This window comes from Pelecanus crispus, chromosome 5, assembly GCF_030463565.1.
Source record: "Pelecanus crispus isolate bPelCri1 chromosome 5, bPelCri1.pri, whole genome shotgun sequence".
NCBI classification, from domain to species: domain Eukaryota; kingdom Metazoa; phylum Chordata; class Aves; order Pelecaniformes; family Pelecanidae; genus Pelecanus; species Pelecanus crispus.
The window spans coordinates 53,129,685-53,269,601 of record NC_134647.1 but is presented as its reverse complement, the minus strand read 5'-3'; the positions used below and the strand labels follow the sequence as shown (position 1 = coordinate 53,269,601).

General features: G+C 48.9%; 7 protein-coding genes across 8 annotated transcripts; 3 read left to right on the top strand and 4 right to left on the bottom strand.

Moving 5' to 3' along the window:
* Nucleotides 1–1,006: 1,006 nt before the first annotated feature.
* Nucleotides 1,007–8,328, top strand: LOC104027722 (torsin-1A-interacting protein 2). 2 transcript variants are annotated; one of them, XM_075710677.1, is made up of 5 exons: nt 1,007–1,115; nt 2,835–3,137; nt 4,419–4,739; nt 5,148–5,246; nt 6,152–8,328. In XM_075710677.1, exons 1-5 carry the CDS (start codon nt 1,082–1,084, stop codon nt 6,916–6,918), a joined length of 1,524 nt encoding a protein of 507 aa, XP_075566792.1. In that variant the 5' UTR covers nt 1,007–1,081; the 3' UTR covers nt 6,919–8,328. The 2 variants fall into 2 exon arrangements, with proteins under 2 accessions (XP_075566792.1, XP_009476818.1); XM_009478543.2 differs by having other exon boundaries at nt 5,148–5,312.
* Nucleotides 8,329–15,634: 7,306 nt separating this feature from the next.
* Nucleotides 15,635–37,460, top strand: LOC104028440 (ADAMTS-like protein 2). Its single transcript, XM_075711111.1, has 18 exons — nt 15,635–15,801; nt 22,593–22,730; nt 24,957–25,032; nt 25,533–25,635; nt 26,608–26,753; nt 27,499–27,622; nt 28,886–28,966; nt 29,410–29,585; nt 29,867–30,293; nt 30,908–31,328; nt 32,166–32,272; nt 32,459–32,588; nt 32,951–33,164; nt 33,786–33,941; nt 34,334–34,504; nt 36,229–36,405; nt 37,074–37,218; nt 37,342–37,460. Exons 1-18 carry the CDS (start codon nt 15,635–15,637, stop codon nt 37,458–37,460), a joined length of 3,078 nt encoding a protein of 1,025 aa, XP_075567226.1.
* Nucleotides 37,461–40,731: 3,271 nt separating this feature from the next.
* LOC104028441 (protein FAM163A) lies at nt 40,732–41,933 on the bottom strand. Its single transcript, XM_075711486.1, has 2 exons — nt 41,841–41,933; nt 40,732–41,139 (listed from the first exon to the last, which is right to left on the bottom strand). Exons 1-2 carry the CDS (start codon nt 41,931–41,933, stop codon nt 40,732–40,734), a joined length of 501 nt encoding a protein of 166 aa, XP_075567601.1.
* Nucleotides 41,934–67,009: 25,076 nt separating this feature from the next.
* TDRD5 (tudor domain containing 5) lies at nt 67,010–85,117 on the bottom strand. Its single transcript, XM_075711352.1, has 12 exons — nt 85,110–85,117; nt 84,355–84,593; nt 82,903–83,334; nt 81,916–82,043; nt 78,848–79,068; nt 77,691–77,897; nt 76,019–76,085; nt 74,847–75,047; nt 72,868–73,029; nt 70,705–70,854; nt 68,019–68,235; nt 67,010–67,209 (listed from the first exon to the last, which is right to left on the bottom strand). The coding sequence occupies exons 1-12, from the start codon at nt 85,115–85,117 to the stop codon at nt 67,010–67,012; spliced, it is 2,232 nt and encodes a 743-aa protein (XP_075567467.1).
* A 2,380-nt stretch (nt 85,118–87,497) lies between these two features.
* NPHS2 (NPHS2 stomatin family member, podocin) lies at nt 87,498–95,222 on the top strand. Its single transcript, XM_075711103.1, has 8 exons — nt 87,498–87,774; nt 89,404–89,507; nt 91,008–91,080; nt 91,384–91,466; nt 92,344–92,547; nt 93,273–93,328; nt 94,149–94,227; nt 94,944–95,222. The coding sequence occupies exons 1-8, from the start codon at nt 87,498–87,500 to the stop codon at nt 95,220–95,222; spliced, it is 1,155 nt and encodes a 384-aa protein (XP_075567218.1).
* A 1,780-nt stretch (nt 95,223–97,002) lies between these two features.
* Nucleotides 97,003–117,370, bottom strand: AXDND1 (axonemal dynein light chain domain containing 1). The gene is made up of 25 exons (XM_075711201.1): nt 117,274–117,370; nt 116,573–116,754; nt 116,119–116,219; nt 115,367–115,493; nt 114,931–115,016; nt 113,578–113,634; nt 113,352–113,457; nt 112,525–112,646; nt 111,869–112,009; nt 111,323–111,427; nt 110,580–110,700; nt 109,879–109,980; nt 109,137–109,303; nt 108,218–108,278; nt 107,534–107,825; nt 104,628–104,841; nt 103,930–104,023; nt 103,198–103,406; nt 102,498–102,594; nt 101,412–101,522; nt 100,413–100,550; nt 100,151–100,282; nt 98,869–98,960; nt 97,847–97,998; nt 97,003–97,088 (listed from the first exon to the last, which is right to left on the bottom strand). The coding sequence occupies exons 1-25, from the start codon at nt 117,368–117,370 to the stop codon at nt 97,003–97,005; spliced, it is 3,192 nt and encodes a 1,063-aa protein (XP_075567316.1).
* A 5,163-nt stretch (nt 117,371–122,533) lies between these two features.
* SOAT1 (sterol O-acyltransferase 1) lies at nt 122,534–139,335 on the bottom strand. Its single transcript, XM_009477974.2, has 14 exons — nt 139,278–139,335; nt 133,509–133,657; nt 133,358–133,417; nt 132,828–132,935; nt 130,771–131,053; nt 129,583–129,661; nt 128,258–128,339; nt 127,503–127,548; nt 126,223–126,352; nt 125,714–125,811; nt 125,132–125,230; nt 124,443–124,578; nt 123,459–123,604; nt 122,534–122,590 (listed from the first exon to the last, which is right to left on the bottom strand). The coding sequence occupies exons 1-14, from the start codon at nt 139,299–139,301 to the stop codon at nt 122,534–122,536; spliced, it is 1,497 nt and encodes a 498-aa protein (XP_009476249.2). The 5' UTR covers nt 139,302–139,335.
* Nucleotides 139,336–139,917: the final 582 nt, after the last annotated feature.

The following is a 139,917-nucleotide window of genomic DNA, read 5'->3' as shown; positions in this document are numbered from 1 at the left end:
CTTCTGCCAGAGCGTCACCAGCGGGAACAGAACCGGGAGGGGAGGGACGAGAGCCGGGCGGCAGAGAGCAGCGAATACACCCCCCCCCCCTCCAAATCTTAGATTTAGCAAGAAAACTCAGCTGTAGAGACAGTGCGGGTGGGGGAAGGTGTCCCCCTGCGCTAGAAGAACTGCTGTGAAGGCTGAGCTTGAGGGTTTTGTACGGAAATCCGCACCAGCTGCTCTCCAGCAGGGAGTTTTCCATGCCGCCTAGTTTTCCCCGGGCTTGCGTTGCGCTCAACTTTCCATCAACTTTCTCAGGCTACACCAGCGAACCCAGCTGTGGCCCTCCCGTCCCAAAGTGCTTTAGCAGAGGGGGAAGTGTCGCTGGGGGTTGTAGGGGAGTCAGGCTGTGACTTCAGGTTCACAACACCCGGCCAGGGCACTGCTCAGCCCCCTCCGATGGGCGCGAAGTCGGGTGGGGGTAACGCTGCTGCACAGGGGCTGGCTGGTGGTTCTGCCAGCAGCTTCACCTTCCAGCACCACCATCTCCGGATGGTGCCGGAGGTGGGAAGGTAAGGCAGAGCAGGCTCATTGCTCTGTGTCGACCTGGCTGTGAGATACCAGGCGCCCGAAAGCACGAGGGGCAGCCTGCCAAGCCCCAGCCTCCAGGCCTGCCATCTCAGAGCACAGCCGAGTCCATCCAAGTCCATCTGGATGAGGGACTGATGCCTCACCCCACCGGCTTGTCCCGAGGCAACTGCGGTTTGCGTTAGCGCTTGGACTGCTTGTAGCCTGCTGGGAAGCAAAACAGCTAATAGCCCTTGGGCTGGTGGTTCACGGTTATCGGTGGCATCCCTCCATTTTCACACCACCTGGGTAAGCATGGAGGGAGGAGCCTCTCTCCACCATGAATCACTGCTCCTGTGTTTGTGCTTATCAGGTTTACAGGCATTTAGTTGCAATTCCTGAGGCCAAGACAGGATGTCTGTGAGAGGGGCTTGGTCAGCCACCTGAACAATGAGGAAATACGTCTCCTTATGACCAAAAGAGAAAGTGAAACAAAACGGTGCAGAAGGCAGAGCTCCAGGGGAGAAAGAAAATGGAAGAGAATCCAAGCGTGGATCTGTCTGGAGGTAAGTGAATCCTATGCTTACTCCATCTACTAGGAAAATGCCTTTGCAAGAAGATTTTAACAGTGACATGGGAAACCTAAGCAAAATAAAAATAAAAAATAAAAGAATCCCCTCTTTTCCAGGCCAAGAAAAGCAAGTTGCTATCTTTTTTTGTAAGGTGAAAGAATGACAAGTTACTTTCAGTTCTGGATTCCCATCTGCAACAGGCTTAGACTCTGTCCAGGGTGGCAGCACAAGGAGGGCTAAAGATGGAGCTCCAGACTGGGAGAGCATTCTTCCCTGCATCCCAGTGCTTCCTGTCTACAGATGCTTAAATAATAAGCCAATTTTCCACTACCTGTGGATGGGAAACCTCTGGAGGAGGCAGGGCAAGGAGTACTGTTTGTGCCCAGCTTGAATAGCAGGATACCTCCAGGTTCCTCATATTTCAGTTTCTAATGTGTACTTACATTCTCCAGGCGCCTTGTTATGACTACTACATGTGAGTGTTTCAGTGATACCGTGATGCCATAAGGAGCTCAGATCTGTCCTAGGCAGTCGATAGTGCTCCTGTAATACTTGGCAACAAGGAGTATAAAAATCATCCTCCAGAGGACAGCATGTTCTGACACATGACAAGTGCAACTTTTCTCTGCTTTCAAATTAGTAGGGAGTTCCTTGCCATTTTTATCAAAGTCTTCATTCTAATTTTAGCACAATCAGTTCTGTGTCGTTGTAGTGCTTGATCATTCATAAGCAATTTTTCATAAATAGCACCTGAAGTTTGAGCTGCACTGTTTGGTTTTGTAAGATTCAGAATATGTTGCAAATGCTTGTGTTCAGCCTCAGAATTTCTCTATTGAATTATGCCCTACTGTTTGCTTTTAATTATATGTTGCCATAGCATTTTGGGAGAGCACCTCCAGAACAGGATCAGAGAAGGAGCACAAGCAGAGCTAACATTTACATTCAGACAGATGCCTGAAGTGCATTGGCATAACTGTTCTGGCCAGTACTCAACAACAGCCTTAGAAATTCTTCAAATCCATCACCTTAATTTACCAACCTAGGAAAACCCACTATCTGTGGAAGATGTGGTAACACATCCCACCACTTAATGAAAGAATTGCCTGCCCACCCCACATAGGACAGTGTGGAACACAGACTGGGATTGAGTTAACTTTCCTTATAGGAGCCTGTACAGTGCTGTGTTTTGGATATGTGGTTAAAAAAAAAAAAATGTTGATAACACAGCAGTGTTTTGGCTATTGCTGAACAGTGCTGGCACAGCATCAAGGCTTTCTCTTTTCTCCCCCTCTCCTCCCGCCAAGCAAATAATCTGGGGCAGGCAGAAGATCGGGTGGGACCCAAGGTGGGCAAAGGGATATTGCATACAGTATAACATCATGCCTAGCAACAAAAGCTGGGGTACAGGAGGAAAGGGAGAGGGGGTTGGCTTCCAAGGTGGCCCTTACTCAGAGACTAGCCTGGCATCAGCCCGCTTGTAGGAGGTGGTGAGTGATTGCCTTTGCATTGCGTGTGATTCCCCCCACTTTCCTTCACCTATTCAGCTGTCTTGATCTCGACCCATGAATTCTCACTTTTGGTCACCCTATTCTCTCCCCCCATCTCACTGCGGGTAGATGTTTCTGAAATGCAAGAACTGGGAGTTTTACAGGGTGGTGGTAAAGCACTGACTCCTGTATGGCTAGCTGAGCTTGTGAACTCTGATCCCAACAGCTGGGCCACCCCAGGATGAGGTGGAAAGCACAGCAGAGCATCCTGTGCACCAAGAGCCCACCCAAGAAACACTTGAGCACCAAGTGACAAGCAGGTGGCCTGAGACCTCCTGCAAACCAGAGGAAGACTCTTTGGTCTGTAAATCACCAACTGCTGATGGAGGAGAGATGACACTGTTGGATTCAGCTGGCCCCACAGTAGAGGAGAATGTCCCCCAGGAAACTGAAGTATCACTGGAAGAATCTGGGAAGACAAGAGATGGTGTCTCAGAAAGATCCCAGGAAGACGATGACTTGGATGAAGGTGAGTCTTTCCCTTTCTGTGTGTACAGCATTTCCAAAATGCTGATAACCTGGTGTGGTGGGTTGACCCTGGCTGAACACCAGGTGCCCATCAAAGCTGCTCTATCACTCCCCTTCTCAACTGGACAGGAGAGAGAAAATATAATGAAAAAGCTCATGAGTCGAGATAAGGACTCAGCAATTACCATTACAGGCAAAACAGACTCCACTTGGGGAAATCAGTTTAATTTATTGCCAATCAAAACTGAGTAGGGTAATGAGAAATAAAACCAAATCTTAAGAACACCCTCCCCCCCAACCCTCTCTTCTTCCCAGGCTCAATTTTCTCTACCTCCTCCCCCCGAGCAGCGCAGGGGGACAGGGAATGGGGGTTGTGGTCAGTTCATCACACGTTGTCTCTGCTGCTCCTTCCTCCTCAGGGGAGGACTCCTCACACTCTTCCCCTGCTCCAGTGTGGGGTCCCTCCCACAGGAGACAGTCCTCCACAAACTTCTCCAGCATGGGCCCTTCCCATGGGCTGCAGCTCTTCACGAACTGCTCCAGCATGGATCCCTTCCATGGGGTGCAGTCCTTCAGGAGCAGACCGCTCCAGCGTGGGTCCCCCACGGGGTCACAAGTCCTGCCAGCAAACCTGCTCCAGCGTGGGCTCCTCTCTCCATGGGTCCACAGGTCCTGCCAGGAGCCTGCTCTAGCATGGGCTTCCCACAGGATCACAGCCTCCTTTGGGCACATCCACCTGCTCCAGCATGGGGTCCTCCACAGGCTGCAGGTGGATATCTGCTCCACCGTGGACCTCCATGGGCTGCAGGGGAACAGCCTGCCTCACCATGGTCTTCATGGGTTGCAGGGGAATCTCTGTTCTGGTGCCTGGAGCACCTCCTCCCCCTCCTTCTTCACCGACCTTGGTGTCTGCAGAGTTGTTCCTCTCATATTCTCACTCCTCACTCCAGCTGCAGTTTGTGTTCTGTTGGGTTTTTTTCCCCTTCTTAAATATGTTATCACAGAGGTGCTACCACTGTTGCTGATGGGCTTGGCCTTGGCCAGCAGTGGGTCCATCTTGGAGCCGGCTGGCATTGGCTCTATCAGAGATAGGGGAAGCAGCTTCTCACAGAAGCTCCTCACAGAAGCCACCCCTGTAGCTGCCCCCCCGGCTACCGAAACCTTGCCACGCAAACCCAATACACCTGGGCCTTTGCTTAGAGGAGGCAGAGCAGGAGAAAGGGTTGTTGGTTCTTGTGCTGAAAGAGACTAAGCATAGGTCTGCGAATTTTATTCCCTACAGCCAGGCTCACCCACAATAAAATGGACAGCAAAGGAGACAGCCCTGTCCACCAGGAAACACAGGAGGACAAGGAGACAAGCAAGCAGTGTGAAAACTCCTACACAGCAGAGGAAGATGCTACGTCAAGCAGCAAGTCACTGAGTTCTGACAGTAAAATGACACATTCGGATGCGACTGCCACAGAAGATATCACTGAGGGCCTCTTGTCAGAGAAGAGCACCAGTGCCCCTCTCCTAGAGCAGGAGCCAGAAGAGCACATAGAGCAAGAAACACAGGAGAGCGGATCCCAAGGCACATTAAGGAACAGACATGGGACCAAAGGTGAGGTGGTAGCTGCACGCTGCTGCTCTTCCACTGTGCACATGCCTACACTTTCCACAGGCATTAGAAAAACAGTATGGTGAGCTCTCTAGAGCCTGTTGTCAGTTTTCTGGAATCAAGCAGGAAAGAAGGTATAAGAAATTAACTGGCTTCTCTCTTTCTCTCTCCTTTGGCTACTGTCCTGCTTTGAAAGGCATGAACCATGCTGCACTCTGCATCATCTTTCTCCTTCCCCTACCCTAAAAGCAGGGGGAGCCAAGACTCAAAGCAGTATTAACCCAAAGCAGTATTCACTTCTAAGTCTCTCCCTCAGCTGGGAGCTCCTGGCAGCTCTGTTGCTTTTCTTATTAGAGCCCAACTTACCTGTTCCCTCAACACTGAGTGGCACATTTCTTTCTCTTACTGTAGGGCACACAGCCCCAAAGCTAGAGGCTCAGTCCTGCTTGCAGAACGTCACCACCCAAAACACAGACCAGGAGAAGGCCAAAGAGTACCTCTGGCTGAAAGGTGAGGAAAAGAAGCTTCCCTTGTGCATTACTCGTCGACCAGAAGGCAGCCATCCTGCAGGAACAAGTAATGAAGCACAGTTAATTCTTCTTCTCTCTCAGGACCTTTCACAGCCTTTTCTGAGGGTTTGAGAGAAAAACCATTGTCTTAAAAATAGGCTCACTTTGAGCCTATAGTAGCAGCTTTCCCTCCAGCTCTCCAGCCTCAAAAGCAGGCACATTGTGTTCAGCATGCCAGGAGTACCCTGGCACATCCTGGGAGGTCTGAGGCTCCTATGCTGATGGTCCCCCTTCCCAGTCCCCCTCTGTGTTGTGGGGCCCCAAGCAGGAACTGTGATGCTGATCTGCACCACACATTTCTCCTGGTGGAAAGAGACCCTGCTTTGCCATGGAGAGGGACACAAGTGGTTGTGTCTGGACCTTGCTGTCCTCTGTTCCTGAGCAGAAGCATGGTAGCCTTTTTTCACCCAGCATAGCTAGGAGGAAGGTAGTGAGCAAGGCACCTTAGCTGGGTCAGACACCTCCATATGTGGAGGTAGGTGCTCCGAACGGCCATAAACCTTAAAAAAAACAGAGTGGAGGGAAGAGAAGAAAGTTTGTGGCCAGCTGCAGTTTCCTCAGGAAATTTTGCACTGTGACAACAAAGCTGTAGCCTTGCCTCCATCTCTGGAGCTGTAGTCCTCCCTGGCTGGTGTGTAGGAGCATGGGTTTCACAACACAGGGCAAGGAGCCTCTTCACCATTCCTGGGACCTCAGAAAGCGTGCCAACCCGAACCACTTTCCTGGGGTAGTGGGGAAGGTCTGGGAGGGGAAAAAGACCTCTTGTAGCTACTTTCCAGCATACCACTGCAGATCACTTGGGACTGACTTCTGTTCCCCGTCTTGGGTCTCTCCCCTGTTGAACAGGGCTTGTCATCATGAGCCTCATATTGCTCGGCTTCTGCATATTCTGCTTCGGCAGCTCGACCTCCAAGTCCCAGCAAGCCCTCAAGAACCCCACGGTGGAGGCCTTTCTGTCCCAGTTCAACCAGCTGCAGGACAGGTTTCCAGGGCAGAGTCCCCATCTGTGGCTTCGCGGGTGCAAGCTCCTGCAGAAGCACCTCAGTGCGTCCCACCACACGCAGCCAGCCATCATCATCTTCACGGCTGCCCGCAAGGGTGAGCGGACCTTGCAATGCCTTAGCACCCATGTGGCTGACACCTACTCGGCTGCCCTGCATGCCAGCATGGTCCAGATCAATGGCACAGATAAATCCAGGCTCCAGAGTGACCAGGCCAAGCTGGAGGTGGACTCAGAGCTGAGCTTAGCTTTCCAGGCTGGGGGCCGTGCTGCTGTGATACACCGCTTCGAGTTGCTGCCAGCGGGGGCCACCCTCATCTTCTACAAATACTGCGACCACGAAAGTGCTGCTTTCAAGGATGTGGCGCTGCTGCTGACTGTGCTGCTGGAGGAGGAGATGCTGGACACCCACATCAGCCTCCAGCAGGTGGAAGAGAGAGTCCGTGACTTCCTCTGGGCCAAGTTCACCAACACCAGCACCCCCAGCTCCTACGACCACATGGACTCTGACAAGCTGAGTGGGCTGTGGAGCCGCATCTCCCACCTGGTCCTGCCAATCCACCCGGTGCAGACCATTGAGAAGGGGGGCTGCCATGTCCACACCAAACCCTAGGGGCAAAGGCTGCCAGAGCCTGGGAAGGGTTGGAAAGATGGTCCTGGCTGACTCCGGTGCAGGTGGAGGCACAACCAATGATGTTTCTCTTCAACTTGTTTCCTGTACCTTCCTGGGAAGAGTTGGACAGGTACGAGTTGATCCAGGCCATTTGGCCAGCTGAGTCCTAGAGGTGACAGATCATACACTTCCTTCTGGCAGATGGGAAGAGCAGATATTTTAGACTGCTAATTGCACAGGAGAACATCACGGCATGGGGAGGCAGGAGGGAAAATACAACTTTGCAGATAGCATTTCTATCAGGAAATACACAAATAGCGTACACAACTATTATGCCAGAAAGATAATTCTATTCAGTAGCTCTTTCATTTCTCCCTACCCCTCAGTTTGCTAGTGTTGTGTACATCAGTCTCACAATGTACTTAATCTAAAAGGTTTCTCCCTCTTTGCAGAGAGCTGCTGGAACACAGGAAGGTCAAGTTCCCCAAAGCCCAACATTTTGAAGGCATGTTTCAAAAAGAAAACTATTTTACTAGTCAAGGGTTTAACCAGTCAGTCCAGATAGAGTCCCACTTGCACAGGCTGAGTGACTGTGCAAAGCACAGTGACCCAGCAAAGACTAGATCCTAAATATAGGATGTTCAAACAAACCTGCAATTCAGAAATCCCCTAAACATCAATTAGAAGAAATTTCAGGTTGTCAGCACTTAAACACTGCACTAAATGGGGGGAGCCCATGAGGGAATCCCATATGCCAGAGAATAAGCTCTGAAGATGGAGAGCAATGAAACAGAAACCACCTTACTGTCACTCTGATAGTGTGAAGCCTCAAGAGATTGCACAGATGAAAGAATGAGTAATACAGTTTACCTTAATGCTACCTCTTTTAAATTAAAAAAGCCCCCTATTGATCCCTTTGCCACCACAAGGCTATGACTATCTCTTTGGGCTGATGCATCAGCTTTGGTCCTACATGATAGATCGCTCTTCACCCAGATCTCTGATCTGTGTGTAGGGCAGGAAGCCATCTGCCTGCCTCTCCCCAGCTAACTTTTATTGATGAATGTAGATGTTAAGACTGATGATAATTTATTTCAAACCACATAGGGTAGTACACCAGGTCCTTACCCTCCAAAGGTACATTTGCCTCCCTGCCAGGCAACTGGTGCTCTGGCATATGCTAAAACAACTAGGAGCAGTGCCGGGATAGCTGGTAAAGACAAAATCTCTGGTGTTAACACTAAAAATCCTCAATGAAGCAGGTTGGTTTCTTACCGTGCCTCCTCTTCTGCATCCCAGGAAGAGCAATCCAAGTCCTGGAAACACTGTGGTGCCCCTGCATGCTGCATTTCTGCAGATGCTCTGGGGCAGAGCAGCCAACTCAGGGAACCCCTGGGGGGGTTAGGTGCAGGTTACAACATTTATAATAACCCAATAATCAGCCCCAGGTGTCAGTCCCTTGTGCCTACAGTGCTGCCTGCCAGAGAAGGAGCAGCTGTAGCAGAGCATGGCTTATTTCCGTATAAGCAGCATAGACTGGGGCCTTGCAGACCCAGGCTCTGTATCCAAACAAGACACAAATTGAGAACACTACTGTGTTTTTACAAGCAGAGCATCTGAGTGTCCCTTACAGCAACTGGACCCTGGCATTGGCCGGGTCTCCTGCCAATGGTGCCGTGCTGATCTGTCCCACCAATGGCTCAGCTGAGGCACAGCCCTGCACCCTAAGACCACAGCCTGTCTCTTCTTTCCTCCTGCCGTGTGCCTTGACCTGTCTCAGGAGATTTGTGGCCATTAACTTGGAGGAGGGGACAAAATGAAGGAAGAGGAGGGCGTTATTTGTTCATGTTCTAACGAAAGAACACACGAAGACAAGACCACAAGGGTTTTAACCATGACAAACACTGGGCTAGATGTGAGAATTACCTGCTGGAGCCCAGCATCAGCGGGGCAGCCCAGGGCATGGTTTTGTATGAGGTATGGGTTGCTTCCTCCCCTCCCTCCTTTTCATTGCTATACACTACTTTGGTAACAGAAAACACTCTTTCTGCTCTGCACGGTTCAGTATGGGTGTTGATATAAGAACCGGCAGACTATTAATCATGTTATGTCAATATCGTGAGGGAAATCTGTATTTTAACATTATCTCGCTCTGTTTTATGTACTGTGTTTGCAATGCATAGCCAAGGTAAGCAACACACTGCTTGGGCACATCCATGTAAGCATCATCCACCTGAGCTGTTCTAATGCAGAGATATTTTTATGACGTTTTAAAGACAAAATATCTGCTTGCTTCTGAAACAAGACTTCTATTTAAAAATAAATAATGAGATGATGAAAGAAACCAGCAAAGTCTTCAAAGTGATACTGGAGTCTTACCATATTACGGTGTCCCGCCGCCCCCCCCCCCCCCCCCCCAAGCTATTTTCAGTTCATTAAGCAAAAGAGATCATCATATTGGACAAAGTTTTATTTAGGTCAAGGTTGCAGTTGTGCAAACAAAGTGAGTATTTGCTTTTTCTGGAAAAACTCCAAACAACATTTTTATCAGTTGTTTGGGGCAAACATTTGCAGCTTTTTCAACTATGGCAAAACTAAAAACAAACCCCTAAACAGCTGCTGAATTCAACCCAGGCTGAAACATACTGAGGTTTGCATAATACTTAATGCTAATAATTAAACTGAGATCCACTGGCAACTGAAATATTTTAGAAATATGGAAAGCAAATATTTCTCATTTCAACACCCTTGATCAGATCAGTTCCACCCAATGTCACACCACCTCAGCACACACAAATTTTTATGTTTGTGGTGAATTATTTTGCCCAGCTCTGGCCTAAACAGAGAGAGGGATGGAAAAAAGAAAGAGGATTTACCCTTTTATTCTGGAAGTTCTTCAGTCTCTGTCCAGGGCCTGGCAACCTAAATACTCATAAATAACATTGGCATTTATTTTCAAATGGATGTTCTTGTGATCGATTGCCAGAAGTAAACATCACTCATCTCCTGTCATCTGATGCAAAAGGACAAGATTTGGTCCTAGCCCAAAGATTCATATGAAAATCCAGTGTCACCAGGTGCAGTGATTGCTGGATGTCAAAACTAGGCTGCTTTAGACTTGCACGTGAATTCAGAAGTGAGTCCAAAGGGAGCAGCTGAACGAGCTCTGAGAGCTTCTCTAGGCAGAAGGGTGCACTGGTGGTTTTCCCCTAGATGATGTGCTCACCATGATCTGTATCGGAAATAGCATCATCATCCTTGTACCTGCTCCAAAAAACCAGGCTGAACCCAGAGTGGGCGTGGTGCCTGCTGTTGAAGAGAGGCAGGGTCACCAGGGCAGGCAAGTCCAGGGGCTGCTCAGCAGTGACTGCGCCTCTCCGTAAACTTTGGGGCTAAATCTGCAGCCCGTTCAGAGAAAGGATCTTTAATACGTACCAAGCAAGAGCCTCCTGCAAGTCCCTGAAATGGCCGAGCAGCGCTTCCCTGAAAAGGAGAGATGCCGACGCAGAGGTGTGAGGCCGACCTTCCCACCCTCTGTGCCGAGCTGCAGCATTTCCACACCATCCCCTTCCTCCCGCACCCCAGGGGGGCTTGCCCTGGTGTCATTTCGGGGGGCGGGAGAGGGAGGGTGGCAGGACCCCCAGCAAGGTCCTCCAGCTTGTTTCTCCCAGCCAGGGATTTGGGTTCCCTTCTTCTTCCCAGACTGAATTAATTCAGAAACACTGCACTCTGGTGCATGCTTCCCCAGGGCAGGGTGCTGGCATGGGTGCAGCATGTGCAGAGGGAGACCGCCGGGAGACGCAAAGGACATGGGGCACAGCTGAGAGCGGGTGCACCCACGGCAGCTCCGGAGGAACTAAATCTCCTCCTTCCCACCAGCTCTCTGATGGCTGCGACAGGTCAGCACAAGACCGGGACAGAACAGGACATGGTCCAGCTCTGCGCCATCTGAGCTAAATGAATTTCTTCCTCCTGGGCATCACATCCACCTGTGCCAAGGGCAGCTCTTCCCTTCAACTGTACCCCGTGCACCTAGTTCATAATCTCTCCAGGAGCATCTCTTCCTGCACATACACTCATTGCCCAAGCATGGCAAGGCCATGGGTTTGGCTGGAGCTTATCAGTTGCCTGCCATTATGTCAATGCTAAAACTGAATTATTTTTCAATTCCTTATCTACAAAAAAATTCTTATTCTACTTGGCCTATTAAACAATGCATCCCCCTCCCCAACTATCTTTCCCTTTTTTTTTTTCAGTCCCGTTCTCTGCAGGAGTAGTTCTGCAGGGAAGGATGTGCTGCCACAGGGTGCTCAAGGACCCTAAAAACTACCTTGAAAATTACATAGCAGCTCAGCTGAGGGGCAAAACCAGTTCTGGAAGGCCAGTCTGGACAGCTCTGCCACAAAACTAGCGCTGATTATATGTGTGAGCGTGCCACTGCCTCGCGAGCTAACATAAACTCGTCATCCCCAGTGTTTAAAGGTGAGTGGCCCAGCTGGCACTGCACAGGCTTGGTGTGCCACCCTGCTCTGCTTGCAGCACCCCTGTCCCTGCGACAGGTACATTGTGCCACATCTCTTTTTACCCCTTTGCACCAGCATGGACTAAAACTGGAAGAAGGCAGGATGCAAAGAGACTGGCAGTGAACCCAGCTGAGCCACGTTTCTCCTGTTGAGCTTTAACCTCTGGGAGCTCGTCCACAGTTTAACCCTCCTGCAGCTCCACTCATGGACAGGCTCCACTGCCGCAGGGTGGTCCCTCGGAGGTTGCTTTTAGGCCTAAAAAAACTCCATTGTAAGAGAGATTTGCAGATATTGGGAGCTTATGACTTTTTTTTATTTTCCCCCTTCGCCTCTCCAGGGGAAGCAGCTGTACAATGAGTTGCACAAGGGAGCTTGGCCTCAGCCAGCGGGATGCAGATCCAAGAGCCTGCAATGAAAAGGCTTGAAGAATACAGCTTGCAAGTGTGTTCCCAGCACAGGGAGGGGTCAAAGCCATAAGCAGACCTCCCACTAGCCTCTCCCCGCTTTGGCCGGACTGCACAATTATGCTCAGTCCAAGGAGAGGGCTCTGCAGATCCCTCGTGAGGGCACTCGAGAGCTGAGGATCCTCTCAGAGCCAGAGCAGAGGCAGCAGCATGCTTCGACACAAGGGATGGAAACAGACTCCCCACACCATACCGCCTTTGAGGTCTGCTCCATCCTCTGCCCCAGCAACCCAGGGACCACTTAGACATCTCTGGGAAGCAGTTTCAGGTCATGGTGATCTCCATGGGGGAGCAGACACGGCCTCTTCCCACAATTACAGCTTGAGTTGAATGAAGCCACTGTTTTCTCGATGTTAATGGAGCTGAACTCTTGGAGCTGCTCAGAAGGACCGGCCATTTCCCTGGTTGGAGCTTGTATCTGCAGAGTGGAGCCTTGGACCCCACAGGTTCCTCCTCACAGGGAGAGCAAAGTCCAGTTGTTGTTTCTGCTCCCGGGGGGCATCTATGCTGGGGCAAGCACCAGGTAAAGCCAGCTGGGTTACTGGGACTGTTCAGCCAGAGGGAAGGACTAAAAACCCAGTGCAATGTCCTGCAAGACTGCTATCAAAGATGGGCTCCCTCCAGCAGCTTGGTCAACGGGAGGAAAACACACACACAGAGAAATAAAGAGGTATCCAAAGACCTTTACACTCCAGGCCGGTCTCTCACATGCATTTTTCTAAACTCTCAGCCTCTATAATTATGATCCCAGGACTTGCCCCACAGGAAGACAGCTGACATTTGTGACATGTGCAAGTGAGTTGAGAGCAGAATAAATCCCTTCAGGCCATGTTAGAGGATGGTCTACTCCAGTCCTGCAGGACCTGCTGCAACAGCAGCAGCAAACACCGTTCCTCCTCACCAGAGGCAATGCCCTTTGATTGCCCTCCTGACTGTGTTTGGAAGCTTTTTGGAGAAACAGTTGGCTGATGAAACCCAGTTGAATGAGACAAGACGTTGAAATCCCAGGCAACTTCCAGAGGGCTGGAGATGAGTGCGAATCATTCCCGCTAAGCAGCCCATGCATCTGAATGTGGCTGGCACCTACAACAAAACATGTTGGCTGGCCCCAGCTCAATTCTGGTTATGGAGAGACTGTTAGGATTAAACCACGTGGTCCTGATCTTGGGTGCTAATAAAGAAGAGATCCTTAACATTTGTGAATCTTTTAAACATTCCCTGGTGGCAATGCAGACCTACTTTCTGTCAACAGGGCACGTGAAACTGGGAAGCAACTGGGGAAAAGCGCCTTGTAATGGCAGGGCTGAATGCAAAATCACAAAGGGCTGCTGCATGTACAGAGCTCAGCCAGCTCATGCACGTAATACAGCCCACAGCAGAACCAGTTGGCCCAGTTAGAAAGTGCCAACTTTATGGTCTAAATAAAGACAGTAGGAAAAAAAAATACAAATTGGGAGAAGTGGATTACAAACGATTACAAGACTGGAGGCTGTTTGTGGTGGGGTGGCTGGTCATGGTTTCATTAGCAAGCTTTTAAATGTATTAATCAGTTCAATGGCACTATCAAACCCTTCCATACACTGGTTACCTGGGGAGTCTCAAGACTATGGGGGAACCTTTAAATCCTATACCCTTGCTCCTACATTGACTGAGAGTATTCAAAATCTCCTCTGAACGTCAAGAAAGCAACCACACTGCTTAAACTCAGGATGTAAAATGGCAAGCAGCATTTTAACATTGTCTCACTGCCTTCCACACCGCACTTGCATCACCCCTGTGATCAGAAGAGGCTCGGGAGTTGTGCTTGTGGGATGAGAGCAGGACTAGCCAGAAAGGTCAGGAGAGAGGGGCCACAGAGGGGCCCTGGAGGGGAAAGCATTGCAGGCCACCTGGAATTGTCCCGTCACGCTCTCTTAGTGCCTCACACGCAGATCCCCCTCCCCAAATCTTCTCTGCACTGAGCGGTACTCGACAGCTTGCTTCTGCCTCCCAGGGCTCCTGCTCAGACATTGCTTTTGAGGGGGGCTGAAGAAGATCAGGCACACTGAAACTCGTGTGAGACCCGTGCTGCTACCCACTCCCTCGCTCAGCTGGAGCCAGCCCCCCTTTTCTTCTTACGCACAGCCTCTCCCCACCTCTGCGCCTCTCTGCAGCTTTGCTTATCTGCAGGGCAGGAGCTGGCTCCAGAGGAACATTACACAGGGCTGCAGCAGAGCAGGAAAGCCAAGAATTGACTCTGAAGCTTTCCCCCCCTGCCTTTGTAGAAGGCAGCTCATGGCACAACCATGTTATTTGTCAGTGCTCCTCACCCTCATTTTCTCTGGGTGGGTCAGAAGCAGATCGCCCCCTCCTCCCCTTGCCCCCTGCCTGCTAGCAAACAGCTTTGATCCGGAGTCCCCAGTCGCTCCCCCCTGCTGACACCCCCCCATCATTCCTCTCCCCTCCCTCCACCTTGAGGCTGAAACGCTTGGTGGGGGAGAGGCAGAGGACTCAGATCACCTTCCCACACTCATGACAGGACATCTGGCAGGCAGAAACCGCTGCTCCCCAGACGCCTGCCCCAGGCTGGGGACACCTGATGCCATTTTTTGCACAGCCTCTGCCCATGGCTCACAGCAGCCGGCTCCCGGGAGGGCCGAGGTGTGCCGGCACAGAGACGTGCAGCATCTTGCCAAGAGCTGCCTTCTGATCACAGGCACAGCGGGGGGGATCCGGAAAGGAGGGGGGAAGGTACCAGCAAGCAAATTCATTCCTCTGAAGTTGCACAGTTGACTACCTCAGCGTGCCAGCCTGAAAGCAGCACCTGAAGATGAGGATGGACAGATTTCTTTAGCCTGGAAGGCCTCAGAGAGCTTATGGGGGCTTCTGAGGTGCCATTGCATCTTCTGAGAAGGCCTCAGGCAGAGAGCAGACCGCTGCGAGTACCTTCAAGCGGTCTGATTTTGCAGCGTGCTTTTTGCAGTTACCGCATAAAGACAAGGACGCGCGAACTGAGGTGGCGGAGAACAACTTTCACGTGAGACTTAAGCCGGGTTTTGGTACGTCACTTAACAAACTGTGGCGGAGAGCTGGGGCCTCCGGGCAGCTGTGTCCTCTCAGTAAGGCCCAGGTCATCAGGCTGGCTCACCGTGCGGGCGTGATTCAGCTGCCACACCAGCAAGAGCAGCTCTCGGTGCCGTGGGTGCCATTTTCCTCCCACCCTTCCCAGCACGGAGCATTCGCTGCCCTCCGGCCCGAGCAGGGCCCAAAGGGGTGCACTAAGAGCTGGCCCAGCAAGGGCAGGAAAGATGAATCGGGCAGCAGATGGTTTTTTTTTGTGCAGGCGGAAACGAACGGAGGGTTTCGCTGGGGAGCGGGGGTTTTGCAGCCCGGGTGTCCCAGACCGCGGACGGCTCAGCCGGGACCGCTCGCTGCATCACGCCGCTGCCCCGGGACGCTGCGGGGGCTGCCAAGGAGCTCCAAAAAGCGGCGAGACACTGGCGAGGGGCCGGGCGCTGGGACCGGCCGCAGGCAGGGCGGTACGAGGGGCAGGCTCAGGCTGCCCGCCCCCCTGCCTCCCCCTGCCCCACAGCTCGCAGGCGGGACGCGGGGCCGAGCCCCGGGGCGGCGGAGCCTGAGGAGCGCCCGGCCCCCCCCCCCCCGGCCCAGCCCCATCCCCCTGCCGAGCGGCCGCGCCGCGGGTCGCCGCCCGCCACCCGGCAGGTTGTAAAGTCATTAACTCCCTCAGCCATGCCGGGCCGCGCTCCGGCGGCGGCTGCTCCTGCTACCGCCGCTGGTGGGCCGCCTCGCCGCCTCCTCCGCGGCGGCCGCAGCAGCAGCAGCAGCGCGGCATGGCCGCCGCTTGCCTCCGCCTCCTCCTCCTCCTCAGCGCCGCCGCCGCCCCCCTCGGCGCTAAGGTAAGCGGCGGCGGGTGGGCCCGCGGCGGCGGAGCCTCCCCGCCCTGCCTCCCCCCTCCCTTCCTTCCTTCCCTCCCTTCCTCCCTCCCTCCCTCCCCTCGGGGAGCCGCGGCGGGGCCGGGGCCAGGGCCAGGAGGGGCGCTCCGAGCTGGCGGGGCCGATCCCGGCCGCCCCGGGCCTGCGCGGGGCAGGGGCAGGGAGAGGGCGGCCCGGCCCGGCCCAGCCTGCGCTGCGGAGCGGGCGGCCGCCTCAGGGGAGCGGCGGTCGCCTCAGGGGAGCGGGCGGTCGCGTCGCCTCGCCCTTCCCCGCAGGTTTCTGGCTCCTGCAGGGGACAGCCTGGACTTGGGGGTCTCCCCGCTGCCCTCCCTCGGTCTTGAGGTGCTGGAGGAGGGGGTTTTGTCGTGTCTCCCCCCAAATTCACCCCGAGGACCAGACGCTTTGCCCGCTCCCCAGCGGCCTGGCACTACTAACAAAAGGCCGGCGGGGAGTGGAGGAGGCTTCCCAGCATCAGCCGAAGGACCGTGGGGGAGCGGGGCCTTTCCCTGGTTGGGGCTTCGCCCGAGGCAGCCCCCCACGTTCATCCCGAGCAGAGGGTTGACCCCAGTTTAGGGCTGAAAACAAATTTTCCTCTGCCCTCTCCTTCCCACCACCCCAGGCGTGGGTTTAGGCAGCTGCTTTCTCTGCTAACTGTGGGGTGCACGGCTGGGCATCGAAGCCCCACGCTCCCCTCATCTCTGCTCTCCTCCACAAAGGATCTCCTCAGCCTGGCCTTCCTCATGGCACTTGTTTCACAGCAGCGCTGAAACCCCTCTGCCAGTCCCCTTCTACTTCCCAAGGCCCGGCCTGGAAGAATCGGCCCCGTTATTGTGGCCGGGGAGGCAGAAATCCCAGCTTCGCAGGGCGCCGGCTGTGCCCCTGCCTTCATGGGTCGCTGCGTGCATTGTGGCTCAGCGTTCCCATTTCCCCGAGGGGAACCCGGCCAGATTTCTTTGCTGCTAAAGGGATTCTGCTCTGCTAAAGGAAGAGGGTTTTGGGTTGTGTTTCCCACCCCCAGACTCCATGGCTTGCATGAAGCAATCTCACATGAGCTATCTTAAAGGCAGAGAAGACCAGACACCACAGCTTTACTGCAGATAACCCACGTTTGACGAGCAGCATCATCTCCTGTTCTGGGGTTGTCTTAATGTTAAAGCCCAAGTGTCTCATTTTCACTTTGTTTTTACCTTCACCACATCCACTGCCTGTTCTGTTTACCCCTTAATGGTAGGGCTAAGTCAGAGAGAAGCTTCAGGCAGAGCAGGCTGGGTCAAGCTAAACAGATGTGAAGTCCTTCATTTAGGACTGACCTGGATGGACTCCTCCATCAACACGTGTACACAAGCCTTGGCTGCTCGTGGTTCTCCCTGCCTCCAGCAGCTGTGTTTGTACAGCACCTAAGACGAGGGCATCCGGGGCTGGGAGGAGGGCTGCTCAGCCCTCCCCGGGACAGATGCACACCAGTGCTGTTGCCAGGTCTGCCCCAAGGACTCCCTTACTCCAGGAGATCCCTGCAGAGCACTCTGATCAAGGACTGCATGGTGCGGGTTGGCCTGGCAGACGTGGTTGCTAGTATTGATTGGTATCTCTGGTGCAAGGCAGCGCACAAAATGGTCATTAGGGGAATTAACCTGCAGTTCTTCCTACTGTCCTGTTTTCTATACACAACATGATTATACAAAGAGTGTTATAGAAAGCCTCAATCCATAGATATGGTAAGCAAATTCCTTCCTACGTGGGGCTAACTGCATTCAGTGCCCTGAAAAACCTGATGATAGAGATACTTCTCATGCACACTGCCTGTTAACTCCCTTCTTCCCCTTCACAGATTGCCATCCTTTTTGCCGGCTTGCCCCAGAATAAGTGCGTTATCCCACTTGAAGGGAATGACCTAACTGACTTGGATCAAGTGTTTTATGACGTGCAGCACTTGCCTGTGAACTTTGTGTCATGTCAGGATTACAAACAGTACTTGATAGTTCTCCACTGGCTACTCTTCGCTGGTTTTCTAATTTGCTTCTCATTGTGCCTCATTATATGTCTAGACTTCTGTTACTTATCTGCTGTGATATCACACCATTTTTCCCCAGATTATTGTTCTTCCTGATCCCATAAAAATTATTCTGCACTGCTCATTTTACCTTGGGATACCTTCCCCTCGTGGAAGACTCCTTCTCAAATATCTTGTTTCAACTTTTCTAAGAAAATTTGGGTTTGTGTCTGTGTCCAATATTGAATCTCTCGTACAAACTATCTAGTCTACCCAAATAGGATAAAACGTTGACAGGATGAGAAATAGCTTTATATAAACACCAATTCTTTTGTAAAACATCAGGGCATAATTGCAAATGCTATTGGGTTTTTTCAGGGCTTTAGTCAAGAGAATGATACAGGGAACCCAAACCAGCAGAGTTGAACATGCTCATTCATTTCCAGATACTAATCTGATGTCCATTCCAGGCATTAAGACATCTGAAGCTACTTAGTACTTCAGTAAGTAGTGTGTTTTACTGTAGAGAGAAGCCCTTAAGTAAAGGGATCATGGAAATTTTTGGTAGAGGAGATGCATTTAATGGCCTCAGAAAAGGCCTGTGAAAGATTTATTTCATTTTCAGCTGCTGTTCCTAGTAGTCTTATAAGCTCAGACAGGGTTGAGCAGAACAGTTTACAACAGCTACTCTGCCCTTCAGTGGTGGGCCAGCCTTTAAGGCATGCCAGGCTGCAATGGAGGGCGTTCCCCCCGAAGCTTCTCTATTAAGGGAATTAGACAGGCATGTTTGTGGTCTCTCTTCCCAGACAGCTTTTTTTACAGGACGCAGGCTCTAATGAATCTCAGGGTTAGGCACAACAATAAGCAACACAGGAGACTGGGCCACCGACACGGTAATTGCCGTTATTCCCAGGTTTCTGGGAAACCCAGCATGGCTCAGAGCTGATCCAGAGCATGACAGAGAGTCAGCGGAGAATTTATTTTATCCCTTTCAGCTCTTCAGAAAGACCACCTGGAAATCCGACAGGACGTCAGTCCAGGCCCGCCCTTCTTTGCAGGGCTGCAGCATTTTGTTTGTGGCAGCCTTTGTTTGGCGGGGGGGAGAGGGGATGCAGCTGCTGGGTCTCCAGTTAGACAGAAAAAACTTTCAGTGGTGCTGGCTTAGAGACTGGTGTTTCTGTCACGGATATTGGCAAATCTGGAGACAGGTATTTTATCCTGGAAAAGTTCCCTGCAGGTTGGTGTTCAAAGCTCTGGTCCCCGCAACAAGGGGACAGGAGGGCAACCCTCACATACTCAGTTACATGGCCTCCAGCGTAGGTGCAGAGGCACAGAAATAACTTGGTTAGCCTCAGAGAGGAAGAACTGCAGCTGTATAATCACCGGGTGCCAAGCCACAAACGCCTCGAGGGAAATTCTCGCGGAGAGTACCTGGCTGAACTGGAATACGGTCTATCTTTTCTGCGGATGTAAATTCTAGGCCTTATATTCATCATCGCTTAAGGAATCATACCTGACCCTCTTACCTCCTTTAGGCAGAGCCCTCACCCAAGCCCAGGCAGAGCCAGCCTTATAAAGACTGGACCTATGCGTATCTCCTGCTCTGGTGTTTCTAGCCTGCTCTGTTTCTGTGATTCTGCAGCAGAGTGCAAGTTACAGCAGCTCCAGCATCTCTTGTAACCAGCAGAGTGCAAAAGAATTGTTGTAAAGACCCTTTGATTTATCGTTCTGCAAGGAGGAGGTGAGGGGGGGATTTACTCGGCCAAAAGGCAACTCTTGGGATTTGCTGAGGGGCTTGGGAAACTAAAGCTAGGAGCTAATCTAATCTGGAGTCTGTCCCACAGTCATTAATGTACTATCTGGAAATTTGGAAAATGCAAGTATCTCTAATTAAAAACAAGAACCATTTGTGTGTCATGGTTAATGCAGATTTATTTCTGACAATATAATAAATTCAGCACAGATTGGAACCAGCTGCCCCAGCTCTAAGTACCTGAAGTTCCCCCTCCGCGTCATCAGGGCTAGGACTCGGATGCAGTCATGCTGTAAGTCTCACTGGCCAAGGGGACAGCTCAGCATTGTCTTTGCTTACATAAAGAAATAAATGCTTCTAGGCAAGGACTGGCAAGCGAGCTTAGTTGTGGAAAACCTGAGCACCAAATCAATCTACTTAAAAAGTGATTGATTCCTCCAGTGCAGAGAGGAAGCAGGAACAGGGCTTACAGATATAGAGGAACACATTTTATTAAAAAATAGTCTCTTTGACTAGCATCCTTCAATAAATCTTCATTTGGGCTCCTGTCATTCCTGAAAGTCATAGTGCAGAGAGGAATGTATCGTATTCTAACTGGAAGAAAGAGGCATGCAGGGGTAGAGACACTGATCTTCCCCAAACCTCAGCTCTGCCACCACATCCCAGGTCTCCTTGGATCCAGGCAAAACACCCAAAAGCAGTAACCTGAAAAGGAACCTGCAGCTTTCGACCACTCCAAATACACAAAGCCTTTTTCATATCCAGGGGTGGGTCAGTAGAACAGGCTATTTCACTTCCCTTCACCCGTTTCCCTTCTGCCCCCTCACCTATTTGGATTGTAAGATCTCTGGAGCCGGACTATCTTGCAGGTTACAGCTACACAGATTTTTTTTTTTATTGCCACCTGGGGAAAAGCTATGTAAATAACACAGCTTTTGGTCCACGTGCCTTCCCTCCAGGCAGTCCATGCGCCTTGTGTAACTACTCAGTGAAGTGGTAAGACACCAGCTTTGATTATTACCCCAGCTATGGGAGAAGCTGTATTGCGCTGAGCTCTTGGCGCAGGCACCAGATAAATCATTGGCATTCTCCTTCCCCACAGCTGTGAAGAGCTCTTCCTCCACAGGCCCTGAGATGCTTATCACAGAGAAAGCTAGAAGGGGTCAGGGAAAGATTTTAGCTGAAAATACCTTACAGTAAGAGAGATTTGGCTTCTTTTCTTTGTAAATGTGGAAGCTACATAGTCAGCATTTCCATTTACAGTCTGATAATATACAGTCAGACAAAAATTCTTGTAGGAAATAGGTCGAGATGATCATTTGGAAGAAGAGAAAAAGGTATTTTTGAAAACGTGTCTGTTTCTTTTAAATCCTGTTTTTCTCCTGAGCAACTCAGCTGCTGGACACAGCGTTTGGTCCCTGTCAGGCAAGTCAGCTCCAGCCAGAACACCTAAGTACAGGAAAGAGTTTTGCTTTATTGGTTTCAAAATCGACTCTTGTAATCACTAGAGAGTAGAGCATCAGGTAACATGGTGCTTTTTTGTAGCAGAGTAGATTACTTTCAACATGCTCTGGCTATCACCAAGAAGAGGCACTATGCGCATTTCAACCATGCTAAGTTACAACTTAAAAACATTTGCATAAAACCAGCTGCATCTCCTCTGCCCAGAGGATGTTCTGTTGGCAGATGCTGTAGAAATGATGAGTTCTCAGGCAGGAATTACACTACAAGATGAAGAACACTGGCTTTCTTACACCATGAAAGAGCATAAAGCCAAGAGACAGCCAACCAAAATAGTGAACAGAGCACATTTAGTGATGAGCAAACCCTGCTTAGTTTTCTTTCACATCCATCAATTATGCTTTGCAGACCAGTTCTTTGCAACAGGACTATCAGTCACTGCCACAAACCAGCATGTTTTGCTAATAGTAGCACGGATCCAACTTCCCTGAGCCCTTGCTTTAACGTACTTCACACAAGCACTAATTATTCATTTTCTTCTACTAATACTGAAACACTGTCAGCATTTTCAGCTGGATAAATCCCTTCTAGCCACTGTCCTGTGTTAAACTCATTGCTGCATTTAACATTACTCACAGCTATATTTCAGTAAACAGCAAATTAGTTCCTGCACAGGCAAGTTTGCCGAAGTCCCTGGGAGCTTTTAGGCCATCAGACACTAAACAGGAAAATACTGCAAGGAAAAAAAAAAAAAAAAAGAAAAAAACCCACAGAATCCCTTACCTGCTGGGAATTGTGGAGGCACAGCCATCAGCAGCCTGTTGCAATGATGACGTTGGGGCCATAAGAGCTCAGGTTTGCCAAATTTAAAGGTTCAGCCCCAGCAAGGCATGCGGGGAGAGGGAGAAGTCCTCCTCTGAGCATAGTGGGGTGAATGGGGAGAGGGGACAACAGAAACTGCAGGAGGCTGTGGTTCTGAAGCACTCTTGAAAATTATTTTTGTGGAGGCTGGAGGGTGAGAAACTTGGATCTGGGCTGATTTAGTCACACAGAGAAGTTTATTCATCGAAATGCAGCTCCAGCAAGTGACAGACGCATACCCCCAGCTTCCCTGCCAGGCCTCTGCACAACCAAGCACCACAGCAATTCCTCTTTTCTCCTGACTGCATGTCAGATCCAGGTGGGCAGCGTGAGCTGTGATCTGCTGTTCTGTCTGACCCGGGCTGGGAGCGATGCTGTGGGGTCAGGCTGCAGCTGGCGTTACTGTCGCACATGTCCAGCCTGACAGCCCTTCTCTACATCATGTCATGAGATCTTGGAGGCATCCTCCTTCCCATGCATAGCTCAGTCTTGGAGGGAAATTTGAATTTTGAGATGTGTGAGCCTGGTGTGATCCCATAAGGGCCTGCCATGGTTGTCCCAGTGCTGCCTGTTCAGAAGGCATCCAGGTGATGTGCTCCCTGGGGAGCTGCCTTTGGAAGGCCCTTCTCTGCCTGGGGTGGTGAGGAGCCCGGTTCTCCAGCTAACCATGCTCTGTTTCTGTCAGGACAGTAGTGAGGCAGCAGATGGAGCTGGCCCCTGGGATGAAGAAGTCACCAAGTGGTGGGGAGAGTGGAGCTCCTGGTCCACCTGCTCCCGGTCCTGCGGGGGAGGCGTGATGTCCCGGGAGAGGCACTGCTTGCAACAGAGGTGAGTCGTGTCCCAGCCTGCGCCCTTGGCCAGGCCTCAAGCACCAGAGCGGAAACAGGGTGCCCTCGACCTGCATTTTTGGGCCAAACATCCTGGGTTTGCACGGTCATCCCTTCTCTCTTCTGCAGCCTCTTGGAAAAGAAGGCTGCTGTTGCTCGTGGAGTAGGCGGTGAGCAGGCAGTGGTGGGGAGGGCTGATGAGGGAGAAGCATGCTGCAGGTGGGGCATGCAACAGGCCCCCGAAACATGTCACTCAGCCTGGCTCATCTGATGGGGAGCAAAGGGTTGGTCCCCTCTTGGAGTCTGCGAGAGACTTGAAGATGATGGGGTTGTGGGCTGGAGAAGACTAGCTATATTCCTCTTCCTTTTTTTTTCCCAAACCCTCACTTACCGTGGCTGCTGTGACCAACCTAACCCTGATTTGTAGCCAGTTCCTGTGCTAAGGATGTGGGTACATAGTCCCAGACACCTTCTGGGGACTTGATTTACTCCTGGCAGCAGCCAGCTCAGCCACATCTCAGCAATTTCCCATCTTTATTCCCTGCAGAGCTTGCAGGTCTTTTTCCCTGTGTCATTTATCTGGCTCTCACCTGACAGCATCTCTGTTTGTCCTCTACAGCCACGTTTGTTCCCTACAGCTGCTATAGTCCTGTTATTGGTTGGACAGGTTTTGTGGGAGTGGGGAGAGCTGGGGAACTTCAGCTGCCTGAACTCCCACTGTCCCCTCTGGGTCACCTTGCCACCAAGCCCTCCTCATCCTCGGGCACGTCACTAACCTACTCCAGGCACCTGAGATGTTAATGAGAGCCGGCATCCTGCAGCACAGCAAGCCCACGGGGGCTGCCCGCTCCACACTCGGCCCCTTTCCCTTCTGCGTGAATGCACTCCTGAGCGGAGGAGGCTCAGACTAGGGCCACCACCGGCTCTCCTTCGTGCAACAGAAAACTTCTTTTATGTGGGCTGGTTGGCAGCAGAGCGAGGGCCCAGATGTGCTGCAGTACCTTCCATCTGGACATGGCCTCCCTGCTAACCAGGCCTGCCAGTGTCTCTACCGCTGCTCCTCCTCCCAGCACACCCTGGCCATCATGGGAGAGCAGTGGGAAGCAGAGGGCAGGAGGGAGCCTGGGGCTGTCCCACACCCCTGCACAGCTGGAGCAGCCCTTCTGCCCTTTGCCTGCTGCCAGAAGAGAGATTCTTCTCTCCATTTGGCATCTGCTCTGTCCTTGACTCCACAACTGGGGAGGGGAGAGCTTTGCTGTGGTGTTTTACTCCAGGATTCAAGTCTGAATTTAAGAAAAGCCCAACATAAAACCCAGCCAAAAGGTTTCTGCAGCTTTAAGGAGAATGGCCTGAGTATGAGCCAAGTATGCCCACAAAACAATTTCTGCCTGAGTCTGCAGGCAGCCTCCGCTTCAGCTGAAAGGAATGGCAGTTTTCAAGCCTTTTGGTGCAAATTTAGGCTTTGCCTACATTGTGTAAAGCATTGCTCTGCAGTACCTCTAGCCAGTCCAGCTTGAATATGCCTATGGGGTTCTTCATTACACAGTGCATCCTAAGTTTCCAATATCGTTAACTCATTGTCTGCTGCTGTTCTTTACACAGACCACACTGCCTTAATCTGTGGTCTCAGCCATTATCCCCACATTTTCCCAGCTTTCAAGAATTTTTTTGCCTTTGCATCAGTCAAGGACTCCAGTATTCCCTGAATAACTCCTGTTGGCCAGAGCTAAAGCATCATGTTGAGAAATTCCCATGGTTTTGGTCCATCATCTGCAGCAAGCCTTTCCTGCTAATCTTTGAAGGTGGCCAGTCCCTCTGAGAGGTGCCATCTCTCTGCCTACTGCACAGTGAATCCTGAAATCAACTCCCCTGGTCACTGCAAATCTTGGGTGCTTCCATGGGAGTGATGGATCATCAGAGTCTATAGTTCTTTTGTCACATCAACCCTTTTGGAGCTCAGAAGTGAAGGGACACAGCGGCGGTGATACTGTGGTTGCTCCCCATCTGCTCAACCTGCCCCAGAACAAGAGTAGTCTAAAATCACAGTGCACCTAAAAGCACTGAAAATGTATTTCACAGGAGATGTTGGCTAGTCTAGATCCAGAAAGCTTTGCTCCGATAAAATGCCTGCCTTGCTTCTCCCCATTAAGTCAGGCCTGACTTCTCTGTCATCCTCAATACCTTAGTACTTCACAGACCTCCAGCTCACTTTCCTTCTGCTTTGCAGGCTCCAGATGCCCCAGGGAACAAACAGCACCATGTGTGTTGGCCAAGCCAAGCATTACCAACTGTGCCAGCAGCAGGTGAGAACCACTTCCAGTACTCACTGGTCCTCACTGGGGGATGCGGGCCTCAGCGGGTCACATTTGGAGCTGCAAGAGCACTAGCACTGAGGGTGTGACTGGTCCGTCAGAGGAGTGCAGACAAGGGGGACAATCCACTCCTGGAATGGTTGATGATGTGCCTTTAAAGACGTGGGAGATGGCTCTACTCTCGGGGACTGAGAGGTGCAGGAAAAGGGTATAAAACATATTTTTTGTGGGGTGGGACTAAGTTTTTCCAGTATGCTTTTCCCTTCGCTGGAAGTAGTTTTTGCAGGACCGTTAAATACAGCTGTCTGAGGAGCCCTTGGCAATGGAGGCCTGGCCTTTCTGCCTGTATTATGGCACCTCAGAGTCCATCACTGATATCTTCCAGGGTGGACAGGGCATTTTCATCCTCCAAGGATGCAGCAGGGACAAGCAGCTATCACAACCATGGCTGTGACATAAGGAGCTTTTGATCACATTTATTCCCTCCATAGCCCTGCCCAGCCAACACAGCAAGCTTCAAACAGCAGCAGTGCTCCAGTTTCAATGCCAAAGCCTTTGGGAAGCGCTACTACCACTGGATGCCCCTCTATCCAGGTGGGTTTTCACAGCTTCACACAAAAGATCAGGGTGAGAAAACACCCACAGGATCTTCTCAGACACAGGAGAAGGGGAAGGTCCCAGGGGACAAGGGATGGATGCTCCTGGCTGGTCTGGAAGTGCTTCCCTATGCTCCCTGCTTTGGAGAAATCGTTCCCTGTCTCTTCACAGAACCGCTCCACCCAGCCAGGCCTCCTCTCTCACCACATTGCTCCTGGTTTGGATCCTACATCAGCAAGCACTGGTGGGCAGACAGGACACAGGCTTCTCTGAGTTGTCTTGGCTAACCAGCAGTCATCTTGGCAGAGTGGGTGTTCACACTCTTTGTGCCTTCTACCATTTTGGCTGCCTCTGTCACCCAGCATGCTTCCCGCTGGGTTGGTGGTGGGTTGTTCTGAGCAGGATGCCCATCAATTTCCTGCACAGGCAAGACAAATTGCTTCACATGGGTTGCTAGGTGGCCGTTGAGGCCCAGATTCAGCTCACCTGAGATATTACTCTCTTTCTGGACCCACTTGTTTTTCTCTTTCCATTAGCTGCCAAGGGGACATAGAACATCTGCATCTCTAGCTTCAGTTGCTCAGCTGGATGGAGTGTAGCTGGCCACAGCCCCACACAGTCAGTACCCCTCTTACAGGTCTTGCTTGCTTTTGTGTATTTATGTGTGGCCTGGGATCTGCTGATACAGATTGCCGTGTCTGGCACAGGGAATGGCATTGCAAAGGGGAGAGGGTATGGCAAGGAAGAGGGTTTGCCAGCAAGAAGCATTTCTGCTAGGCATGGTCCCCAGCTACAGCCTCATACTGTGACCCCTTTACTACTACAAAATCTTGGGGTCTCATCTCAAGCAGCAAGAACATCCAAGGTGATATCAAACCATCAGTATGGATAAGAGGAAAGTGCCCTTCCTCACTGCCCATCTCTGAGCACCTTGATCTGCCTGGTGACTTTCTGCCCCTGTCCCTTCAGACGACTACACCAGTATCTCCAACAAGCCATGTGACCTCCAATGCACCACCCAGAGTGGAGAGAGGCAGCTGATGGCCAGAGCACAGGATGGTACTTCCTGCAAGGACAGGACCTATCAAGGGGTCTGCATCAATGGGAAGTGTGAGGTGAGGCTCTGGGAGTAAGTACTACAGAAACTGGGATTGTGAGTGCATGGCTGGACCTCCTGGTCATGGCAAGGCCAGGGGTCCTAGCAGGGAATTGAAGCTGAGGCCTGGCGTGGAGTAATTACATTCACTCTTGAATGCCTGTGGGCTAGAGGAGAGCACGGTATAAAGGGTATTATATACATCCACATGTTCCCACTGAGTAACAGCACTTTCTTTCCATCACACAGAAGACTAGAATTGCAGGTTTGTTTACATAGTAATCCAATTAAAAAAAAAAAAATTCTTCCATTTGAGTTTTCACCTCATACGGTAAGGATGAAGGGTGGTTGTATATAGTGTTACAGAGAGGTGCCTTACAACCTCAGAAAGGCCTGCCATTGATGCAGCATCTCCTGGAGGGTGTTGATGTATGTCACTATTTCTGTGAGAAGGATTGGTCTAAGTACAGAGACAGAAAGAACCAAAACAGCTTACCCAAGTCTTACTCCATTCACATACACACACAAGTCCATGCCCCAGGTTCAGGGGCACAGTGTAGATGTTTACAAGTTACACAGGTAAATTTCTGCTGCTGTTGGATTAATTTGTTACTCCACTCCAAGCTAACCTACACCTGCCCACCCCCCCACCCCCCCCCCCTGAGAACCTCACCAAAAGAGCATGGTAACATTTCCTTGAAAAGACCCTGACCTGTGGAGATAAGCTGGACCCAGGAAACCCTCTCTTCTTTTATTCTTTGCAGCCAGTTGGATGCGATGGGAGCCTGTACTCACCCCGGACGATGGACAGATGCAGGGTGTGTGGAGGGGACGGCAGCACTTGCCACCGTGTCTCGGGCAGCTTCCGAAAGGCAGTCTCACAGATAGGTACTCCCTGCTACCACAGTCCAGAGACTTCACCTACTACTTCTTACCACCAGCTGGCATGAAGGGTGACTGGCTTGAATGCAAGTAGGAGTTTCCCAGCTGCTTGGTGGAAAGAGCTGAGGAGTGCCACCCCAGCTTAAATGCCTGTATTTTGTCCTTTTCACTTAATTATCAGAGGAAATTGGTTTGATGTGCTGTATATTAGGCTGGTAAGGTTTCCCTTCACCTCTTTACAGTAGGAAGCAGCTGGGGATCTATTTGTTCCTATTGATTTTGGTGTCTTGCCCACCTCAGATAATGTGAAGAGATCAATGAATCTTCTTTTACTTGTGCTACGTGTTCATTTGAAACTTAAGCTCCTATGATGAGGGTCCAGCATTTGTTTCAGCCTGCACTTAGTCTCCTGCTTTCCCCAGTCCTATGGCTGGCACAGCTGAGGGACAGTCCCTCTGAAACTGGGCTGAGATTCATCCCTTGCAACCTCACAGCCCATTCCTCCACCCACAGAAGGAATAGACTGTGGTATGCTCATTAGTAATTAATTAACTGTGGTTTGAGGATGCTTTGGAACATCATTCCACATTGTTGTTTCACTGTTGTTGCCTCGCTCTCTACAGACACCAGACTAGAAAAGCACTCGGGCCCCTTTCCAGAGCAGGGGTAATGGTGCTGATGCCTCAGCAATAGAGATACAGTTTTGGCCTCCCATTCCAGTCCTTATAAAATCTTACAGAATGAACAAGACTTGCATTTGTAGCAGGAAAGACAAGCTGCCAAACCACGTAATTTAAGAGCCTTCTTATTTCCTCTCCCTCTAAAGGTCAATTTTTATGCTACTCCTGAGACAAATTCTGTTGAGTCAGGAGCTGAGGGGACCTATGGTCTTTTCCATCGTCTGTTCAGCATCAGTCCTGATCACTAGTAAGCTTTTTCTGTGCTCTTGCCAGAAAGAGCGTGAGAGCACATTCATTCACACACCTAAAGCCAGACTGTTATACTTGTGCAGTTCCTTCCCAACTCCAAACCCAGCAGTGCTCAGACTGAGCCTCAGAGACCTGTAATGGTGACCTGTAATGGGACTTCAGAGGAGGCCTGGGATTAGAGCTCACAGACTGGCGCAACATGCATTTATGTCCTCAGCGTCCTGCCCCTGAAAGGCAGTGCTGCCCTTCTACATGCACACTTATCCCACGAGCTGCTTTTCCTACCTAGACCTTTTTATTCTGTCCTCGGGGTTTCCTCACCCTCTGTTCTGTTCCTCAGGTTACGTGTTCATCACTAACATCCCTGCCGGTGCCATGGACATCCTCATCATTGAGCGCAGGAAAACGGAAAACATCCTAGGTAAGCAGAGGAACCGGATGGACATGGAGGTCCTGGTTCAGCTGCCTGTGAGCTGGGAGGAGGGCTCTGTGCACTCCCATCTGTGCTGTGAGAGAGCTCTCTGAGCATTTCTTCCAGGGTAGCACAGGGGCACTTCATCTCTCCATAAACCATGGCTACCACATCTCCAGCAGCAGGCAGCAGGAGGGACATTTGGAAGCCAAGCTCACTATGGGCAGTCCCTGTTGTGAAGACATTTGTGTTCTTGTTGGAGAGGCAAATGAAAGCAGCAGGCATTGAACACCGCTGATCTGACCTGACGTGGAAGATGAACGCTGGAGGGCCTGCGGTTCTTTTTTTATCAGGCTTTTCTCAGTCATGAGCTGTTTGCTGTCCTTGGTGCCAGTGCAGCCCCAGTGTTCTGCACGGAGTATCACATTTGTCCCTTCTCTCTCTCTTTGAAGCACTCGCAGATGAATCCGGGCATTTCTTCTTCAACGGCAACTCCGCCATTGACAATCCCCAGAACTTCAGGGTAGCTGGCACGATCTTCAAGTACCGGCGGCCCTCGAGCCTGAACTCAGATGGGCTGGAGTATATCATAGCTCATGGGCCCACTAACCAGTCTCTGAATGCCATGGTACGTGAAGAGCTAGCTTTAGGCTTTCCTGTCTTGCCTGTACCAAAATTGTGAGCCTCCCTCAGACAAAGGGAATATTAACCTGGTTCCCAAGCCAAACCTGAGTGTGTAGGTGGCTGAGGAAGCCAGATATTGCCTTGGGGGTAGTTTTCTCTTGGATTTATGAGGATGCTATTTTCTCTTAACATCCATCACAAAATAGATGTGGCTAGAAGAGGTCTCTGGGAAATATGTGTCCTTAAAATAAGAATGGTTTTGTTTTCTTTCCCTGTTTCCTCCAGTACTATAACTTTAATGGGAAAATGCCACACGTAACTTATGACTACACTGTACCGCGGACACCACCTCTCCAAACTGCAGCCCCTGCTTTAGACAGACCACGCTATCATCACCTACCAGAGACTAGCCAGAACCGTCCCATTCCAGCCAACTCCAGAGCTGCCCAGGACTTCAATGCCACGTGGCTCTCCCTGTTGCCAGATGACACCAGTGAACAGCTTCGTCTAAGAGAAGGGCATGAAGATTTAGGCTTCGGTCACTCACACTTCTTCCAGACCAACTCCACCAGTCAGACTGGGGACTGGGGCTGGGAACAGGGTGAAGAGAAGGAGAAGTATGCCTTCCAGATAAGACAGGTCTACCATGCAAACACAGCAGAAGAGGAAGAGGAGGAGGAAGCAGCAGCAGTTGGTGGAGAAACAGAGTTGGGTTGGTTGCTTTATTTTTCCTTCTGTCCCATTTTATTAATTGAAAGTGGACATCCCACATTGGTCTTCTTGAAATCTAAGGTGGCTTTACCACCACCTGGGTGGACAGGAGGGAAGGATGGTTAATAGCGGGTGGAGACTGTCAGGGAGCAGCAAGGGCCAGTAGCTCTGTAAGGGAAGGGGAGCTGGGAGAGGGTGGCCACGATACAGATCAAACAGGCAGGCAGGGCAGTCCCATGGCATCTGAGCTTGGCAAACAGGGCAGTGACAGCAACAGGTCCTACCAACTGTCCAGTGATCATCAGGTGAAAGCAAGGTGACAAGTCAAATCTGAGGTCAATCTGGGAAAGCCAAACAATAATTCAGGGATAAAGTACGCCTGGGAGCATTACTCAGGCCAGGTCTGAAGGCCCAGGCCTGAGCTTAAATGGAGCTCCTGAGCAACTAGCAGAGTGTATGTGAGGTTGGTCAGGGCAATTAAGGCCTATTGGTGCACCCTGGTGGCAATTTATGATTTTGAGGCCAAATACTTAATGGTTTTTTCCTTGTTAGATACTACATGCTGAAGTATAAGCCATCCAAGATAATTAAAGAATCCCTGTATTTTTCCTCCAGCTCTCAGGTTCAATCAGATTTCCATCAGCACAGCTGTACCCTACAGCATGAGGAGATCCGAGCTCTCAGAGAACAGCCGCATAGCATCCTCCAGACTTCGCCTCTTCAGGCGACTGTGTCACCGAGACCCGCACAACACTGCCTTCTGTAGGGAGCTGCAGCACCTCGCAGCCAGGCTGGCCTCGAGGAACTCCACAGCAGGACTATGGACTGAGACAGCTGCCCGGAGGCCACAGGGCCTCCACAAAGCGCCGGCCCGTAAGAACTCACTGGAGGACTTGAAGTTGGAGGCATTTCCTGGGAGTCAGGGGGAAGCAGCCAACTACAGCATGGTGGCGTCTGTGGAGACACCTCTGCTAGGTGCCAGCCCAACTGTGGACATCAGCCAGGCAGAGCCTCTGCAAGCCCCTGGCACTGAAAGGTGGCACTTGATTTCCTGGGCAAAACAGGAGCATGGTTAGCTGGGGAGGGAGGGTCAAACCAATCCTCTGGTAGTCTCACTGCTGTCCTTGATGTCCCCATTCTCCAGTGCCTATCCATGCAGCTGCTGTAGATGCTTGACCAATGGTGTGTCCTCCAAAGGCTTATTGGCACAACTGGTCTGACACAGAGCTTCAAGAATGTGTTTCGCCCCTGCCCCCACCTCTAAGGGATGCATTTAAATGGGTTCTGAAGGGCCTGGGGTGCCAGCACCAATGTGATTGTAAAGAAGGCCAGCAGTCTACAGCACGTCACATACACACATTTGCCAGCACATCATGCCCCTTTTGTCCCATTCTTCTGGCCATACATGCCTCTGTAACTTCAATAAACATTTGGCAGGAAAAACGAGGGCCAACTTTTAAACATTTCTGGCAAGCCACGTGAACTCTCCTACCCCTTTATGTGGTAAGAGGGACCTTGCTTGAGCTGCCCCTTCCAACCTAACATCATACCTCTCGAGATGATAGCATGAACTGAGGCTGAGGGCACCCGCATGTTTGAAAGACCGTAATATAGACAAGTCTTACTATGAACGATGCCTCCTCTCAGAGCCTGTTGAACCATGGCTTTTCACAGCCTTGCTAGTTGAATTCAGGAGGTGGATCAAGGCTTTACACTCTGTTCATCAGTGGTCCATCTTGCCCAAGGTGGGGGAGGTGGAGAGCAGAAACACTGGGTTTCTTCCCATCATCAAGAACAATGAGGAGGAAATTCACTATATTTTATGTTTGCAGCAACTTTTATTTTTAGCTCACACCACCTCCTTTTTCCACAGCAATGAGTTTGATGTGAGCCCTGTGGGCCATGACGACATTAGCTTGGCTGACATGTATCGGTGGAAAGTCTCAGCATATGCCCCCTGCAGCTCCACATGCACTTCAGGTAGGTTTGGCTTCAGGTGACTGACCATGTGAGGTCTTTTCTGGCTGTTGATGGAGAGAATAGTGGTATTTTTTAAAATGGCAGGTAGAGTTTCAGTTGCAGTGAGCACTCCAGTAATTTAATCTTGGTGGGAGGAGGCTTTTGGATCTGATGGAGCTTGACCAAGAGAGGGTCTTGATTGCCCAGCAGGTATCAGCACCTCCTATGCAATGTGTGTCCGGTACGATGGAGTGGAAGTGGATGAAACGTACTGCGATGCCCTAACCCGACCAGAACCTACTCATGAATTTTGCACAGGGAGAGAGTGCCAGCCTAGGTGAGTGGAAATGACATCAGCTGTCCGTGGGGACAGCATATCTTTGTAAGGATCATTTTCTGCTCAAATATACAGCCATTTCTGGGCTGGAAGATACGCTTCAACAGCTAAGCCCTTGTATTTCCTTGTAAGCAAAAAGAGGGAAGGAATTTGCTGCCTAAATTGCCTGCTAAGGACAAAGTTGGCTTTCAAGACCAGCATTGCCTTAACAGAGGCATATATACATGATGAGCAGATTCATAGTGGCAGCTACTGGGTGAGGGAGTCCCGGGCGTGCAGGCACTCCCCAGCCACCCTGTGTCCCTTGTCCCCCTTACCTGGGTTTTCCTTTGTGCTTTCTCTCCTGGGGACTGCTCGTGGAGGTGGGAGACCAGCCGGTGGAGCGAATGCTCCAGAACCTGTGGTGAGGGCTATCAGTACCGCACTGTGCGCTGCTGGAAGATGCTGGCTCCAGGCTTTGACAGCTCCGTTTATGATGACCTCTGTGAGTCGGCTGGGTTGGCCAGGCCCATGGAGAGGAAAGCCTGCAAGAACAAGGCCTGTGGGCCCCAGTGGGAGCTCTCCGAGTGGTCTGAGGTAGGCAGCAGGGGAGCTTTGCTCCCAAAGGTAAGCAGCCGGGACTGGGCGGGGGCCTGGAGGAAGGTGGCTGTCAGATACTGGGTGCTGAGGAAGCCCCTGGCCAGCTGCATCCTGGGGAAACAAGGACTGCATTTACCTACCGCTCCCCTGTTCTGGCACTGCGCAGTGAACAAAGGCCCTTGCAAACCATTTTTTTCTAAGGTCACTTCTCAAGCAGGATGTTAACCAAATGAAAGTTTGCTTCCCTCTTCCCAAGGATTTAACTAAGGGCAGATGGGGAAACAGCATGGAGACATAGAGGAACTGAAACCCAGTCAAAATCCCTTTGATTGACTTCCTACAGCCTGTTTGGGACTGGGACAGTGGAGTTGCCCAGTGACTTGTGAATAGCAGTCCAGGTCTCAGCATCTTGGAGCGTTGGAGCTCTAGGTCCCAAAGTAATTAAGCAGCAGAGATAGAGACGGACCCTCCTTTTTCTGTCCCTGCTGGGGCCCTTAACTTCTCCCCTAGTGCAGCAGGAGGAAGACGGGAGAAGGCAGAGCTGCCTGCCTCACCTTTGCTTGTCCCCCTTGTTCCCTGTTTCTGAGTCCTGGGCCTGACTCTGTGTGGCTATTGCAGTGCTCAGCCCGGTGTGGCACGCAGGGGACGATGAAGCGGGAGGTGCGCTGCTCGGTGGAAGCACCCCTCTGCGACGAGTCCCGGAAGCCCAGCAGCGAGAAGGCATGTGCAGGCCCACCCTGCGACCGCCACTGGACCGCTTCGGATTGGGGCCCGGTGAGTCCAGAGGGTCTGCTTCTCCTTGAACCCAATGCTGGGGGTGCAGGGCTGGCAGGAGGGAGCAGGTGGGCAGTCATGCTACTGCTCTCTTTTGGCTTTCTTCTGGCAGAGGCTAAGGTAAAAGAAACCAGAATAATCTGTATTTTTGCATCTCCATGCTGTAAATTTTTGTTAGCTGTAAGGTGAGCTCCATTCAATAATCTGGGAAGCTTACAGCACCTGGAGAATGGAAGCTCCTGACCAGATGTACCTCTAAAGACCTTTGGGATCCGGTGCCACAGTCCCAGTGGTGGGGATAGGCTCTGGACTCACGTCTCCTGGCACCGCTGACCCTGACCCCTCCACCTTCCTGCTTTCTGATGTGTCTAAATGCCCTTTATTCCTCCAAGTGCTCAGGTTCGTGTGGTGAGGGACGCATGAGTCGCTTCATCGCGTGTCGCAACCTGGAGGGCAAAGTGATCGCCGACTCGCAGTGTGACCCAGCCACCAAGCCCCTGGCTGTCCATCCGTGTGGAGACAAGAACTGCCCTGCGCACTGGGTGGAGCAGGAGTGGGAGCAGGTAAAGCCAAGCCCAGCCCTGTGTCCTCAGCCTTCCTTCCCACCCTATGTCCCACAGGAGATATCCCACAGGTGAGAACCTGGCTCCCTTGGTGGAGCAAGGTTGTGCAGTGCGACCTCCAACCAAGGAGCTGTACCCTCATTCTAGCTCCTTCCAGAGAGAGGGAAGGAGCACTAAATACCCCAGCTTGTCCCCCACCATACCCTAAAGACCACCCCAAAGTTTGTGGCATTTGCTGCCTTCCCAGGGATCTCCATTGGAGGGCAGCAATGTCCTAAGGAAACCATCCTCTCCCACCTCTGGCTCCCAGCTGGCAGTTGCAGACACCTCAACAGAACTCTTTGACCAGAACCTGCACTCAGCCCCCCAAAATTTTGGTCCCACCACTAAACAGAAGGCCCCAACAAAACCAGCTTCATCTCTGATAAATAATAGTCAGAGGTAAACCTGAATCACAGCCCAGATCCCTGCCCTGGAAGTCACATCCACGCCATGACTGTGTACTTGCCTCAGGACTTGTAGTCCAGTGAATGTGGTCCAGGTGCCCGGTTCTACCAAGTAATTGGTCTCTGCCAGTCTACTTACTCCCCCACTGTTGCTCTGGGCTTCCTGTTACAAGCTGGTCCAAATCCCAGAGCACCCAGAAGGAACACATTGAGTCACTTGTGGGCTTTGGGCTTTGTCTTTAAAGTCTTGAGCAAAATCGGGGTTCACAAAGCACTAAGGAAGAAGATTTCTAGGAAACCAGAGAAGCAGCCAAGCCATCTCCCCTCCAACAATAGCTAAACCTCTGTTCTCATTTTGCTACCCTTTATAGCTGTTGACTACATTCAGCCGAGTCTCCACTGGCACTGGTAATGAGCACAAACTGGTTAAACCTGGGGATCTATGGCAGTCCCATAACCCTGTCCTGCTCTGGCCTATGGTGTGGGTCACAAACAAAGCTGCAGTGCAGTTTTTGAGCTGTGTCCAGGCTATTAAACTACTGAGCTCTGAAAGACCAGCTGAGCTCCCCACTTTTGCATGTGCCAGCTTCTTTGCCTTTGCTGCATTCTCTCAGCTGATCACCTCTGCATTCACAGGATGGCTAAGGGCGGATGCAGGCCAGCTGTGCTGGCCGTGCCATGGTGAAGAAGGGCACAAAGCAGTGAAATCTCAAACTGGCAACTGCGTCCATGGGCATCAGGGAGCAGAGCTGAGCTAGAATCAGATCCTGCCTCCTGCTGCTTCTCTTGGTGGCACCCTGAGAGAGTTAGAGCTCCCAGCTAAGCCTGCATAGCTTTGGGTTCAGCAGTACTTGTCCATGCAAAGCACCTGCAGTGCACCAGTTTGGGCCCACGCAAAGCTTGTCAGTACTCCAAGATGTAGGTTGCTACACGAATAGGCTACATGGTTTTTGAGAACATAGATACACATAAAATAAGACAGAAACAGCGTCTTGTAGTCTTACCTTGGCTGCTCCAGGTCCCTTGTGGTAGCTGATCTCCAGGCCAGCCAAGGTGAATTTGGCATCCCCAGTGCTGACTAAATACTAATTATGAGCTCCTGTCCTCGCTCCCTAAGAAATTCACCTCCTTTGCAGACACCCATTGCTCCTGTGACCTGGGCAGTACTACCTCTGTTAGACTGGTGTTAGCATGCGCATTAAGCACCTTATATCTTACTTGAAGCTCTACAGCTGACAAGCGTCATTTGTTACCTGGCTGTTACGTTCTCTTTCCCAGTGTGATGCCAGCTGCGGGCGAGGGATGAAGACCCGGGTTGTCTTGTGTGCGGGCCTGGAGAATGGTGTGTACAGGGAGTACCCTGAGAAGCGCTGTGAGGCCTCTCAGAAACCTGAGGAGCAAGCTGCCTGTTTCAAGACGCCATGTTCAACATGGTTCACTACCTCCTGGTCTCAGGTAGGGCTCAGGGTGGTGGGGAAGAGGGTGAGGAGACCTTATAACCCTGGTTGGTGGAGCATGACTTGCAGAGGATTTCTAGCAGCCTGTTCTGCTGAGGGCTCCGTTAGGTCTCGATGGGACCATAAGCGCTGCTCTTCTGCAGACCAGGCAGCAGGTGGAGGGACTGGCGCACAGGAGCTGGGGAAAACCTTAGAGCATGTGGATTATTGCCTCAAGCAAGAGCATGCACTGCACTGCAGGCAATACAGCCATCTCCTCCTCTGCCGGGAGTCAATGTTCTGACTTCCCCTGCTTTCCCTTGATTTTAACTGGTGAGCATTTAGGGAATGGGAGGACAGGGGAAGCTGGGCCTGGCTCGCAGCAACCATTTTCTCCATCTTCTATCACAGCATCAACACTCAAAGCAAAAACAATTCCGAGTTGCATTAAAGAGATTAAAGCAAACTCCTCCCTTGCTCTGCCCCAACCCTGGCTCAGGGAGGCTCTCCTCCAGCAACAAAATGGGAGCATAAGTTTGAGGTCAGTGTGGGATTTGACCCAAACCTCCTCAAGAACAGTCTCCAAAGCAAGGACCAGGAAGCCTCACTGGAAGAATGAACTTGGGAACTGTAGAAAAATAAAAAAATGCCTCTCACGATCCCTTTCCTCTCTCTCAATCCTGACAGTGCAGCAAGACGTGTGGTGCTGGTGTGCGACTGCGTGAGGTGAAGTGTTACCAGGGGGATGCGCTGGCTCAGGGCTGTGACCCTGCTTCCAAACCAGAAGCTCGGCAGATGTGCCAACTCCAGCTGTGCCCCACAGAGGCACCAGGTAAGTCTGGCAGGGCAGGGAGGGAGAGGAGCCCTTGGGAGGCCTTCCCTCTGTCCAGCTCTCTGCTGGGAAAGCATATCTGTCTCCTTTTTAACCCCTTCTGTGCATGCTTCTGCTCCCCAGAAGAAGACTGTGAAGACAAAGCAACGGCCAACTGCGTGCTGGTGCTGAAGGTGAAACTGTGCTCTCACTGGTACTACAGGAAAGCTTGCTGCCGGTCATGTCGGCTCAAGTCACCCTGACTGCTGCCAGGCTGAAATTCCCTTCCAAGTTCAGGGGCAAGAGCCCCCTTGAGCCAGACTTTACCACTTGAAACCACCCCACTGGGCTTGGCTGTGGAGCCAGTCCCTGTACACCAGCCTGCTCAGCGAGGAATGATTCTTAGGACTTAGTCATCACCATTCCCTCTCCACCAAGAGGATTTTACGCAAGACAAACCATCAGTTCCTAGAAAGCTACTGAGAAGTGAGTTGGGAAAGCCTGTCCCTTCTGTCATCATCTCTGAAGAGCTCTAGTTGGAGGTGGTGGGGTGCAGAGGCCAGCCCGCAGCAGGGCACGGACGACAGCAGCCACCTCTCTGGTCTGCCCTGCAGATTCTTCTACTACAAGGGCAATTTCCAAAACACACTGAAAAATTCTGTGTCGCAATAAAGAGCTAAACTATAAAACTGTGCTTCCAGGATGCATGTACCTAGGCCAGACGCAAGGGAGGAAGAGGGACACAAGAGGAAGGAAAGCAGGAGCAAGAAGGGTGGGGAGGAAAAATTCTTGTGCCAATACAGCATCCAGGCAGCACCAGATAAACCCCATTTTGTGTTGCCTGCCAAAGACAGAAACCACTCCTGTTTTGTATTTCAAAGTCCTTGTTTATTCCTCACATTGTATTTGGACCCATAGCTGAGCAACAAAGGCAGAGAATAATAACAGGAGGAATCTGAAGTGGAAAAAATCTGGGATTCCTGCCCCTACCCTGACCTGTTCCTCCATCATCCCCAAAACCTTAAAACCCGCACTTGCATCTCTCACGTTTCCAGCCCTTTCAGACTCACCCGTTTCTGTGTAGCCATGCCAGGCCCAGGGTGTTGTGCTGGCCATGAGGCTAACCCTCATCTTGGCCAGCCAGCTACTCTGGAACTGCCTCGCCGGCCTTGGCACCTCATTAGCAGGCAACAGGTCACGCTTAATTTGCCTGTAATGAAGATGACCATGCGGTTGGCTTCCTTTCACCAGAAGGGTGATCCACAGAAGCAAAAGCCCCGTGTTATTCCCACCCTCCGGAGGTCATGGCCCAGCACGTGCTGCCGTTGCAGTGGGAAGCCTTGCTGCATGCCAAGAGGTAGAGTTGGATGCTGGGAGCCGGCATGCCCACGAGCTGGCTCTGCGCCCTTCGAGGGGACGGCATCGCAGGGCTGTCTGGCAGAGCCGTGCGGGCGGCAGCCACAGGTCCCACTGGGACATACTAACTTCTGGTGCCTCCCAGCAGGATGGAGACCTAGCTGAGCACATGCTCTAGTGGGAAAGGATGGAATTTACTGAGTTAGCCAAGATTTTTTTTCCAGTTACAGACTACTCTCAGGGAGGAATACTGGCTGGATGGGAAGCAGTAGGAGCTACGGATATTGGCCAGTGGAATCCAGAGCACTTTGCTACTGCTAACTTTCATTTTCCCTCCTGCCTGCCCTTAATGTGAGAGGACATTTAAAGACCTGCTATCGCTATTTGGAGAACGGAAAGAGACTCTCTAAAATAGATGCAGCTAGACTGTGTCTCAGGATAATGGAAATGCAACATCTTTCTGGGCCAGAGGTGGGGAAGATGGTGCACAACGTTTGCTCAAAAGGCTGTGTAAAATACGGGCTAGGGCAAGGTGTTTGGTTACAAGGACCGTCACTATATTTGGTGTTCATCTGGCTCCTTTTCTTTGGGTAGTTTGAGCAGAAGTGCCAAGGCACGAGCAGGTCCGAAGTGTAAATTAGCCTTTTGCCTGATAGCGTAGACATCTGAGGCTCACGTAGTGTCCACCTCCATGCCGAGACCTACTACTTCTGTGCCTGAATGGGGAGATTAAGTCCAAGTCCCGTGAGCAGCAGGATTATTTCTGAATTGCAGTGGTGGGGAAAAAAAAAAACCAAACCGCTCTCACATTTCTGAGCAGTTGTACCCTATATTGCAAAGGCATGGCAAGCGCTTCCTGCCACTGCCGCTAACAGTATCCACACGGCCGTGGGGATTGCTGCTGTCCAGGTCCCTCCTCCCTGCCATGAATGGGAAGCGCTCAGCCGAGCGGTCCTGCACCGGTTGCTATGGAAGTGCCAGTGAATGATGGAGATGTCCTTTTAGTAATTTTTCACCTAATTTGATTTATGGAGGAAGAAGGAACTTTCCCACATTCATTTTTGCAGAAAGGCAGAGTCACTGGCTGTCATTACCAGCCGCAGAGCTGGTGAACCCAGGTTCAGATCTTGCATCCTCTTCTTCCAAGAGTAAAAGCGGTGGGACCCACGATCACCTGAACATCACTCTGCCGTGGGAGGCTGTGGGCCCTGCAAAGGAGGAGACGTGACCTGGCGGTCTCTGCTGTTGCTGTCAAAAGCAAGCGCCATCCTAAAGCCAGCCTTCGTCTGGCTGCCCACAGCTGTCAGGGTGGGCTGGGTAGGGCTTTGAAAGCTGAAGGTGACCAAAACTGCAGTTATTTAGGGATGCAATTCTTCCCATAAGTAAAATCTTGCCATTTTTATGGGTCCAAGTTAAAATCGCTCCTAAGAAAGCTTGTGAAGAGTAGAAGAGGTGGGAGCTTTGGCCGCAGAAGGATCAGCCTGTGCCTGTTTGCGTGGGTGAGTGGTTTTGCGAGCAACTTTGCCTCCCCCGGCAGTGATCTAAATTCGTGTCTTGAACTTCTTCAGCAGGTGCAAAGATGGAAGCGGGTGAGGGCTAGTGTCCTATCTTACACTCGAACACAAAAGCTAACTGCTAGCGGCAACTAACGCAGTACAAGGGGAGCAGGATGATCCGGAACTTCCCTTCTTTGCTTTCCCGCCGCTGAGGAGCGCTGCCATTCCCAGCTCAGCAGTGGGATTTGCCGGAGGCGGCAGCTTGCAGGCGGTCGCGCTTGGCTCCGTGTCCCGGAGGCGACGGGCATCGCCTCGGGTGGCTGCGTGGGGACACCGGAGTCCTCGCTCTGGGCTCGGGGAGTCGGGGGAGCCTGGGGTAATTAATTAGGTTGAACTGTACATAGCCCTCGTTAGACAAGTCCCTTCAGGAGATAGAGTAGAATAATAATGACACTTATGATGGGTTCGGAGGTGGCCGGTTTAACATCGCCCTTCGAGGTCTCTCTCATCTTCTTGCCCGAAAAGCTTAGCCGTGCCGGGCGGTTCAGCAGGAGGACTGTGCTGGTCTCAGGCTGGGCTTATGGGGTCCTCTCTGCGCGACCCCCCCCCCAAAGACAAGTGAAAAGCCCCTTCCCTCGAGCGGGCGCCGGCTGGGGACACCCTGTGCTAGTGGCAATGGTGACTACACCTCCGTGCTGATAGCCCGCGGGTTCGGGAAGCTCTCGCGGAGGAGGCCGTGGCGGCTCACCGGGTAGCTTTGCAGGGTGGCCATGTTGATGGGCGGCCCCATCTCCTTGTAGCACGCGGGGGCGTAGGTGACCCTCTCGCCCCCGTTGCGCACCATGTCGGCAGTCCGGATGTAAAAGGGGGAGCCGTAGGGGGAGCAGGTCGGGCAGTAGTTGTGAGCCCCGTGCTGGTTGAGCTCGCTGGGGGGGGGCGCGGGGCTGCCTTGGCCATCCACCATGCGGGAGTTGCAGGCGTTGCACGTGCCGAGGTGCGAGTGCATGGGAAGGTCGGGCTCTTCCTCCTCCTCCTCCTCCTCCTCCTCCTCCTCTTCCTCATCGGAGTCATCTTTCTTGCAGCAATAGTACTGCGCGAAAGGGAAGGGGTTGCATTAGGGGAAGCGAGCAGCCAGCGGGCAGATTTGGCTTCACAGCCAGCCCTGCCGCATCCCCGTTCCCCTCATCCCCCCATCAGAGAAACCCTCCGCCGGCCTCTCGCTGCTCCACCCCATCGGTACCTGGGTCCTGCAAGGCAGCAGGAGCGGGACAAAACCTGGCCAGGAGCTGAGTGTGCAGCAGGAGGCACCTGCCAAGGAGCTCGTCCTCTCCCCTCCCAGCGAGGTTTGCGAGGGGAAGGTATTTCACCGTGCCAGTTGGAAATTCCTCCAAGTAACCGCTATGCTTTTCATCACATGGGTGCTGCTGCATGGCACAGACTTCACATTAACTTTTAAAGAGCAGGAGGTTGTAGTTAGCTATTGTTGAAAGCCTCCTCGTTTAATTTACAGGAGGAAAAAAAAAATCTCCATCTGGTATGGCAAACCCAGCCAAGCCTACCCCTAAATTAGCAAGCGCTGCAGATCCTCAAAAGCCTTAGGGAAGTCCCCTTGCGCCGCGAGGAGGAAAGGACATAACTCTGCAGCACCTGGGGGAAAAGGGGGTTTCAACTCCCTGCCCATCATGGGCGAGAAAACCCCCACTGAGACCCCTCCTGCAGCAGCAGTTTGGCCGGAGGAGCAGCGACGCTGCTGGGGTTCGTGGCAAGATGGGGGACGGCCCCGGCGCTCACCTGTAGCCTACAGTAGCAGAGCACGGCAATGATGCACAGTAGGATCACCGTCGCTAGGATTCCCCCGGTGATAACAACAGTTCCCGCTGTCATCCGACCGATTCTCCATCAAACTCTGAAAAGCAGGGCCACAGGGACATGCATCACCCCAGGACATGGAAGTCACCTACCATGGCTTCATCATCACATAACAGACGTGACACCCCTTGAGGCATCCCAAAATATCACATCCCTGCTCCTCCCTCCCCAACTGGAAAACTATCACCCAATATCATTCTTCTCCTCTTAGTGAGGGGACACCTGAGATGCAGCATCATGTCCCCTCGCTGCCATCGCTGCCTCTGGCTTGGGGTCTTTGGGAAACACCCCACCATCCACCCCCAGAGCCTCCCCCCTTGCTGAGCCAAAAGGGCTCATCTCCACCTTGCCGACAGAAAATGCAGCTTCTGCTTCAAAATGCAGAAGCAAACCCGGGTTTTCACCAGGAAAAGCCAAAGGGGAGCCTCTGAACTCCGCAAGTCTGGCAGTCTGAGCCCAAAAACCATCACCCTGGCTGCCTGCCGGGCACCAATGGGTCTAACATTGACCACGCATGAGCCACGCATGAGCCACGCAGCCCCCACAGCCGTCCCTGCGCCACGGGACCCGGGGGCTACTTACGTTCAGTGGCGGAGGCGTCGGACCTGGAAGGAGCAGAGGGAGAGGTTAGCCGTGGCCCGCCAGCACCCCTCCCGCGCGTGTCCCCGCTTCCCGAGAATTTGCCTTGATTTGGGACCTGTAGGAAGCCCTGCTTCACTTCCCGCATCCCACAGGGACAGAGTTCAGCACATGCTTGCACCCCTGGGAGCCTCCATGGTGCAAAAAGCATTTTGGGTCCCGCAGATAATGATGATGATGATTATTAATTATTATAATAATTATTATTTTCCTTAATTTGGAGCAGGGAAAGGAGGCATTTCCCAAGCTTGGAGAAATACTCTGCAGGACAAGGCTGTGCTATCAGCAGCTCGTGAATCACACAGCTTCGCAGGGCGAAGGCCTGGCTTAGTCAGCACTTGGCCTTTTCCTCTTTAAAATTAATTATGGAGGAGGCAGATGCATCATCTCGCAAGTCGACAATGTTTTAAGTGCCACTGGGAAAGGGGCTCTTCCCTCCATCCCCTCTGGGGCAGGTGAGCCCCAGCATCCCCCCGCCACCCTGAGGGCACCTACCCAGAAAAGGACAGGCAGGGTGTCCTGGTCACGCCGGCCCCGGGGCAGCTGGCTGGGACAGGCAGCGCTGCATGGCTGCAGGGAGATGCTGGCGGCCCTGCGAAGGAGAAGAAAAACCCACCACCGTCAGCTCATCCCCACTGCCCAAGGGGGCTGCCCAGTGCCCCCATCCCCGCTGATGCCACCTCTGTGCCTGCAGTGGGGCTGAATACATTGCTTTTTTAGGGAGAGTGGTAGGAAAGGTGGGTGCCTCAAAGGTGGGTAAACCCAAACCACCAGAAAAGGGATGATCCCGTGTCTGAAACCTGCAATTTCAGCAAAATCAAGAGACTTGCACCCAATATAAGTGGGTGCACCCATCGCACCCATCACCCCCACCCTCCGGCGGTGCCTGGCGCAACCACATTTCATTACAGGCCCCCATGTCCCCCTGTGCCTCGTCCAGAGCAAGGCTAATCGATACATCCCAAGTGCCAGCCGGTTGTAGCCAAGGAGATCTAATTACCCTCTTGCTGCGCTGCCCTAATTGATGGAGGGAGGTGGCAGCTTCCAGATGTGCCCAACTCTGACCCGGCCCCTTGCTGCCGCATGTGCCAGCGGACACCGCAGGGAAGCCCACCCCCAAAATCACCCACCCTCCTCACTCCACTGCAGTGATTTGCAGGATCCTGCCTGCCGCAAATTGATTTTCAGCTCTTGGAAAGTTTCTGTAAGAAGCCAAAAGGCGGGCATGCATTGGATTTCCTCCTTGAGCCGCTCTCGCACACGAAACAAAGGAAAAAAAAAAAAAACCCTGAGAAATCAATAGGTCCATAACCCAGCTAATATCTCCATCTATCAGGGGACCCGATGCAGGGCTAATAATAGACCCCGACATGCTCAGCTTCTGTGCCCTGTTACCAAACTGCACCCTGAAACACTGCCAAGAGTGAGGGGCACCGGGGACAGCGGGGGACACGCATGGGGGAGCCTTCGATGGAATTATCACCTCCCCAGGTGCCATCCTTAACAGGGAAAAGCTGACGGTGGGTGGCTGGGAAAGGCAAACGTTGACCTTCGATGAGCCCCGAGAGGGACGTGCCACGAGCCGGGCGGTGATGGATGATGCAGGCAGCCGTTCGCATCCAGAAAACTTCATTTCATGGGAGCTGTGATTTGATTTAGAGCTCGGAGAGCAGCATCCAATTAGCCCGAGGTTTAGAGCGAGCAGGCGGCCTCGGAGCATGACCCTGGGCAGGGAGGGACCAGCTCTGGGGACCCTTTGGTCACCTCCAAGTCCGACCGGTGCTGCCTGGAGGACGGCTGGGCTTCCACGTGCCCCATCTCCAGCATTCCCGTTTCTGGGGCTGCCAGGATCAGTGTTTCACCAGCTCTGCTCAGGAGTCAGGCTCCCGCTTATTAAAATAGAGAATGTTAAAAAAAAAAAAAAAAAAAGGCCAAAAATTAAAATGAACCAGAAGAAAAGCGCTGCCTTTCCTCATCTCTTCAGAGCTGATGCTTTCAGAGAGGAGGAAGTTTCCTACCCGCCTCCTCTCCCAAATCCTCCGCACCAGCAGCCTAGCAGTTCATTTGCTACCCAGTTTGCGCCCATAAAATAGTTTCTACCTATAAACCAGCCTTTTCTAACCCACAGCTCTCTTCTGCAGGGATGCAGAAGGGGATGTAACACCTCTCAGGGAAGGAGCAAGAGCCCCAGTCTCAGGAGTAATTGAGGTCTTGGGAATTATAGGGTAAATATGCCCAGAAAGGGGCAGGACAACTACAACAGCCTTTTCCAGCCCTTGCAGAGGTCTTACAACAGCCCCAGCAGCCGCATCCCTGCTGCTGGGGATCAGCCCGTCTCCATTTTCCGTCCACTCCCTGCAAGCCCATCCCAACCTGCTGGGAAAGGGGCGTTTTGGGGTCAGCCTCCCCCAGGCTCAGGCACCGCACAGCCCCACCACCTCATTCTGACAAAGCGCCATACGCTTTTAGGGGTCCCCCTCAGGCTGCACTTCGAGCCGAGCTGAGCCCCACGGCGGGACCGGATGCAGAGGCATCGCAGGGGGATGCACAAGCCAAACTCCCCCAGGCGCAGTCCCATTTCTCCTGGCTTAAAAAGGGAGTTGAGAGTTGTTTAAATATTTAAATATCCCCCACTGAGCAGATGCCTTGGCGCTCGCTGCTCACCTACTCCCGGGCGGCTCAGGAGAGGGGGCTATGACCCAAGGGCGGGCGCGGGGACCCTCCGGCGCACAAACCATTGCTGAAAAAAATGGGGATTTATATGAGCAGGGCAGAGTTACCCTCCCTGCCCCTTGCTGGCTTTCAGGAAGCGATTCAAAATGCTAGGCAGTGGTGTCACGCTGTCCCTGATGGGGACAGGAGCGGGAGGAGGGAGGGTCCCCGGCCGTATCGAACTCCTCCGGGCAGGCGTGCAAAACCGCTTGCTGCAGAGATACATTTTCTTTAATTGATGTCGCCTCGCAGCGCAAAGTTACGGCCTGCAAAGTGACTCTGGGAACGAGCGGCATCGCAGGCTTCTGTATTTATTCTCCTTCAATGACGTCCATAGCAGATTTGCACGGTTTGCAAAGTCAATGGTGAGGTTTTTGCCAGCCGCCAGCACTCTCAGCCCAGCTGAGAAACTCCCCACCTTCCTCTCCCGGCACGTCTCACCAGCCCCGAGCTCACCCCACCGTCCAACAAGGGTCGAACGCTAACACGGGACATGGGAGCAGGTTTTAGGCTCGGGCAGAGCACGGCTATTTGCCGTGAGCATCATGCTGAACCTCGCCAGCGAGTCCTGCCCCAGCCCAGGCTCTGCTCTCCCGGTTTTCCTCTGCAGCTCACGGGCTAATTCAATGAAATGTCTGCCTGGTAAATTAGCCTGGCCGCTGCCTTACCAGAATCATCTCCCAGGGCCTAATTGGAAAAAAACAGCATCAGGGGCTGCCTTTTCAAAACAGATTATGGCAGCAAACAACAGGACAGCTCCTGGCCGGCTGTGGCCTGCCCCGCTCGGGCTCAGCCCAGTGGGATTTGGGTGGATTAACCCACAGTTGCAAACCTCGGCGAGGGCAAGGGCATGAGCAGCGTGGGCCCCCCCAGCCATGGGGCAGGATGGGTGCACGGGGAGAGCTAAGGCCCTGCAAACTCGTTGCATGTCAGATGCTCTGTGCTGCAAGGCATAAGGGGACAAAGCCGAGTCATGGGGGAGCAGAAACGAGGAGACCCCCCCGCACTGAAATAAGCCAAACCCAAATGAAATTTCACCCAAAGAGCGAGGGCAACATGGGATGCAAGAGGATGCGGGGGGCTGCACCCAGCCGACAGCCCCCCAGCAGCCTCCCTCCAGCCCCAGCACTCTTGCCCAGGCTTCTTGCCCGGTCCCAAACCACTGGGTCACTTTGAAGCCTTTAAACTCTTAATTAAGGGATCCACAGGGGATGCCAGGGAGCTGAACCTGCTGGTCGCTCTAGGTCCCGAGAACACTGATTTTTGGAGGAGTCACAAATTGCTGTTTTGATTTACCCTTGCCCATAAGTGTGCTTAAGCTGCATCGTTTTTTGAGGGGCCAGGATGGGGCCAGCCCCTTCTGACTTTTGATATGCTGTTAATAAATACATTGAGGAAAAAGCATCCTTAAGTCATAAAAATTGCCCTTGGCACTGGGCAACTGGAGCAACCCCACTCCCTCCTGCAGCAGTAACACCCATGGGAGCAGCGCTGGGCTCCGTGGCTGGTTCTGCCTGAGTTACATTTGAGTTTGGACCAGCCTGTGACAAATCACAGCGGTGGTTGGGAAAACTTTGATTTCAGCCTGCTGCAGAGAACACCAAAAAAGGCTCTTCCCAGCAGAAAGGGTGTTTTGTGTGACCTGTTTCCTACACGAAGCTTTTTCGTGCTGTGACCCCTTCGATGCCTCGAGCTGCGCAGGGTTTGGCCCAGCAGTTTTGCAAGGGAAACCGCAGCCAACACCCGGCTCCTTGCTCCTGGCCACCGCAAGGACAGCCAGGTCGCAGAGGTGACGCCGTCCCTCAGCTGAGGCTCCGGCAATTTGCAGTCAGTCATCAAAACTGAAAATCCCATGCCCTGCCGCAAGCCTGCCCTTGCTTTCCCTCCACCACCCACACCAGCTCCCCGGGGCTCCCCGCCGCTGCCTCCTCCCAGCCCCGCTCCTCCCCAGCTGAGGGCTGGGAAAGAAGAAATACCAACAAAGTTTTGAAAACAGCTCTTTTCTTGCAAAAGCTTTGTGGAAAAGGCAAGGTACTAATTGCAATTAACAAAAATCAAACCACTTCAAGGGTGGAAGCCGCCAGCCAGACCCCAGCTCCTGGGTGGGTGCAAAGGGCTGCGCTCCTGCTGCTAACGCCACACTCCCGACCCACTGAGCCCAGGAGATCCCCTCTCCCGGCTGTCCAAATCTGCTGAAAACCACCTTCTTGCCAACCCAGGTTTGCCCTCTCCCACACTGGGCCTCATCCTGCCCTGTGGGAGCCCAGGAGACCTTCTCTGCCGGTGGCAGTTGCTTTTACAGCCATGTAGGACCGAGCATCCCTCTCCGATCTCCGGCAGCACCAGGCATACGAAGCCTCGGCAAATCCATGGGATTGGCTGGCACATCCGCAGTCCCAGCATCTCACAGACTTTTGGAGAAAGGGCAGCTTTGCAGCCTGGGACGTCTCAGGCGCAGAATACACCAGTATCTCATTACTTGGGCATCTCATCTGCCCTTTATCCCCTTAAGCAACTATTCAGATCCTGTCTCGCCTGCCTGTGTGGATTAACTGGAGCCATGCGTAGGGATGGAGGGACACGGAAGAGACTGTCACCCCATCCTTCCCCCCTGAGCACACACATCAACATGATACTGCAAAGCCCATGGCACAGCCAGGGCTACATCTGGATCTAGGCAAGTCCCTATATAATTACACCCCCTTTGCAGCCCCTCCTCATCGCAGGGCTGCTTAAAACCCAGGGCAGGAAAATGACCCCTCCCTCCTCATCCCCCCACACGTCTCCTACCCGCTGCGTTTGCTCGGCCGGCTCCCAACCAGCCCAGCCCAGGAGCCACGGCGGGTGGGTGCAGCCCTGGGAAGGGGCTATGTGCAGCCCTGGACACAGGGAAGGCATCAGACGTGGGCAGCCCATGGTGGGATGCGGGATGGAAATGTCCCTGGCGTGACCCACACGGCTCGTCTGCCGCTGCACCGGGGTCCCTCCCAGGGCTGCTCCTGGCAAAAGCCATGGCTGAGCCCAGGCACGTGCGCCGGGGAGCCACTCTGCCATGGTCCCAAAATAACCAGGGACAAAAATGGCAGCATCAAGCGAAGTCGCACAGAGAAGGGCTTTTGAGATTATCCCCCACGTCAGATCCCCGCGGGCACCACCCACAGCATCCCTGCTGCGGGCACCATCGCTCCCAGCACCCAAATATCCCCCACGATGAGCAGCTGCTGCAGCAGCATCCACGCCGGGAGCAGAGTGAGGCCGCGGAGAGCCAGAATGCTGAGTGTGCCCCAGGTGAGACCGACCCTTCCCAAAAAACCAGAGCATTTTGCCGCATACGAGTGCTGAAGGCTCAGGACTGTGCCTACCGCCACAGCCACCAGAGAGGCGGAGCCCAGGCTGGATCTTGCTGTACCATGGATCCCTGGAGGACACTGCCACGGAGAGCAAGGACTTGGGTCTGATTTCCACCCCATGTTGCCCCTAAATTCCCCTGCCACAGCAACACCCAGGTGTTTACAGCGTACAGCACAAGAGATGAGTCCTCGTGAGCACGGAAAGGAGCGGGAAGGGTTATTGGCTTCCATCCCAACGTCACCCTTGGTGTTCGCACGAGCTCCTTGCACCGGTGTAGGTATCCCAGGACCGATTTAACCCTGTGGTAAAGCACCAGTGCAGCACAGGTATTTCCCCTGCATCAGCCAGCATTCCCAGCACTTGCCCAGGAAAAGGTGAGAAGGCACCAGCAAAGCAAAACGGGGCAGCAGGGACCTCTTTAAAAGCTCTCAACCTCCAGCCATTCCACACTGAGGCCTCGGGGCGGAGGAAGGTCCAGGTGATGGATCAGGATCCTGCTGATCCCGCAGCCTGGAGACCCTCCCCGGCAGCGTGATGGAGCCAGCCTCCCCTCGATGATGCTCTGCTGTTTGTTCCCAGCCCCTGGTATTTCTCCAGCACCCTCATTGCTCCAAGATGAAACCTTCACCTCCTCAGCAGCCACTTATTTTCACACTAGTGTGCTCTTCCCATCAGGGCAAGGGGATGGAGACCTCAGCTGGATCCCTCCGTTCCCCAGGAGCTGCAAACACACCCCATGTAGACACGATCTTCTCCCCAATTTGATTTTCTTGCTACTCTGCCACAGGAAGGCACGTGCTCTGCTCTCCAGTGGGGCTAATCCCGCTGGGGAAGGCAGGGACACCAAATGCATCTTCATCCCGGGCACAAATTGGAAGAGGAGGATCAATCCCAGCAGAGGCATCGTGCAATACAGTCCGGAGCATCCCAGCAGAGCATCCCCAACAAGATCCAACAGAGCACAGCAGCAAGTTTCCCACTAAAGATTTTCTTCATTAAGCCAGTTTCTCACTGGCTTTCTTTGAAACAATCCCCAGGACAGCTTTTCCTCCAGGCACCACCTTGTCATCTCCCTCCCTGCCCTGGACATTGGTGCCATCTCACCCTTTCCACCTCGTTTCCATCACTCCCATGAAAATCCTCTGCTCAATTCCCACCTGGATCTGCCCTCGCCGCCCCGTCCCCGTTCCTCCCAGCCTGACATATGAAACACGACTGGCGCAAAACCTTTCTGTGTAGCAGCAAGCTCTGCTCCCAAAAGCAAAGCCCAGGGGAAAAGCTCTGGCTGAGGCTGGAGCCTCTGTAATCCCATCGGCTTTAGCCCCCGGCACAGCACGCTCAAGCAACGCTGTCCAAGTCACGCCAGGGTGGATCTGTCGTGCCTCAACGTCACCCAATTTATTTGTTTTGCTAAAATAAAACAGAAAATAAATTCTCCTGCTCAGCCCCTGGTTTTAATTTGTGCCCTCCCGCAGCCTGGGTAATGCTATGGGGCCAGCGGCTGAAACAGCGACTGTGAGTTTGGGGATGCGCTCCCCAGGGACACACAGGGGACATCCCACCATGTTCTGCCAGCATCTGCCCTCCTGCTTGCCTGCGAGCGTGCCAGCGAGGCAGCTACCATGGAGGGATTAAATTAGCGAAGACATGATTAGGGGTAACTGGACCATTTACTAGTTGGATGGAGGGAAGGAAGATGAGCCTTGTGTCTGCCCACAAGGAGAGGGGCCACCAGCATCCCTCTTGGCTCACAAGCTCTCTTTAAATCTCATTTACAGCTAGGAAAACTATATGGCTGTCTGTCAGTGATGCACCACACTTTCCCTTTGGTATTTCGGTGCTTGCCTCATGTTCATCTCCCTCCAGCCATGGGGCCGGCTGAGATCTCCCCCAGCTGCCCACCAGATCTGGGTATGGATTAAAAAGGACACACATGGCCATCAGCTGTCAGCATCTTTAACAAACCAGGAGCCAAAAACCAGGGCCGGTTACACCTCTGCCCACTTTGAGCCGGGCAGGTGCCCTTCAGCATCACGGAGCAGATAACCCTCAGACCACCGCTCCTCCAAGAAAAACCAACCCTAGGGCTGGTTATCATTTAATCCTGCTCCCACAGTAGCTGCAAACCTGCACGATGCTTGGGAAACGTCCTTTTTTTTTCCATGGGAAAGGGAGATGGAGGGTGCCGTGGCCCAGCCCCGGGGAGGAGGGCACGGGGCAGCGCAGCCTCTTCCTGCGCATGACGCAAGACCTGCTGCTCCGACTGTCAGCATCCCCCCGGCATGTTCGCCTGGAGTAGAAACAGAGATTTATTTTAATGACTCATTAAAGCCTAATTGCATTCAGGCAGCAATACAGAGAGAGGAGCCTCCCACGTGCAGCAGTACTACAGTCAGGAGGGCTCTCAAAGCCTCCCCGAAAGCGCAAGGCAGACAGACTGTCTCTTTTCAGTGGGGCCAGACAGCAGGGCCAGGTGCTGGCTCTGGAGCAACATGGCATTGTGGTCAGGATCCAAAAAACCAACGCAGAAAAGTCTCTGTTCTTCTCTTCATTTGCCTCCATCTGCCCAACACGACGGCCACTGCCGGCTGCTCGACCCTGAGCTCCCGGAGGGAGTAGGCACGATCTGCCTTGGAGCTTGGATGCTCATCTCCAGAGCCTCAGCCCGGCAGCTATTTCAGGAGGTGGCCATCTCCTAGCCTTAAGGACGTGTGTGCTTTCAACTCCCTGGTGCTTTTAAGGATCCTGTAGTGGGAGCGGGAAGCTCGGCAGGGTGGGATTTGTGTGGGAGCCACTGTGGGTCGCCCCGGCAGGGAGCCAGACACGGCACAGAGAAGGGATGAGCTGCTCCTTCCATCTCAGGAGCACCCTTGGTGGGGTGAACAAAGTGGTCATGCTAAAAACCAGCCAGCTTGGAGGGGGACCAGCCAAAACCCCACCACCTGCAGTCCAGGCACCCCCTTGCTGCTGATAGCATCCTTGAGGAGCTCTGGGGTCTTTCTCCTCTGCTTTTTTGAGTGCTCCAGCTGGCTCTGTACTCGTACCTCATCCTTCCTGGTGAGATGCAGACCCAGTGACAGCCATGTCACCTGCACTGACCCTCAGGGATCCCCATTCCCATCCCCGGGATGCACACTGGGCACTGGGGGCTATGGCTTCGCCAGTGACCGCTGCCTCTCCCCGGCGTCATTCCACCAAAGCCGGCAGAGATCTGCCCCCATCTGCTCCTGCTGCTTTCAGTAGAGCTCAGCCCTCCTGCTAATTGCTTCAATTAGCAGAGGGAAATTTTTTTCCAGAGGTTTCGCTGCCTCACTCCTCACACTGCCTTCAGTCCCAAGCCCAATGAGTGTAAAACGCTGCCACCAAGGACGGATTATGTGAGCGCATCTCCCCTCCCAGCAGGTCCGGGCAGGGAAGCCCATCCTGCCCTTCTCCACCCGCACAGCCGACGTGGACCAGTCTTTGTCAAACTGCAGCTTTCTCCCCCCATTAAGCTGTCCCATGCAGGCACAAACAAGCCCCGGGACCCCTTTCCCGCTCCACAGTTTGGATGCCCGCAGACCTGCAATGATCCTGAGCCGGTGCTGTGGGAAGACAGCCCGCACAGGGACAGCCACGGGTCCCCAGCCGCAGCACTGCTTTCCAAACCAACAGCAATTCATCCCTGCGGGACAGCCCATCCGGCGGGATGCTGGACCGCAGCCCACAGGCTGCACAGACCCAGGGAAAGCCGGAGCTGCGCATTGCTCTGGGATGATGCAGGGGCACAGCGCCTGACCGCAACCCCTCTGTCTGGGGTAAATCCCAGTGGAGTCACTCTAGGATCAGGTCCAGGAGTGACTTTTCCATAAGCCATGGGAAAATCTCACCCATGGTTGCTTTATGGGACCACTCACACTCCTTTTACCCACTGCATCCCAGCTGGGGCGAGGAGGCGCAGTGCAGGCACGGACGGGTCAGCTCTGCAGAGCTAAACTCTTTGCTGGGTTTCAGATCAGCGGGGTTTTTTCTAGTTGATTTATCACATGGCAGGGATACAGGCTCATCCATCACTCAAGGTGCTCCACCTCACCCAGCCCACGCCAGGCAGGAGCGGGGCCGCCCAGGCTGGCCATGCACACACCATCACACGCGCTCAGCGAGAAGGAAAACCTGCCGTGAAGTCTCTTAATGTCTCCTGCAAATGAAGTGTGAAACACGCTTTCAAGAAAACAAGGGTAACGGAGCCTCAATAAATATTTCATCCTGGTGGGAAAGCAGTGACGGGGAAGGTTGGGCGGGCAGAGACGCCGGGAGGGATGGGGGGCGGCGGGGATGGAGGCTGGAGGGGGAGAAGGAGGGGGCAGCCGAGGCAGGGAACAACGGGAACACCATGGCCTGACCTTATTCCTGTTTGCTGCTTGCCCTGGGGGCTACCGGGTTTGAGGCACCACCACAAAGCAGACCCCGGAAGGGGGAACAGCTCTCATGCTTCCGTTCGTACCTGTGGCTAAGGTGGGTGATCCCACTCCAGCCGGGAGCGGAGCTCCTCCGAACACCCCATCCTAACACTTCCCAGCAGACAGGCAGCCGCCTGGGCCTCCCGTCGGTCCACGCACCCAAAATGCTCCCACACAAAATGGCTGGAGGATGCTCAGCGTTTCTCCAGAGGGGAGGGTTTGCCGAGTGGAAAATCCTCCGCACCCGATTTCCAGCCCACTAAGGATCTTTTGGGCTGGAGCAGAGCGGAGCCGGGCTGCCTCGCCTAAGCAGGGCTCTGGAGCCGGCTGTCCTCAGGCCTGCGGTCAGGCTGAAATCCAGTGCTTTGGAAAGAGACGGGAGAGCATCCCACATCCCAGTGGAGATGGCGCCGGAATAGGATTGGGCTCACTGATCCGATATTCACCACAATATTGGGAACAGCAGCCTACTGCCACTATTCCCTCTTGGCTTTTCAACAGGTGAAAAAGCCCTTCCTAGAAAAAGCCTTTTCTCCTCCTTCCCTGGCAAAGCCCAGGTTAGAGCCCGTCGGATCTCGCAGGGATGACACCGAATGCCAACCAGCAGCCCCAGTACACCCAGTGCCCCAAAACGGCATCAGAGGGAAACTGTGTGTCTCGGACAAGTGAGGGGCAAGGCTGGGGGAGGGAAAAAAAAAAGCCCCGGTAATACAAGCCTCTGTCGGGGTGGAATATTCCACCGCACCTTAGAAAATCTCTTGGCTGGAGCAACGATCAATAGCACGCAAACGAAATCCAGCTGAAAACACTAAATGTTTCCACATGCCCTTTTGAAGGGAATAAAATCCTCCAGGATAACCTTAGGAGAAAACAAAAGCCAGGCGAGTAACTCGAGCGCAGGTCTCCTCTAATTACCACAGCACGGTGAGAGATAAAACAGAGAGCCTTCGGAATAAACAAAAGGATTTGATTTCCTCCACTTCAGCAAAGGCAGCCACCATTTCCGTGGAGAGGTTTGGTAGCGAGGTTGGGGATTTGTCGGGCCGTCACGTCCTTGCTGAATGGCAAGGCACTGGGCTCCCACCGAGGGAGCAAGAGGCTGAGCCCCGGGTTTGGGACTTTCAAAACTTCACCCGGCTGCGAAGAAGTAGGGTTTAGAGCCGGGCAAACTCAGTCCTCCCCACCCAAGCAGCCGGAAGAGTTAACGGTGACTTAAAAAACCCAGCTCGACGCAAAGTTGGACCGCATAACCCTGAGAAAATAAATCAGGACCTTGCAGGGAACCGCAACCCTGGAGCTTCGTCCGGACGAGGCCGTGGCGCAGGGGCTCAGCGCAGCCCCGGGATGCTGGGAGCGGGGATGCTGGGAGCGGGGATGCTGGGAGCACCCCACCCGGGCACCCCAGCCCGTCCTGCCCGCGGTGTCCGCCCCCCCCCCCCCACCCCGTCGGGGCTCCTCGTCCCACCGCAGCCCCAAATTCAAGCGATAGCCTTTCGCTTGCCCCGACGCCTCTGCAAAGCTGCGGGCCCCGGTGGGGAAGGGGGCAGCGGGTGCCCGAGCCGTACCTGGGTGCCCGGGCCGGGCAGGAGCGGAGCCGGGTCCGGCGGCGGCGGCGGGGAAGGGGAGGACCGGAGGAGGAGGGTAACGATGATAGTAACAGCGATGATAATAATAAACAATACGAAGGAGAATAATCACCGGAGCGGGAGAGCCGAGGCGGGTCCGGCCGGCGCGGGGGGGGGGGGGGGGGGGGGGGGGAGGCGAGCGGGGGAGGAGTTTGGCCGGGGGCCGGAGCGGCCGCCCCCGAGCGCCGCCCCCGCTGCCCCCGGCCCCGCACCGCCCCCGAGCTGTGCTGCAGGGGCGCGCAGGCACCGGCCTGCCCCCCCCGAAACTCCTCCGCAGGGCAGCCAGGCTGGGGGCGTCGGGCCACGGCCCCCTCAGCCCCCGGGCGCCTGCCCCGCGGTGGGGAAAATGGGGGTGCGCCCACTCAGCCTCCCCCCCCCGCCTACACCCCAGTGCCTGCAGCATCCCCTGAGCACCCCCAAACTCCCGGGTACCCCCAGGCCACCCCCAAAGCCAAGCCCTGCAGCACCCTAGGCGCTATCAAACCTGCAGCATCCCCAAGCCTGTGTCCTGCAGCACCCCTGGGCACCCCAAACCCACCCCCGCGGCCCCCCCAAGCGCCCCCAACCCCGTCAGTGTCCCCGGCGCTGCCGCCACCGCTGCCTCAGCCCCATGCCAGGGGTCTGGAGGCTCTGGCTTGATCCATCCCGCCACGTCCCAGGTAATGACACCCTCCCGGCCGCCAGCACAGGCAGGGATCTGGCGCTGGGAACAGCCGGGAGAAAAACCCATCACACCGCTGCGAGAGGGATGAGCCGGGGCCGGGGGGGGAGGTTGCCAAGCCTACCCACTATTTTTCAGACAAGATTACCCCCCTCCCCATGACTCTCTGTAAAACAGAGCTGACCTTTAGCATACGTCGGCTTCCCAGCGCACGGCCGGCTGCGCTGTGGCACTGCCTGCTCGGCGGAAGCTCGGCCCGTCGCTGCGTGGCCCCAAGCACATACTGGCATTGGGGAGGCACAAACGCATGCACATGGAAAGGTGTTGCCCCCAGTAAGTGTTTCCAGCTGCTGGGAAGCGTTAAAGTTCCAAACCAAGAGTTTAAGCTGGAGAAGGTACAGCTTGCAGCTGGCATCACCTTCGGAAATGAAGAGCCACTCGCCTCTGCGAGCTACGATAAAGATAATCAAATCTCATGCCTTGCACCACATGCTGACTGCTGTGAGCATGAGGATTACTGTGCGAGGAGAACACGTGTTTGCTGTTTCTCTCTGATTTCGGTCTCTACGGGGCACAAAAGCCACCGCAAGGCAGTGCAGCTTGGTGGGATTAATGCAAGACCTCCGCTACAGTGAGTCGGTTGAACCCTCCTGTGCCTCAGTTTCTCCATTTTTAAGCAAGGGACACCACCAATACTTTTCCTCCCCGTAGAGCAAGCTCTAAAGCTGCGGCAAAAACACCACTCACCTTCTCCTCTGTCACTCTCGCCATCAGTCAGGGCATCCCGTTGGCCACGGATTGCTCTCCCCGTTATCCCAGTCCAGCCCGTGCAGCTGCTCGCTGCCGGTGCCAGGAGCCCAACCCGCTGATTTCTCCCCAGGGTCCAGCGGCAGAGCTGAGCCGGGAGGAAAAAAACATTCATTTGGATGCAAACGGCTTTGCGCCTTTAGCAAAAGGGCAGGATGAATTATGAAATGCAAAGGCGAGATAAGTGGATCCTGTCACAGCACTTACCCTCCGTGCCGCAGGATCTAAGTGCCTGCCGGCTGCGGGCGAGGGGCTGCGCGGCACACATGTATGCCCACACACAGCCCGGGCCAGGGGGAAGCCTCCATATTCCCCTGCCGATAAAGAAATCCGCATTACCGACTCCAGCACATCAGAGGGCTGGTAAATACAGAGAAACATTGAGGGAGAAAAGTGAGCACGCGGAGTACTTCTGCGGAGGGTAGTAGAGATGCATTTTCCCTTAGTTGGGCTTCAGAGCTGCTGGAGGGATGTAAATTAGAGATATCCAGGCAAGCATGGAGGAGGAGGAGGCCAGGAGAAGTGAGAAAGTAATTTCCTGGGCTGCTGTGGGCTAACGGTAGAGGAGGTGATGACAGCCCAGGATGCAGGGAGAGCCACTTGTCCCCTCGGAAAGTGCTGCCAGGGCCATGGGAGGCATTATTACAGCTAATTCAGGAACCGACATTCTGCTGTTTCCATGGATAGACATGGAAAAGAGTTTCTTTTGGGATTAAGGAGTCACTTGGCTAACACTGGGCTGAGATTGCCCAGATACAGATCGTGCTCCTCCATCACCCCCATGGCTCCGACCCAAAGCAGGTGGGTGCTGCAGAAGATCACGACAAAGCAAATGTGAAACAGCATCACTCCGCCGAGCAGGGTTATCAGCTCGCGTGATTTCACTGCTGGTCTCATTTTTTCCCCCCAAGCCATGTTTCCTATCGTCATTTCATTATTTTTTAAAGCAGCACACGGGTGACCAAACAGAACACAAAAGGTGGGATTCCCGCCTTCGTGGTGGCTGGGAAAAGCTTGGAAATGGGAGCGCCAGATGCTCCGCAGCAGGGAAGAAAATTAAACCCAAAGTTGTTCTTTTCAGTCGATGTGGTTTTAAATAAAACACATGGTTTGGGAAGCCCAGCTGGCGTGTTTGGAGTGCTTGGGTTTAGCACTGCTGGTAAATCAAGCAGCAGTGTCATCCAAAATACTTTTCAAATTCTTATTTCAGTTTCTTTTGGGGCAAGAAAAACACAGAGAACCTGCAAAGCGTCTGAGCCTTACCATCATCTTGCCCGTATCTGCCACCTCTGGGGCACTGCACACAGTTCGGCGCAGCTCAGCCTGCTCAGGCCCCGGGTGCACAGGTACCCTGGCCATGAGGGATTGTAAACCTGCCGGAACGTCACCCTCTGCAGCCCTCCGACATTGCAGTACCCACGTGTACAATTGACTTTAAAGCTTATAAGTATTGCAGCTAAACTCATATCAGCCCAGGAAGCTCATGTGAGTTTTACGAGATTCCTTCTTCCCAGCACTGAAAAGGATTTTACTGACTAGTTTTAAAACAAAACCATAAAATACTCTTATTCCCTTCTGGTTTTCCCCTCTTGTAAAAAATCTAAGCCCACAAACTTCACTACTGCACACTGATACTTCACTCCCTTATTTGTTAGGATGAATGTTCAGCTAAATAATGCGGCGAATCCTTGTTTAGGTCCTTCTCCAGCGATATCTGCACATGCAAACCCTGCAAGACTCCCATGTGTGTGCACGCACAGCCACAGCCGCGCTGCAGAGGTGCAGAGTGTGCCTGAAGCCTGGTGCATGCGGGCACCCTTGCGTTATTCCACCTTACACCCGTGCACTTCAGCACATCAATACTTTCCTTCCTGTTCAGGCAAGCGTTTCCACTGGCCCAAAACGCTGATGCTGGAGGATGCTCAGGAGCTGAACCCGTGGCTGCTGGCACGGGAATTTATTTTGTTCTGTCCTGGATCTTGCTTTTATTTTCAGTTTTAGCAGAGTCCGGGGTGGCTGTATCAATCAGAAAAAGCCTGACAGTGCAAAATGACATCCCCTCCAGCATCCAGCCTGCTCCTCACGGGTTTGAAGCTATCTCCTTGGCTTCTGCACTCCAGATAACAGGGCTGCTGGGCTGTAAATGGGGGCATTAGCCCATGGAAAGCACCTGGGGAGTCAGCCAGAGCAACCTTCAGCCCTCCTGTGTTTCTGGTGATGGGGTAGGATCACGCACAGAGCTGGTTCCAGCGTTCCAGCGTGATGCTGCGATGCCCTTGCAGCACCTTCTTCCCTCCCAGCGTGGCCCTGGGAGCGCATCGCTGCAGCCTCCCAAGCCTGCCTGCTCCCTGGGGAGGGCTCTGGGGAGCGCAGAGTTAATGCACAGCTTTCCCCTCCGCAGCACATTCCCGAGAGATGTGGATTAGTCATTATACACCTCGGTGGGTTCGCTTTTGCCTGCACAAGCACTGGAAAACAAGCCCAATTGCACAAGAATCACTCAGCAGGAGCTGCCCAGAAGCCCCGACCTCTCCCCATTATCCCAGTGATGGGGCCAGGGACGCACCCGTCATGCAACCCAACGCATCCAGGCATCGCACACACGTCAGCATCACATCTCATGACAATGCAGCTGCACACCTCCTAATGTGATATATTTTGGGGGACCCCCCCATCTCAGTAGCTGGAGGAGAGGCCTGGCATGGCGTCTGCACACCCATTTAATGGGGTGAATGGTTGTTTTTCCCTGGGAGCTGGTCAAGGGAGCTTGCATTCCCCAAAAAAGGATCCTTCTCCATCATATGCAACCGCCTGCAAGCTTCAACCTGGGCAGCGAGGGCCAGGGCTGCCCAAGCCGCACAGGAGACACACGGGGACACGCAGGGCTGCCTGCCACGGTGGCATCCGTCTCTGTGCTCCAGGAGAGGCAGAATGAGCCTTGGGTAATGCTGTTAGGGGAGAGTTATGCTGTCTCCTTCCCAAACAAAGATAAATGTCATTAAAGCTCAGCCCTCGTGTATTTTACATCCAGAGATGCAATGATGTTCCCCGCCCCGTCCCGGGGGGGGGGGGGGTGTGGGGGGTGGTTTTACAGCTTTGGACTGCAATTAGGCAGCAGGGTAGTATTAACCCATCACACTCCCAGAGCATCAGCCTGGGAGCAAGAGCTATTTCGACTTCCTTCCTTGGGCTGGCTCAGTACCCCCATCCCCAGGCCATGGGAAGCATCACGAGAGCCCGGGGGGACCCAGGCACAGTGCTTGAAGCTATAGAGGGGAAATTCGTGCAGCCCAGGGGTTACACAAGGCTTGCACACCCCTGGTGCCAAGGGGCCCTCGCGGCCGTCGGCAGCAGGAGCAAGGGCATGTTGCAAAGCAAGGCACCCGGAAAGCATCCCAGCTGCCTGATGTTCACACAGCAAGCTCTCCTAGCTCCGGACCAGGGCTGCTTTTTCTGATTTGTGAGCCACTTAAAGTCACATTTGGAGCAGCCAAGGGAGATTCTTTTTTTTTTTTTTCCACCCCATGCTGTGATTTTTAAGTGCCTGGTTAAGGAGCCATTGGCTACTCACCATCTGTCTTAGTTATTTTCCTTGTTTAGTGGCAAACGTGCAATGTGGAGCTTTATCTGTGTGCTTCTAAGCCCTGCCAGGGGCTGTGGATGCTCTTTACCTTACCCTGAGGTAGTCAAAATAGGGGGAAAACATCCCATATCCCATTTTTCACTGTTCAGCCAAAAATTGGGATATTTGCCCTGAGCTGTGTAAACACATCCTTCCAGATTCATCTTCCCTGGGAGCCACAGTGTGAGCCGGGCAAAGGGAGCAGGCTCCCTCGCAGGGGGGCTGGGCAAATTTGGGGTAAAAAGCGGGGAAAAGGGTCAACATTTGGGGCAAAACCACCAGCTGCATTCACTGGGACGGCTCTGAGAATGGCAGCACCCATGGAAAATTTGGAGAAATTAAAAAAACTCTGTTGATTTTCACCCCCCTCACCCAGCACCCACGGGGAGGCAGGATTTTCCTCAGCCAACACAGGGGTCCCATGGGGAACGTGCCGCCACTCTCCCCATCACCAGCGTTTGCAGCGCTGCCACGAGCCGCCTCTTTCCCTGCCCTCTCCCAGAACCACGAAGCCTAAATATTTAATGCAGCCAAGCAGCTTTTCCCAGCGCCAGCAAGGAAACGCTACACGGTGCGAGCAACCTGGAGCTCTCCAGCAAGGAAAATAAGCCCTTGGGGATTTCGCCCTGCCCCGGTGCCCATGGAAGAGCCCCCGGTTAAGGGAGAGGGGCCGCAGAGAGGTGATGCAGGTTGGCTTGCGCGCGAGCCACAGACTTCCTCGGGCAGCGCGGTGCATCGATCGGCCGAGGGGCTCTCTCCGCCTGCCAAGCCGCAGCCCTGCTTGGCTTGGCAGCGGCTCATCGATTGCCACGGGCACGGCTGCGGCATTAGGTTCGTAGGGAAAACACGCCCTGCGGGACTTGCGGTTCACATGGCTCCAAGTGGGGCCAACACCGGGTGTGAGGATAAGCCCATGGCAGCCCGTTCGTCCCAGGGGGAGTTTGGGTGATGCTCAAGGGAGCTGGAAGGAAGGACAGACAGAGCAGAAAATTAACTCCTTCCAGCCAAGTGTGACCTTACCACATGTACCTTGACCACTTCTCTGGGCTCATGGTAATGCAAGCTCCATGGTTCAGCTGGAGCATCCTCCCAGGGATCAGCCTTGGGCCATCCATGCGACACGGCAGCACGGGGCAAACCCACGGGGATGAAGCCAGGCTCGTGTGCTGGCAAGAGAAAAGCTCAGAAACCACTAGCAAGGGACAGGGAGTGCAGAGATACTAACCCGAGCCTGACCAACACCAGCTTCCCTAAACCCCAGCACAGGGCAGGGCTGAAGACCTCCACTGCAGAAGCAGCCCCAGGAAGGTTTTTCTCCCCTCTTTCTGCAGCAGAGCCCTCTCCAGCCTCCCTGGCTGCACAGAAGCCTTTCGAATCCATGCTCTGGCCATAATCAACATGGCAGAGCCTGCAAAGCCCCAGCGCTGGTGGCCAAGGGCAGCTCTCCTTGGGCACAGCTGGCAGAGAGGTCGGGGAAAATTGAGACATTACCTTGCTGACCACCCAGACAGCCCTCAGGCACCTTTAGGGCTCTGGCTCTCTGTATGCACATCCTCCCTGCCCTTCTTCACGCTCTCATCATACATCAGCTCCTTCCCAGGCAGCCGCAAGCCCACGGGCAGACGGGGCTGTGAAACCGCTCAGGAGAGCCATGATGAGCCGGGCTGCTCCCGGGGCAGCCCCCAGCCTCCCTGCAGCATGCGTGCCTGGAGCGCTGGCACCCTAGAAATCCTGGGAGGTGCTCATGGGGCATCAGTGGCCAGGGCAGGGGTGAGTGACAGCACCTTCCCCTCCCCTGGCTGAGCTGTGCAGCCTATTTTGCAAGGCTGGGAAAGATGCCCAGCCCCAGTTTCTGGCCCATTAGCTCCCCTTCCTGCAACCTTCTCCGACTGCTTTACCTCCTGCTGAGGTACCGGGAGCCGCATGTGGCAGTGCAGGGAGGGATGCCCGGCTGCATGCAGCATGAACACAGCCGCACATGCTGCGACAGGAGTAGAGGGAGGTCGTGAGTGGGTTACCGAAATGCAGCCGTGCTCCTGGCATGGAGAAGAGCACAGACTGAGGCTGCAGGGCCAAAAGGTTTTCAAACATCCTCAGTGCCTGCGGAAAGGCACTTGCTGCCACCCCAGCTCCTCTCCACTCGGCTCCCAAAGTGACCAGGCCACCAAAATGAGCTGGTCTCACACCTCCTTGCAGCCTCCCTATGGCTGGAAGTGCTGGGGAGGGCAGAGGGGCAGCGACGGCCCCTAAACCATCCCTGCCTCGCCAGCCACTACCCACTCCAGCGTAGCCCAGGCTTGTCCTCATTTCAGGCTGGGCGAGCAGCGGCCCGGCCCTAGAGGTAGCGAGATGATGTCAAACCTCCTAATGGAGCTTGACAGCAGTGGGATTAAAAGCACAAGTGAGATCACAACCCCTCTGCAATCAGCTTCTGCCTTGGAAGAGCTGAACCAGAAAAGAAACCTCCTGGCAGCAGGGAGGGGACGAGGAGCTCGCACACACAGAGAGTGAGGGCAGCATGGGCTGGGGGGAACCTCACCCGTCCCAAGCCCTCCTTGCTTGCCCTGCCAACCCATCGTCAATAGGAAGGAGCCAATCTCCCCCCTCCAGCAGCACCAGTGAAGCATTTCACCAACAACAGCCCCAATTCGAACTGCTTCCTGTGGATTGGTACTTCTACTGCCCTGAACTTCGGATGCAGAGCAGCCCACGCCATGTACTGCTTGCCCCTTCCTCTCGCCGCCTGCAAGCTCAAGGCATCACATGGCACCCACAAGGACCCCCTTCTCCCTCTGCTTCAGGCACTGCGCTTGGAGCGGTGCCACGGTTGCTGGAAAAAGCACCCAAGCAGCCGGGTCTGAGCTGGAGGTGGGAGGACTCCCTCGGATGCAAGAGGGTGCTCAGCAGGACACCTGCAGCCCCTACTTCTGCAGGACGAGGTGCGCACAGACCCCCCATAGCTGGCACCAAGCCCCATCTGCCCCAGAGCACAGCCCTGGTTTAACTAAAAGGCAGCACTGACCACATTTCCCACCCGAAGGCTGCTCCAGCAGCACTGCTGCCCCAGGCCTCCATCATCATCCTTCCTGCAAGCAGGAATATCTCAGCATCTCCCCCAAACCCAACTGAGATGGGCTTTTGCAGGGATGAAGTGGCGGCTAGCTTGCACAGACCACCCCGGGGCTGGCCGCTAAGTCACACTCCAAAAAGCCGGCAAGCCACAACCATCACCCCCTTCTCTGCTCATCCAAAACCCAGCGGCCAGAGGCTGCTCTCCCGCCTGGCAGTCGTTTGCTCCCAGCAAAATGCAGGCGAAAGCGGGGCTTTTTACTACAAGAAAAAGGGAGCCACTCCAGGGACCAGTGCATGCGCTCAGGAGCGGTGGGAAGAGCTGATGGGTTTTGGCATAGTACTCAGGCTGAAAAGCTAGCTCCAGCTCCAGACCTTGTTTTGCAGTGACCTGTACCAAGAATTGGCTTTTTCCTTTTTCTTGCCAAATGGAAAGAAAAAGAAAACCTTCCAGGTCAGAGGAAAGAAAAGCATTTACTCATGGGTCAAGTGAAACAATCTGAGGCAGGGTTGAGTGCACTTTTATCCTCCCCAAACCAGGAAAAGATTCCATTTCCATCTGAAAAAAACATCTAAAAATAAAAAGACAAAGGTTTTGGGGGTCAGAAGCACTCGGTTTTGGTTTTTAAGCCCAAATGACTTGCTGAATTGAACCCCACTTTGCAAAGCACAGGTCAACCCAAAAGCACAGAGGGGTGGGGAGGAGGGATGGGCTGAAGCATTGATCTGGAAAATTTCAACCACGCTGAGATAGCACCAGCCACAGTGGCAGCAGACACCGCAGGGGCCAGCCCGGGACCCCCCGTGTCCCTGGCATGCAGCTGGGGTACCCCAAACTCAGCTCCTGCCAAGCCAGGGTGCCAGGAGGGAGGCATTTGTCTGCACTTTGTTCTTGCAAAGCAAGCTGTCACTTTCCAGTCTCCTCCCCAACCAGCCAAATGCTTCCTGACAACCCATTTAAAACTCAAAGCACCCGATTACCGCCACAGCCGGGCAGCTGCTTACAGACACCATGAAAAACTCCTCTGTAAACTGCACCCCAGAAATAAAATCCCTGCCCAGAGCATCACTCCTTGCCCTTTCTAGACCTACCCACACCTGGGGGGGCACCAGGGTCCTTCTCGAGCTGGTCCAGGTCTGGCTCTGCTCTCACATGCATGGCCTTGGTTGAGGGGTCCCCACATTTCCATCACCAAAATGCCAGCACCTGCTTCCCACCATCACCCCAGCAAGGAGGAGAGCCGCCCGCCCCGGCTCCATCCACCTGGCAGGGCTGACCCCAGACCCCACACATCACCCGAGTCCATTAGCGAGTCCCCGGAGCACACACCTCGCTGGCGTTTTGCTTACCCCCAGCTTTTAGGCAGAGCTGCAGAGCCGCGCCGCCTTTCAATTTTCAGTTTGCTCTAAACATTGTGGTGCTCTCCCCCGGGGACTCCCAGTCGACAACCTCTGCCAGCAGCACGGCTGCCCCATAGCTATGGGGAGGGTGGAAACTAGGGGCAAAGGAGAGGAAAGCAGCTCCACCCCAAGCTGCTCTTCTGTTGGAGGAACGGGAGGCCCCCTTTGCACGCACGCCCCAGAACGAGGGGCACCCACCCTGACCGCTCCAGTGAAAGGGCCCTTGGCACCCCATAGAGATGCTCCTCAAGGAGGATGGGGGCACCCCCAGCCCCTCCAGGGACCTGACACCTGAAGAGACAGGGTTGTCACAGGGTAGAACATCTTCCTCCTTTTCATCAGACACCTCCGTGGGGTTGGGTCCCTCCACACTTCACCGATGCTTGGCACAGCCACCGCTCCTCCCCCACCACCTGGCACCGCCGCGGCACTGCCCTGGAGCAGGGACACGAATGCGGCATCACTTTCCAGTCCCCGAGGCGTCTTTCTCTTTTTCCACTGCCTTAAGCAACAAATGTACGAACAGGGACCTGCTGGGCATGAGAAATGCGACCTGAGATGCTCTGGCAAGGGAGGTGCCACTGCCCAGCTGGGAAGATCAGCCCAGGTCACCCTGGAGCAGGGGAGCGGCTCCGGGTGGGTTTTCTGTTGCTGGGGGGGTCCAGGCTCAGGATTAAGGCTCTGTTCACACGCCTTTTAGTTTTCCACACCCTTTCAATCAAGATAATCGCACACTTGCAGACAACATGTGAACGGCAAAAACTCATGAACAAAAAATATCCTGACCAGCTAAGCATCAGAAGAGGTACATGGGATCGCAGCAAAGCCCTGTACCCCGCCTCCAAGTTACCCAGGGAGAGTGTGCAGAAAGGGTGATGCACAGCAGTAGTAGCCCAGAATATGCTCCCTCCAAAAAACTGGCAGATTAGGGAGCTCCCAAGTCACAGGGGATGCCTTGATACTGCTCAACACTTGCTGGCTCCCTCCCACGAATTTGCCTGCTCCCTTTCTGCACACAAGTTAAGCCCCCCGTGTCCACACCCCACACCTTCCAGACCGCCACCAGCATCCCCCCATCCCCAGTTTCCCAGGACAGCCCACGGCGAGCAGCGGTGGGACCCATCCCCAAAAGCCCCCGGTTACACCTCCAGGCAGCCACGGGACCCACCGCACCCCAGGTAGGGAGCGGGGACAGAGGCAGCCCCAGCGGGGTGTGGGGATGCTGCCCACCCAGCAGGGTCTTCTTCAGCTCCTCACCTCCCTCGCCCTCCCAGACCCCCAGAGAAGAGTTTTAGGCTGTAGGGAGCCAAGCACCCGAGAGCTGGCCTCGGCTGCCACCTAGCAGCGACCCAGCAGCAGCAGGGACAGGGTGACAGCTCCTCCAGCCCGGGGACAGGCAGGGGAGGACATGGGGGTCTCCTCAGAACACCCCAACCTCAGTCCTCACCTCCATGAAACCAAAGGGGACCTCTGCAGCAGGGAGGGTGGCGTTGGAGACAAGCACTCTGTCACGCAGCTGGCTCCGAGCGAGCTCAGCTCCATTTCAGCCGCTGCCTACACCAGATGACAAACACATGCGATCCAACCCCCCGGCCTGAACACGGGACCAGAGAAGTCAGGCAACCTCTGAAGCTCCCCGCAGGTTTGTACAGCATCTGCTCAAGCCACAGCTCCTCACCTCCCTGCTTCCATCTCCTTCATTAGCTTTCCACATGGTTGTTTCCTAACGGGCCCCGGATTTTCTTTCTCTCTCTACCATTTTTTAGCCCTTTCACATCCAAAACCACCCCTAAATGCTTAAATTAAAACAGTCGTAGAATGGTTTGGGTTGGAAGAGACCTTTAAAGACCACCTAGTCCAACCAATAAACCTCTTATGCCGGGCTTTTATCCATTCCAATATTAATGTTAAACCATATCTTGAGCTCTTCCTGGGGGTTTGCAGTGAAGCATACCTCTGGCATGTTTGCAGGTGGGCACAGAGCGACCCTTGAAGCCCCTGAAAACCTGAGGAACAGTCTGGGCACCACCAAACCAAGCAAATGCCAGCATTCATAACCAGGGCACTTTATTTTCACAGCTTTTCTCTGCATTAACAAACGCAAGCCCAAGAGGATTTCTTGGCACAGGCAGGGAGCTACATAAACATGGCCAATGTCAAGCTTCAAGCTTTCTCTCACTGGATTCTTTATAGATCTTATTTGATATCTGTAACATGGGATTCCTGACACTTTGTATGTGTGGCATCCTAATTCATCAACAAATCGGAGCATCTTTTTCTTGGGGAAGCAGGTTTCTTTTGCAAGTTACCAGCACTTAATACAGTCTCAGGCCTGAGCTGGGATACAACCTCTCCTAGCAGCAAGGAGTGTGTAGAGCATCCATGGTGTTAAAAACCAAAACCACCTCCCTACAGAATGTCAAAACTGCTCATGCACTGAGGGAGGGAGGGATAGGTAGCCAGTTTCTCTCTCCTCAACTTAAAGGATATGTAACACAATGTGACACTTAGATGTTCTCCCGAACCATTACATTAAAGAGCAATAAATCAGTACAACACAAGTAAAACAAAACCAAACTATTTTCCTGAAAGTAAAAGTAACATTTATCACACGTACTGGGCATATCTGAGAAGATGTCAGACTCCCAAGATTTTCAAGGGATTAAACATTTCTGAACAAAGAAAATGACAGCACGGTCATACAAGAGGGCATTTGCTGCTCTAGGCAGCCTTCCTTGGCAGCTGCTCCAGCTTCTCCCCTCTTCTTACACCTTCTTTCTCAGTCCGGGGAGCCACTGGAAGTAGTCACTGGAAGTGGCTAAGCGTGCAGCTGCCAACACTGCAGATAGCGTGGTAGGAGGGACATACAGTTTCTGAGATGGCCCTTGGTCAGACAGCCCACTGGCACTGCACAGCCCAACTGCAAGACTCCCAGGAAGGTCTTTGTTCTTCATTTTCTCTTCATCTGCATAAGGAGGGACACAGAAAAGAAAGAGTTGCCAATGTAGATACCATTTAAGAGCTCCAGTTTAGACTGAAATCCCTTTTGCCTGGACCTTACCAGGTCACGGCAGGAGGACTTTCTACTGCACACCTATTCGGTGAGCCTGACATGGTATAATCCGAGAGCCTCTCTCCCTCTCCTCCCAGTGCTCACCCCATTGCTCCAGAGGTGGGAAATCAGATGCAAATTGAGTAGCTCCTGTCTGGAGAGCTGGGCCTCTGCTCCAGACAGAGGGCAGTCAGCTCTGTTCCAAGGCACAAACAGGCACTGTCTTTAGCAAGTCAATCTACCTCGATGTTGTAAATTCTTTCAGCATTTGAAAGATGGAAGACAGACACCCACACAGGGACCTTACAAGGTTAAAAAAAAATGCATTTGTCCCTTATGGTTGGGAGATTGACAGACTCTCAGTATGAAATGAACACAAGCTAACATATGGAGTGGAGAAACAAAGACTTCTGCATGAAAGCAGCAGAAAGTCTAGAAAAGACAACAAAAATCAACAGAGAGAGAAATAACCCTCAATTCATTTGTTCCCATTAAACATTTAGAAAACCATTTTGCTGCACAAAAGTCAAACCGATGCATTGCATCCAGCCATATATTATTGTCACATCTCCATCCCACAGAAATTGCAACATTTTCATCTGTTCTAGCAAAGAAGTAGCACCAGTCCTAGGACACCCAATAATGACTGCAAGACTCATAGCACAGTAACAGTCTGCTCAGCTTTCCACCGTGTTAAATTTTACTGACAAATCTATTCGTACTGTTATGGTTGTCCAGCATAAACGGTATTGCCATAAGTAGAATAGAGGGATGTACAGCTTCACGAAGTTGGGCCGTGTTGGAAAATCTTTCTATCTGACCAGGGTCATCTTGGCTCATTTCTGCTGGTTGCTTGGAGTAGATAAAGGAGGTGTAAAAGTCTTCCATTGACTTGAATAAGACAGCAGGCATTGAGGACTCTCCAAGAGAATGAGGTCCCTGCAAATGTATATAAAAAACTCAGGAGAGGGTGCGATTAATGCACACTCAGTTCACTAGCTGCCCTGATCTTTATTATCCCTCAAGGTCCACAAAGAACTAGAATGTCAGCAACTGGATGATTTTAAAAATAAAAAACCCAAACCAACCAACCAAAAAAACCCCACCAAACTAGTTACTCACAACCTTGGTCAAAGGGCAGCTTTTCCTGCACAGCAAGCTGAAAAGAGCGACAGATTATTACAAGATACAAATCACCATGTCTTAGCAAAGAATTAACAGCTGGCTCATCTCTCAGCAGCCCCACACAGAACAAATGATAGCAACGATAGAGGGAGTTTCTGCAAGGGAGTGGGAATTGACTCAGAGGAAGCCCCCCTGCATTTTTGCGTAAGAATACAAATTAAACTTAAGTTCCAGGAATGATCACCCATGTTTCAGCCATAGACAGGGACTAGAGCCAATGCTTGTATTTGTTAATTCAGCATGGAAGGGAAAAATAGCGAAACAAAAGACAAGCAGCAATTCACCTTGCCCACCCATAGCCGTTCAAAAATTAGGTGCTTGCTCTATACAACTCTTCTGTTGTCAAGGCAGCAGAAGAAAGGCATCTATCCTCAGAAGGGGTGGATCACCATCCAGAGGTGCTTCACCCATAGGTGAGAGTGTGTTCAAAGGATTATCCCAGAACAAAACAATTGTATTTACACAAGTAGATTTAAGCAATTTAAATTGGCTCCCACAACGGGACCATGAGGCGCTCCTGAAGCGGCAAGGAGAGCTACACGCCTGGGCAGCAGAAATTCAGTGCTGACAGGATGCTACAACAGAATAATTTGAATGACAGGCATCACTGGAGTCCAATTAACCAACTACTCAGCTTGATACCACCAGCCCACTGAAAACCTCTGCCTAACATGCAGTAAAAAAATAGAGCATTACAACAAGAAAAAGAACAGTGTTAAAAGATGATTATTATCCCCTCTTGCCACCCACGCTACCCTTGTTGGGGGGGCAGGCAGTGTCACTGCCACGCCAGGGCAAAGCAGAAAGAGACAGGGTGCAAGGGTGGACACTAGAAATGTCTGTTGGCACTGGAAAAAGCTGGGATGGAAATAATTCAAACAGAGGCTGTTCAGTTTACAGAAGAGGCAAACAAGACAGGATATCCTAGAGAGCACTGTGAGGGGCAGGAAGTAAGGCAGTATCTACTCTTCCTTCCGATTCACACAATTAAGAACACCAACACTGAAAAGGAAAACATGAGCAGTGAAAACCGGAAAGGAGGGAATACCACTTGGTGATGCTGTAAGTGCCACAAAACACTGAGGCCAAAGGAGATGAGCAGGAATCAGAGAAAGAAAATCTTCCTGTCTGTCCTCTTAACTAGCTGACTGATGCCTTTCCCCTCCCCAACGTCTATAGGCAGGATTATATTTTCATCCCACAGTCTTCCTTAATAGAAATTCTTGCCACCTCTTCTAAAGACTGTAACAGAGATCACAGCCAGGGACAGAAAATATGCTCAGGACTTCTCTGATCCAGTTAGGAAATTCCTATGCTTTGAAACTCACGTAGTTTAATACTTGCAGGGGAGCATTTAACTCAGCTCACAAGGACCCTATTGCTATCTACCCACTTGCCTCCACCACATCTCATCATACTTTCTCCCCACGCTTGCTACCAGAAACTTTCCTCTTTTCTCATTCCCTCAAGATCCTTTTTCCCAGCTTGCTTTCTCTCCATCCCTTTCAGGTAACATCCTCCAGAGCCAACAATTCTTCCAGCTTTCCCTCTCATCCTTCTAGAAAGTCCTTTGTCTCAGCCACTATCAACCTCCAGATGTGTAAGGAGCTGTGGTTGTCCAAAACCTTGTAGGTACACTCCCATTTCCAGCTCTGTGTTTTGTGGCTCAACAAATCCTGTGTGATACTGGCTCCCTGCTGAACCCAGAGCAGAGCGTTTGCAAAATGCCATGCTGCAGGCCCTCTTAGACTCATCATTAATCACTATTTAAGAAGCAAACTCACAACACCAGCACCACCTAATGCCTCAAATCACAGCCCAAAATGCAACCCTCCCAAAACCACTCTCCTAACTTGGGAAGAGAGGCCTGCGTGATCTAGATTAGCCCCACAATAACTCCCAGTTACTCCTGGTAACCCTCAGGACCGTGAATGGAGGGGAAGCAGAGGAGTGAAGGAGGGCCAGGTTTGATCTATAACGTGCTGAAGGTCAGTCTTGTTTCCACAATACCTTGACATGCCAGTGAAGCACGAGTGTATCATCAACAACAGAAACAACAGCAAAGAGGAAAGCACAGGCTCAGAGCTATACATTAGTAGCCAGTCATTATTTTGTCAGTCACTTTTAAGAAAATACATGTCAAAGCAATCAAAGGGTTATTCAAGTAATCTAAACCCAAGAACAACCCTTCCCAACAGCCACAGCTGGGAAAAACGCCCTTACCTTAACCACTGCCATAAGCTCTGTAACAGTTTCATTTGTATCCTCCTGAGCAAGTTCAGGGTCTTGGTCTGTTGTTCTTGGAACGCTCACTTCATCCAGAAGTGGCTGCACATGATCCTGTGTCCCCTTCTTAGCAGACAGGTGCTGTTGCTAAGGAGGTGGACAAAGCAAGAAAAGGTACAGCTAGTGTGGGTAGAAGAAAGCAGGATGCACTGGAGCAGATTACAGAGCAATCAGATGATACCACTCGGAGGTTAACAGAGAGAAATGCAAACGAGCTTTTCTGTTCTGCTCAGGTTTTAACATTTCTATCTGGAGAAGTTCGGGCTACTTGGAAAGGACAGAAAGAACACGGAAGAACAGGAAATAATGTGAACAAGAAACTAACTGTCACTTTAACTTCTCTCCACAATAAAACTTATCACTTGGAAAGTACAGTTTTATTCAAGAAATGTTTTCTGGTTGTTGCTTGCTGCCTTCTGAGAATTTTTACCATGGGAAGTGTCCTAACATAGCAGAGCTGATTCAACACAACACAGTGTCCAGTCATTTTGCACTTAAGGGCAGGGTGCATGTGTGTTGTTAATCCTGACAAGGCAAATCTAAGACTGGACAATGCAAAGGGAGTTCCCCACTGCTTAAGAGGAGTTACCAGAAAATGCTAGCTGAGCAGTAACAAGTGTCATATTAGACACATTTCATTCCAGTTCAAAACATTTTGAGTAATTTTATAATTGATGATCACGTTAGTGACGCGCCAAGGAAGAGAAGGAATCATTTCGGGCAACTAAATAGAATAGCAGAAAAGAAAATGTTTAAAGTCTTACACAAAGAGAGATCTAGAGCACTGCAATTTCTGGAAAAGGATTCTAAGACCCTTGAAATCAGACAGGAGAAAACCTGAATGCATTTACATTCCTCTAGTCTCCAAATTGCCAGCTATGTCTGACATTTACACACATGGATCTTGCTACAGTTAACCAGATTTTTCCATAAAAATCACAATAAACTCAGATTTGCAGAGTCTCAGTCACGTTAATTTCTTCCAAATACATAAAGATGCTGGTTTGGGACCTTCAGTTCAGAAGATGTATCAACAGTGCAAGGCCATTAATATCCAAGGTATACAGCTTATATAGAGCTTCTCTAGCACAGAAACACAGCTGGCTAAAATAAAACCTAGGTACAATGACTGCTTTACAAGTTACTAGCATTACACTAGCTTTTACTCTTATTTCAGAAAAATGTCAAAAAACCAGCCCGGGAGCAGCCCACTGCTGAACACTTCAACAGCTGACATTTACTTGAAAGGTGCTTTGGCCCCTGTAACAAAATGGGTCATGAAAATACTGCATTTAAATAACACAGAAGAGTAGACAGAGTCACCTGTAGACAAGTGTTCCTGGTGTTTCTAATGGTACTACATTAGATTGCACTCAAGACCTGCATTTTACTCCCTGCTTAACCCCTCTGTTCATCAGTTTCTCCATCTGTTAAACAGCAAAGGGCTCCTCTTTTTAACATGCTCTGAAATCAAAGGTGTAAAGCAGTATCTGGATCTTAATACCATTCACCTGTAGAGTTATCTTTTTAATAAAACTGTAGTTGTGTACAACCTTACCCCCTCCAGCAGTCAGGACTGCAAATTGCTTCCTTTCAGATAACTTCAGAATGAGCAAGACCCTTAATGCAAATAATACACCACTAGTTCTGGTCTTTTCCCACATTTAAATGATATCCCAAGTTATTACATATCCTTTGCCAAACCCCAGAGATGTGAGAGGAAAACATAGCACTTCTTGGCTCCTGGGGGTGCAAAACATTAAAGTGCTAAGTCAAACTGATCTCAAGAATCTGGTACTGGTCTGAGTTCTCAAGAGTTCATTCTCTCTCTAACTGAAAAATTATGGTGCATATGGGAGGTTAGAGAAACCACTGAGCACACAGACTCCCTGAAGCCTGCAAAGCGATCAGAGGACAAGCAGCTAGAGATGTATTTATGGTCCATGTGTAATTGTTTTTATATTATGGTTCTGCTTGCTTTTTATAAAAGCAAAAAACCCAACTCCACAAAAAAAATGCATGGGACTAAACCAATACATGTCTACTGATCCCTGGAGCTGATTTCACTGAATGATAGCTATACCACAGTCAAACTCCCACCTGGTCACACAGTTCATCCCCATCCAGCTTTGCGTTTGCTGTTTCACTATCTGCATCTAGAGATTCCTGCTGCAAGCGAAGGTCTGGCTCTAACAGTTCAGCATTCTCCTGCTTTCCACTGGGCTGAACATACAAGGCTGAAGGATTCAGTTCCTTGAATCCCTAGGAACAAACAAAAAACCCCTCCAGTATCGTCAGGAAAACCATGTTGTAACTATCACAAAGAATAAAAAGGATTCATCAAATTTCTAATAGGTTTTATGAAGAAGCACACCACCTACAAGTTAGCTCCAAATTCTTGCAGAAATTGTCTTACTACAAAAATCAACTCCCCTCCCTCCAGCAACAGAATAACTCAGAAATGCCCCCCTCCCCCCAGAACCGGACATACAAATTCAAAAGTACAATCATAGGATCTAATCCTGCCAAAACACGCATTCTGCATCTACTGAACAAAACAACAGATACAAGCACTCCGGGCTGTGAAGTCTGACTTGAGATATAAAATCGTGGCACTACCTTCCTAAGGGTTTTCATATCCACACAGTTTTTACTGAAACTTAGCCGAGACATTCATTAATGACATAGATGGGCCTACATCATAAATGCTCTCTGCACTGGCTTACAACTTGAAGGCACAACGTGCAATTGTCCTGGTTTCAGCTTGGACAGAGTTGATTTTCTTCCTAGTAGCTGGCACAGTGCTGTGTTTTGGATTTAGTATGAGAATAATGTTGATAGCAACAACTGAAACATCAGTGTGTTAAGTACTGCTTATGCTAGTCAAGGACTTTTCAGCTTCCCATGCTCTGCCAGGTACACAAGAAGCTGGGAGGGGGCACAGCCAAGACAGTTGATGCAAACTGACCAAAGGGCTATTCCATACCATATGACATCATGCTCAGTCCATAAACTGGGGCGAGTTGGCCGGGGGGCAGCAATCACTGCTCAGGGACTGGCTGGGTGTCAGTCAGTGGGTGGCAAGCGGTTGCATCATTTATTTTTCCTGGGTTTCCTCTTCTTGCTGTTTTCCTTTTCACCATTTTTTTATTATTACTATTATTATTTTATTTTATTTCAATTATTAAACTGTTCTTATCTCAACCCACCAGTTTTCTTACTTTTACTCTTCCGATTCTCTCCCCCATCCCACCAGGGGTGGGAGGGTGAGCGAGCGGCTGCGTGGTGCTTAGTCGCTGGCTGGGGTTAAACCATGACAGCAATCTTCCATGGTCACGCTGTCCAACATTGTACATTTCACTGGCAAAGTAAGAGACTTTTTAAACCAAGACCATTTCCACGATTCAGTTTGTTAATGGCAGAACCATTATTCAATGTCTAGAGCAGAGAAGGCCAAAATAATTTACTTAACTATCCTGTTCCTCACTCAACTGCCCCTGCCACTATGTAGCACTACTTTAAGTCAGACAATAAAATCTAATCAACTTGCTCTCATTAACTGTTTGGATGAAGCAGGGGCCTCAACTTCTGACTAACGAAACTTGCTGGAATTAACAATGGGTAGTGAAGTAACTAACACATCTCTTAACAACCTCTCAATTCCATCTCAGTTTGGCCTTATGCTCAGAACATCTATAGCTATTTTACTTTTCCATGTTATTTATACAAGATGTGTGCTGGCTCCAGATGAATCTGCAATATTAACAAGATAATCAACTTAAAAAAAAAATCAAAACCTTCTAATCTACATTAGAAGGCAGGATGAAAAGAATTTGTTCTACTAAACCAGAACATCTCTGCTGTATCATCAGATTCCACCTTAACCTAAAGGCAAGCTCTCACCACAGAGTTAGACACCATGGGATGCAGTCACAAAATGGTAAGTTACAGGAAAGCAGGGAATAGCAGTTCTGCTCTTCACAAAACTACTTGCTTCAAGCTAAAGATCTTCCCATTACAGGCACCCAACTGGTCCTTTTCCTGCCCTTCCTTTCAGCAGGATATGCCTTCCTCCTGACCTGGGAAGGAATGTTCTCTCCGCAGACGTCAGCACATCCCCCATCCCTCAAGACACAGTGGAAGTATACATCCTCCTCAGTGGAGGTGTCACACAGGAAAAGATGCAAAATGCCATTCACATATTCATCCACGATGCCCACAAGTAGCTTGGAGCCACACAGCTTCTTGAATAGGAGAGTTGCTGCATTGCACCATGTACCCTGACAAAGAAACAGGAATGTAAAGTTACTATAAACAGTCCAACATCCACTGCCTGAGACTTTTCCCTTGTGGGCACTTGTCAAAGATGCCATTAAGCTATGTCAGGCTAGGGACAAATACAGAAGTCAGGCAGACAAGCTTCGCAGCACTGAACTAAATCAAACTACCCCAAAGCCTGCAATGCTAGTTACACTGGGAATGCCCTCTCACCCTAAAAACCTATTTCCAAACACTGTTCGATGGCATTCACCAGTGATTTTATCACAATTGCCTAAAATACAGGGGGTTTTTTTTGTTTTGTTTTTTTAAATTCCTGGAATCATGTGATTATAAACATTAAAAGTGTCAAAATTTTTTAAGGAGCTGCTAAGCCTCACCGCAATGAGAATTGTGACTCTCTAACCCTCAAAAAACAGAGGAAATAACTTTTTTAAAATACTGTCTTTAAAACACAGAAGCAGCAACTCTGCTCACATGATTTCCTTCAGAGATTGTATTTCTCGGGCTTCTTGACCAAGAGGTTTCCCAGCACAGAGGAACTTTCTTATGACCTCTATAATTCCTTGGCTATGCTGATTGCATCAAACCAACTCACTTAAAACTCTATCACAGAAGAAATTTTTAAAACAGAGGGCTGGAGCTACCAAGGCTTCAGAAGGACCCCGGAGAACTACTGGCAGGGGAAGAAACAAGTTTGCTCATTTGCTTAACAGTAGCTGTCTGCCTGGGCAACAATATAAGCGAGAATACTCTGATCATAGGGAAAACAGACAGCAGAAGGGTGATCACTTGCAGAGGCAGAGACTTACACAGTCATACTCTGCTGAACATAACAGCAGCAATTCTGCTGTAAACATCAGTGGGACCTGAATTAATCCAAATGCTTGCCCTTATCAGGAGAAAAAGCCAACCTCTATTTGATAGCTCTCATACATACGCCATTAAACAAAAACTGCATGTGAACACATACCTCCACGGGTTTTACCCATGCCAAGGAACATGGGATGGCCTGAGCAGGGAGCTTCAAGTAGCACCACCTACAATACAAGAGAAAGCCATCACCATCACAGCAAAAACAGAGCAAAACCAGGCAGAAGAGCAGAACTACCTCCTCTTCTGGGTTTTAAAATCAGCGTAAGAATAGAGAGGCACGTATTGGATTTTGCACTTATGAATAAAACCCAACAGCAGCTTTGGAAAACACTCCATATCCAGAGAATGGGCACAGCAGAAATAGCAATAACAACTGGTCCCTTATGCTTTCCCTTGCCCAAGCATCTTCCCATCATAACCCCTTATGACTTATGAAAAGTTATGGACAGAGCGCCATGACTTTTGAACCAAAGAATGCCAATGGCCAGGCGTGAATAGAGGCAAATGAGAGGGCAGAAGCAAGTATGAAAAAGGTGCTGAACTGCAGAGGAGAACAAGTACCTCTGACACTGCAAATGTGTCCCACTTGGACTGACACCCCTTCAGGAGGATGTTTACACCCATTCACAGAACCCAGGAAGAAGGATTAGGGAGCTTGCCCTGAAGTGACAGGAAGTGGCAAGAGGAAAGACTTGAGGAATGAAGACAGAAACAGGAAAAGATTTAGCCTGTGAGGGAGTGATGGACAGGGTTGATGAGCAAAGGGCCCGGAGTGATCAGCAAAACAGGTCTTAACAATGTCACCTCAAGCATTAGCATGTAAGCAAGGAAGTGCCTGCAAGGCACCATTAATGGAATAAAAACCCAGATCCTTTCTAGGAAATCTGCATGCTGGGATGTCTTTCTGAAGAAATACAGGCCAGTCAGCCTCACCTTGATCCCTGGGAAGGTGATAGAACAACTAGTCCTGGGAACCATTTCCAGGCACATGAAGGACAAGAAGGTGACTGGGAGTAGTCAGCATGGATTCATGAAGTCATGCTTGACCAACTTGACAACCTTGTGTGATGAAATGACTGGCCTGGTAGGTGAAGGGAGAGCAGTGGGTATTGTTTACCTTGACTTCTGTCAGGCTTTTGACACCGTGTCCTGTAAGATCCTCATACAGAAGCTAACGAAGTATGGACTGGATGAGCAGTGAGGTAGATTGAGAACTGGCTGAAGGGCCAGGCCCAGAGAATGGCGATCAGTGGTACAAAGTCTAGTTGGAGGCCAGGAAGTAGCAGTGTACCCCAGGGGTCAATATGGGGTCCAATACTGTTCAACATCTTCATTAATGATCTGGATGATAGGGGAGAGTCTACCTTCAGCATATTTCCTAATGATATGGAACTGGGAGGAGTGGCCGATACACCAGAGGGTCATGCGGCCATTCAGAGGGACCTCGACAGGATAGAGAAATGGGCAGACAGGAACCTCATGAAGTTCAAAGTCCTGCACTTGGGGAGGAAGAACAGCATGCACCAGTACATGTTGGGGACCGACTGGCTGGAAAGCAGCATTTTTACCATGATAGTGACCAAACACCAGAACAGGTTGCCCAGAGAGGTCACAGAGCCTCCATCCTTGGAGACATTCAAAAGCTGTCTGGACATGGTCCTGGGCAGCCTGCTCTAGATGGCCCAGGGAGGTTGGACTTGACGACCTCCAGAGGTCTCTTCCAACCTCAACCATTCTGTGATTCTATCATCCATGTGTAATTTACTTACTTGAGGAATCTCAGCCAAGACTTTCGAACAACTTCAAGGTTTCCGTAATCTGGGTAGAACACCTCTACTTCTTGGTCATTGATCACACGGTGGATGATAACACGGTACCACCATTTCGAGACTGTTACACAGCAAAGCTGTCCAGGCTGTACTGAAGACTCAGGCATGATATAACGATCAGAAACAAGTTTATTTGAGTAACAGTGTCTGCAAAAGATCATATTGAAAAACTGTGCTTGGTAGGATGCAGGAGATGAACAAAGAGAAATATTCAGGGCTTCAGAAGAAACCTGATTTCTCAAATTCCCCATGACATGAATTTTCAGGAGTTGTTCTAATAGATGCTTTACATCTCTGTTCTGCCACACCTAAACTGAAATGACAATAAAAAATGCAAACCCAAACATTTAACATTTGAATGATATTCTTGGGGTCCAACAAAAAGTTAATTAATGGGGATTAATTAGAGGCTAAATACAGTCATTCTAGTCATTAATTTTTAACATTACACGTTAAATTTTTAACATTGATGTGTCAGTGCTTCTTATGATCCAGGTTCTGGAGTACCGGCTCACATACACAGTATCTGTTGGCAGTCTGTAATCACACTTACATGTGCCCCACAGACATCAAGCATTTACTCTGGCACACAATTAACAGCAATTGTATCACTGCCGTGGTGCAACAGAATCCCAAATCCATAATGTAACTGACACAAAGCAAGCCACTGATGAGATTTTGCTTTCAAATACAGATATGACAAAGGCCTATTACCTGTAGCTTTTTTGAAAAGTGTTGGAGACAGAAGTAAAAGCCTTAACCAAGCACATTAGCAACAGTAGCACAGACAACAGAGAGGTGCAAAGGGACCCTAAAACCCTAAAGCTCCTTTCCATAACCTTTCCAGGCTTTTAAAGTTTAAAACTGTCTAGGACACAGCCAAACAACTGTGAATTGCTATTAAACATACTTTTTGCTTGCTAGTTAAGAGGAATAGGTAAGCAATATGAGTATGTGTTTCAGTACAGCACCAGCATCTCTGTATCAAGTAATCAAGCCAGCAGTGACCATAACTAACAGCTGGGTGCCCTGTTCCCTCAGCGCAAACACACACACACAACAGGCAGCAGTACTGAATCAGCACAGCATATTCGCACCTCATCTCAATCATCATATCCTGCAGTTTATCAGATGTTTCCCTGCTGCAAATGTGGATGTAGAACTGGCTAGGAGAGACAATGAATTCCACAAAGACTCCCACCAAGCATCTTCTCTCCAGTGGTGGTAGACTGCAAAGGCTTCTGTCCTGAACAGCATCTGGGGGTATTTCTGGAGTCATTATCAGCTTGTCTAGTAGGGACCGCTCCAAATCTTGAGGCTACAAAGGGATGAGAGGAAGGTGGCACTCAGCTGTCTGGTCATGCACTGAACACACACAACTGGCCTTTCCACTAAAGTGGAAAATGGTTCTGCTTTCCTGGGGACCTGTGAATTACTGATTATCAGTGAATCCCAACAAATTGCACAAACTTAGATTAAAACTTTCCCTGTGATAGAAGCACTCATTTTCACACTCTCTCCTTCCTTCCTTCCTTCCCTCCAGTATACAGAAGGGTGCAACGAAAACACCTTGCTTGTATTCCTGCAGGGAATAAAGGAGAGGAATTGAAGTCATGTCACATATTCAGACAAAAGTATTGAATGGCTATTGCTAAAAAAGCAGAACACACACACACACACAAAAATCCCACACCAAAAAACCCAAACAAAACACAACCCACCTGTTTGTTAGAAATAACATCTTTTGGGTAAAATCCATGTTCTGTGACCATGAAAGAGTATATGACTGAACCAGCAAAACTGTATCTGAAAATGATTCAAAAGTGACAGAAGGCACAAATACATCTCACTTTCACACTAGAGCTATTTCCCAAGGGTAAAAACAAACAAACCCTACGAATTCTGTTCTTTTCTCACTCTAAACAAATTTATATGAGTGAGTTGTCAGCACAGCTTACAATTTTGCGTTATTCTTTAACTGCTGAAAACATTATTTCACTTGAACTAGTGCGGATGGGAACCTTAATCAGACATCAGCTACTTTCACTGCCTCAAGAGCTTGCTTTTGTGCCAACAAACAGCACTCCTCCACTGATCAGAAGTCAAAGTTATTTCAGTTTTACTTATCGTGAATATGCTACAATTTACCACTGCATTATGTATGGGAAGTCAGTGTATGGGAAATTTGTCTTCCAGCACACACGCCATTGCTTATCTGGCTAAATTCAACCGCAAACAACGGGTTTTTGCAATATTGGCTCTTTTAACCATTTTTTTAAAGAAGCAGATGAGAGTCTCTCCTGCAGACTGACCAAGGGCTAATGCCCTTGAATTTTTTTTTGAGTTAAAAATTTTGACTAAAACATTGAGTTAAACAGTGAGTTAACATTTCTGAGTTAAAGAGCAACTGAGGGAGTTCTTGCCTGAGCAGCAGCATCACTTCTAAAAAACCCTCACATTTCACAGATTTCCTCTAAGAAGTGCCTATGAATAGTGGCATTTCTAAGGGACAGTTTTGCTCCCAGAATGCTCTTCATATCATACTGTTAAGGGCACACATGATCTTTATAACCTAGCTCACACACTGGTAGCAACAACAGACATTTCTGTGAAAGACATAGAAGATGTGTACTTAAAAACACATTTACAAAAAAAGCAACAAAATTATAAAAAGATAAACCAACAGAATACACTGTAAAACTAGGCTTAGAAGAGGCATGGCTTGCAAGACTGGCTAACTCCTTGCCCTAAGCTGGACTGGCAGCTGCCAGAGTATGATGTGGATGACAGCCTTCCTTCTGCTCAGGGTGGCAAGAAAAGCTGCTGAGAGCAGCAGCTCTGTATACTTTACTCATTTCAGGGCCAAGTGGATTGACTCAGCCCTTGTTCCTCATTTGTCCCTTACAACACTTAAACTATTAGTCTCTGGGATACTGGGATACCTTGTAGCAGGGCGGGGATCAGGTGAACGGTCCATTGCATATGCAAAGTACCACATTCCAACCTGCTTTCCTCCCTTTTAGGGATTTTTTTTTTTTTTTTAAAACAAAATGGCAAACTTGGTGTCTCATGATGAAAACTAGTTGTACAAACATCTTCCAAGACTTACCCTGCTACGATCTTTAAACAGATTCCCTTTGCAATGCATATGAATAAAAAAAAAAATCTGACTTGAGGGTGGGGTTACCAGGACCACATATTCCCTTTTTTATCCTTCCTACAAGCAGACTTTGTTTGATCTAGGGAAATTCCCTGTGAACTTCATCACATCAAACTAAAATTTTTTAAAGGATCAGAACAGCCTGCCAAAAATCTCTAAATGGTATGTTTTATGAAGTGCTGCACAAAGTCCAACTTGTAGTCCCAGGCTTCCAAGTTCATTAGTGCACAAAACATCAAATTCAGGAAGAATTCCTGGGACCCTTTCCCTGCCTATGCGCTCCAACCGTACAGTTGCGTACAGCCACAAGACAAGCTTGGCAGAGGAAATAACTCTCAGTAGGAGGAGGATTTTCCTGAGAAAAGGAAAGCCTAAAGATGCTCAAAAGAAAAGAAAAAAAAAAAAAAAGAAAAAATAGAGGGGGGACAAATGAATTCTCCCAGTCAGGTTTGGCAGTTCAGAGCCTCTGTACTGTTCTTCTCCATCACTTTCTAAAAATACACTGCTAAACAAACAAAAAAATCCCCCAAATTTTCAAAGTCCAACCAAATAGTAGACTTGAGACTGCAGGAATCAAGGTCTCTGAGGGACCGCTCCCCAGCTCTGTCACACCGCTGCTTGACACTTAAACCCTGCCTACTGCAGCAGGGGAAATTCCACACAGCTAGTCTCAGAACAAAGTTATTGAAGTCCAATGACAAGTAAGTACACCAAAAGGTATCACCGCTGTTATCAGAGAGCAAGATCATGCTTAACTGACCTCGGATGATCCACAACGTAGATCTCAAGACCGGAAAGAGACCTAGTCTGAATGGCATGTAAAGCTATATACTGGGTCAGTATGAGTCTGGTCACCTCCAGACTCATCTAAAACAGGTACAAAAATTTTTGGAAGCAGTAGTGCATTAACAATATAAACTCAACAGAACCAAAAGCAGTAAAAAGAGTTATCACCTCCCAGATTACAACATGATAAAGCTACAGATTCCTCATCCAGCCACTTACTTGTTTGAGGTCATCACCCAAATCTACTGCTTGTGTTTCCACTGGCTCTGACTTCTCTTTTGCTGTCAGGTGGAAGCTCTCTGTCTCACAGCTGGGTTCCAAAGGAGGCATGTCAGCTGCAGGTGCTGCTGTAAAGACAACAATTTGGCTTATTCTCTATTGGACCGATGCAGTGTTACATATTAGGCAGAAAGAGAAGACATCTGAAAATGAAAGTCTGAAAGCACTGGTGCTGTTTTCCTCATCTCTTGTAACACTCACAGCCACCATGTTCATGAGGATTCACTTGAAAGGCATCTTTCACTGCTATTAATACGTTTTAAAAAAATAAAACAAAACCCACTTGCTCTTGTAAGCATGCTAAGGGTTAAATCAATTGCTAGAAAGATGCTAAAAAGAATTTTCCTCAGAAAAGTCAGGAATTTCGTAGGAACTATATGTTATTTTCTGCCTTCTCTCATAGCTGTTATGGGAACGCTGAAGACATCTGTAGTCTCTTCTGTTTTCTTTTGTGGAACATGATAGCTGTGCTTTTCAGACTAGTGCTAAACCTTCTGTCTCAAAAAGCGCACTGGAAAGGCTTTACCACAGCCCACAGAGCAGACATTCAGAAGACCCTTCTAGTTTTGTCATCTATTGCCTTGAATGACTAGAAATTCCAGTTTTGCACACACATTCAGAAAGTCCATACTCTGAACAGGCTAAACATACCTTCTTTAACCTCACAACAAAAAACGGTGGCAACCTGTAGAAAACTTCCAGTTACGCATTCTGCTACCAAGACAACTCCCTTGAGACAGCTGCTTCTGCAGCACCCCACAGCCCCTCTGTGCTAAAACCTAGGGGAACGAGGACTACCACAGCAACTGGAAATGCAGCAACATCCACTTGAAACACAGCTGCTTGGCCACAGCGGTTGCGAGAGCTAGGAGCTTTCAGTTAAATAACACACTGCCTCACCTTGCGGCATCTCCTCCTGCGCCTCACCCTGCGGCATCTCTTCCTGCGCCTCATCCTGCGGCATCTCTTCCTTCTCTCTCTCTCTTGCCAGGTACCTCTTCAGGGTCAGCAGGGAACCCGCTCTTGTCTGCTCAACTACAATGATATCAGACACACTTCTGAGGACTTCAAACATGGAGAAAAATCCATATTGCGTGTATTGGAACGCCCGGCCAAAGCGTCTGAAGAAGGCCTTGTCAAAGTCCAAAAGCAGAAGCGGTGAGGAACTCAGCAGATCCTGCAGCTCAGCCTTCACTGTTGCTGGCAGGATGGGGGCCCTGTCCCTCCGAGGGAAACTCTGTGCATTCTTAGAGGGAGAAGCAGCATCTGCCTTCGCAGCAGCACCCTTCCGTACCCTAGCACTTCTCCTCTGTCTGGCAACCAGTTTGGCAATTGCTTTGGTGGTCTCATCTGCAATGGCTACAACAGAAAGAAATAAACTATTTGACTACCAAAACAGCAAACCATTAAAAGCTCTACACGGGCAAAGCTCCTCTTCTTTCCTCTTCCCCGCCCCCCCACCCCCTTTCAGAAGCAGGTGTCTCCTTCAAAAGCAATCACACGAAATTGTGGCTGATTTCCAGAAGGGCAACCACTGTTCCTCTCCCTTTGCAAACTGGACTGAACCAGGTTTAACAGCCAACAACCAATCTGCACCCTCATTCCTATAAATCCAGATCCAGGCAGGAAGGCGGGTCGAATTCTTGGACACAGGTTCACAACAGGAAACCCAGCTGCTGCAAGTTTTGTTGAGAAAACAGTAAATGGCTCATTGCTCCCCTCCTCAGCCAAAATCACAGTAAACCCCCACTATAGAGTACCCACCCGCCCAGACAAGGTCTCCCCAGAGAGCAGCCCAAGTCTCTTCCATGCTTTTAAACAACTTCTTCTTGTCTTACTCTAGCACTCTAAAAAAAAACAAAACAAAAACATTTCACCCTTTCCAATCAACTCTTTGCACCTACCATTTGTTTCCACAGCTCTTCCCCAAAGAAAAGGAAAATGAAAAAGGTTCTTTGAATATCGACTAAACTTCCCATGGGGGAAACATTTACAAGTTCTCCCAAGAGGCCCCATCCCTGGTTTTGGCTCCTCCTGTAGTCTGAGTTTACAGGAAAAGTGAAGGTTACCAGTTCTAGTGTACCCCTAAGAAACGTTACTGCAGTTTGTAAACTAAGTGCAGAATAGAAAATGGTCAAAAATAGAAGCCTGTATGATTTTTCAGGAGGAAAGAGCAGAAAAGCATTAAAATGCAGATCAAAATACAGGAAGAAACATCAAAGACAAGAAATTAAACAGAGCTATATGAGAAAAAGAATAACAGGGATATATGACCTACAGCTCTGGGAATTCACCCTGCACATCCTCATTTGGACTATCACTTCATACTAGTATGTGGTTCCAAACAACTCTTCCACCCATAAGGAAACAAAACCTCACCTTTGAGGACAAAAGTGCCTTTCTCGTAAGAACAGACTCTGACAACTTCAGGCATATCTGCCACCAGCTCCAAGGTGGATCGGAAACCCAGGTCACGTAGAGGGAGAGGTTTGCCAATCATGGCCACGTACTCCTGCTCCAGCTGTGCTGGGGTTAAGCCCTCTTTGGCAGCCATTAGCAGTGATCTCACCTCCTTCTTCAGCACCTCCATAAGCTGCGCCTGCTTTGACATGTCTGCACTAAAGGGGAAACAAAAGCAGCAGAAAACAACTCATACCACAGCTGCTCTGGTCGGGGGAGAGGGCAGCAAGCCAGGCTCACCAACAGCCACTACCTACCAGCCCCCACATTTCCCTGCCTGCACCCTTGGAGCTGCCATCCTTCGGCACCCGCTGTCCCAGCTAAGCTCATGGCTCCTCCTGCATCCGCTGCCTGTCCCCATGGGATCACAGCCCCTACAACCACTGAGTTTAGCGCACCCCTAAACACCTGCCCCAGGGGCTGCCCTCTACAAACCCTGCCACTCCACAGAGACCCCTGCACCCCTAAACAGCTACCTGAGGACCCCCACCCCCCATGGGCTCAGTGCCCCTCACGCATATCCCTGCACCCCTAAACCCGGGCCTGGGGATTCCCCCTTCTGCCCCACAGGGCCGCTGACCCCTAAAGAGATTCCTGTGCCCCTAAACCACAGCCTGGGGACCCCCCCCAAAGAGGCCCAGGGCGGGGTGCGGGGTCTGCGTGCCCTCACGCACCGCGCCATCCCCCCCGCCTCGCTCGCGAGACCCCTCTGCGCCTGCGCCCTCCCTTTCCCGCCCTTCGGCGGCGCGAGGGCGGGGCGGTGCCCCCCCCCCCCCCCCCCCGCCATCATTGTACCGGGCCCGCTAGGGCGCCGCCGCGCGGGCGGAGGCGGCGTCGCGGCCGTGGCTCCCCTCAGCTCAGGGACCGGCGCCGGGACCGGCCCCCGGGGCCTGCACGGAGCTGCTGCCCCTGCCTTCTCCTGAGTAAAAAAAACGTGAGGTGTGTTTCCCTTCTGACAGGAGGAGTTAGCGCCTTGCGACAGAGCCACAGACAAAAAAAAAAAAGACCGATTCATAGAATCACAGAATATCTCAGGGTGGAAGGGACCCATAAGGCTCATCGAGTCCAACACCCCGCTCCTCGCAGGACTACCTAAAACTAAACCATACGACTAAGAGCGATGCCCAGACGCTCCTTGAACTCTGACAGGCTTGGTGCTGTGACCGCTTCCCTGGGGAGCCTGTTCCAGGGATCCGACCACCAGTGAAGAACCTTTTCCTGATGTTTAAACCCAAACGCCAACAGAATCAAGAATAGTCTTGTATTTTTCAATTCCATCTGAGAGGAAAATCCACAGCGGAGACGCTGAGTGACTTTCCCAAGGCCAAAGAGCATGGTGAATTAGGTTGCAATGGCCATTTCTCAAGGGTTCGCAGTCATTTGAGAAACCTCAACAGCGCGGTTGATTTCCGCACGAGGATACATTTCAGTATGACAAAGGGGGACAAAGCTGCGGATTTTGGGATGGCAGAGGTTGCAAATCCGTCAGTGCATGCTCTCGAAGCATCTCCCCTGTCCCAAGGTAGCAGCCCAAAACGTCCCCCGGGGACAGAGCAGTCGGGACCCACTGGTTGAATTAAACATCAGACAAAACCAGAAAGTTTCAGGTTTGTAGATGTTAAATATCCCATGGTGCTTCTGACAAGAAATCAGCCAGAGTCCGTGCTGCCCAGCCAAGAGCAGACCCGAGCTGCTGTCTACTGCTGCTGCTTAAAATGTCACCTCCCCTTTCAGCAGCTGGAGACCATCTCCCCCTGCCCCACGCTGGCCAAGCGATAAACACAAAGTAAAAAAGGTCTCTGGAGCACTTCCAAAGCAAATACAGACACTGTATGAATTTATTAATTACCCCCATTTCCACCCAACTTTTCTCCTCTGCCATTAGCCCTCTCCACCCATGGCTTCCCTGGTGACCTGCTGACGAGGCACCCAGCATGACAGAGCAGAGAAAGCGGGGAGCTGGTGCTCCTGCCCTCCCTGCCTGCAATATCCTGACTCCAGGCAGGCCACAAGTCTCTAATAAAAGAGGAATCCATGAAAAAACAACAGCAGCACCTCCCTGGCCGGCTTCCCAGCTCCCTCCTGTTGCTCCTCCACACCAGAGACTGGGCATCCCTGAGCTCAGCACTGTCCTGTTGACAGGGAAGTCACTGCTTTATGTTCCAGCCTTGCCTTGCTGTAGTATGATTTCTAGCCAGGTGCTGGTTTCTTTAATACAGTCAGTGACTTTAAAACACTTTAAAAGTGTTTCTTGCAAAGGTTTCCGCAGGTGTCACCACAGGCTGTGCGGCATGAAAAGGAAAAGCTCCTATGTTTGCTCTGCCATGCTCCTGCTGTGGAAAACTAGGGAGGTGTTTAGGCACAAATTCATTCGGCAATTTCGATTCAACAGCTCTAACCCAGCAATGGCCTCCGTGCTTTGCACCTGCTCAGGAAAGTTCATGGCTGAACCGGGACCAGCTAATTGCCCTCCCCACTAAAATGTGCCGATATCCCTCCACTGCGCCAGCCAAAAGGTTTCTAGGGAGCAGAATAGTGTCAGATGCTACTCATACAGCCATTCTCCACAACAAGCCCTCCACACACTCCTGAGTAAGCCACTGGTCTCACCAGTAAAGGGTTTTCACCCTGGTGTTTATTGCTCTGGGCCACTCTCACCACATGAGGTCTTTGGAGCCACATGTCTGACAGTTACTTTTGCGTTGCTTTTCAACAGCTTTGCAGAAGCCATCTACTAAAAATCATCTGAGTACTTCTGATTGTGTTTTATTTCCAAAGGCAGGAAGATGCAAACAGAATGTCCTCCTGTTGTCCACCCAGTCCAGCTGTAACCCTTCCTTCCCATCTCCACAGCAGTGTGCAATGAGAGCAGAGCAGCTGGGAAACAGCTTGCTCACTTCACTGTCCATTATGTCTGACAAGCCTGTGATAAACCTGAAACAAGCCTCCTCTATCTGACACCTCCCCTTCTCTCCCCCCCGCCTGGTTTTCCTGCCTGCAGCAATAAATTCAAGCACAAATTCATCCAACATCCACAGGCAGCTGCATGCTCCTTGGCACAGATGAGGATGGATAAGAGGTCTCGGAGCTCTTCCAGGGAGTCTCATAGGAGACGCAGAGAGTCCCCAGCTGCACAGAGCAAACGAGAGAAGAGGGAGAGCAGCAGAGAAGCCAGCAAAGGAAGGGGAGACATGAAGCAGGAGAAAGCAAAGGAGATCAAGAGCACTGCAGGGGCTGACGGTAGGGTGCACACGTCCACGGTGGTGGACGTGGATGATGTGATATCTGATGAAGAAATGGAGGCAATGGCGTTGCTGGACAGCGAGCAGCAAGAGGAAGGTATGGCTTATGGAAGGGGAGGGGCCGGAACGCTATGGGCTCTTCGACCCTGTATGGTCACAGTATGAGTCTGCTCTCTGCATGGTGAGTGTCATCACACCCACCTTGCACGGTTACCCTCAGGACAGGATATGGGAGAGTCCAGCCAGCCTCCCAGCCAGCTTCTGCAGTCAGTACTGCAGGCTGATCAGCACTGTCTAGCAAAGCAATGAACTTTGCAACAAGCAGTTACATCCCCAGCACCCTTCATGCTTCAGCTCACTGCTCCCCAGTTCTGTTCATGCTCTACTCTCTTCCTTTTCTTGCTTGCTTTTATTTGGGTGGATGGAGTTAGCCTCAGTGCCGGTTCAGAGCCCAAAGAACTGCACTGCAGGGAAAAACTGCACTTGAGGTGCACACTCGTAGCTCCCCTTCCAGACAACCTTTTAGAGCAGCTCCTCTCCAGGCCATGTGTTAGGCAGATTCCCAGCCTGCTGTGATAGGAGAGAGCATCATGAGGCTTTTGGCAAGATGGCTGGGCCTCTTTGGACCCAGCGTCACCACAGGCATGGCAGATGTGTGTTACAGGGGCCAGCATCGTTTGTCCACTTCCATGCCAGCAGCTCTGCTGCCCTAGAGTGACACAAAGGTTCAGACTTGCCCCTGTCTCTCTGGAAACTAATTTTTCACAACTGCCTCTTTATGCCTCAATTACAGGAATCCCAGCTAGTGAGTGGTGCTGTGGAGCTAGAGTTATCATGCAGGTTCTTGGGATCCGAACCTCCCTCAGGACCTGGTGGCTCTGCAGAGAGCTCCAAAGGCAAAGGGGCAGGGATGGAAAGGGGCTAGAAGGGATTCAAAATCGGAGGAATGCAGGGATGCCATCTTCACTGCTGGAAAACGTGGTTCACTCTCTGGATCTGGATACACCCAGAAGTGATCTGTCTATTTTCATGCCACACCTGCAGATTTTCCCTCAGGCAGGAGCACAACAAAGGGCAGCCAGATCCAGATGACCCACACTCACTCTGGGGAGATGTAGAAGGTAATACTCATCGGGGGCTGACCACCCCAGTCAGCCTCCAGCACCTTGGTGTGACTGCTGTAGAGCACAGGGAGATTTCAGCAGCACCAGAGGCTTGGTCCCACTGCATTAGGGAGCTGGGATGCGACTAAAATCCTATTCCAAAAGGACCTGAGATACTCTGATAGGGAAGGGCATTTTAGGCTGTGCATGCTGAGAGCTACCTCTTATTTGCAATCTTTCTCTTTGCCATTAGCTTATCTTTCCAGATAGGCTTCTGGGATCCCAGCTCAGCCACAAGTTACCCATTCCAAGCCTTTCAACACTTCTTGGTAGCTGCAGGTCTTCAAGCTAAAGACTGCTCTCTAGTCAAGGCACTATGGAGAAGCATGGCTCAATTTCTGACAGCAAAGCAGAGACAAAATCAGTCAGTCCATCCTAGCAGCTCCTGGCCACCTGGGGCAGGGAGTATTCTTTAATCCAGCTCCAGAGAGGACCAAGTGGTTCACATACACCGGGTCCAGGCAAAGGACAACACCGAAGCTGATCTGTGCAGGCACTTGTCAGGCCATCAGTATTTTGGGAGCAGTCCTCTCCTAACACAGTCATGCTGGATTTCTCCCTAGGTGTAAAGTCTCCGGGGCTGGGCATCTGTGAGTGGCTTCTGACCATCTTGTCTTTCCTGTTCATCATAATGACCTTCCCCATCTCTGTCTGGTTCTGCATGAAGGTGAGAATAGTCATGGGGCTTCTCTAGGTTTAGTATTTGGTGTCCAATGTGGATGTAACTCACTGGTTCAGCATATCAGACATGAGCATAAAGGTTTTTTGGTCTAAGGCCCTATTTACACTTCTTCAACTCATCATTAATTTTGACTTATCCTTTATCACATGTTGCTGCAGCAGAGGGCTGCACAGGGGTGCAACCACTGCCTATCAAATACTCCTGCTGCAATATCAGCAGGCAGGGGCTTAGGTTTCTCTTTTTTAAAACAAACTGCAAGTCTATTCACTTTCAAACATAACCCTCAGCCTACCCAGCTCAGAGACGGCTGCATTGCAGCAGTGTAAATAGGTTTATGAATGAAAAATTTTAAGAGAGATTGATCTCTCAGTTAATAGCAGATTTTTCCCTCTTCCTCCCCTTTTCTCAGGTTCACAGCATGGCTACAAGTAGACATATTTTGATTCCCACTTCTCAGGAAATGTCATGTGCATCTTGTTTTCAACAAGAGCGTCAGTATTACGGCTCAGATCTTACACACATGAGCACATACACACATGGTTCCCTTGGAGGGAAACAACCAACATGGAAAATTTATCTCAGGGTGTTCAAGTTTGGCCAGGCTATGAAGAAGCAGAATGCTGGCCTCAACCTGGGATACCCTGGGCAGCTCTAACATGGGCTGCTCTCACCATATCTCAGGCTGTCACAGAGCTGCTCACATGCTGCTCACACACAGGGCCAGCCAGCAGTTCTGGGCAGTTTCTCTGCTAGGGTAAAGGGACTCAGTGACAGGTGATGCCACTAGCTCATACCTGCTGAAATTCTCCTTTTGCAGGGCTTTCCCAGAACAGACTTCCTCCTGTACCGGTGAGGCCCTTTTCCCCAGTCCTATGCCTGTCCTGGTTTCGGCTGGGATAGAGTTGATTTTCTTCCTAGTAGCTGGCACAGTGCTGTGCTTTGGATTTGTATGAGAAGAATGCTGATAACACACTGATGTTTTTAGTTGTTGCTAAGTACTGCTTATGCTAGTCAAGGACTTTTCAGCTTCCCATGCTCTGCCAGGTGCACAAGAAGCTGGGAGGGGGCACAGCCAAGACAGTTGATGCAAACTGACCAAAGGGCTATTCCATACCATATGATGTCATGCTCAGTCTATATAAACTGGGGGGAGTTGGCTGGGGGGAGTGATCGCTGCTTGGGAATTGTCTGGTTATCGGTTGGCAGGTGGTGAGCAATTGCATTGTGCATCACTTGCTTTGTATATTATTATTACTATTATTACTATATTATTATTATTATTACTATTTTACTTTATTTTATTTCAATTATTAAGCTCTTCTTATCTCAACCCAGGAGTTTTCTTGCTCTTACTCCTCCAATTCTCTCCACCGTCCCACCGGGGCAGGGGGAGTGAGTGAGCAGCTGCATGGTGCTTAGTTGCTGGCTGGGATTAAACCACAACAACACCTTTTTCTCCAGCCTAGCTTTTGTTTCCCTCTGCAGGTAGTGCGGGAGTATGAGAGAGCCATCGTTTTCCGACTTGGCCATCTCCTTCCTGGCAGAGCCAGAGGGCCTGGTAAGATGTTTACTGAGCACCCCCCAGCCATGTTGTTCTTTTCTTCATGCTCTACCAAAGCTCACATGCTGGTGCCCTCCAGGCAAGCACGGCCAGTTAGGAGATGGGATGTCTTTGCTCCCTTCCTCTTGGCCAGTAGCTTCTAATGGCTTTTCCCATCACAGAGGCAGCCTCAGAATTTAAGCCCATGTATTGCTGTTCCTTTGTAGTTCTGCATGCCAAACCCTCCCCTGTTCTCCAGAGCAGCAGAGGCAATTTCTGTGGTTCTGATGATCACTGGCTGCCTTTCTCTTTGTCCCACAGGCCTTTTCTTTTTCCTTCCCTGTCTGGACACATATCACAAGATAGACCTCCGCCTCAAAACCCTAGAGATCCCCTTCCATCAGGTATGGCTGACACCCACTCTCTATATTAATTTTTGAATCTCCTTAATGTTACACCTTATGCTTCCAGCCTTCATCCTTGCATAGAAAAGTTTGGAAAAAAATCTGAAAGTAACCCTAACACCTCAGAAAATGGAAGGCCAAAAATTCACCATAGTGAATTTTCTTCTTTTTTAAAACTACCGCTTTTAATCCCATTCAATTTGACATGCTTTAGTGGCAACATACACCAATAGGGAGTGGCTGGGCCAAAGATACTGGACCAGGTTTTTTTACCCACCACACTGAGGAGCGCATGTAGCAGGGACAGGAGCTCAGACTAAGATCTTACAATGATGTAAGGGTGGTAGTCTGCTCCTGTATAAGCCTGGGAGGAAAAAAGCTAAACTGTCACTTCTAAGCCTTGAACCTGGAACCTCCCTAGCTGTAGCCCCTCTTCTCCTTTTGAGACATGTTGTCTGTGCTGCTGCATTGCCAGTGGGACTGTCCTTGTCTGGTAGCATCTCCCGGCTCACCTCCATGGCGTACAGCACATCCTTCTGGAGATACAATAACTGAGCACACACCTCAGGACACAGCCTATGCTCTCAGAACAGGAATGGACCAGGCAGCGGTGGGAAGGGAAACATGGCATAGGATGACAACCTATGCACAGTCACTAGCTCAGCAGCTGTACTGAGGAGACAGACACAAAGATGCTGCTCAGGGAACTGAGATGCCAAGGTTATATAGTTTGCCCATGGTCAGTCAGTAGCAGAGGTGGAAACCACAAAACCTCAACCATCCAGCTAGTCTTCATCATCCTCTTAATTGTGTGCTTTTCTGTGCTACCTTAGAATTGTCAGAAGCAGCTCCATCTCCCCTAATGTCTTCTGCTTAGGTGGTGACCAAAGACATGGTTACCTTGGAGATAGATGCCGTCTGCTACTACCGATTGGAGAATGCCTCTCTTCTCCTCACCACCCTGACCAGCATCTCCAGTGCCATCCAGCTGCTGGTGCAGACCACCACGAAGCGCCTCCTGGCACATCGAGCCTTCTCTGAACTTCTCTTGGAGAGGAAGACCATCAGCCAGGAGATAAAGGTGCTTCCACAGTGGGGAGACAGCAAAGCAAGGGGTGAACTGAGGCTCCACAGAGAAGCTCAGGCGGTCAGTCCCTCAAAATCATAGACAGCTGTTTGCAGAAGGGTACAATAACAACATGTGTCTCCTTCACAGAAGAATGGGAGATTTTTCTTCTGTTTGTTTTTTGACTCGGATCGCTTTAGGGGAAGGATATACAGTGTGGGCCCCACAGGTGGCCATGGTGAATAGCAGACAGCGTGGTGTGAGGGGCGTGAAGGAACCACTTAGACCAGCTTCGTCAGTGCTTTGTGATACCCCAGCTTCAGTACTTACCCCAGAGAGGAGATTCTCACAAGAAATGTATTCTGCAGCCTGAGTGAGTTGCCATAAACCCAGTGTATATGGGATCTCCAGCAGCAGTTCTCTGTTGCCTTGACACACGTACATGATGATACCAGTCAGGAACTGAATGTTTCCTATGGAACTGAATTGCTTCCACACTTGAACCAGTATGGACTAGTTAAATCATGCTAAAACCTTGGGGCAAACACAAATCAGAAGTGACAGAAGTAATTTTATTTCTGAGGGGCCTCACACAATAGCACACAAAAACTAATACATCTGCCTTACAGTCCTGCAGTTAACTGCCTTGAATTAATGCACCTGCACTGTCTTAGTCCCTTTAAGGGGCCTAGGCCAGGGCTGGTGTTCTCCCCATGCTCTAAAAACATTCCTCTTCACAGGTAGCTTTGGATGCGGTCACGGGCTGCTGGGGGATCAAAGTGGAAAGAACAGAAATGTAGGTAGGAAATGCTGGTAGAGGTGACTTCCCTGGCCCTTTGCAAGTACCTGTCCTGCCCTGCTCACTGCTGCCTGCTCCTCTTCCTGCTTTGGCTCTGGCTCTCTCCCTGCCGCCATTCTGCAGTGGGTAGAGCCTCACCCCTCACCTTCTTGTTTTCCTTGCCCCTTTCAGCCTCTGCCTCATGTAAAACTTCCATATGCAAAATCTGTGCTTGCTCCTGCACTGACAGCCAGGGCAGGATCCTTAGCTGCAGTCTCATCACCATTTCACCACTGCTGCAGGCAGAGTTTGCACCCAGTTCTGGTAGCCCAAGAGGCGCAGAAGACACTGAACCCTCTGTCCTACTTGAGATCAAAGCACTAGCTGGGATGGGCTCATCACTCAGAAGCCTATGCAGAAAAGTGGGACATACTCATCACATAGAGGGCCATGGAAGAGAGAGCCGAGCAGTGAATGAGTAGATCTATTGAACAGAAGGAAATTCCTGTGCCTGTCTTGAGAGCAGGCTCCCAGTGGATTCTCTGATGTTTCACAAAGAGTGAGCTTAGACTTAAGTCTCAGAGGCACAGAGAGAAGAGGCCTCTCTGCTGCCTAGTGATCATGCAAGCCTGGTCATTAGAAAACCAGGCTGGAAAAGAATGGGAATGGAGGTAGAAGGCTAAAGTGAGACACACAAAGAAGGACACCCAGGGAGCAAAGAACGTAAGTGAACAGCTCTGCAGAGACTGACTGACGAGCCCATTCCAAGCCAGATTAACCATCCAGTACTTCCAGGAGAGCCTAAAGCCAGGCTAATCCCTATCCCTTGCTACCACAGCAACAACGTGCAGCTGCCTGCTGAAGTCCGGCAGTCCCTGGCTGTGGAAGCAGAGGCCCAGAGACAGGCCAAAGTGCGGGTATGGCAACACTGAATACCTTCCATCTGCTTCCAAATCATCCCTCTTTCCTTTCCCACCCCTCGTTTGAGGTCCCTGGGACACGGCATGCTAGGGTACAGCTCTGGGAGAATACATCTCCTTTAATTCCTGTTCAATAGCTGTGTCTAGCAAGGGGAGCTATAGCAAGAGTCTGGGCCAGCTCAGCGGAGTACCAAATCTGGTACCTGGCCTACAGGTAGGACAGAAAGACACAAGAGGTCTGGGGTTATCCCCAGGCCCATAGTGATCCCCACAGGGATCTCTTCCTCCCCAGGGTTTCACTCTCCTCTAGGAACTCAGTGCAGGGCTGCCGCCACCGTCACGTACCCTGCACCTTGCTCAGCCCAGGCTGGTCTCCATCCCTTGCACTGAGCTGCTCAAGAGCCTGGATAAGGTTGATGTCCAGCACCCCTCTCCCAAGCCTAGCCTGGGGGCTGCCCTCTCCCATGCTTTTGCAGCAAGTGTATACCCCCTTGTGAGCCCTGATGGGCCTAGTAAAAACAAGTTAGACGTGAGCTCCCAAACTTTTGGGAGCGTCAAGAGGTCTAGTACATGCTGTGATCTTCAGACAGCAGGAATATTATAATCACACTGGCCTTGGGAATTTCGTGGTGGCAACCTCCCCCTGTAATGAACAGTCCATGCCCCCTTACTCCCAGCCTCACAGAAGTCTTCTTTATTCCCCTGCTTGGTAGGTGATCGCTGCTGAGGGGGAAAAGGCTGCTTCTGAGTCCCTGCGGATGGCAGCTGAGATCCTGTCCAGTGCCCCTGCTGCTGCTCAGCTCCGTTACCTCCATGCACTGCACTCCCTTACTGCGGAGAAACCTGCTGCTTTCATCTTGCCCTTGCCTTTGGATGCCATGAATCTGGTCTCTCCAGCTACCCACAGTCCTCCAGCAGTGAGCAGCCTCCTCGCAGATGCCACAAAGCTCCCAGAAAGCCCGAAAGACAAGAAGGACTCACCCATGCTCTAAGAGCTGTCCCAGAAATGGTTGCCACGCTGCCTCCGGTCAGTCCTGCTCAGAGAGGAGCAAGAAGGCTGACCTGTTGGCAGCCCACCAGCAGGTCCTGGTCTAGAGGCAGGAGGGAAAGCAGCCCAGGCCTGTGCTATAAAGTGGATTGTACATGGAAGAAGCCTCTGCTTGTTTGGAAAGGGAAAAACACGGAGCACAAGGAGCAGGGCTGGCACGTGTGTGAGCAGTGGGTTGAGGGAAGAGGGGTGTAGTCCCTTCCCTTTCACAAGGCCAGATGCACCTTGGCATCCTAGAGCCTGGCCCCTAGGGTCTGATCCATCTTGCCCCATCACCTTGGCAGGAAGGACAGACTAGCCCCTGTGTACTTAAATGCCCCTGTCCCCAAACTGAACAGCCGGGCAGGCAGGGGTGGGAGCCTGACAATCGGTGGGGGAACAGGACAGGGCTCAGCACGCAGGCAGGTTGGTAGGTGCTGCCAGTCTGGTTCCCCGGTGACGAGGAAATGAGCTGGTTCCCATGGCGTAGTCCTGGATATGGGATCTCAGTCACCACCCATGCACACATACATACACATACAGGCAACCAAGGTGCTTAGCCCTAGTTCTAAAATAGGAGGAAGAGGAGGAAAGGGCAGCCTTTAAGGCTTGATACTTCCCTGCAAGGCACATCAGCTGTGCAGAGGAAAGGCAGGCTGTGCTGCTGCTTGCTTCCGCTGGGGGGTGAGGCAGGACAAGGTCTGATCTAAGCATTTTAGAGGTGATCCGTTTAACCAGCTCCCACTGAGCTGACAAGGGGGAATCTGGCACCCCTGGGGAAGACCCAGCTAGGAGCCTCGAGAACAGTAATACTTTTGCCTGCTGCAGCTACCTTGGTAACCTCCACACACACACAAGGAACAGAGAAAGTCCTCAAAACTCCTCTATATCTTTCCTGCCAAAAGCTATTTGAAATGACTGGGAACCTACAGATATTGCAATCCTTTTCTTTGGCAAAGATACAGAGCACTGTCAGAGGAAATGCCACTGCACTTGGTTTCTCTGATCCTGGTGCCCTTTGCGTGGACATCAGCTCTGCTCCTGCCCTTTTACTTGGCCAGCAGCATCTCCCCTAGCTTCAAAGCAGACATCCCCTGCACAGCCATTCCCAGGCCCAGCGTTCTGCTGCTGGTGGCCTGTAGAGGCCAAGACAGAGGGTACTTTGTGGTCTTTCTCTTAATTGCCCACACAGTAGTTGGCCATCATGCATGTGCCTAGCAGGGGTTACCCAGCCAGACGCTCACTCTTGTATTTTCACTCATTTTATTCAGTCCCTCTTTGCCTGCTGGTAGCACTCAAGCACATTGGCACATATCATTAGTAATACTTCTGTTAAATGCAGCTGTGTTACAAGGATGGCCTGCAGGTAGTGGCTTAATACTGCTGCAAAGGACAAGGATCCCACTTCTATTAAGTACAACATATTCTGTATTTAATCAGCCCCTTCAGCTCCCTGGAGGCCTCTTCTCAACACTCAGTGCTCCCATAAAACTCACGCCACAAATATTTGCTGGCCTTTTTACAAGACAAGCTGTAAAGATACTAGAGCTGTGGGAGGAGGTAGAGGATGAGCAAGACAGATGTGGAAGTGGTAGAGGCAGCTAGAAGAACAGCATAAACGCTGAGACAGCACAGAGATGTTGGGGTAGTGGATGAGGAGTAAGGCAATGGATTGGGGCGAGATGCTACTATGAATGGGCACTAAGAAACTACTCAGACATTGCTGTTCTTTAACATTTTCTTTTTCAGGATCCCTTGGACTGGCCAGAGTTAGAAGCTTTGGGACTTGAGCAGGCCCCAACTTCTGAGGTGCTTTCTTGGAAATACTTTTCTGAAAGAAAAACAAAACAAAACAAAGCCATTAAAAATACTGCAGAGTAAAAACGTGCCCAAGGTACCACATTCTTAACAAACAAATTAGCCTATCCTTCCACTTTGATGTCAAAGAGATAGGATACACTGAAGGGCTAAGGGAAGAAGTTTTAATTCCCATTCTTTCTTCTTCTTCACATCTTATATCTGTGCAGATCCAGTTGAGAAAGGACACAAGGAAGTGCTTTCATGCACCATAAACATGCAACCTAAGGAACTCCCTGCCACACCACATGGGCAAGATCAGTAGGTCAGCAGTGTTCAGACAACTCGTGGAGACAGCAATAATGTCCTGTGGTATAAACACAAAAGGTCTGTGGCCTCTGCGAGTGAAGGGACCTGGAACATTATTTCTTTTCTACCCCAAAAATCAGTGATCCTAAACAGATTGTCTTGACTGTAACAGGGGACACCCACTTAGAAGGAAGATGAAGCCAATTACAGTGATGTCCTAGATATAGACCCTGTGTCATGTATCAAAATCAAACAAAATTACTTTCTTTCAAAAACAGGCCATATACAGCAGTTCTTCCTGGCGCGATCTAGAGTCATGGTAAAAGCCTCCTTGCTTGGCCTCTGACAAAGAGTCTAGACAAAACCCTAGGATGTGCCCAGGAAGAAAAGGTCCTGCACTAAATGGGAGATCAGTGAGGTGTCCTCCAAGATTGCTTCCCTTTCTGAGTCTAGGAGAGGGTTCAGAATATTGATTCTCCTGACCTTGCCCTTCTTTGTGTGTTGCTTCTGGGAAGACTTTCCCCCCTTTCTCCACCTCACACTCTAACTCTTTGATTCTCTGCAGAGCTTCTTCCAGCTTCTCTTCAAGACCTTCAGATCTCTTCTCTGCATTCTGAGCACGGACCTCTGTTTCTCTGAAACACAGAAACAAATATAATGCTGAAACCTGAAATCTAAGCAGCTGCTGGCAGGATACCTAAAAGACAGACTTAGAAAGCTGAAGCGTTCAGTAGGATTGACTGACTCTATAAAACACATTTATAGTTTCAGAGAAGGGAATTGTTAAAAGATCTATAAGGGACTTCATGGCACATCTATGCAAAACCTACAAACTGAATTAATTTTAAAACTCAGTGTTTGGTAGAAAAGGGTGAGATGCTGATCTTCATTGTGCAAGGATAAAGAGAGAGAACAGTGAATTCTATTAGCAAGGCTAATGAGATGGGCTTACCCTGGATAATGCAAGCTCACAGACAAAACAAGAAGTATGAGGGAATGTAATTCAGAGTGCCCAAGCCTGCTTAAGCATAGAAGAAGTCATTACCAAACACAAACCTTAATGTGGTTCTGCACAGAGCCACTTGGGTGTCCCTTCATTACGTTCCCCACATTAAGGCACAACATTGCATGGCTATACCTACCAAGCTCCTTGGCACTAGCAGGCCCTGGAAGCACTCAGCTGCATTCACATAGCACCTGCAAGTGCTAACAGGACCTGAAGTATTAAGAAGTCTGGCAGAAAACCATCATGAGTACCTCTGCAACATACCTCATGAGTACACAAACCAGAAAATCTGCATGCAGATGAAGGACAGCTGATGTGGATCATGTCCTCAACTAACATAAATCACAGTCAATGGCCCAAGACAATCAGAACAGAAGGAAACCCAAAATTAAGCCAACAGAAATTGGATGAAGCAGAACCTTATCAGAGAGCAGAACAGGCACTTGTCTGGGATGAAACCTTGCCCCACTCATGCCTCCAGCACAGGACCAGTACTCACAGGAGCTGCACTTGCAGATGTTCCAGCATTGCCAGGGCTTCAAACTCTTTCTGAGACAAGGGAGTCGACGACTTGGTGGCAGTCATCTCCCTCTAGTTGGGAAGAGCAAAACCTTCTATAAGTGAATGTGAAACCAACAATGCTGCATTTCATCTGTGGCATGTGCTTGGGTTGGTGCTGGTGTCTCAGTGCACAGTCACAACACACACAAGAGCTCAGTATCAGCAAAACACGTAAAATCAGGGGCTAGTTCAGGCACTGAATTGATCTTGGCATTAAAAATAGACTGAAATCCTTTTCTGACTCAGACATGAAAGTCTCACTGGCTCACAGTCTTGGGTAGCTAGTGCATTCCCTGGGTTATGGAGGTTGGAATTGTCTGTAGCCTGACCAGGAGGGGAAAAAAACCACCCCAAAATATATTTAGAGAACAGAAAGAGGTAGCTCTTCACAGGGTCCAACAGGCATAAGTCAGTTTTCTTCATCTAAAAAAGACAACCAGGGTTTTTCTGTAAAAGTAACTGTTAAAAGGCTCCTACTCTAAGCTTTAGAAGGTAATTGTGATTTCCAGGGATTCATTTCTGTAAAACAAATCAAAGTCCATAAAGAAGTGCTCCTGCATCTCCCACTGTCACTCTGCACTAGCTGCCCACCTCGAAAGCATGAAGGGCAAGGCACACTCAGCAATGCAGCATGCTTAAGGACTGGGACCATCCAGTGACAGTTTGCTAAAGTTCCACAATTCCTGTACCTCCAGGCTCCACTCTGGATGACTGACTGCAAAAGGCAGGCCCCTATGACTTCTGAAGAGCAACTTTACCAAAGAGCACCATCCCAAAGGCAAGTGGAGAAAACAAGGACCTAGGAGGCCGAAAAAAATGAACTTCTTGCTTCCCTGTTGTTTTGGGATCTCCCTGCATATCTCAACCCTCTTCAACTCCTCCCATGTGCTCAGTGCCAAATAATTTTCACCATCCCAGTCTCTGCAGTTGGTTCTGATTCAGACTACACACATCACCCATTACTGGTCCCACCAAAGTCCTGGGGCCATGCCAGTAATGCATGGGTCAGGAGGACGAATTGCAGCTGTGGTAACTGTGCTAATGATTATTCAAAGTTGCAAGAAGAGAGGAATCAGAGAGAACACCAGCACCTTGCACTGCCCCAGCAGATCCGACACACGTGTTAAATGGGGTCTCATAACAAAGTCTGAGTAGACAGATAAAACCCAGCTCCAAATCTGCCAACAGGCTAAAACCTTTGGTGCAGTGGAGACTCCTACCCCTGTAACTGAAACAATGTCTGACTTCAGAGACTTCAGGTGGATGTTGGAGTCATGCCCTACGTATCTGATCATGTCTGCTGTAGCTTCATCGTCCTCAGTCAGACAATCCATACCAGCACCCGGCTGCTGCTGAGAGAAAAGGAACAAGAAATAGGAGATACCACTAGCCTAAGTGGCATTCAAGGTTCACATTGCATGCACCAACCAATAAATAAAAAGACCCTGCTGGAAAGTAGCATATTGCAGCTACTACAGTCACCTGCGTAATAGCAATTTCCTCCTTTACTTCAAATGTTTCTTCCTCTGTTATGGGTTTCCTACTGTGGTTGGCATCTTCAGCTTCAAGCTCTTCCTGAGTTGAAGAAACGATAGTGTCCTTAAGCTTCAGCTGCAATTCCTGTAAGGCACCATAAGGATCGGGTTAGTAGCACACTCCCTTTGTCCATCCAAATAACCTAGGCAAAGTTAACTGGTCTCTGACTTTCTCTTGCACAAGTTTAGACTTGGACTCCAGCCACCTAGGAGGTCCTGAGTATGAATATATTTCAAATCACAAATGAATATGCTAATTACTGAACATTACATAAGCAGGACCCATTGTGGCACACCTGCTTTGTACAGGCCATGGCACGGATTAAAAAAGGAGAGGCAGCACGTGAGCTACAGCACTGGCTGTACACAAAGTCATGAACAATGTCACTTTGCTTGGGGGTTGAGTTCAGAACTGACGCAAACAAATTGTTCGAGACAATAAATCTAAATCCATTTCCTCATCATCTGAATTTAGCCTGTTTCGTATGAAATCAGGCCAATGCCAGGCCAACCATCTATAAAACACATCTAATTGTCACAGGCAGTGTCACACATCCATCTAGCCACATAACGAATTAAACTATAAGTTCAGCCTCATCTCCTGGTCAAGGCAGCCACCAGCATTCCAGCCAAAGTCCACCCCAATGAATGAAGCACAAGCTATCACGTACCATGGGGCACTGGGCCAGTGGGGTAAAATCTCCTAGCTCCACTGAGGCTCTGATTTTGTCTCAGACCTGACCTCCCAAGAAGCACTGTGGTTTTTAACCAGTTTACAGTCATAACACCTCATAGTTCCAGCTGCTGCTTTGAGTGTGTGCAGGTAGGTCTCCATGTGAAACCTTCCCTCAAATGGAACTGTAGCTGCTTCCTTAAGGAAAAGTTTTGAAGCAGACCTTCATTCAGACTGGTTCAACCTAGAACAGCAAATGCAGTCTATATATACCTCTGATCCAAAGAGGTTTCTCAGTTCTTCTAAATCCAGAAAGGAGACTGGAGTGCCTTTGATCTCTGAAAGGAGAAGACTACACACTTGAATCCAATTACAGCACTCAGTCTGGGAAGACATAACAGAAAATGATTATTCAGGGATTATTGAGCAGAAAAAGTAGCTGTTACCATATTCAGTCAGTCAGTTAAATAATTCCACCTTTCTCTCTTTATTTGTAGGAAGGCGCCTACCTGGACATTTCCATCCTCACCATACAAAGGAAAAGGAAGACACATTTCTCCAAGCTTTTGGATGTGGCATCTGTCACCAGCTAATCACTCCTACCAACTAATTCCTTCAGCAAACTCCTCCTCAGGCCAGCACATAACATCTCTGTCACAGCCACTGCCCCAGCCCACATGGGGAGAAATGAGTGTAAATCCCAGGGGTTAATTTTTTTGCTCACTAAGGTAACACAGAACAGAAGCATAAGTATTTTCAATCGCTGCAGAGAAGCTTCTTACATTCCTTGAAGCAATGCCATTTACCCTGTGCTCAAGGAGGCCTTGGGCTTCAGGAAGGGTCTACCTCTTGCATTCCTAAAGCACAGGCAAAGCTCAGCTAAACACTGGCTATGACAGTGGTAGCAATTAAGAGCTCTACGTGCAAGGGTAGAATAAGGAGGCGGCAGGTAGGTCAGTTGACTGCAAAAAGTTTCAACTACATCTGTGTAAAGGTATATTGCACCAAGCAGCTCCAGGAACTCCTAAGCACCATGCAAGCCTGGATGTACATGGCTCCGACAAGCTTTCAACCACAGGTGAATCTACTGCCACTCATACAGAATGAATCTCACAGGAGAGCCCATACATGTGTACCCTGAAACAGGGCAAGGAAAATATGAGCATAACCTGACCCAGGTTTATCTGCTTTCCAGTACTGTGGAGTCAGTAGGGAACTTGGGGGACCAGGGTAATCCATTAGAGTAGCAGGAGTCTTCCTCCTCAAAAATCTCACATTCATTTTTCTCTACCTTTTACAAAGTAAATGCTGTCTCATCTACCCCAGAACTAGGCAGCTGGAAACACAGGCACCTTTTACCTTGATCTTATTCAGCTCCTTCAGCTCAAAATCAGCTTCTAAATCTGTCTCTGACCGTTTCTTTCGAACTATTGCATTGACAATCTCGCGGCAGCAGCTGCAAAGATGCAGAATGTCATCAGCCGTGCAGGAATGCCCTCAAATGCTTAGAATCGTAGAATCATTTAGGTTGGAAAAGACCCTTCAAGTCGGGAGCCTGTTGCTGTCAGCAAGGTACAGGAGCTATCTGTAGACCTCTGCACTAGAGAAGTCTCCAGAAGAGCAATCCTCACCTGCCCCACTCACACAACGAACTCCCAGACAGCTTGTCCATGCCTGTGCTGTGCTAACCCACAGAGGATGTCTGAGCACAGATCCTGAATCAGGTGGAGGCTTTGCTCCAGGTGACCTGGACTGCAGACTTGCTGCCGGTACTGCCCTTACATCCTCCAGAGGTCATCCTCAAAAGTGTGGGCACAGCCCATGCAATCACAGATATTTTATAGCAGTACTAGGTATAAAGCAGGCACTGTCATTGTCTTTAGGTGTTCCTATCTTATTAGGCTCCCTACAAATTCCAGTAAGGCCCATTTAGGACCTGGGAAAAGGTCAAAGGACAAGCAAATTGATGGTATCTGTCACCATGATCAATCTCTCAGCACACTACACATTTTTTCTTGAGAAACCCCCCTTAGATAAAATTTGAAACCTCTGCTGATACCTGACTATAGAACCAGAGAGTCTGCCCATCTCTGCAACCAGCTCTTCAGCTTCATGCTGCAGCTTACGAGCCCCCAGAAGTCTGAGCTCCTTGTCCACCTCGGTGTCTGACCCCTGCTGCTGGGGACACTCCCGGGACGAGCGGTCTGCTGTCATGTGTCTCAGCAAATTCACCAGCCACAGGGTCAGGTTTCTGTGCAGTTCAGTCACCTGCACAAAACATCAGAGCAAATCTAAACGGGTAATAAATGACTGGTCTTGCCAGTTCTTGTTTAGGATCATATGCTGCTTATCAGCCACATGGTGCTCTGTCGTGTCCAGAATTCAGCAACAAACCAAAAATCACACACCACAGTTACAGAACATTTAAAAAAATGCATAGCCTCTGGTCTACACTCCTGGGAGAAAGAAGTAAAACCACAGAGAGCTAGTAGCCACAGCAGCTCTCTGAACAGGAAATATCAATATTATTCCAGAGGAAATGCTTGCTAAAGATGAAACAATAAAATTGTGTTCATGTACTGTACAGGAGACCTTACAGCTATTTTTAGAGGAGCTCTCCTCTGCTCCTTTGGCTGGAAGACAAAAGTCACAGCTCAACTCAAACAGGAAAGAGCACTGAAAGAGACTCAAGCATTCCCCACAACTGCGCTCTGGCCAGATGGAAATTAAAGGAAAGACTGAATACTAGATATAATGCTCTTATCCCTTGCAGTTTCAGGCTTGCGCTTACTTTTTCATTAAGATGTGTGATGTTCTTCTCAACCTCATTATTCATGGACAGAATCCATCGCTGAATCATCTGAAAAAATTCTCTAGGTACCACCCTGAAAAAAAAAACAAATCCAGAAGCAAAGTGACCTCTAGTGCACCGGACCCAAGGATCTCCTGTCTCAAAGACACCTTTTGTTTCCCAACTCAAGGAAAACAACATGTTTTGGTACACCATATGCTGGAAATGTGACATGGGCTTTTTTGTTAATGCTGTAATTGTGGGCAAACTTGGCGTTTGCAAGTAATCTCTTACATATACATTATGCACGTGCTCTGCAAATGATTTATTACTTGATGATATTTACCAAAGACAACAGAGCACCATGAAGATGAATATGCCCCCACAAATCTGACTGTAAATGAAGCACATATTTTGTTTTTTCTTCAAATGTCAAGATTTCCAAAGCAGGTGGCAGTTCTGAGGGAGATGGTGGTGTTCCAGGAGCGATATTGAAGCCACCAACTGTTTCCACAGATATAGCCAAAGCAAAGCAAATGAAAGGCAGTCGCCAATCATTTTAACACTTCAGCTGATCACATTTACCCCACTGCCAATTTCCTGCACCAGGGTCCCCACAAAAGAACATTTCTTTTTTCTTACGAGTGTAGTTTAAGGTACAAGGACAGCCCAGGCACAATTAACACCTCTGTGCTTACGGGAAATGTGGTTTCTTATCACTCTCAGCTTCATGCAACTGGCTGGAGCCTATACAGTTCATCACTGCATCCACCTGGGCCAGCCATGCAGGAATCTTGTGATAAAATGCCCACAGGTCAGCTTTGTGCATGCCAGAATGTTGTTTCAACTCTTGCTCCTTGAATAACCAATCTTCCATACTTCTCACCAAGGCTGTTAAAAACCTAGCTGTGCCTGTGGGGGAAGAAAATATAAACCTTTAATTACAATTCTTTCAGCCAGCAAAAACAAAGCTGAATTCAAAGAGGAATGCCAAGAGGGATGAACAGCTTATGTGTGAACTGGCTACATTTAGGACTAAGAATGAGCTGTTTAGTAAGCACTGAATTCAAAGCAACCTGAAAGAAAATGGGCTTGATTTGAAGCCCTGACTTTCCTTCTTGTCTTGGCAGATTTGGCTCTCTCATTGCATAAAGGCTTAATATAAATCTTTTTTAAAATGGCTTTGCAGTTACAATCCCATTCTTCAAAGATGCAAGTGATACAGTATGCACAGATGTGCAAAATGCCTGGACGAAGTAATAAATTAGTTGTTCATTCGCTCATCTGGCAGATGCTGATGGATATTCTCTGTTTGTTCAGGAATATGCTTGAAATGTAACAATGCTTGCCTTGATAACCGATGTTTAAGCTTTCTGTAAATCCCAGTGAGGTCCTGGCCTCCACGACATCTTGTAGCAAAGATGGCATGTTAAGCACATGGTGGTGATGACCTTTTTTTTTTTTAATATTTCAATGATTTTGATGCATGGCTTGGTTTCCCCAGTGTATGGCTGTGGGGTAGAACTGGTTAACTTCTCCTCTGGACTGGGAGAAGTGCAGTGAAGCACTGGTAGGATGTCCAGACTGGTAAGAAATGGAGGAGGTTACCCTCCACAGGGTGGAGCCTTTTAGAGCGCATGATGGGAGTTGCACAATCAGGCATTAGTTTTTAACAACCAGGAGGCCAAGGAGGAGTGTTAGGAATGATATTGTTTAAGTTTTCCTGCCATGCAGCATCAGCTTAAGAGGAAAGAAGTGGTAGGTCCCAAGAGTGCATGGGATGAGGGAGAAGAGTCACTTCTGATCACTTATGTGTGGTTTGGCCATATTAGCCCTTACACAGTATTCTGGATCCTTACTAAATAGCAGCTTGCTTTGGGAAGGCTGTCTGTGTCATTGCATTTATCTTATAAACTTAATCAAGTCCGCAGCAAAAGAGAAGACCTAACTAGAGCTCGCTGGAGAGGTCACTCTAGTCCCAAGTGCCAATTTCAGTCAAAACCATCTTATTCTCACAAAGAAGGTACACTATGAAGGTTTTAAGTGATCAAAGAAGACTGAATAAAAGCAAAGACCTTAAGCCAAACCTTATAAATTTCATGTAAGTCCTTTCTTATATGTCCTGCCTAAAACAATCTCATATCTCATTGTTCTCTCTCCATCTCTAATCCTTGTCATCAAATACCAAAACCTTTGTACTCCTGACACATGCTGCTTGAGACCAGGTAATCAGATCTTGGACGATAATAAATACTTCAGGTAACTGAGTGCCATTGCCTTACAAGACAAGATTACCATGTTCTCAGTATTGTCTCTTACCTATTCTTTATAACCTCTTTCATTTTCACTGTTTCTTACCAAAGATGCAATGTAAAGAGAAGGGATACCTTGTCTTTTCTACTGAAAGGCCATGACATTACGACGTAAAAATGAATCCAAGCCATTCAAAATACACTGCCTTATATGGATCAAGAGAATACCCTTCCTGTGGTCCAGTTCCCAAAGCCTCTTAAAATAAGCCAAAATCCCTTTTTCTGGACTTTACTGGCTGAAGCAATTTTGGGTCAGATGTCTGTGCTGTGCTGCCTAGCTTTGCTCAGATTACAACTAAGTATCAAGGCTTCTGACAATCCACTGTTAACTTTTGCCATCCTGGTGTCTCGCCAATTATGGCCCCATCCCTTCTTCTTTCTCTCACTTCCTAATGAGAACTACCACCGATATTTAATTCCTCTAGCTGTCTCTTAGGATGGACAGACTTACCATTCTACTCCTTTAGTAGGCTGAAATATAACAAGTAGCATAAGAATATGTAGGGAAGAGCAAAGGATAACCCTGAGTGAAAGAATAAGATGTCAGTATGAGAAGCAGTTTAGCAAACATGAGTTGCAGTTCCTGACAGCACATGTTCAGTTTAGTTTTAGTCTGCTAAAAAAACAGATTAAATGATTAAAAAAACCCATCAGAGATTAAAAAAAACAATTCTGAAATCAGAAATGAGTTAAGATCTTGCAGAGGCAAAGGTTGGGAAAGTTAGTTGCAAATTACTCCACAGATGTTTATCTTACATGGGACATGATAACTTTATATCAACAAAGAAAACATTTATTTACATACTTTATTATGAAGATAATTCAATATCTAGATTAAGATAACTTTGTGTTAATGATACACTAATAAATAAAAATTACCCTGAGACAGTGTTACTTGGTGAATGATCCCCAAAGTGATGTTTTACTTTACGTTTTAAACATCCATTCTTTCCTTTTACATTTGTTTTCTTTTCCATGCATTATCTACATAATCACAAAGTGCCCACGCTCCCTCTGAACATAACACACGACTTCCCCGTGTCATATCTGTGTTGCATGTTCTTTGCACTGATCACATTTAAAGTTTCAGATATTCTTTTTACATGTGCCTGCAAGTCAAGTTTCTTGGAGTTTATCCCTTGAATGTTCTTGATTCCCAGCACATATCTGGGGGTCAGACTTTTAGCTTTGGAAAAAGCCAGTACAGATTACGTCAACCGGTCCTTTTATTACCTGCTACTTTCCTGGCATCCCTAAGGAAAGGCTGAACTGCAAAATTGGTCATTCCTTACCATTATTCCCACTTATTCTTATATTGTATTGCCGGTAGAGTTCACATGCCCTTTGGCTGATTTCTTCCAGGCCAGCGTGCTGTGGAGGCAATGCTCCAGCAAAGTCCCGGTGTCGATTCAGCAGTGTTTGTCCCAGCTCCATCCAGTGCTTCTGCAGGCTGGCAGTGCTCCTGAGACTTTCAGTCTTTCTTAGGTGCTCCTCCCCTCTGTACTGCTCTAGGTCTTCTTTTAGCATCTGAAAGAAAAGTAGCAAGCTTGCCATGTCCCTAAAAGTTGGACCACCCCTTGGCCGCAACAGAAAGGTGATGGAAATAGGGTAAGAGAAGTGTGAGGAATCCATGAGCATAAAGACACCACAGTGAGTAGATAGCACAAGTTGGAAACTTATTGGTGACAATTCTAAGAGCTTCTATGGATTAATATAATTTATCAGTCACCAGAGCTGTCAGTCAGTGCTCAAATGCACAACTAAGTTTAATGCATTGGCTGAACTATGGCATTGGTCAATTTTAACTTCCCATGTGTAGACTCTTAGCTTAAGCTTCAGCATGAAAGATTTGAGCTGATGTGGTTTTGTTCACATTTGTGATGGACAGAGGTGCTCACTGTGGCTCAGCTAACACATGGTAATTTGCTGAGCAGATAGCACTCAATAATAGGTCCAATCCCCCAAAATCTTACAGTTATCAAGTTCTTGATATCTTGTAGGATTTCATCCAGTAGCTTTTCATTCATTGGAGAGGAGCTAAAGCAGAAGGAGAGAAGGGATGAGAGCTGAGAGAAAAAACTCCTAGTAGCCAAGGTAAAACCAAGAGTCAAGATATATACTCTATGCATACCAAGTTTGTGATACAAATTGTAACTTGAAGTAATAAAAAACACAAGGCCCTACTCAACCAGAGATTTTTGCCCTCTCACTCAACCTAACACAAACACTGGGTGTCAGTTAACAAAATGTTACCTCCAGCAAAGACAAAAATCAGATTCAAGCACATATTAAAAATTCAGACATTATTAACTCTATAAATGAAATCTGTAAAGTGATGTCTTTTGTTGTTAATGCACAGGCTCTGCATTTCATGCTTGCATTTATGCTTTAACATATCACAATGAACTAACAAAAAGCCTGCAAGATATAAGCACTTTAACATATAAAATTACTTTGGATTTGAAACCTTGTGCCTTTCAGTTGCATTTTGTACCTGTACATGAGAGAATTGAATGCTTTATCGAAGCATCAATGCATGTGCATTCAAGTTAAAATGAACCAAACTAAATAGAGGAATTTTGTTATAGCAATGACAGCTGCAAAAAGGACACTCTGGTTTGCAGCAGCAGGGTACAATCGTTGCTCCACTTATTCAACCAAAAACCACGGCATCACTTTGGAGTCACCGTTACAGACCTGATTATCAAAATAAATGCATCAAGCAGAAAAGTAGAGCAGTGACAGACATGCTAATGGCGCCAAATCTCACTGCACCTGAGAGTCAGTGCACACTTTGCACCAGTCCAGTGAGACCTGATCTCCTGTCTGATCTCCTGTCACAAGGCAAAGGTTGAGGGAGTTAACTGCTACCCCTGGTCCCTCTGGGCCACTCACGAGTCACAGCTATAGAAGTATTGAAGCCACTTGTTGAGACTGCTACAGACAATTTGCAGTTTTCCCTGGCTGGATTCCTCGGAACGCTCTATTTCTGCTCCAATGCGACCCAACCTCTCCCTGAACTGCTCGGTCTCTTCCTGCAGATCAGCCAAGTCTCCCGTGTCCTGCAGGCATTGGGCGAGAGGGTGGAAAAAGGGACTGTTGTGATTGTTTTGATCCAAGTCTGAAGAATTTTCCCTTTGCCCTAGCTATTTTGAGATGTACACGCATCAGAGATCTGGGAAATGTCTAATTCCACAGCACAGCCCTCACAAACCCTTTGACACTGGACTATGGTGGCTTACCCTCCCTGGGCGCGCCAGAATTGAGCTCTTGACTCCTTGCTGCTTGCATGCTATTGAGATACCATGCAGACCCATATCTATGAGCTCAAAATTACAGTAGCCTGGATCTGTTTTGGTTTTATGGAGAAGGAATGGGGAGAGGGAAGAAAGCCACAAAGAAAAAGGGGAAACAGAGGAAAAAAGAAAAGTTTGAGATAGAGAAAAGGGGACAGAGTAAAGAGAAAAGCAGAAAGAGAGTGAACTCATTCAAATTTTAACACTTGTTTGAAGCTAGACCAACATTTGAAAGTTCAAATAACAGCCAAAGCATGGAATGCTTTACTGAGGACCATAGAGCTACATAAACCACACATGCAAACACTTCAAAGAGGTACCCATCACAGGCAGGTCCCTACCTTTGAGGCCAAGAGGACTATGAAATGCTTGAGAACGTTGATCAGTGTCTTTCCACTAACACAGAGCCTGCGAACTAATGTGAGCTGGTTTCTGTCTACTATCTGAAGAAAAAACATTATTATTTGCACTGTTTTCTTTTGAGAGGAGAGGCACCTGACATTAACATGGGAGCCTTACCATGAATGAAATGGACCTCAAGTGGTTGAGTCCACTTTCCTTACAAATAAATTTCTTATCTCCCAGACAGCCCCAGAAGTTTGCTAACAGATTTTAAACTTGAATGGGATAAAGTAGGAGATCACAAACAAGGGGGACACACAAACAGGGAAGCACAGAATTAACCAAGAATGATATTTTGTGAGGAACTGTGAGGAATCTGGGTACAATATTCTAAATTATGAGGAAACTTTTTAGTCAAATCTGCCTCTGAAAGGAAATCTTAATTTCACAGAAGTTCTTCCTGCACAGAACCTGGGGATCCATACAAAAAATGCTGTGTGAATTAACTGTTTTCCATTTAAAAGACACACATATGAAATACAACAGACCTCAGGAAACGAGATCAGGGCAGGTATGAGATGTGTTACTTCCCAATTGTATTGAATAAAAATGTTCTTTGGGATGAAATCTGCCCTTGGAACAAGACTGCTAGCTATGATGGCTTATGCCTTGCAATGTGTGACTGATCTCCTGCACCTACCTTCAGAGCCAGGTCATATGCAGCTGAGCTCCAAACATCTCTCTCTTGGGCTAGCAGCAGAACTTGCTTTTCCAGTCGTCTTCTCTGTAGCTCATACAACTCCCGATACTCTTCCAAAAGGCTAGAAGAAGAAAAAGACAATGAAATACGTGCATCTGTGTGTCTCATTCATGTTTACTGTCTTTATCCCAATTCCTAAAGATTTTCTTAGACATTTCCTCTTCCTCCTTCCTCTCTCAGTCACCTCCCACATGGCCTGTAAATTCACAGGTCCTTTTCCTCGAGCCCCTACAACACCTTTCTGTTGATATTCCCATTGTGACTTGGATTCAGTGTGAATACAAAACTCTGTAAGTGAATCTGTGCACCTAAGCACCACAACTCTCATACCAACCACCTAAATCTCCGATTTCTTAGGTATCTGAAGATGTCCATAGGCCCTTAGAAGTTCAGAGCTGCAGGCTCACAGCTCACCAGCTGTGAATGTGGGGTGAAGAAAAAGGAATGCCAGCACCTGAGCAACAAATGCAACTTTCATGACTTAAAACCAGAAACATTTTGAAAAGCTTCCTATCCCTTTGAGGGGTTTAGCATTTATAGCAAAATAATGGCATTTGTCACAAACAGCCAAGCTCTCTTCCCCAGAAGAAAATCAGCCCTCACCTCTCCTTCCCAACAACCCCAAGAGAATGAGTCCAGCACACTGCAGAAATCTCCCAACCTCAACTTTGAAAACAACTTACTCTGCATTCGCCTTAGCCTCCCACATGGCTGTAGCTAGCTCCTCTTGAGCTTTTTCTGCCTCTTTGGTCACCTTGTGGTCATGCTCTCGTACCTCGTACAGCTCGCTGAAACAGCAGGGAACAGGCTTAATGCAACTTATAGCCCAACCCAAAGGTCTCTACTCTGGCAGATGCAGACTGGTGGGCCCTACCCTATCATGCAGGGCTCTCTTCCTCCAACACAATCATTTCACTGTAGGGGTGAAAGGCATTTTGAAGACCTCCTCTTTCCACACATGCGCATTGCTCCAACAACCCCTTTCTGCAGTCCCCCACCAATGAGCCTCCAGCGTGCTATGGAAAGGAGGTGGCTTTGACATTATTTGGCAATAAGAGGGTGCAGTGAGAGTGTGAGGAGGAGGCTCAAGTGTGGTCCCTGTACCTCTACTTCAAATCAATAACACTATCTCCCGGCTCCTTTGGGATGAAGATTAGAAAACCGAACAAAGTCAATGGACTAAGCTTAGGGCACAGAGCTAATTTCTTAGGATCAGGCAGGGTTCAGACCTGGCCAGCCGTCCAACAGATTCTTTAAAATAGAGTAGTTCTTCTGTAATATGCCTGTCGACCAGCCGCTGCGCCATCATTTTTTTGTAGAGGGTCTTCATCTGTTCAGGAATCCGCTCCAGGAGACCCACGTACCTCTGCCTGCAGTAAAAAGAGTAAAAAAGGGTATTTACTCGAGAGTGCAGATCTCTCTTACCGCTTCTGAAGACCCTTTCCTTTCACTGCACAGGAAGCTATCTAGAAGGCAATCTTTTGAGTGTTTGGACTGGGGATTTTAAACACTCTGGAACAATTTAATTGCTACAAAGAGCAGTAATCTGAGCATGGGAACACCAGCTGTGAGTGAAGTACCAGCTATTCTATGTATGAAAACTTCCACTGAATATCACACCAATAAGGTGCCCACATTGTCAAGTGTGGCAACAGTGCCACTGACTTAGAGCTGCAGGTTACCTAACAGAGGCTCGTTAGTCCCGTTTGTTAACTAGGCAGGGAAATCCTATTTCACTCCTGGCATCAGACTCCATGCTAATTACATCACGACAGGCTAGCTTTGCTTGGCAAGGACATTAGGAACGATCTGCAATAGCTAATGCTGCTTCCAAGAGGACACTGCCATAAATCAAGAGGGGGATTAAGGGTTGGCTGATGATGACCTGAGCTTCGAAAGCAGCTGTCCTCTCTCCATGCAGTCCACGCTGACCTGCCGAATCAGCTCATGGAAAACGATGTTGTAGATGTTCTGCTCCGCCTTCATCAGCTCCAGCAAGTTGTGCAGCTGGAAAAACAGGCAAGAAAAATCACAGCCTTGCAGAGCCTGGCCAGCCTACACCTTTAACAACAGAGGTTAGCACAGATATCTCATTTCTTCTGAAGGAGGTCTTCCTTTGAGAACAAAGCACTACTAAAGCTATAAAGGAGAAGGAAGAGAGCCATCCTGCACACACTCACATGTTTGTTTTCAAATGTGTTATGCACTATCCTGACTACCCTCCCGTCAACATCCACGGGAGCTTCTCCACTAATTCCAGCTAGAATTCCTGCTGAGGCAATGCTCTACATTTTTCAAAAATCCTTCCCCATCACTGTGCAAGAATAACAGAAAATAAGGCCAGGCAAGGTACAGATGTTCTTTGATATCTGCTTTCTAGGTTTCCAAAGGCCCATTTTGTAACACAGCAGCCTATCTCCCAGCGAAGAGATGAGACAGCTACTGCATTCATTCCTCTATAGTAATAATGCCAAATGCATTCCTTTCTGGCATTTTTGCCAGAAATGTAACTTACACCAGCAAGCTAACCATTTGCTCTTTGTGGATCAGATGAAGATGAAGTTCAGGAGAGGAAACCCCTGGTTATTACAGGACATACAGACAGCTGGCTTGGGCAGAAACTAGCTGCACAGGAGGAATAAATACTGGGGAAAACAGGATGTTATTTTTCTGGGTACAAGAAAGTTATTCAGGCACAAGCAAGTTATCCACCTGTGAAGGTCCTGTTACTCTGATTAGCTTGTCTACTCCAGCTTTTTCCAACATGCTGTCCATCACCTCCATCAGCTGGATGACCTCTAACCTCCCAGAAGGTTTCCTGACAGACCAGAGACACATCATTATTCTGCATAGCATGTTATGATGTTTTCCCAGGAAATGAAATTCAAACAGCTATTTTTTTTTTTCCAACAACAACTTCATGCAGCATGGTACTTACATGGATGGGAACAGCCGCAGTTTCTTTTCACGGTCTTCAAGCAGCGTTGTGTATTTACTGAAATGAATACAAATGTTAGAACTTGATGACAAAGTAATCCTTCCAGTACTAGCTACAGGATCCCACTCTCTCCTCCAATCTCTTTGTCCCATGTACAAGCTCATGAAGGTTGGAGAGGCAGAGAAGGGTCTACAGGGTTGCTTTTCAGTGGGAGCATCCAGAGCCTAATGTGAGAACTGGACCTCCCACAGCTATTCCCCCAGCTGGAGCTCCTTCTTCTTGCCCCTACCAAAAGCAGAAGGTTCCTGCAAGACTCGTGTTAAGACCTCTCATGGTACTTGGCTAAGAAGTAACCAATGGGTTTAAAAGTTACTGGTGGGGCCAGAAGAGCACCACAGTCCGACAGAGCTGATGCCAGGCAGCTCCAAGACAGACCTGCTGGGCACCAGAGCAGAGATTCCCCTGCAGCCCCTGGTGAAGACCATGGTGAGGCAGGCTGTCCCCCAGCAGCCCATGGAGGTCCACGGTGAGCAGATATCCACCTGCAGCCTGTGGAGGACCCCACGCCAGAGCAGGTGGATGTGCCCAAAAGAGGCTGTGATCGTGTGGGAAGCCCATGCCAGAGCAGGCTCCTGGCAGGACCTGTGGACCCATGGAGAGAGGAGCCCACGCTGGAGCAGGTTTGCTGGCAGGACTTGTGACCCCGTGGGGGACCCATGCTGGAGCAGTCTGCTCCTGAAGGACTGCACCCCATGGAAGGGACCCACGCTGGAGCAGTTCGTGAAGAGCTGCAGCCCATGGGAAGGGCCCACGCTGGAGAAGTTCATGGAGGACTGTCTCCTGTGGGAGGGACCCCACAGTGGAGCAGGGGAAGTGTGTGAGGAGTCCTCCCCTGAGGAGGAAGGAGCAGCAGAAACAACATGTGATGAACTGACCGCAACCCCCATTCCCTGTCCCCCTGCTACCAGTCAGGGGGAGGAGGTAAAGAAAATTGGGAGTGAAGTTGAGTCCAGAAAGAAGGGAGGGGTGGGGGGAAGGTGTTTTTAAGATTTGGTTTTATTTCTCATTATCCTACTCTGATTTGATTGGTAATAAATTAAATTGATTTTCCCCAAGTCGAGTCTGTTTTGCCCATGACTGTAATTGCTGAGTGATCTCTCCCTGTCCTAATCTTGACCCACGAGCTTTTTTGTTATATTTTCTCTCCCCTGTCCAGTTGAGAAGGGGAGTGATAGAGCAGCTTTGGTGGGCACCTGGCATCCAGCCAGGGTCAACCCACCACAGCCTCTCATCACTTTATCCCCCCGCTCTGAACAGTTGAGGAAAAATCCTTGTAAAGCAGAAAGCACTCACTTGTCAAAGTACTTCAAGGGTAAAACTCCCCTGTTCTTCACGATGTGAAATTCCTTGGGAACCAGACTATCTGCTAGGGTTGCTTGCTAGGAAAAGAGAGAGCACAAAACATCAGCATAAAAGATGTGAACACGCTCCTGGTTCCTTCCCAAAGAGGACACAGGTTTGGCAGCTGGGAGAGGAAAGATCATGTAGTGGCTTTTCATGCTGCTTTTCCCTTTCCCGCTCCACACATCCAGAGCCCGACAGAAACAATCTACATCCAAAAGCAGGTTGAAACAACTAGTGCTGAACTGCAGCAGGGGAGCCGGCGGGCTGGAGCCACAAGGAGAGCCGATGAGTTTTAGGCTCAGGGTAACATCAGGGGACGTGTATGAAGACCTCCCTTCCCCAGCTAGTGACACACAGAGAAAAAGACCTGAACGGAAGCACTCACAAGAGTACGTGGGACTGTACCACAGCTCCCTCTCTGGTCCTGATGACCCTCAGCAAAAGAGCTTCTACCAGTCATTGCTTTCTTAGCTTCTTGGCCAATCGCCATGTCACACAGGTAAGAGACATCCCTGAAACGGAGGGGAAGAGCTCATTCACTAACCCACCCTGCAGACAACCCACCGTTCCCTTACTGCCAGCCTAAGCCACGTACGGGTTTGTTCTGCTTGGCCTGAGCCAGGCTTATGGCCAGGACTCCCTCCCCTGGGCCAAAAAAGACCAGCGAGATCATGTTTTTTTAGGCAGCTTAACATCATATTGCCTATCCATGTTTCACATCTGCTGCCAACGCCATATCACATACATAGCCAATATCCAATAAAGAGCAAAACATTTTTCACTTCCTAGAGCTGTTAAGCATCGCTTATTTACAAAGAAGCATAAAGCCATTCCCTGTTAAGTCCATTAAAGCCAGAAGAGCTTCTTTTCTTAATCATGGATCACAGAGCATCCCTACAAGTCTGGCATCCTTTGGAAGGACGGTTCCAAGAATTGCTCATTTAGCAACTCGTTTATTTATTATTCACTCAAATCTCTCCAGCCCAAACTCAGATGGGACAGCTGGTTCATTTATCCAGCCACATTAGGCAGCGCAGCCACCTACTGTAAGAAAAGACCAAGGGAGGGATCTAGCTCTGTGTTCCCAGCTCTAACGTCTTTCCATCACCCTGGGCTCCTTATCCCTTCTTTGCTTACCTTCCAGCGCCTGTCAAACTGACAGGGTGGTCTGTCAGGTGTCTGAACTTGCTCCGACGATTAGGATAATGCCAAAGCCGATCTGGAATTTGCAGGCAGCCCTGCAGACAGGGCACACGTGGCTGTCACTTCTTAGTGAGAAACGTGCCAAGGAGTTGGAGAGGTCAGGGTGGCTATCTAAACAAGCTCTGTGTCATTATTTCTAAAGAAACTGTGGACAAAACAGCCTCGGCAAGGGCTTCATGGCAGCACCAGGGCGGGAGCACGTTTTATGGGGACTGGAAGGCAGCACTTTGGATCTGCATCAAATGGCGTGGTCAGAAAAGTGATGTAATATTAGATAAATTTATCTTACGAGGTTTGCAAACTTTTCTTTTGCCCAGGGAATGAACACATGCCCCCAGTGAAGAGATGATTCTGGACAGAAAAAGGCAGGCGATGGACACGCACTCACCCTGAAGCCCATTGGGGTTTTGGTGGCTTGCGGGGCCCGTAAGTACTCTGGGCTGTAGAGAGAACTGCTGGCACAGGTCAGGCTTCGGAAAACCTCTTCTGGAACAAAACTATGCTCCAGGGAGGAAGAAACAGGCCTGATGTGGTCAAGCATCCTTGAGGTACCCCTCAGCTTGGTGATCTCTGGAAAATAGCATGTCAGAACCATTTCAACAGCATTTATTCTACTGGTGAAAGACAAAGCACAACCGATGATAAATACAGGGCTGAGAAGAATAAGATGTCTTACCCCAAAACAGGATCAACTCTGTCTAATCCCTTACCCCAAAGCAGGACCAGCTACCTAGAACACAGGCAGCTAAACCCATTTTAGCAGTTGTTAGACCTTCAGTGAAGCCTAGAACAAGTTACCTTCTAAGGATGGGAGATAAAGCACCGGGCGCATGACTGCACCAAGCTATCAGGTACGCAAATGCCAAGGGATGCTGTAAACAACTAAAGTTTGCGTGTTTCTGTAAAGCCATTTCTGTTCTAGCAGATTGCTAGCATTCAGCTTTCTACAAAGATACAAATACCCTAAAATACCAGCAATTGCCCAAATAAAGGCAAAACTTAATGCAGAGAAGGATCCTGCTGTCAAAGGGGAGCTGGAAGGACGGAGAGTCAGATGTACAACCCCCACAGCCTCCAGCCCAGCCCTACCTGACCGGTCCTTACCGACCGAGCCTGCCTGCGACGCACCGCTCGGTTTCCTTCCATCGGCTGTTGGTCCAGGAACTGGCACTCCAGTTGTGGGCATGCTGAGTGTTTATTTTATTTCAATGCTTAGCCAAGGAAATTTGCAGTAATGAATGATCTAGAAACAGAATTAAACCCACATTTGTACTTCACAGGTTTAAACAGGGTTTTTTGTTATTATTTATCGTGAAAAAAACCCCTTGCACCATCAGTTAGGAAGAAGCCCCCAACACTTTGCTACATCCTCCATAGGGGTGCTTGTTTTTCCATCTACAAACTGCTCTAAGAACAACTACTTCTTTTATACATTTAACTGGGCCAGACATTTAATTCTATTTGAACTTCTCCAATTATTAGTCTTACCACTTTTTATTCTTAGCAGTTATCTAATGGGAAAAAACAACAACAAAACCTTATTTCCATTAGTTACATAATCTCCACAAATTCTCGTCTGAAGCCTCCCCCCCACCCCTCCAGCCTTGCCAATATATATTGGTTTTTTATAAATGCTCTTGGTATTAAAAGTTTTTAAGCTCCTTATTAGCTGTATCCTCAGGTACTGTGGTTTCTAATTAGGTGAACTACATTTCTTTGCCTTCAGATACATGTTTATGCATGTAGGTATAATCTAGGAGTAATTTTGCCAGGTGGTTTCTTGTCTTGCTGTGTAAATGGTTTCTCAGAAAGAAAATACAAAGAACTGCTAAAACCTTCTCACAGAAGAAAACCTTTTTTTTTCCCCCTTTAACAGCTGTTTGGCACTACACAATATTCCCACCAGAAAGGATGGGAAGATGAATGACACTGCTCTGTAGCAGCTACAGTTTAAAGACATAGAAAAGACTTGACTTTAGAGCATGTGGTGCACATCTGGAAGATACCACATTCAGTTCTTGGCGCACAAACCCCTTCTCAGGCCCCAAAATAAAGGCAGAAATCACCAATGTGATCTACATTTGGCAGCTGCTCCAATTTAATATACATTAAATTGGGAGAGGTTATGAACCTCTGGTCCATTCCAAGAGCTATCAACTCCCTCCCCGTGCTCCCCTCCAGCACTTCCAAGGACATCCTTTCCTCTAGCAGGGATGCGATGGCCAACATGCAGCTTATGAAGCCCCAACGATCCTTCTCAGCTGGTGTCTCTGACACTTCTGCTGCTTTTTAGGACCTGAAGAAGGGCTTCTGTAAAAGTTTCTTCCTACACACCCAGCCAAGGAGATCTCCACCCTACCCTCCAGCACTCCTCCTGGGTACCTCCGGGCTCAGGGTCTGCCACAGCCCAGCTGTCTCCACCCCTCTGCCCTCCTTGCCCTCGGAAAGGGGCAGCCTCGCAGCCCCACGCAGGAGGGCTGGGAGGCGGCTGTGCCAGGGACTCCGGGGGGCTGCGGGCACAGGCAGCCTCAGGCCACCCCAGGCCCGCTGGCTTGCAGCCCCCAGACCCCCAAGGCAGGCCAGCTTCCCTCTGCTCGAGGGCCCCCCATACCTGCCAAGCCTTACCTGCTGTGCTGCTCCCCCCCCCGCCCCCAGCTCCATCGCCACGGAAACACAGGGCTCTCCCCACGTTCTAGAAGATGTCCGCCCTCCCTCCCTAGCCCCACAAGGCTCTGACCCACATCTCCCCACAGCATGCACCTTCCCAGGAGAGCAACCCCACAGATCTTACCCAGCCCCAGCCCCACTCCCCTTTGCCCTCCTGCAACCCCCCCCAAATCAGGAGCCTCAGAGAAGAAAGAAACAGGCCAAGGCGATTTTTTTTTTTCCTCCCCTAATAGCAAAATATATTTCAACTGCTGTAATACAGTAGGTTATAAACAGCTCTTCTGCGTGACAGAACACGGTACAGGTTGCATACAGGGAACCGCTGGTGCCAGGGCCTGGGCACACAGCAGCGCGCGGTGGCCGCTGGGCCGCCCTCCGCTTGCGTGCCTCTCCCCTGCCACTGCAGGCGAAGGGGCAGCGATGGCTTCTCCTCGCCGGCTGCAAGCGCAGGGAGAAGAGGCGAGGCTGAACTCGGCTGGCTCGGAGGTACTGCAGGGAGCCGGTTCATAACCCTGATGCTGCAGAGCGCATGGGCTTGCTTGCAGCTCACGCTGGACCACCAGCCCATCTACATTCAGAAGGTGGGAGGTCAAACAGTTCAGTTTTCCTTTAGCGGGCATACTGAGTCACATCAACCATGCCATTTCATTTAAAAAAACCAAATGCATCAGGATTTCAACCCCTCCCACCACAGCACATAGCACATGCTGTCACAGGATAGCACTTAGCTCAGATGCAGGACTGCCTCACCTCTGAAGGCTGGAAGCCAAATACCCCAACAGAAAGGGCGTACTAGGCATGAAGACTCTGCACAGGCTGTCTTCCTGAGAAGAAACTGTTATCTGCATTAAAACCGGGACACATCTTACCATATTAATACTGATTTTTGTGATGTTATTGAGTAAGGAGCTGCAGCTGTACTGGCTGCCACTCAAAAGCTGGAGGCTTCCCACCTCAAAACTGAGGGAGTTACCATGGAAGCAAGCTGCACAATCCTTGTGTTGGAAAGAACCACAGAAAACAGTATATACTGTTATTAAGAACTTGCAAAGGGCAGGTTGTGAACCTTAGCATCCTCATCATTGACCAGAACACCATACTGCCAGCTCTGACACTCACAGCCTAAGAAAACTCAAAAAACATGGTGTAACTGACTCTAATTAAACAAGCTGTGTGCTAAAGATTTAGTATTTCCCCTCCAGTACTCTTGAGAAAAATGAAAATAAGCGCACATTCAAAAGTAATTTAAAAACAACAATGAAATGGAAAGTAAACCAAATTGTTAATGCCCTGACAAGGCTAAAAACCTCAGCCTGTCAAAAACTAAGACCAGTTCCAACAGCTGAGCATCCCTTTCTCATTGCCTTTTGCTTGCCAGATGCTCATCAGGCTTCAAACACTGAGGATGCTGATGCAGAAAATGCTGATATTCTTTATTAGGAATATGCCAGTGCTTGCTGTGAGGGACACAACCAAAACTTGGCACAAAGTGCCATGATTTGATCTCCTTTTGAGAACACTGAAAGAAGTAGCAAGACCTGACACAGGCATCAAGATGCCAAATCAAGTCCCTAATCCATCAGACCCTATTTGAGTGCAGTTACATCTGTACATAAGTGTTCTGAGCACCACAACTAAACAGTACTGGACTGGATTTCATCCTATACTAAGGAGGTGACAAAGCTGTTTGGCCAAAGGGTGGGGGTTTTTGTTTGTTTGGGTTTTTTTTCCCAAAAAGGAAGCTTAGTTGCTCCAGCACTTCTGTCCCTTCTTCCCACAAAAGGTATGGTGAAAGATTCAGGATTAATCCTAAACTGAATGAGGATAAAGTAATTCATTTCATTCTCAGGGTTTTACATGCTAATACTGCCAAGTTTGAGTGTATACATGAACCCCTTCCCCTGAAATTAACCCAACTGTTTCAACAGACAAGTTCTAGTAGGAGATCTTTTCAGGGGAGAGCCACATACCCAAACACTGTGTCAGGTCAAACTTGCCAAATACAATGTCCTTTCTGAAGAGTGGAATTCCTTCTTACAGAAAACCGGGAAGAGTTTAAGTATTGCCTAGCTTTCATGAAATTACTTGTGACTCAGGTTAGTAAAAATAGAAGCCCAAAAGATAGTCTTAAGTGGATTGGGAGACAAGTCCAACAACAGCCCCAATGCTACTGGCATCAAATACCTAGGCTGTAGGTCAGCAAGGAAAAGCTGTTACCAAAAAGTGCCAATAAGGAACATTTGAGTAATTCAGAAATCCCTGTGACCAAAGTTAAGGTACCTCCATCAGGCTGCCCTCCCTCTCCAACGAAGGGAGCTGCAATTCCAGTAAAACTGGAGAGATACATACCCAGATACTATGCAAGTTCCCTTTTGTGCTTAGCACCTGACAGAACAAGGAAACTGAAGGGACTCTGCCTAATTAATAGATATTGAAACACCAAATTCACATAACACTTCTCCCTTTAGCAGTGTGTATGGGAGGATGTCCTACCTCTTCAGAAAGAGGAGGGCAGTACCTAGGAAACCAACCTTTACCTGAAGTCCCCACTGACATCAGAGCAGACACAGGCAGATGAAAAAGCAGCTCTGACTCCAGCCACTGTGTCAACCCTCATTTCCCACAGACAGTGTTAAAAGCGGCTACAATACACATTGGCAAGAGCACCAAGACATGCTGGCATATTGAACTGGACATAGCCATTTCAGATGAGAATGTGCCATGTACCTGTAAAGTTGATTGCATTTTCTTACAGTTGGGTCGTAGTATTTCAAATCTTTCGCACTAAAGAAAGCCTTAACAACTTGTATACCTTAAAGCACCTGCCAAATTAAAGCCAAAGCTCTTTTACAAGTTAATTGTGTTAAAAGAATTGATTATCTGGAGCAAGAGAAAGGAAGAACTACAAGAAAAACTATTCCTGAGGTCACAAGGGCCTTCAGAGAACAAAAATGCTGTAAGTCAGTTGGGAACTTAATGAATACAGAGAAAACAAATTTTCAGTGTAAAAAGTCGTATAAAGACTGCACACACCGCGCCCTGCTTCTGAACCTGATTCTCCAATGCAGCCAGAAGTAAACTGACAATCCCCTCTCCCTCTGCCCATTTTAAAATACTAGGCAGCCAACACACATAGAACGCAGTTCAACGCCATCCAGGAATACTTTGGCTATTTTCAGAGCAAGGAGGCAAATATCCTGTTGCTCTACCACTTGTCCGTGTCATAGCAGCAGACAGGATCACAAAGAATAGAAGTTTTGTAGACATCCTGTTACCAAAAGGGAGAAAAGAATTGCAAAGGCATGGCTAAGGAAGATGGACGAACATCAACAATGAGCTACCAGCAAATCTGACTAGACTATCTATTGTCCAGAAGAGCAGCAACTTGGGGGACCCCTGGATGAGTAGGATTCCAGCAGACTCCACCTTCAGCTCAATGTTTTGCTGGCATGGAAATGGCTCAAAGTAGGACAGCACGTAGTACATGCTGCCTACGAAAGCTGTGGCAATCCAGGTCAACTGGTTTGCCTCAGTAACATTTAAAAAATTACAGTTTCTCCCCAATAATCAGGAGGCACAACTTCCTTTAGAAAAAGTCCGTAGTGAGTTAAGTCATTGGTCCAAATACTTGGAGGACAACTCTGATCTTCTGTGACGATGACATGGCCAGAGCATACGCTTTTTACATCTTCATATGACACGACCATGAACGTGGTTTTAAGTAGTCCAGCAACGTGGGCTGCAAAACATGGAGAAGCAGCAAGTTAGTCACAGGTCAACAGCACCAGCTGTGGTATGGTCTGCTGAAGTCAAACTTCCCTAAGAGGAAAGATCAAACTGCATTTTCACATCCTGCAACCCTATTCTTATCCTCACTAAACAGTGTGTGGAAGTGTAGCTACAGTCACAAGCAGCTGTTTGCCTGCCATGCGCCTTAACCCTAGTTCTGACACATGAGCTAAATGCTGTGTTTAGTAGCATATTGCATCAATAAGCCAGTCATTTACAATGACAAACTCTTAATTGAGGAGAATCAAACTTAAAACAGAGTTTGCTTGAAGATACCTTTGATTAAAGCTGAAATCAACTAGCACAGCAAGAAGTTTTATGTAGGACAGCATCTGATACCAAGAAAATCCGTTGTAAGTCAGAGAAAGTAACACCAACAAAACCCAAACTGGCCATTTATAGGCAACCAGTTCTCACTGCCACCCACTCTAGCCTGGGAGAGGCACAATAGGCTCAGTTTTTGCGGGCCTCCTAGAAGAGCTTCTCCTGACCTCATCGGCCAAGTGCTGCAGTTCCATTCACACAGCCTGACTGGCCTAGCATACTCTCAAGTAGTAGCTTATGTCCTCAGAGATGTGGGAAAAACACCATCAGTTTCAAGTAGTGAAATACCATCAGCACAGAAAGAGCACTAATGAAAGCACTTTTGTTAGAGAAAGCTTTTCTAGATTCTCTACAGTTTCTAGGCTAAAAAACTCCTTGTGAACAGCACATTGCCAGAAAGGCTCGTGCCATTTAACACCTGCCCTGTCCCCACAGCAAGAAAAGACAGGCCACTTGCGTGGTCAGTTATCCCACAGGAAAGGTCAGTCACTCACATTTTCCGTAGGGCAGTACTGGCGGGCATACCACTCCTGGCTATAGAGGCAAATGATGACACCTTGGCCCAGGAAGAGGGATGTCCACATGATCACGTTCCAGATGGGCCCTTTCCGACGGTCATTAAGGATGAAATTGAAGACCACTGGAAAGAGGTGAAATGAGAAGCATCGTTCAGAAACAAACTCGGGATTAAAGAATCAAAGACCAACTGACTTCACTGGATCTTTCCCTCCCTTCACTTAACCTCTGGAGCAACAAGCCTGCTCTGTGAAGTCAGCATAGTGCAAGAAAATCTGATTATGCTTGGCAGTACAGCAAATACTATCAATTGATTCCGACATTTACTTCCTATAGGTTTGCCAACAAGCTGGCTCAGCTGTACGCCTCTGGGCATCAATATTGTTTGTGTTACCAAGACATAGTGGCAGAGGTGGCCTATAGTTTATTAGAGCCCTCTAACTCAATTCTACTCAAAACCCAAAATGAAGTGCAAGAACTTGAACTTCTAAATGGCATCTTTTCCTCACTGCAGTAGCAACGTAATACTTGTCTTACGCTATGACTTTAAAGAGGAAGACTTCCAACCTGCTGACACACAGCAATTCAACTAAGGCTTGGCAAAGAGAAAGCAGTGCTATTAAAATACGTATAGTATTTTGTACAGATGAACAGCAGTATATCACATATAGCTCTCCTCTTCATCAACACCTTGCTCATCTAAGTTCCAAGCTTGCAAACCCAGTGGGTGGGTGTGCATATCTATCTATATATAGATATATTTACTGAGCTACGTAGCTGCAAAAATCCATTCACAAAGTTTGGACCTACAGTTGCAACTCTTGGATGAGAAACATTTCTGTGTTTTAGTGTCTAAAGAATCAATGGCATCATTATCAGAAGGGCAAAGCATATTTGTTTAAAAAAAAAAAAAAAGCCACAAAACCCACAACTCATTCATATACACTCTCCTGAGAACTTACCTCCAAAGCATGTAAACAGGCAAAAGAGAACTGGATAGAAGTAGCCAAAGCAGACACTCAGAACATATTCATGCACAGCTGCTGATACTGTGAAGACAGATAGCATGGCTGCTGCTTTGAACTTCTTACCAAAAAACTGGAAGAGAGAAGAATACCAAGTATCATAAAGCTATTCTGCTGTGGTTTTAGTTTGGTTGTTTCAACATTGTTTTGGTTTTGGGTTTTTTGTTTGGTGTTTTTTTGTGTGGGTTTTTTTTTTTTTTTTTAAAAACACCTGAGCTAAAAACACCTCTACCAGCCAAGAGGTATACATGAAATACTAAGTGCTTTACAGAGTACCTTGCATTGTAGGTGTTTTAGATCAGGCATATTTCTGGTTTCCTCCATAAGTACTCAGGTTGAGCCCACTCATGAAATATCTACCATAGCTCATCAAAATAGTGCACCATGAGTTCAGACTGCTGAGTCAATCCTTACACTCTTAGGTCTCAGACCCACATTTTGCACACATTAAGGGCCTGGAAATGAGCAACAGATCTCTAAAAAGCACAGTGGCTACCCACAACAGCTGAAGCAAGACATTTTTGTGCTTCTCAATGGACAATGACACTGCATCTTGACAAATGTACTGTCTTGCTCTGTGGTTAAATGTTGAATTAACAAAAAGAATACATTGGCTTGTTACTCACCCAAAGGAAGTCCCTGTAGGCATAGTAATAGAGCCAGTCATGTACTACCACGTTCCAGGTTCGGTAGTAGTTTGCATAGGAAGTAGAGTTCCACCAGTCCTGAAAGCACAGTTGAAAGAGTATAAATCTAATTAAGCATAAAACATTCTACAGGTCTGTTAGATATCAAGGTGAAAAATATCGATCAGAATAATACCACGCTAATATAACAAGTTGCACTGTGAAATAATACATTACATTGCACTTTCAATTCTACTCTGTATATCAAAGTTTGGTTTTATCCCAAACTGCAGTGGCTGAAATTATCAAAGAATAAAGAGACTGATAACAGACCTATTGGGTAGGTCTGGTGGCTGGTTCTGTTTGTGCACAGGGTACATTACTTTAAAAACAATTCAGACTGCCAAGTAGAGATCAGATCTGTTCTACAGCACAGCAACAAACTTCAGCCCCAACAGTATAAAACAAGCAAAACCCTGTGCATGCTTTGTTTGGTAAAACAATATTCCATTTCCTCCTCTTTCCTTTTCATTAGGAAAAGGAATTTCAGAAGTTTTATAAACTATAACTCCTGCTTCTTACCTTGTAGAACATCCTATCTGCAAAGCGCAGCATCTCAGCAAATGCGTTAAGCCAACAATGAAGGAACGCAAAGAAAACCAGGAGGAGAATCAGTACACCTAGAAACAAGGTAGATTCAGACAGGTTTTGTAGTGTTTTCTCTTAGCTATAAGCAAGAGCATGTAATGCAGTCAAGAATGTTCTTATAGGCACTGACACAGATGAGCTTTGTGCTACCTATACAAAAAAGTAAAAGTATTTCAGTTTCTCACTACACCAGGTCATGCTTACCCCAGAGGGCAACAGCAAGGTTCCCACAGAGCCTAGAACTTGACTTTGAAGACAGTGAAATTCAAACCCAAGCTTTTATTTTGCACTGCTGACTCTAAAGTTTAACACGGTAACGCTGAAGTCTTCCCCCAAGACCTGCTTTGCTGATCTTTGCCTATCATGAATACATCTCATATGAAGCACTTCCCCACCCTTCCGCCTCTTCCATAAAGACAGTCACTCATGAATCCAGGTCTCACCTGGCAGAATGGAATTGAAGATGCAGAGGACCAGCCCTCGAAGATTGAAGGTTTCTTGACTACTGTTGCGAAACTGAGGAATGCAGAGTCTCACAAAGATGTAGTAGGCATAGAAAAGTGAACCAAGCACCTGGAAGAAACCCAAAATTCTGAATCCATTAGAGAAATGCACAATTAACACATCACCACTTCACAGCTCTAGGAGAGGAACAGCAGCTGCCAACACAAGTCAAAGTAATTTATTTTACATTGCTGCTAACAAACTTCCCAAAGGGTGCAGGCAGAAAGTAAGCCACAGCCACCTCTGTAGCATGTTGACAGCCAGTAGCCAAAATCAACTTGTCTTTTCTACTACAGCAGCTCTAAGTTTCTCCTAGTCCTATCAACTCAGAAGCTATGACACAAGATTTATGCCAATGCCAAAGTAAGGGGGGGAAGTACCCTGTGATCTAGGCCCAAGACAAGGGCAGAAATAATTGAAAAATACTTACTGTGGTTAAATCTAGTATTAAAGCTTAGTTTTCTTCTATCCCAAAGGAGATGTCTACAGGCCAAATCACCTCAGTCCTTCTCTGGCTCATGAACCCATGAGCATGGGTTCTGGAAGTTGAGATCAAAATGCAAGCCACTGCTTTAAATATTCTTGACTGCTGTAAGCCAGGTGTGTGCTTTGTCACCCTCTTTTGTCAAAGAGCAAGCAGCCAAAGGCCTTTCGCACTTTGTCTTTTGTTTGTTGTAGTTTTGTTTTTTTTAAAAACATGAATGCACTATGTGACAGTAAGAGTTTCAATCATGCAGACAAAGCCATTACTTGGAAACACATCCACAAGAAGCTATTGAAGCTCATGTCCAGACAGATGTGAAGATCAGGTCAGCCTTGAGCTCAAACAAGCCCTGAAGATGTGGACTCCAGGCCTCATTATTTCAAAATTGGTCTGAATAGCTGCAGACAGGTAGCTGTGCCACTGCATTACAATATAACATCAGTGTAAAGAAAGAAGGCCAGAGAATGGATATTGCTCCACACACACACAAGCAACTTTTGTTTGTATGGAATGGAATCTAAAGGCTTATTTAAGCAAGGAATTTTTTTTTTTTTTTTTGACACAACCATTAGTGCAGCAAGATCACTTTCTTTTTTTAATCACTAAAAAGTATTATTTTCCAGTAAACCCACACCAAGTAAACAGCAATTTAATGCCAAAGGGAGAACTAACTGTTCAACAACACAGTTTAGATGATCTCTGAAAGCACATTCTTCAGAAAGGTGCGCTACTTACCTGTGCAAACTTGGTAGCTACATAGCCCCATCTTATCATGCGATTCCTAGGAAAGAAAGAATGCATGATATCATATCTAAATAGGACCTCAGAGCAGCAAAAACCTCTCTTCAATTAGTGATTTTACTGACCTATATTCTGAAAAAAACCCAAGTTTTTCAAATTCAAGTTCTTATCTCTTGACATCCAGCAAGAGGTATCTGCCCAAATTGCTGGTCCCTCACTTTCAACTGCAGCAGGACAACTACGGCAATTCCATACATGGAAAAGTAACTTGGGGGCAGCATTATGCAATTATGCAGGAGGTGGTGATCTGTCCCTAAAGGACTGCTGAGTTGACACTGTCAAAGTGCAACCCAGCAAAATACAGAAAAGTGTGGGAGTTCCCAGTTTTAAAGGCTTCAGCCTACCTCCTCAAACTCAAGAGACAGGGCTGCTTATTAGCACTGCATAAAACAACGCACAAGCCTACCACAGGAACTGTGTATCACTAGATATTTAGGAGCAAGTTCTTAATTTGTTTCACTTCAAGTTCACTTCCCAAAGAAATAAAACCAGAAGTGTAAAGTCAAAATACTATTAGCATTAGAGTGAGTTTTCATGACCATGTCCTGCTCTTGCCAGGTTACTGACTTAACCACATCTTTATGAAAGCTCTAACTCATAAATTGAACAGATCACATTATTCCAGGATGCTCAACATTGGCTTCAGTTTTTAGGCTACTTCAATGTTCTATTCGTGTTGCTCACATTACCTGGGATAGTTGTCTCTGTAGATGAGGGTGGGAGCAAAGAGGAAGTACAGGTATTGAGAGATTCTGGGAATAGGTACTGTGCCTGGAAGAGGGGGAAATAAAAAAAGAACACTCTACAATCTTTCTGTTTACTGAAGGCTCAGTTTCCCCAGTAGCCTTTCACAATGTACAACCCTTATGACCTCAAAAAAACTAGTCTGAAACTAAAGGTATGGGATTTGCAGAGAATAAAACAGACTAGACTTATCAGATGGAATTGCCCCCCATAAAGCATAGTTAACAAGTGAGGGTGACCAACAGGTAGTGCAGTGCTAACACCCAGTTATCATATTTCCTTTCCTCCTAGAGAACATGAAGCTGTAAGGCCTGTATCAACACATGGGTTCATGTTCAGCTCTGGCATGCCTTGCTGAAAGAGCTTCTGTGCTTCTATAATTGTCATTTCAACAACAGCACTGAACTGGGTGTGTGCAGGCAGCCTCCGCACACCTTTTTCTCCTAAAAGGGGAAACAAGGAGACCTGCTGAAGCAAGACTTAAGACACAGACATGACTTTGACCTGAACAATCTAGCTCATTGCCTATTAACAAATGAAAAGGTTCAGGCTGAAATTATGATGCAGAAGGTCAACCTAGAGCCTCATCACCTGCCCATCTAAAGTCATGTCCTGGTTCCAGCTGGAATAGAGTTAATTTTCTTCCTAGTAGCTGGCACAGTGGTGTGTTTTGGATTTAGCAGGAAAATAATGTTGATAACACACTGATGTTTTAGTTGTTGCTAAGTACTGCTTATGCTAGGCAAGGACTTTTCAGCTTCCCATGCTCTGCCAGGTGCACAAGAAACTGGGAGGGGGCACAGCCAGAATAGTTGATCCAAACTGACCAAAGGGCTATTCCATACCGTATGACATCACGCTCAGTATATAAACTGGGGGGGGGGGTTGGCTGGGGAGCAGCGATCGCTGCTTGGGAACTGTCTGGGTATCAGTTGGCAGGTGGTGAGCAGTTGCATTGTGCATCACTTGCTTTGTATATTATTATTATTACCATCATTACTATTTTACTTTATTTCAATTATTAAACTGTTCTTATCTCAACCCAGGAGTGTTTCTCACTCTTACTCTTCTGATTCTGTCCCCCATCCCATCGGGGTAGGGGGAATGAGCAAGCAGCTGCGTGGTGCTTAGTTGCTGGCTGGGGCTAAACCACGACAAGTCACCTACTCAAATCCTACCTCTCCAATTCATGAGGGCAGCTCAAAGCAATGGAGGGAAAACACGAGCTGGTTATGCACTGCTGTCAAAAAAAGTAGGGCAAATTACTCACTGGACTTGTCCTTTACAGAGGACAGGACTCTGGGTACATTCTCCCGGACAAATGAATGAGCCTTCATAACAAGACGAACCTGTAAGACCGAGATAATATCAGTTTAATATTCTTACTTTCTCAACTTCCCAATAAAGACCGGATCAAGCATTTTAAGGCAAAACTTTCAATACCTTGTTTTCTCTCCAATTTACCCCTATTACAAGGAAGGGGCTGCTTCCCCTGCCTACAAGTCTGTTTAACTGACATGAGTTTAAAACACTGCAAGTTGAAACGTGCAGTAACAATCATGACTCAGGAGAGTCAAAACACATCTCATTCACAGGACCACAGCATACACAAAGACCCTGAATCACACCAGTAAGTCACTAACCAATTAACACTAACTTAAAATTGAAGCAAAACACCCCACCTCTATCCATTTCAATAGGCCAGTATGTTTCAAAGTCTTGAAACTGACTCCTTAAAGTTAGATGTGTTCTACAGCAATTACCACTACATTGGAACAAGGTGGTGCCACACATAAACAGTCCCTGAAGGACCAAAAGGAGGGCTAGTCCAAAGTTAATTCTCCAAGCCTACACTCTCATCTCTGACCATCTTTGTTTTAACCTGATGGTCTGACCAGTCCTCCATACTCTTGCACTCTTCCCCCAAAAAAGAAAATTCCACTTTCAATAAAGTTCTGACTACAAAGACAGTTGCTTCTTGGGAACAGAAAGGGAAACAGGAACCAGTTGTTGACTGTGTATTTGCGGGGTTTTTTTGTGGGGTTTTTTTTTTGTTGGGTTTTTTTTTTTTTTTTTTTTAAAGAGGAATGTTACAGCTTCCTCATGAACTATGGCACAACAGGTTCTTAAAATTGGTTTTAAGCTTTTAGCATCCACAAGACAACTAGAAATAAACGGAATTTCAGCCTTGAAGTACGTTCAGAAAAAACCCACAGTAAAATCTTAAATACAGGGTAAAAAACCCAAGTGGTTTCCAGGTCAAAATGAAGTTTACTATCTACTTTTTCGCATTAGACTTGCTGCATGTCAGTCTGTCTTCAAGTCAAAGACAGACTCCATCCATAGCCCTGGCTTAAATTAACGAATAAAAAGCAACACTTGACTCCTTAGGAAAAAGGACCCTTTCCATTTTGAAAACAAGATTCAATATATCCAAAGATACTGGGTAAGGACCTACCTGCTCCAGTATTACAATAAAACGGGAAGCCGGAGGCAGGGCATATGATACAGCAACATAGGTTGGTCCAAATCCAAGCCCAGCTGTTTGGAAGAGCGTGAACAACATCCCATAAAAGAGAGAGTGGAGTACACGATGGGAGGAACTGCAGTAGCCTTGGGCCCACCAGACGAAAAGGTTGTATGGAACAGTAACTGTGGCACAGAACATGCACAGCCAAGTACAGAAGACAACTGGGAACTTTCCAAAAACAAAGATCAAGAGATCAAAGCCTAGGACCAGCCTAGAAGGAACAAGGAAAGAGACAATATTCAGTGTCCACTGCTTCATTATAAATACTTCTACTCCACTAAGTGACTACAAAATGCAAAGCTTCCAGATCATGAGTGTTTGACAGCCTAGACAGAAGTGACTGTGGCAATTTCCAGCTCAGAAACAGAGGGCTGTCTGTGGCAGATTTAAGTGACCACCCACAAGCACATCAGAAAATAAGAGATGAAGGACTCATGCCATCAGTGCTGTCAGGCACAGCTTACCTACAAATCCCACAGGGCTTAAGCACATCTTTAAGATCAGCATTTGCTTTAAGAGTATGCTCAAGCTCATCCCTGCTAAGAACAAGCACGTGACTGAACGATCCACTGCTGAACCAGGGTCCAAAAGAGCTTTTGGGGAACACTCCCAGGACATCATCACTATTAAGTTACAAATTGGTTCTTCCCAGGAGTTTAACACCTGAAGAGGCTTTTTCCCCACCTCTATAGGCATGAGGCGTTCTAACATCCAGCACTCAAACCTAATTTAATCTTGCTTTGTGAAAACTGTAGGCATTCCACATGGATTCAGTTTACAGGTCACCCAGAAGGCTTAGGGTCATTGGATGGTCAGTCCAAATACGTCCATGTGGTGTGCACCAGGCACTTTATTTCATTAATCAAGCTTAAAACATAAGGACATAAACAAAAGGATGTTCAACCTTACTGGCTATCAAAGTCACCAGAGCTTACTCCTACACATAAGCAGCTCTTCTAAACCAAGGTCAGAGGAGAAGGCAGTACAGAGTACACCAACACAATTTATTTGTTCTCATGTGCAAGCTCAATTGCAGACTGGATCCAAATTATCACATCTAGCTGAGAACATAGCAATGATTTTTTTTTTCTCTTTTTTTTTTTTTTTAAAGTCAGAGAATCCAGCCCTGTTAGTTGATTTTAGAGGTAAATACCTATTCTACCCCAATGTCCATACACTATTAAGTTACGTTTAGCTAAATGATATTCTATAGTGCATAAGCCTGTTCATAAGAACCTAGACAAGAGGGACAATGATTATAATCAAGACACAGCTCTAGTTTTGTACAGACAATCAGCAAGATAAACCCGTAATCCTACTTGCGTCCATGGGATACAACTTGCCAGAAAGATAATATTTAAAGCAACAAGCAAGTGTGAGGAAAGCAGTCTTTCACAATACTGTTCAGAACTGGCTACCTGCAAAGCACAATCTTAACAGAGGCTGTGCCAATATCCTTGAGATTCCCCCCCCCCCCTCCCCCCCCAGAAAAAACAAAAAGTTCTATTTTTATTTATGTACAAGTACAGTGTTCCAGAACTTTCAAACAGAGGAAGGACTGCTGAAGCATTTGAAGTTTTTATAAACACAGTCCTCCTTGAAGCAACACAAGCAGCTGAAAGCTACTGTTTCATTAAATAAATTCAACTAGAGCAGTCCACATTCAGTGATGACCCCTCCCTTTTCCCAGCCTTGTGATGAACTAAGCACATTAGGCCGAACTGTGCTGGCCGTAATTCTCATGCAATACACCAATCTGTAAGATCTTCCTAACATCTAGCTATCTGATTTGAAGTTACCATATCCCCTCAACAGGAATTCCAGCATATATTTTAAGTATGTCAAGTTGAAAACCGCCCTTCTAACAACATCTCAAGGAAGAATTCCCTCTTCTTTCTGCACCATTCTGCAGCTTCATGTGCCTCTGGTGTTTTGGAAGTAAGCATTTCCCAGCTCTGGTCCCTGTCCTTCCAAAGCATTCTTACCTTCCTTCATCAATGAAGTCTACTAAAAGTGTGCTGAGGATGAAGACAATGAGAAGAGCGATGAACATGTGGTAGATCGTCCTGATGTGACTCACTTCAAACAGCTCACTAGGGGAGAGATTCAGATGCTATCAGGCCATTTGCATAGCACATCACACCTCCAGTATTTTAGCTTTCAAAGCGTTTCACAGTAAGGAAAGATGATATCACTGCCATCTCAATTCAAAAGGCGCACAATTTGGGTGCCAGTCTACTCGGACACTTCCTCAGTTTATCCTCAAAGGATAATTAGCCATTATCTTAGTGGCACTGAGAGGACTGTAATTAAGGTTTACATTCAGGAAGCCTGCAAGCTGTAGTAGAGATGTTTTAGAAAGATACAGAGAAGCTTAAACAGATTAGTCCACTGGGGTTTGAAAATAAGACCGTGGGTGGTGGTGGGGAGAGTACCTCAAAGCAAAGGTTAGTTAGCTTGCTATCAAGGGTATTTTCAGTCAATTTAAAGGAAAATGTGAAGTTAAGTTACTCACTCCAAGAGGGACCTTCTGGCAGTAAAGATCTTCCCATGTTCTGGAGGAGCCCTCAAGGTCCTGCAAACAAAGAGAACATTTGAGACAAGAAAAGAAACAAGGCTTCCAGGAAATATAACCTTGTTATAGGAACAGCTTAAAACTGACTTACCTGGCTTTGTGCAGTTCCTTCTCTGAGCAGGAAGCTGGGAAGAGGGAGGCTGAAGACGAGGAGTCCAGGAGTACTGATTTTGCTACCAAACTGTTCACAAACTCTGTGAAGTGACTGTCTACTTCCTTCATGAAAGCTGGCTTCAATTGCTGATAGAGTAAAAACACAGAAGAAAGTTGTTTAACTGTCTGGATACATTTTCATAAAATATTTATATTCCTTTTTATCCTGGAGCAGGACAGAGCAAGGCATCAAGAGAACATTGCTGTACCATCTGCCAACAGCTGGAGCCAACTTGGACAAGACTGGGGCTTATCCTGGCCTGTTCACACACCTCAGGCCAGAGGACTTTGAATAATGTTTATCTTCTCTATCAGATGCAACACAGAGGAGCAAAGTAAACATACTGATCTTCACATACACATCTAGAGTGGCAGGTATTTCACATATTTTATGGTGCCAAGAAGGTTGAGCTAAACTTAATACATGAACCCCAGAAAACATTTCTCAATTTTAACCAGTTACATCCTTAGCACACAAAACAAGTACAGCAAGATTTACTTTTTAGCCCATCTAGCATTATTGAGGGAGAAACGGACCTTCTCATGCTTGTGGCTAAGCAATCACCATTGATGTTCTCATGCATTAACACAGAAGCGATCTCAATGATGTGAATGCAGGAAGAAGGACCAAATTTACCCTTCCACCAATACCATTGTTTAGATGAAAACTTTCACATACCACTGAAATTACAGAACGCACAGAAAATCTTCACTAAAGCAACAAACAGGGTAACATTGCTAAGCATTAAGACTGAGCAGTGAGGCAAAACTAGTAGGCAGCAAAACTGAAGCTCAAGAATTCAGGGGATCAAATATCCCAGTTGAAATCTTCTACGTTCCCTTTTCTTCAGGCAGCTTTACACAGGTTATCTTCTCTATTACAGCCAGTTGTGACAAAGTTGCACCATTTTTAGCCTATTCATATTTTTCTTCTCTCATTTTATTAGGCAAAGGCAACTTCTGAAGCATCTGGTTTACTAGAGACCCTGACTTCTAAGGGTGCATGAGAAACCATCAATGAGCATCTCCCTCCAACATCTTTTTGGAAAAATGTACTGATACAGTGCAAAGAAAGGAGATAATCAGCTGTGGATAAAGCACAGGCCACCTTGTCAAAGAGTGCTTGCTTCACCTGATAAAGAGTTTCTTTTCTAGAAAGGAAAACATTACTTAACCCTACCAATAATAAGTTATCTAGACAAGGACTGTAATTCATCTTCAAAAGGCAGATTGTAAAATGCTAAGATGTTTTCATATCCCTTTTGTCTTGCCTGAAGACTAGCACATGCAATTCACTCCTGTATTTTCCCCATCTGCAATATAGTTGGATCTGCTATTTAGTCTCATAACATGAGCTTTCAAAGACCTGATCTCCCACACCCCAGGCAGAGTTTTTAAAACTAGATGCATTTAGAAGAAAATTAATAATAAAATGTTCAAAGTTACTTATTTCTGTGGAAAGTGCTACGCTGAGCTCTGGATAGCTCTCTGCTACAGTGCAAATTCTCTTACTCTATATGCAGAGAGGATCCTGAGATTTGCACAGTGGCATAAGTGTTATTCTTATGACTAGAAAAAAAGCATGCAAAATGAATTCCCTCGACGAAATAAAAAGGCAACATGTGTTCACTGTATTACAGCGGTAACTCTGGGAATCTAAAGATCCTAAGATCCCTGGCACTTCAGAAGACAGTGATTTATAAGCCTTCTGAGAATTCAGTTCCATAACTTCAAGTCCTCAGACACCAAAGGGTTTTCCCAATACTTGAGCCTAGTGATGAAGCACAGCTGAAAGCTAACCCCTGAGTTCCTGAACCATAAGGCTTTCTAGAATGCTCCGCCAGATAGCCATAATCTTCAGCACAGGAAATAGGCAAGTTTCAAGAAATTACTTAAAACCTAATTGCATACCGTGTTTTGGTTTTTCATGCAAGTGTCTATTGGCAACATTTGGCTAACCATCCTTTTGCCTGGGATTTTTCAAGTTTGCCTTCAGATTCAAGGCCCAAGTCTTCCTACATAATAACTACCTATTATTTCACCTACTCTTCCTACTGATTAGCTGCTTAAGAAACACATATGTTGCCCTGATCACATCCAGAATTCCCAACTGCTACCCACTTTCTAATCTTTAAGGCTGAAAAGTAACAAAACCAAGAAATCCATTTTCAAGGAGGGAAAGAGCGAGCCTGGAAGTTGTGCACAAAAACGATGCTTACTCAGAAAGGCATTTGTGATGCTTGAGCTCATTTGTCAGTAGGTGTTTATGTTTCGCTGCCTAAGTATTACACTAAAGAAAGCTGGAGCAGCATTGTTTTTGCTAAAAAGGAACAAGCACAAGGTCTAAGAAAAGAAGGAAAAGCCAGATAACTGAAACAGGATCTGTTAGCTCCAAGCTGCAGCAGTGATATGTTTGCCTCTTACACAGACCTCTTTCCACAGCTATGTTTTAAGGAGTCCATTTTCACTGACAGACGCTTGTCATCCTTGATACATCCTTCATTTTCCAAGCACACTTGGATTGATTTTATACAGTAGATCACCCAGAAAACTAAATTAAAAAGCCCTCCCTAAAAGCAAAACTTGTAACCTAACAAAATATATTAATAGATGATGTATTCTTAAAAAATGCTACAGTCTAATGCAACAACCACCAAGTAAGCAAGTTTAACTCTCTGGCAGGAAATACAAGACAATCTGAAATGAGACCACATAAACCCAGAAGACCCTGAAGTCAAGATGCATCAGAACTCTACATTCCTCCTGTTTCATAGTGGTCAGATCCAGAGAGATATCTTGAAACAGAAGCTGCAGTAGGACAAGGAGCAGATTACTATTTAACTTAAAAACATTTTTCACCTATTTGGCAGCTACCAGTATACAATAAACAAGCTTCACCAGTGCTTAATGAAACAGAAGCTCTTAGGACCTGGCTACTCTTAGATATTGCTTTTCTGGGAGGCAGAGAAGAAGATTGTCTTTGCAAGAGATGTGGACTTGTTCCTTTAAAAACAAGAAAAACACCCCCAAAAAAACATTGAGTACTTTGGAACTACACCCTGTAACAGAAGACAGTGGTGCTCTCTGGCACAGCCTGCTTTTACAGCATGCATGCACATATCCCTACCAAAAAAGTAAAATAGAAATTCCTGCTCCTCTTAGAGTGCTTAAATTTCCATGGCAAATAAAGACTATTCATTCCTACCAAACCCCTGTCTTTTTCTAAGTCTCTCCCCTTTTTTCAGCCTAATGTCCTCTCAGGAATAGCTTAACAGAAGTGATTTCCTTAAACTACCTCTTCCCATTAGTTAGCATTCTGCTAAGATTGCCTACTCCTAATACAACCCTCCAGGGCGGGTATCAACATATGCATGTGTTTGGATTGAGAGAGCAGGGCATGAGTTCTCATTAGATTAAATAAACTACAACTAGAGCATAGACCCTACAATAATTGTAATTCTGTACAACAAAAATGCACAACATATTGTGCTATATTATAAACACTCACTACTGCCATTCAAAGGGCAATCTACTTGAGCAATTACCAGAGTAACTGTTAGCACTCAATAAGGCAAGTGCATTCCACCCAGTCTCCAAAGAAATGAAACTTAAGGGAATACACCTCCCACCAGCCTTCACTATGACAGGGCATGGATACACAGATGGCCTTGTTGTAGCTTCCCCCCCACGGGGAGCACTTAATCAAGAGTTTCCTAAAGTATGCTTGAAGTCTCAGACAAGGAATTGGGCAGAGCCACTCAGCTGTCACCATCAAGTTTTTTTGTTTTAAACAAAAGAATCAGATCATTACAAAAACAAAAAGGACAGCAAGTATGAAAAGAATGCTATGCCATAGAAAGCAGACGCTAGCCAATAACTGATGACAAATCAGAGAAAGTTGAGGGAAGTAACCCTGTATGTTACTTACAAAGTTGCAAAAGCTCCCCAGCATTTCACTCATTCTAACAGATTTAGTAATTTCAGTCACTGAAACATGACAACATCCAGCCCTGACCAACTGACAGAACACACCATTCTCGGCGCAGTTTAGGATTAACAAAGGACTAGATTTTTCAGACTGGACTGCAGATGCATGAAGGCATCCTATGCATGAGCAAGGCCTAGCACCTACAAGTCCCATTTAAATCAGTGGGAGTTGTCAGTGACCAGCACTTTTCAGAAGTCAAGCATCTGTCTAGACCTCAGATATCTATCACCCAGAAGGTAAACTGCAATCCAAGTCTTTGTTCAGTGGTTCACTCAACAAAAGGGCCAGTTACTCCAGGAATTCTTAGGAATTTTGCAGTAGATGGAGGTTTTCACTTAGCCTTATAGCTATTATTGTAGCTTCGAGGCACGTTAAACAAATTTGCAAGCTGCCTAACTCAGGGTTTAAAACCTGAGCTCCCCACATTTTGGGAGAAGCTTTGGTAATTAAAGTGCCACTGCTTGTTTTCTTCAGTTCTCTTTGCAGGTAAGAAATCACTTTGTCTACAGACTAGTGTGTCTCAAAGCTTGTGGCCAGAAAAAAAAAAATTAGAAACGAGACATTCCTGAAGAAAGAAATCCAAGAACAAGTTGTCACCTTGCAACCAACTAGTGTTCCCTGGAACTTACAAAGCTACATGTGCTTAACAGTCAAAGCTTTCTCATGCAAGCACCTGTTACCAACATAGTGATTTGCAGTGGCTGTTTTGTCTGCAGAGAGAAAGATATGAGACTTGCTCTATCATGTCCTCAGTAAGAATCATTCAGAGAAGACAACATATGAAATAAAACTCAGAGCTGACTACTCCTAAAACTCAGCACGTTAGAGGAATTTCAGCACAAAAAGCAGCACACCCTTTGCAGAAGACATTTAAATACACTTTAGTTATATCTGTTATAAATTACACACCACCTACAGAGATGAAAAAAGACTTTTAAACAGGAAAACATCTCAAAGGTGCGAGATATTTTTCTGTCTTGTAAGTAGCCACTCCCTAATATTCACATAAGGGTGGCACAATTAGATTACTTCATCTTTATCACAGAATTCTCTGCAATAAAATGAAGCAAGAGTACAGGACTATCTGCCCTGAAGAACATGCGTGCTACAAAACAATGATTAACAAGGAGGGTGCAGTTCATTGTTAGCTAACTTAATTTAGTTTGGGCATAAATCACCTTAACATAAGCTAAGACAGAGACAGCTCACACAGATGCAGATGATATTAGAAATACCCAGTGCTATTTTCTTTGAGGATGTTGCTCACCAACAAAAGAAGCATGGAGATGGCCTTCCTCAGCATTGATCCCAATCAGGGCAACAGAAACTGTGGGATACAGGCTACACGCTGCCCTTTACTCAGTGGATAACAGGACACAGCATTTTAAAGACTAAACATGCAAGCAGGCTAGCTGATAATCACACTGCCAGAAGTTAGTGGTAAGGGCAGTTCCATTTTATTTACAGGCCTCAAAGTTCATTGCTATCTTCCGACTTCAACCTATTGGGGTCAAGTAAGACAGAACTGCATTTGATAATACTACCTCTCTTGTGCAAAGTCAGAAGAGAGGAGGAGAGAAAGAGGGCTGTATAAAAGTCCCTGCACTCAAGCTATGACTGAAGAGGGATATTTGCGTTCCAGGACTAGTGACTCTCCAAAAGACGTGCAGGGTCAATTATCCCGCTCCTCCCCACAAGCAAGCGTTAGAGTATATTTACCTCAGCTTCTGCTATTAGCTGCATTTTCCTTGTTATCACATGGTCGACATCAACCCGGCCTAAGGAAGGAAAGCAAATATTTAACATTTGCATTTTCAGTGATGGGAGCTGCATGTCTGAAAATACAGAAAGCACAACATACAGTAGCTGAGTCACTGATTTTTCATTAGTGCTTCTGACTTCTAATAAGGTCCCAGTAAGTTCAAAACTAAGCTGCAGGAAATTCATAAGCTATGACCAAGTATTTTAAACAGCCATTTAGGATCACAGCACTATAAAGGGAGTCAACAGCTGATAACATGCTGGATTTTTGAAAGTTTTATTTTCCATCAGCAACTCTACAAATCTTCCCAAGGTCCCTAAACATATTCAGCCTTGAAACAGCAATTAGAGCAACCCTTAGAAGGTCATATCCAAGTGTGCTGATCCTTTATCAGAGCTTTATCTTACACACAGTGAACTAGACATAAGAGCAGGTTGTCTGGAGGTCTCTACATTGCCAATAGACAAGGCAGTCAAGTCATGACTATCCGTAAAATATCATAACCAACTCCTGAAGACAGGCTAAATGGCAAGTAGGAAGGTTATCCTGCATTTAAACCTGGTTACTGCCACTCCTTTCAGCCCCCCCGGAGAAGTG

Coding starts and splice junctions, on each gene's coding strand:
- LOC104027722 (XM_009478543.2), top strand. CDS start 1,082: ATGGAAGAGAATCCAAGCGTGGATCTGTCTGGAG. Junction 1,116..2,834: donor AAGCGTGGATCTGTCTGGAG/GTAAGTGAATCC, acceptor TGATCCCAACAG/CTGGGCCACCCCAGGATGAG. Junction 4,740..5,147: donor GAACAGACATGGGACCAAAG/GTGAGGTGGTAG, acceptor CTCTTACTGTAG/GGCACACAGCCCCAAAGCTA.
- LOC104028440 (XM_075711111.1), top strand. CDS start 15,635: ATGCCGGGCCGCGCTCCGGCGGCGGCTGCTCCTGCTACCGCCGCTGGT. Junction 31,329..32,165: donor CAAGCCCCTGGCACTGAAAG/GTGGCACTTGAT, acceptor CTTTTTCCACAG/CAATGAGTTTGATGTGAGCC. Junction 36,406..37,073: donor TCACTACCTCCTGGTCTCAG/GTAGGGCTCAGG, acceptor CAATCCTGACAG/TGCAGCAAGACGTGTGGTGC.
- LOC104028441 (XM_075711486.1), bottom strand. CDS start 41,933: ATGACAGCGGGAACTGTTGTTATCACCGGGGGAATCCTAGCGACGGTG. Junction 41,140..41,840: donor TCTGCTACTGTAGGCTACAG/GTGAGCGCCGGG, acceptor CCTTTCGCGCAG/TACTATTGCTGCAAGAAAGA.
- TDRD5 (XM_075711352.1), bottom strand. Junction 73,030..74,846: donor GAGAGAACATTCCTTCCCAG/GTCAGGAGGAAG, acceptor GTTTGTTCCTAG/GGATTCAAGGAACTGAATCC. Junction 68,236..70,704: donor AGCTTATGGCAGTGGTTAAG/GTAAGGGCGTTT, acceptor ATACATTTGCAG/GGACCTCATTCTCTTGGAGA.
- NPHS2 (XM_075711103.1), top strand. CDS start 87,498: ATGAGGATGGATAAGAGGTCTCGGAGCTCTTCCAGGGAGTCTCATAGG. Junction 91,467..92,343: donor TAGAGATCCCCTTCCATCAG/GTATGGCTGACA, acceptor TCTTCTGCTTAG/GTGGTGACCAAAGACATGGT. Junction 94,228..94,943: donor AGAGACAGGCCAAAGTGCGG/GTATGGCAACAC, acceptor CCTGCTTGGTAG/GTGATCGCTGCTGAGGGGGA.
- AXDND1 (XM_075711201.1), bottom strand. CDS start 117,370: ATGCCCACAACTGGAGTGCCAGTTCCTGGACCAACAGCCGATGGAAGG. Junction 109,981..110,579: donor CATATGACCTGGCTCTGAAG/GTAGGTGCAGGA, acceptor TTTTTTCTTCAG/ATAGTAGACAGAAACCAGCT. Junction 107,826..108,217: donor AAGATATCAAGAACTTGATA/ACTGTAAGATTT, acceptor ACCTTTCTGTTG/CGGCCAAGGGGTGGTCCAAC.
- SOAT1 (XM_009477974.2), bottom strand. CDS start 139,301: ATGCAGCTAATAGCAGAAGCTGAG. Junction 131,054..132,827: donor GACTTCATTGATGAAGGAAG/GTAAGAATGCTT, acceptor TGTTCCTTCTAG/GCTGGTCCTAGGCTTTGATC. Junction 126,353..127,502: donor TAGCTACCAAGTTTGCACAG/GTAAGTAGCGCA, acceptor GGTTTCTTCCAG/GTGCTTGGTTCACTTTTCTA.